At 29.6% G+C, this 144,179-nt stretch overlaps 3 protein-coding genes and 1 long non-coding RNA gene across 5 annotated transcripts; 2 read left to right on the top strand and 2 right to left on the bottom strand.

Moving 5' to 3' along the window:
* Positions 1 to 7,424: 7,424 nt before the first annotated feature.
* Positions 7,425 to 9,315, bottom strand: LOC123296605. Of its 2 annotated transcripts, none has more exons than XM_044878145.1 (3): positions 9,253 to 9,315; positions 8,320 to 8,665; positions 7,425 to 7,515 (listed from the first exon to the last, which is right to left on the bottom strand). In XM_044878145.1, exons 2-3 carry the CDS (start codon positions 8,615 to 8,617, stop codon positions 7,472 to 7,474), a joined length of 342 nt encoding a protein of 113 aa, XP_044734080.1. In that variant the 5' UTR covers positions 8,618 to 8,665; positions 9,253 to 9,315; the 3' UTR covers positions 7,425 to 7,471. The 2 variants fall into 2 exon arrangements, with proteins under 2 accessions (XP_044734080.1, XP_044734079.1); XM_044878144.1 differs by having other exon boundaries at positions 8,320 to 8,690; positions 9,253 to 9,295.
* A 25,470-nt stretch (positions 9,316 to 34,785) lies between these two features.
* On the top strand, positions 34,786 to 143,437 carry LOC123296856 (vesicular glutamate transporter 1-like). Its single transcript, XM_044878533.1, has 8 exons — positions 34,786 to 34,852; positions 35,010 to 35,166; positions 130,858 to 131,122; positions 132,330 to 132,563; positions 136,422 to 136,886; positions 137,326 to 137,697; positions 141,328 to 141,504; positions 141,573 to 143,437. The coding sequence occupies exons 2-8, from the start codon at positions 35,093 to 35,095 to the stop codon at positions 141,735 to 141,737; spliced, it is 1,752 nt and encodes a 583-aa protein (XP_044734468.1). The 5' UTR covers positions 34,786 to 34,852; positions 35,010 to 35,092; the 3' UTR covers positions 141,738 to 143,437.
* LOC123296858 lies at positions 55,319 to 58,242 on the top strand. Its single transcript, XR_006535204.1, has 3 exons — positions 55,319 to 55,451; positions 57,271 to 57,275; positions 58,232 to 58,242. It is a non-coding gene; the product is annotated as an uncharacterized LOC123296858 (long non-coding RNA).
* Positions 72,945 to 75,470, bottom strand: LOC123296857. Its single transcript, XM_044878534.1, has 4 exons — positions 75,324 to 75,470; positions 74,155 to 74,369; positions 74,057 to 74,092; positions 72,945 to 73,306 (listed from the first exon to the last, which is right to left on the bottom strand). The coding sequence occupies exons 1-4, from the start codon at positions 75,394 to 75,396 to the stop codon at positions 73,001 to 73,003; spliced, it is 630 nt and encodes a 209-aa protein (XP_044734469.1). The 5' UTR covers positions 75,397 to 75,470; the 3' UTR covers positions 72,945 to 73,000.
* Positions 143,438 to 144,179: the final 742 nt, after the last annotated feature.

The following is a 144,179-nucleotide window of genomic DNA, read 5'->3' as shown; positions in this document are numbered from 1 at the left end:
GGAGTCAAAAATATCAAAAATCAACAAAGTATCAAAAATGCAAAAATTTTGGTTATAGTTTAAGTAATAAAAAATTTAGTCAAATCGGATTTTAATTCAGTAAAATATTAATCGATTGCAATTTCTTCCAATACGTTAAACCAAATTATATCACCATTACTTTGATGCAGGCCCGTGCGCAGGAATTATCAAGGGAGGGGTTCAAACTAATGTACTCCATGTTACGTCATTAAGTCAATAAAAACAAGAAACTCTTTTTTTGAGAAAGAGAACATTAATTGGGTCAAAATGTGATATCAGTCACTATTTTTCAATAAGGTAATTCTTCGAGGTACAGAAGAAAACTTTTCCAAAACTCTGTGCGCGGTTATGTTTTGAGACGACGCGGGGCTTGGTAGGCATTCGGAAACGCATTTTTGTTGCAAATATCGAGTGCTTCGAAATAATTTTTTGCACCCAAAAATTGAAACAAGCAAAACTTGAGTAAATATTGATGATTCAAAAATCGATTTATAATCTTCAACTGAGTCAGTCTGTATATTGGAGCGTTGAGTCTTTTTAGACACGAACCTTGGCTTTCGGAATTCTATGTCGTATTCATCGCAAATATCGCTCATGGTTTTGAAGATTTTTCTGAAGTTTTTTCTGAACCCTTCTCCAGCATTTTCTCATCCACTTCGATAGCTTTGACAAGATCCAGGTTTTTTGCTTGAACTATACTTTAAAAAAAATTAAAAGAACTACTCAAAGACAAAATCAAAGTATGTACCGAGATCAAAATATGCATGGATATCTTATTCATCAGTGGAAATGCGTCTCATAAGTGGGTGCATTTTTTAGGACTAAATTGTTAATATGGACAGATTCTCAATGGGAGGGATTTTGACCCAAAAAAATCCCTCCCGTGCGCACGGACCTGCTTTGGTGAAATTTTAAACCTCTTAATAGAGAACACGGAATTTATTAAAAAAAAAAAAATGCTATAACGCTAAAAAAAGAAAATAAATTGTACGTACTAAATTTTAATTTTTCACAAATCTTCTGAGCACATGGTATTTTCATTAGTTTCTGCGTTTGCTTCTGTTCGTTACTATTGCTAGAAGATTTCCGAATTGTACATCTACAAATTACCTGACAAAATAAAAACATGATGAAAAATTATAAGTGGTTTTAGTTGAAGGTCATTTTTAACAAATGCGAAAGAAAACTATACTTTAGAAAACCTCCTAACAGACGAAGAAAAAAATCTATAGTACTTTACTAGCGGAAAAATTTACTAGTTTATACATTCTTTTATTTAAATTTTCCGTGGAAATTTTAATCAAAACTGAATTTTTGAGCATTTCATTATGATTGGACTAATTTTTTGTGTTTAGTTTTAAAATGCTTGTAGTTGAAATGGGAAAAATAAAGTTTTCTTTTTTGTGTTTAACGAATAATTTTCTTACTGGTTCTATCTTCTGATCACAATTATTTTCTTCTAATAGTTCTTTACGTTTCAATAACTTCATTAGTAAACACAAAATTGATCTACGAAGTAAAAGCTTTTTATGCGTACAAATGCTGCTCAAAGAATCATCTTTTTTTTTTCGTATATCATTTTTTAAACTTTTATATTCTTGTTTTATCCATTTTTTTAAGTTTTTTGAATCAGGTATACATGTTTTTGGATCTTGTTGACTATTTTTTCTATTTTTGATAGCATTTCTGTCAAATATTTTTTTAACGTTTGTTGAATTTTTTGATTTATTTGAATTTTTGTTTATGACGTTTGAATTTAATGTGATTGCTTTTTTTGATTTTATTAAATTGTTTAATTCTTCAACGTCTTCGCATTCTTTCAATCTGTTGGAATATTTGGATTCATTTGATTTGATTGAATTAATTATATTTAATGCGCTGCAATATTTGGATTCATTTGATTTGGGGGAATTTTTTTTTCTTCTCAAACTTGAAGCACTGGAAAAATTTGAATTTATTCTTAGATTTTTAGTTTTTGATATTTTTGATGAATTTAAGCATTTTGATTTTTTTGATTCGTATGAACTAATAGAATTGTTTGGTTCATTTGTACAAACGTTTTTAGATTTTTGAGTTCTCGGATTGACAAATTCGTTTTCGCCCACATCTGAATCCGATTTCGAACCGATTGGTGCATTACACTTTTTTGATTCCATACATTGTTTAAAGTAATTCAACAGTTCTCCAACTCTAGTTTCATTTACTCCAGAAAAATTACTATCGCTTCTGGCATTATCTTGTTGCGAAACGGCATTTTTAAACTCCGCCATCATACCTAATATACTTTCATCAATACTTGGACCAAAATATTTTGGGTATAAACGATAAACTAAACAATGTTTGTTTGTATAAGGTCCATTTTTTTTGGGTACTATTTGCTTAGTTGAATTTTTACTCTTTAAAAAAGAATTCGCATCACCATTTGAGACATTAATTTCTGAATTGCCATAATTTTTAAATTTACATGTTTCACAATTACATGGTTTAGAATTATCAGGATTACATAATTGGATTGAATTTTGACTTAATAACTCCAATGTCTTGAATGAAAAAGGATTTCTTGTATTTGATGATTCATATAAAGACTGATAAATTTCAAAGTTATTTTCAGGAATGGTAGGTAGATTGATCGATTCATGACATAATGGCTTTTGTGTTTCGGAAAAATTTGTAATATGAAATTTAGATAATTTTGGAGATTCGTACTTTAATACCTTTTTTGTTATATTTTTGTCTCTAATTAGCATAGATACGTCCACGGAATTGGAATTAAACGATTTGTTTCTTTCTGGATTATAGCTTAGGCTAGATGAATTTGCAGTTGTACCATAAATTTTGGCAACATAATTTTCAAAATTGGATGAAATTATTTCTTTATTAATGGGATCAGATAAATTTAATGATGTGGGTGATTCAGGATATGATGCTGTAGAAGTTTCAGGGTAATAAGTATTTAATGTATGCTTATTTGATTTCGAAATATGTTTATTTGATTCTGAAGTTTCTTCTTGTTCTGTACTAGAATCATTTGAATAGTTTGTTTTCTCATGGTCACAACTTTGATTCGAATTTTCAATATTATAATCGTATAATTTATAACTAGAAGGTTTAAAGTCAGGTTCATCGACTTGACTGGTATTTTTTTTATTTTCTTGTGTTTTCATTCTTTCAGTTTCATACAACAATGCTAAAAGCAAAATAAAAACATAATTTGAATAAAATGAAAGCAATTACGAAAACTTCTAAGAACTTCAGTTGCAATTCTAAGAAGATTTCATTTTTGTAGACAATTCAATGTAGACGAAATGATGAAATCTAAAGCTTTTTCAATATATTAGTGGCGACGCGTTCGGTTGACGGTATCCTTAGTCGCGTGGTGAGAAATTTTCTCACGCGTTCTGCACATGCGTCAAATATTTCACAAAACAATTTATATAAAGCAACTCATTCAACTTACGTTTAATTTTATGTTTGAATTTGTTTTCTTTTGCCCCTACCATAACTTCAGATTGTGTAGTTGTAGGTGCTTCTTGATATGCCTCTTCTTCTTTAAACTTTGAAAAGTGTAGATGAGAATATTTCGCCGTTAAATAATTAATTAAGAATGATTTATTTGTACTAGTAAGATAGCTTAAACTTTTTACTCCAGAAATTTTTGGATGTGATTCACAATTTGTTATGTTAAAGTCTGTAAATTTACTTCGATTCACAGACTCATTATCCGCATCGAAAAGAGAATCTTTACTATGTAGTTCATAAAAAATATTCGAAAATATTTCGTCAGAACTTTCTCCAATTATATCGAATGAATAGTTAGCTTGATGAATTATTTCAATTGAACTACTTTGCGCTTTAACTTGATCTGCTACAATTTTGTAATTTTCAATAGAATTATTTTTTTCAGTTTCGCTATTTTCAACAATTTTCGTATTTTTTATACTCCCATTCTTATACACTGGAATCTTTGTTTTGGAAAATTTTCGATCAACTAATTTACTGATTATATTAGAAATGTAATACTTTCCTACAAATAACAAAATTTTCAACAAGAAATTCAAAAATCGAGTTTATTTGGCGATTGGCCGAGTAATTTTCCAAAGAAACGATATTTTGGATCGATTTCCGGTATTATCTCGAGAATTATTCGCCCAATCGTTAAATGAAACCGATTTTTGTATTTTTTGGGTCAAAATTACCTTATATACAGAGTTTTATCGAAATTGGAGACGATAAATTTGTATCGATTTTTTGCAATTTTTTCAAGGGGTACCCCTTAGAAAAATTCGAAAAAATCGTAAAAAATTATTTGTTTCGGAATTTGATGAAACTCAGTTTATAAGGTAATTTTGACCCAAGAAATTCAAAAATCGAGTTTATTTGGCGATTGGCCGAGTAATTTTCTAGAAAAACGATATTTCGGATCGATTTCCGGTATTATCTCGAGAATTATTCGCCCAATCGTTAAATGAAACCGATTTTTGTATTTTTTGGGTCAAAATTACCTTATATACAGAGTTTTATCGAAATTGGAGACGATAAATTTGTGTCGATTTTTTGCAATTTTTTCAAGGGGTACCCCTTAGAAAAATTCGAAAAAATCGTAAACAATGATTTGTTTCGGAATTTGATGAAACTCAGTTTATAAGGTAATTTTGACCCAAGAAATTCAAAAATCGAGTTTATTTGGCGATTGGCCGAGTATTTTTCGAAAAAAACGATATTTCGGATCGATTTCCGGTATTATCTCGAGAATTATTCGCCCAATCGTTAAATGAAACCGATTTTTGTATTTTTTGGGTCAAAATTACCTTATATACAGAGTTTTATCGAAATTGGAGACGATAAATTTGTATCGATTTTTTGCAATTTTTTCAAGGGGTACCCCTTAGAAAAATTCGAAAAAATCGTAAAAAATTATTTGTTTCGGAATTTGATGAAACTCAGTTTATAAGGTAATTTTGACCCAAGAAATTCAAAAATCGAGTTTATTTGGCGATTGGCCGAGTAATTTTCTAGAAAAACGATATTTCGGATCGATTTCCGGTATTATCTCGAGAATTATTCGCCCAATCGTTAAATGAAACCGATTTTTGTATTTTTTGGGTCAAAATTACCTTATATACAGAGTTTTATCGAAATTGGAGACGATAAATTTGTGTCGATTTTTTGCAATTTTTTCAAGGGGTACCCCTTAGAAAAATTCGAAAAAATCGTAAACAATGATTTGTTTCGGAATTTGATGAAACTCAGTTTATAAGGTAATTTTGACCCAAGAAATTCAAAAATCGAGTTTATTTGGCGATTGACCGAGTATTTTTCGAAAAGAACGATATTTCGGATCGATTTCCGGTATTATCTCGAGAATTATTCGCCCAATCGTTAAATGAAACCGATTTTTGTATTTTTTGGGTCAAAATTACCTTATATACAGAGTTTTATCGAAATTGGAGACGATAAATTTGTATCGATTTTTTGCAATTTTTTCAAGGGATACCCCTTAGAAAAATTCGAAAAAATCGTAAAAAATTATTTGTTTCGGAATTTGATGAAACTCAGTTTATAAGGTAATTTTGACCCAAGAAATTCAAAAATCGAGTTTATTTGGCGATTGGCCGAGTACTTTTCGAAAAAAACGATATTTTGGATCGATTTCCGGTATTATCTCGAGAATTATTCGCCCAATCGTTAAATGAAACCGATTTTTGTATTTTTTGGGTCAAAATTACCTTATATACAGAGTTTTATCGAAATTGGATACGATAAATTTGTATCGATTTTGTGCAAGGAGTACCCCTTAGAAAAATTCGAAAAAATCGTAAAAAATTATTTGGAAGAGTAATTTTCGAAAAAAACGATATTTCGGATCGATTTCCGATCGATTTACCTATACCAAAATTTTTTTCGTAGCATCAATATTTTTAAGCGTTACAAACTTGGGACTAAACTTAATATACTATGTATATTTCATATATACATGGTATAATTATTCTTTATAAAAATCTCTGCTTTCGAAAATAGGTATACCCGAAAATATTGACAATCAGCTATTCACTTTTGACATCGAATGTACAGGATGCTCACAAATTGAACTACTCGCATTATTTATATATACGTTACATAATTTATAGCGCCTAATGGGGCGCCGGTGAGATGCAAAAACAATGAGTAAAGCTTTTGCAAAACTTATGAATAAAGCTAGAATATATTTCGATTTAAAGAACGATATTTTTGATGAAATGTTAATAATGACCAAATTTTAATTGTTGGGTTTCGATAACTTGAAAATGAATGAAGAAATCGAAAAAAAATATTTCTACTTGATTAATTTTTTTAAGAAAAATATCTGAAAGTGATGGTAACTTACCTTTAAAGTATACTTCTAAATTATCTCTGCAAATTTTTGAAAAACTTTTGGGACGTAATTTAGACAATACAATAGAAACTGGCAGTTTTGATCTTCGTATATTTTTCTTATTTCTTTTATCTAAATAATTTTGGTTTTTATTTGACATTGTAAAATTTTTCTATTGTACAACTTGAACAACTGTTTTGACGGATAATTTTGATCGTCCAAAATAATAATAAATACATTTTATTGCAACGTGTACTTGGATTTCAAGTTAAAAAATGTTTTCAATACATGTGAACGCGAAAAATATTAGTGTAATCGAAAAGCGTACACATTTTAATTAAAATTTATTTGGAAATTTAAAATGACAATTGAAAGAAATTGTTTTCTAAGGTAATCAAGGTTTGTCAAGGGTCAAAATTTACTTGTTCGTTTGTCTATTGTTATTTGCGTTTTTCCATTTTCGAAAAGCATATCTGTTTTAACCCCCGACTAACAAAAAGGGGAGTTATTAGTTTAACGTATCCATGTATCTGTCTGTGGCATTGTAGCACCTGAACGGATGAACCTTTGGATTTTTTTAAAGGTAATTTGATCGAAAGTGTTTTTTGCTATGTTTTAAGTTCAGGATTCCGTACCCGATAACAATTAAAAAAGAGGTGATGATCTTCCAACGGCTGAGCAGATTTTCTTGAAACATAGCTAAGAACACTCTTGGTCAAATTACCTTTCAAAAAAGCAAAAAATCAAAATTGGGTCATCTGTTTAGGAGCTGGTTATTAATTCAAAATTTTTTTTTTTCTATAATGTAACACTTACGTATTCCAAAAGAATTCAAACAGAACGAAAAAAAATATAATAATACAAAACAATATTTTATTAAACAAAAATCTACAAATTTACTTGCTTTTATAAAATGAAGATTAGGTAATTATAGAAATACGTAAAAAACGATCGACGTTTGAATCATCAAAATCGGCCCACGCGTTTGGTTTCTAATGTGCCATATAGGAACACACATATATAGACTGATAAACACATTACCACTCCTTTGCGTTGCTTAGTCGGGTAAAAACTGAAACCATTTACAGTTTTTTATATTTACTGAGTTTGAGAATAACAATTTGCTTTATTAACTTGACTAGCTGTAAAATAAAAGAGGAAGGTTTAATTGGTACTCTTTAATTTGGAAAGCTTTAAAAAATCAATAATGAATTCATTATTAAATTCCAGATATGAACCGCATAAAAACATTTTCTGCTTTACCGAAGCATAGAATGAATATTGATTTTCTTGAATACCACACACTATCATTGTTAAAACCGGAGAAAGCTAGGTTTTCTTGTTAATAGTAAATGTATATAGATGGCATTGTAAACGATGATGTGATCATACTACTGCGAAAATTTAGGTAGTTTAATGTTTAGTTCATAAAAGCATGATTTTATATTCTTACACTAATTGTGACAGCAGTGTACAAAATACTGAGACACTGTATCCGTATATATCCGTAATATAATTAATATTTTGTTTTTTGCTTATCTATTCGACAAATTGGACAAGCACCGTGTTCTTGGTATTAAAAATTTCGCCATAGCACGAAAAAAATTTTAATAACCGTTTTCGAGATATATAGTCAAATATATATTTTTTATACTCGGTATACCTCTAAATTGTAATTAAGCACATTTTGATTCTTAATTTATTCCACAGGCGGTGAAAAAATTATCTTTTTTTTTTTAAATACACAATATTTTATTTCAATTTTATTGAATTCATAAGAACATAAGTCATTTTACGATTCACTGCCGATTTCACTGCCTTAAGTAATTTTTCATCAATTTTGCTTTCTATTAGAAAATTTATTTTCAACAATTTGTATTTGATTTATCGAACTCTCTCGAATATTTCAACTTAAAATTAAAGTTTAAATAGTCTCAAATTCTTACAATTTTTCCGCGATTCTTGAAAATACCCTTTCCATAAACGATAATAAATATTTGTGAATATAATGTATATAAGATCCACCATTGTAGCATATGAATTATCGATGGTTGGACCAAGGGTCATTTCATATAAGCTTTCAGAATATTGTCGATGACGTCTGATAGCATCCTGTGAGTCTATCATCATTGGTTCAACAGGACCTACTATTAGATTGTAACATAAATTCATTCTAATATCGTTCTCTTCTACTTGTGTTATTTCATCTTTGGTATTGGGTCGTTCCAAAAGTCGAAAAAACATTTTGTACTAATTTGATACATGCAAAATGTTGTGAAATGAAACTCTTCTCTAAAAATATTAGGAAATACTCGTCCTAAAATAAGGTCTGATTGATTCATTTGTGGAACAGTTGCTTCTGAACGGATGAACCGATTTTTGTTTTTTTTTTGTTTTTTGTTTATAAGGTAATTTGATAGAGAATGTTCTTAGCTATGTCATAAGCAAATCCATTCGGCCCGGTCGTTTGGAGATCATCACCTCTTTTCTAGTTGTTTCGAGTGTGGAGCACTAAATTCGCAATTGAAACATATTTTAGAATATTCTTGACCAAATTATCTCTCAAACAACAACAATCGGGTCATCCGTTTACAAGCTACGATGACTCAGGCAAAAACATAGATAAAAAGTTACACAGATTTATCAAAATTTAATCTTATCGTCAAATTAATCTTTAGCCCTGTCTATCGTATCCTTTATCTATGGGTAAAAAATTTCCAAATAATTCAGTGTAAAAGCTACTTGGTAAAGTAAAAAGCGTGGAATATTGGAGGATTTCACTTAAAATTAATATACTTGCTTTTATATTTCAATATTTAAAATTAATTACGTAATTAGTAAATACTTAAAGTAAAAAATATTCATTAAAAGCGATTTACCTTACAAATCTTAAACCACAAAATTTTACTGAACTAATTTCCAAGTTCTAAAAAGAGGTATTTAAAAATAAAAGCAATTAAAAGTATTGAAAACTAATTAACTCATAAATTAATATTTATACGTAAAAAAATATTGATAATTAATTTAATTTCAATTTGATATCTGATTTATACAAAAAATTTTAAAATATTCTTTGAATGTTTATTTTTGATAGAAATAAATTATTATTTTTGATATAAAATTTAAAACACGTTTAAATGTCATTAATCAATCAAAGCCTACTTAGTATGAATGAGAAGAAATGTTCTTTATTACACATACATAAAATTAAAAATTTAGAGAAACCCCTGATGCAAATTCAGATCTGAGCAATTCGCCTGTAGCCATGTAGATTCAAAACGGATGAACCGATTTTGATTTGAACTTTTTTGTTTGAAAGTAATTTGATCGAGAGTGCACTTCTTTTCTAGTTCTTATCGGGTACGGAAGTCTACGATGGTAGCGACAGACACACAGATACATAGATACACTGACACGTTAAACTTATAACTATCCTCTTTGTTAGCATGGGGTTAAAAATGGGGTCAAAGAATGTACCGAGCTCAAACTATGCATGGATATCTGTTTCGTCAGTGTAAATGCGTCTCATCAATGGGTGCATTTACAGGACTATATTGTTAGTTCAAATTTTATGTGGACAGATTCTCAATGGGAGGGGTTTTCGCGGGCCTGGACTTAATGTATGAAATAAAACTTTGACTTAAATTTACTTTCCAAATATTTTCAGCTATTTAATAATATGTTTTCCTTAATCCATACAATAGTGTTAGGGATGATTTTTTTGTATAACATGTAAGGGATATTAAAGTTGATTAAAAAAGACAGATTTGCAACAAAAGAAAATAGAGAAAAACAATTGAGATAAAACAACGTACCATTTTACTTTCATATCTATCTAAAATACTCCATTATATATTATTCTTTTTAGGAAAATATATTTTATATTATCAATTTCAATGGATGGTAAATTTGTGCAAAATGAGGGCGACTATATATCTACCTACTTCAAATTTAATGAGAGGATTAATATAGATTAAATCAGACTCTTGGGATTTAATTACTAACACATTTATACAACATCATCAACATAGACGAGGATATTATTTTATTTTATTAAATGTATGTTCATAAAATTGAAGGTAATTGAATTGTTTTTCTCAAATATTTTTATACTTTATAAATAAATTCAGGACTGAATTTGCGGAATGCTGCCAACTATATCCAATCGATCTAATATTATGAACACACAAACCCCAAAAGAGGACTTAAAAACTCAGTAATTGGTAAATGGTATAGCAATTTGCTATCCTGGGTATGCGACGGAAAGATGTCTGAGGATCTTGTTCACAGTGACCTATATTGTCAAGAGTATGAGAGAAGCCTTTTGGATATTAAATCATAATATTGATGAAATCGTAAAGTAGGGGGATGTCGAGAGAGATTGTCTCTTTGCTTTGAAACTCATTATCTCGAATTATTTTGACTATATAACTCGAAGAAAATGTTATTTTCCTGCGAAGTATTGATAGTATATTTATACTACGTAACTCGAATTTCAAAAAGCAGACTCAGCAAATCGTAGTTAGTAAAACATAATGACGCCGTAGCAACTAAAGTATAATCGCACTTGTTAAGTCGAAAACTCATTAGCTCGAAATTTTTTGTATTTCATTTAAGGTTTGAGTCATCGTGGTTCAGCTGCAATATAGCACTTTTTCTGAACCCTATGCTTATGGAGATTTTTGATCTACCAATCAACTGCTACTTGTGAAGATAAAGCTAGCCGGTATTCTCTTGGGTGCCTCATGTTGCTTTTGACTCGGGTACAAAAAAGCGCTTTTCTTTTCAGTGAAGCAGGTCATGGTAAGGCGAGGACAGATGAGACATAAGTATCACTTCCACATCTCGTTTCCCACCCAACTTTGTACTACTTCGCGAGAGTGCGCAGGATGTTTTGAATAATGTTGTCTATATAGCCACGATAATTGTTACAGTATGATCAACCTCAATGCAATGAGGAAGAAAAATCGACAGATAATCTGATATTTCTGGAAAGTGTAAGAATTGTTTCCATAACGAAAATTAGAAAGCTTTGTTGTTTAAGTTCCACGATTTAATTTGTTTAAAAGTAGAGGTAAATACTATAAAACTAATACTTTCCACTTGAAAATTCAAATTTTTTATTGAACCGTTGAGTTTAAAGCTCACTTGATTCCAAAAACATCTTTTTATAGTTAGTCATTCTTCTGAATTACGTGTCTGTATAGATGAGTGTCATAAAATTTATGCCAAATGAGGAAGTCTTATCTTTGCCACAGAAACTTTGTATAATACAGGGCCATGTAAAAGAAAAAAAAATGCTTATTTTGAAATCTAGTTTAATTTCCACATATAATAATAAAAAATTGTAATTACTAAATTGAATCAAACACATTTACTTCGTGGCGGTTTTCTTATAACAAGTAAATATTTCTTGACTCTAAATATTTATTTCAAGAAAATAAGTAATTGATTGCTTAAAAATTATAGTACAGCATGTAAATATTTTTTTGAATCAGGAAATTATTTATTTGCTACCATGTTAAGAACATATTTTCTTTCAACTAGTATAACTTATTTGCTATACAAGTTTATCTTGAAAACTACTTCTGGAAAGTTATGTTTACATTATATAAATATAAAATATAATTAATTGTTTATGAAACTTCGTGGAAAATCAATTAATAAAAGATTTGATAGTTTGAAAAGATCGATAAATATAGACATCATTTTTAAATTAATTAATAAGTTGCAAGAGAGTATGAAGAAAATTGAAAATATACGCAGAATGTTAAAATTTTTTAGTTAGTAATAAATTGAAATATTGATTAATTGATATATTAGCTACTATACTCGTGACTCTGTTTCTATATTAGAAATTCTATAATCGTTTCGATGTAGGCGGGCAGGTAAGGCCACGCCCATATTTCCGGTTATATATACGTTTATATAGATATATGTATACATTATACACATATATAACATTTTCCAATTTTCTTTATAATGTATATACATTCATACAATGTTACAATTGTATGCATGAAATTCTAAAGTCTACCTCACCAGTGTATGAGAGTGCTCACAATAAGTGACCTTGAATAATTTGAACAAAACGTTATTAAACAGATAATGACTATTTTACGATTCGATTAAGCTTGAAAGTGTCGATATTAATTTAATGTAATTTGGAAACATACTAAATAAAGCACAATAATAAATTTTGACTTGCAAGAGCAATAATTCATACATGAGAAGAGCCTAATTAGTAGATTACTAGCATCCAAAAGATTTGTTGTGAAAAGTCGAAAAGTTGATGAAACAGATCCGTCTAATAGAAAGGAAAAAATTGTTAAACTTTTTTTTAAGTAATGAAAAGTCTTTGATCATTAGCGGGAAAAGTATTTTGCTATGCGAAAACCGGTAGCTTAGAATGGAACAGGTTCAAATTAAATTTGAGCTGGCATTGAATACATAGAAGGATATTAAGAAATTATGTTTACATGGACAGTCTATTAAAAAATAGTCCACTCTTTTAACGGTGCATAATAGTCCACTGCTGTTTTTAAAAGATTTAAGCCTGTTATTTAAAGCCACATTGACTACTTGACCGGAAGACCAAAAAGCTAAAGAAAATAACGTTTTATTTTGTCTTCACTAGAGCGGGATAATCATGATGTTGTATGAACTGGATTAGAAGTTTCAAATTTGTATTCTTTCTAGCACTTTTTATCAGATTCTTATCATCCAACTATTATCAGCTTCTACACAACGACAGATAGAGCTGATGATTTGAAAACTACTGATTAGATTTTTGTCAAATATAGCCAAAACGTATTTCGATTAAACTAGCCCTAAAAATAAAAATGAATTATGGAAGCTAATGTTTATTTTACATGAGAGACATTACCAGGCAGATCTGCTTTAAATGTGGGTTTTAAATAAATGGGGCTCAAGAGTTTCAAAAGTTAGGACTAGGCTCTCTTGTTGAAGCGTTTTTACGAGTGAATTTTTTATGATAGTGTGCTTTTTAACCGTGCTTTTAAGTAAATAACGTTTAAATGTTTGTTTCGATCTTAAATATTGCTTTGAGGTCATACCAGAGCTTTGATAGATGTATTAAAATTATTAATACATCTATCAAATTAAATGTATTAAAATTATTTATTATTAGCGGAGATCTTTCCCTATGGTTAACTAATATGTTTTCCTGGTAACACATTTTTTGTTTAAAATATATCAAAATTCTTGAGAAATTTCATAAAGATGGAGATCAAATAATCGAATTTCAATTTTCACTAATGATAGGAACACTAAGACTAAATTAGTATTCTTATATCTAAAGAATTTACATAAACGCTTTCCATTTTTAGTAGAATAAATGAATAATGTGACAATATAATATATTCAACAGTTTATTTCACGGAGATGACTTTTAATAATTGAGTTGTCATGGTATATAATAATAACTATCTAATAATGCAGTATATTGTTTCTAGTTGTGACTTTGAACCTCTATACATATATATATATTATACAGTGGAACCTCAATAACTCGAACCTCATTTAGTCGTAATTCTCAGCGAGACAAAAAAAAAAGCCATTCCCTTCCGCTGAACCCCTAAAGACGCGCTATCTCGAATTATTTAAACTTCGTAACTCGAACAAATTGTTATTTCCCTGCGAGGTATTGATAGTACATATTTGTACTATGTAACTCGAATTTCAAAAAGCAGGCTCCGTAAATTAAAGTTAGTAAAATATAATGACTTCGTAGTTAATAAAATATAATCACGCCTTTCTAAGTGGAAATTTGAGCAATTAAATTAACTGTATATCAAACTACTTGTTAATTTCAAAAACTCATTAACTGGAAATTTTTTGGGTTTCTCCTGATGTTTGAGTTATCGATATTCCTCTGTAATATAGCCCTTTTTCAGAACTATATACTCATGGAGACTTTTGATCTACCTATCAACTACTACTTGAATTCATAATTAATAAAACTTTGATCCAGGTTATTTCACATGAGATAAGTGCACAGACTTATTTAAGGAATTTCTATCGGCTTGTGAGATAACGTGATACCTTAGAAAGAAAGTTAATTGTAGTTGTATTAGTACAGTACATCTGTCAACGTTGCAAAGAATACTCTCATATATTGCTCATCTGAATACAAACAGTATAACAACCAGCACATGATAACAGCACATAGGTAAATTTAACAACGTTGTCGCTTTTACAATTTTGGATCATAATAAATCTTTGTAAAAAGAAATCTTTAATAACTGTTTTTCGTAACATAAACGGACAATTACTTCCTATTTAGACTGAAAGCATCCATAGTTTTCATATGTCTAGTTTTCTTTGCAAAATTACTTTCTATAGCGAAACGCGTCAATAAATCGATTATATTCAATGCAAATCAATTATACTCAATTTTCGTAGACAAAATTTCTTCTATATAGAAAGGTAATAATAAAAGGAAATAATTTTTATAAAATACATATTTTAGCTTTCATATAGAAGTTGCTTACGTTTATGTGACGTATTTATACGAAAAAATGTTTATTAAAAGTTTAATCGAATGAAAAACTTGATAGGAATGACTGCGATGCTTTCTACGAAAATAAGAAGCAAGTAACCATATAGCGGAACGGTTTTTATTATACGATAGCTTTGTTTTGCTTAATCAAAATTAGTCTTTTATTAGTTTAACGCAAAGAAGTTTTTTAATTTTTATGATTTTTAAGGATTACGATAGAGAGGTGCTTACTTGACCTCTAGCTTTCTGAAATTATTTCTTTTAATACAGTTATCCCAAATTAGGTATTTCGAGAACGTGATATGTTTAAAAGAGGAAACACTATAGCAAGCAGCACATGGTAGCATCTAAGTAGATATAGCAACGTTTTTTGCTTGTACAATATACTTCTGGATTATAATAAATATTGGTGAAAAATAAGTCTTTAATTCATTTTTGCATTTAAATTTCAATATTTCAAAAAATATATATCCCAAACTGCTAGAGCTTTTTCAACATGTTGTCAGTACTTCATTAAAGTAAATTGGAAAGTGGAAGCATTAATTTTAGTTCCTATGGTAAATCCATCAGTTATTATGCTGAATAAAACAAAAAAATGGTACGAGTCGGTTAATTTGCAAAGTTACTTTCTATAACGAAAACGAGAGCTAAATAACTAAAAATTTTCAAAAATGTCTTCTAAATAATATCGATTCCTATCTTTTACGTGTTAAATATCGGCAATTTTGAAAATTTGCTGCACATTGCCTAACTGCATATATCTTCGGTACCCTTATAATAATGTGTACAACAATAAATTGTGGATTCTTCTTCATCACAGTTTGTTTTGTAATGAAGGTTCTTAGCGGAAAAGTCCGAGATCCTATGCTCCATTCCTCCAGTTTTAGAAAAATAATCAAATTAACTTTCCTTAGAAAAAACACAATGGCCTATATGATAAATTAACTCTGATACCAGTTTTGATTAAAAATCTAAATAAAATCATTTTATATTATGCGGTTTTTATTTTCAAATTTCTGGCCTCTTTTATGTATAAAACAACTTCAAAGACAACACCAATATAGTGAAATATTTTAATAAAAAAGGGATGCTTATAGGGATGTTTAAGATGTTTGAAATGAATATCAATTCAATACACAAATAAATAAAATACCTATATATTATTATAGTTTTGATTTCAAGTAGGTATTATTATTATATATTGTGAGGGTGTTTTTACTATTCAATATCAAATAGTTAAAAAATATAATATTGGGGGAGAAAACAACTAGTATTTGGTAGCTAATTGACGCTAAATGTATAATACATGTACCATTATTGTATATGGTACTGGTAAAGTGAATAATACATTCATGGGTCGTTCAAAGTAACTGAAAATAAGCGATTTTATGGGTTTATTCAAAGGAAAAATCTTCAGCCATTTTCCCGAGAATCCAAATATATATATTTATATGGTAATTAATAATGTCTTGAAACTAAATTGTTTTCCTGAAAAAATGTAGAACAATTTCGATATCTTTAGCCGTTTTTAAGACGATCAATGTGATATATCTCTTAATGATTGAATAATTAATGAAAAATATATATGAAACTGATTGTTTTGAAAACGGCTAAAGATGTGAAAATTGTTCATTCTACATTTTTTTTAGGAAAACAATTTTCTAACAACTTTTGTTTCAAATTTTTTTATATATGTTTGAAATTACCAACTTTTTTCTGCTCATATGAAAATTGTTGTTCAACAAGTACAAAGCTAAAACTCGTCAAGAGTGGCATTGTTGATTCCTGAACCTCAGAAAATCATATGACGTTTCATCTAATTTGGTTCAAAATTTCTGTTATTACTCACAAAGAGCTACCAGAACAGCTGTTGCCACTTGCTGTGGTGGTGTATGCTTCAATTCGGCTTACATTGGCGAATATACTCCGCGAGAGTGTGGATGGGGATGAAGTATTCTATAGAATATTCAGATATAATATTTACCTTATTATACACATTACCGGTAACATATATACATTGCATTATGTAACGGCTGAGACCATAATAATAATATTCAATATGAATTTTTATTAGAATGTGAGTTTTCATTGAAACTAATTACTGTTGTCACGGTGAAGGCTACAAGTGCTTCCTATCTCCTAGCAACCCATTCGAAAAAAAGATATTGGTGTTAGGATGTATATTCTGTAAATGCTTGTTTACGTAATGTGTTTTGCAATCTTTGAAAATATGAATGTGCCGTCAAAAGTGATAAATTACTTGCTAGAGTGAAGAGAAAAAAATAGACATTTTCGCTCGCACTCCTCAAAATTTATTATAGTTATAGACAAGTACACACCTCGAAAAATGTTTCTGGACTATGACCTGGACGCTATTCACATCAATTGTTAACATCCCTCCAAAAGATTTTTCTAATTTACTACGATAATTTTCATTCACGTTTAGTTCGAAATATAACGATTTAAATTCACCAATTTATGTCAAGACAAAACTAGAAGTACTTGATATATCGCATATAGGTTTATTTAAAGGCGATTCGAAGAAATACCGAACAATTTGATAAACAGAAAAAAATTGATTTTTGTTTAAGAATGTGTCTTGTCCTAACCTGACGACATTTGTCAGTTTTGTTTCAGTTTTGCATCTTTTATCGAAAGTATAAACGACATAAAGATCCAATTTGATTTGTTAACTTTCATTAAAAAACTTCTATCCAATTGTTTTCATGAAGAAAAGATAATGCCTAGTCCTGCTTTGACTCTAATTTGCAGAAAGTAAGTAAATAAAACTTTTTTCTGTTTTCTTTATAAAACCATATTTGTAACAATAATAAACACTGAAAAGTTGAAAGTTTGAATCAATTTAAACTTTACAAAAAAACCATTCAATTTACGAAAAGACACGTGTTCATCTCATATATGAACACGTACTGTTCAATTTAAAATAAAAGTAGTATAGTAATAATATAGTAGATACTTAAGTGATAAATTTACGTGTGTTGAAAGGTAATCGTGCAGAATTTCATAACGAAGGTGTATAATATAGAGATAGACTATACCAGTGTGCTTATTATACCATGCATATATGTAATATGCAAGGTATACTAAGTTTAGTCCCAAGTTTGTAACGCTTAAAAATATTGATGGTACTAACAAAATTTTGGTATAGGTCTTCATTAAATCACCTAATTAGTCCATTTCCGGTTGTCCGCCCGTCTGTAGGCCCGATAACTCAAAAAAAAAATCAAGCTGAAAGTAAAAAGTGAGGTTGAGTTCGTAAATGAGCAACATAGGTTAATTGGGTCTTGTTTGACCTATGGATCCGTAGGACATGACACAAAATTGAATGTAAAAAATGTTCCTTATAAAAAAGTAAACAACTTTTGTTTGAAACATTTTTTCGTAAACATCACTGTTTACCTGTGAGGGCGTAAATTGTATAGTGTGTCTTATCAAATTGTATATGTATGTGCAATTTGATACAGTAATCAATACTTTATATGCATGGTATTTCAACAATTAACTCAGTCAATTGTTTGTTTTCACTTGTTTCTTTATTAAATTAAGTCTTTATTAAAATTGTTTAATAAATTGAATATGTTTTATTATATCGTATATATAATGTTAAGAAATTATTTTAAAAAGCTGGGTAGAGGTAAATTTTGGTATTTAGGTCGTTAGTTTTTATACTATGTAATCTGTATATGAAATATATCGTAGTATATTAAATTTAGTCCCAAGTTTGTAACGCTTAAAAATATTGATGGTACGACCCAATTTTTGATATAGGTGTTCATAAAATCACCTAATTAGTCCGATTTCGGTTATCTGTCCGTCTGTCCGTCTGCCCGTCTGTCCGTCTGTCTGTCAACACGATAACTCAAAAACGAAAAATGATATCAAGCTGAAATTTTTACAGTGTTCTCAGGACATAAAGAGCGAGTTCGTAAATGGACAACATAGGTCAATTGGTTCTAGGGTAGGACCCATTTTGTAAACCGTTAAAGATAGAACAAAAGTTTACAAGTACAAAATGTTCCTTATAAAAAAATAAACAACTTTTGTTTGACACAATTTTTCGTAAACATCAGTGTTTATCCGTGAGAGCGCAAATTAGGCGTAAATTATATATTATGTATTATATGGGAATATCAGTTATGTATGTGTCACATGTGTGTATGTGTAATGTGACAGTGTAATCATCACAGCCTATACATGGTATTTCAACAGTTAACTCAGTCAATTGTTTGTATTAAATATTGGAAAATTATAGATGTCAATTAAATGTGAAGGCTTAAGAAGGTCTTTTTTTTAATTTAAAATGTATAATGGGGACAAATTATAGTTTACGCTATTGTTTCATATACATAAAATATAATCGTAAATCGATTTTGATGTTTCGATTAGTATACAAAATTTAGTAAATAAACAAAAAATAGCTTAGTGTCGAATATAATACGAGTAGATAAATAAAAATTTGATTAGTTGAAAAATTGCACAGTGCGTGGGCTATGTATGCCTTGCGCATACATAGCCCAGTTGGTAAAGCCGTTTGTATCCGTGTATTTTTTAATTCTCTTACTTACAAAATAGTAACACAATCAAAAATTTAAAATATTAGTAACGTAAATGCCTTGGAGCCAAATTCGAAATACTTGGAGTCAAATTCATTCATTTGCACAATAAACTTTAATTACACTTGTCTGACTTTGTTTTTTATAAAAATGTGATAATTTGTTTAGTATTTTTCCAAAACAATGTAAAACGGAAACGATACATTAAAATTAGTCGCTCTTATCTAAGAAATTTGCTTTTTGTGCAATTCATGAGTAGAATGCTGTTATGCAACGTGTCCAAGTTGTTTGTAATGCACATACAAAATAAGCAACTTAACGCAATAGTTAAATATTGTTATTTTCATTTCCCTCGACTAAAAAGGGAGGTGTTATAAGTTTAACGTGTCTGTGTGTCTGCGTATTTATCTATCTATGTGGCTGTTTATGGTAGTGTAACTCCTGGACGGTTGACCGATTTTCATTTTTTCTTAGCTATGCTTCAAGTACGAGCTTAAGGTTCTGTACCCGATAACAAATAGAAAACAGGCGATGTTCTTCAAACAAATGATTAGATTTTCTTGAAACATAGCCAAAATCTTAGTTTAGGAGCTACGATGTCACAAGCGAATCGATTTATCGGTCAGATTTGATTTTATGTTAGGGATTTCATTAAATTTTTAGTTTAATATTATTAAACTTAGATATTCAAACTTTGAATTGCACTCTCTAAATTTTAATATCTATTTCTCGGCCTACTCCATTATCGGGTAGTTTTGAATAAAATATCGACGTACAATAAATTTTTCGATTTTATTCTATTTGTAGGTTGTGTTTGTATCAAGCAACCTACACGATTTCATTATTGATAAAAATTATCATCATTTTTTATCATTCATCAAGAGAAAAATAACAAAATTTAACATTGTTGTCTTGGTCTCATATATAAAATTTTGTTACTCTTTACAATGTAAATAACTCTACAAACAAACATACAACACACATAAATTTTGTTCTTTTTGACTCGGTTTAGTACACTCAGTGTAAGTAAAGTAGAATCGTGCTATGATGAAGTCATCAGGCGATCTTTTTCTAGTTACACTCAATATAAATAGTAGTGTATACAAACAGAACATATTTAAACTCGTACTATATTATGTTGATTGTACATAGTCAAATAGGTTTATGAATAGGCGCTTTGGTGCTGATGTGAATCCCTGGAGAATCAATAATACTGTCGAGCTTGCACAGACACAAACATCCTATGCATCCATGTGTATAGAGTTGTACAGTATAAGTTATACTAAACTACTATGTATATACAAAATAACATTATGATCATGTTCTGAGGCGCCTTAACGTCTAAAATTGTTAGTAATTTTATATGAAACATTGTTTATTATTTCTATATTCATAATAGCAATTCATAACACAACTTGCGATTTGTAGATGAAATAGTTTTGCTTGCTGAAAATTCTGAGCAGCCACAAATCATGCTCAATGAGTTAAGCACAACTTGTGAAGAAGACAACTTGTGGAGTCACGCTTGAGTATGTCAATCAATATAAATACTTCGGCAAATCGGTTCAATGCGTAATAGTACAAGTGAAAGTAAAGCTAGAATGATTAACTCGTGGAAAAAATTTTGGTCCTTAAAACATATACTCAAGAGTGACATTCACATAACTCTGAAGGTAATGGATGCATGAGTGGTACCGGTGCTGGCCTATGGATCTCAAGTTTTTGGCATAAAAAACTATAAAAAACTTCACATATGCCAACGTGCTCAAAAACGAGTCATAAGAAACAAGAGAAAAATAAAAGATGGAGTAGTACACATTAAAAGGCCAAAATGACAATGGGTGGGACATGTGTCGAGAATGCACATTTTCGACCTTTTGATCCAAGAACTAGATAGTTAAAACTTGCGATTTGACCGCATGTGAAGCTGGTTTTACATTTCGTTAAATTTACTGTGATTTTATGCCTGTGAAAATAATTTTTAGGTTTTTTTTTTCGAACTAAAATCTGTTGTTTTTATAATTTTACAATAACAATAAGTGAAATCGATCATTTAAACTATTTAGATACTTATTTCCCCCTCTATTCATTTCGAACTAAAAAAAAATAAAAACATTGGAGCTTTTTTTTTGTGTAATCATTTGTTATACTTACTTACATAATAATACTCCCCTGATTTATAATCTAGTGTGAACTAAGGTGCACTGAAGTGAAAACTATCACCATCGATAATTCAACACTATGACGACTTTATTATTATATATAAAATGAAAGTTTGGTCGTAACCATTTCATGTTTATTACGTTACGCAACTTTATATGGTTGTATTATAATTTAAAGAGAGTTTCGAAAATATTGAACTGGAAATATATGTCAACTAAACGTAGTCTGCCTATTTCGTCAGAGATTTAAAAAAAGTTTTACATTGGTCGTCCAAGGAGCTTTAAAGCTGGATACAAACTCCGGAACTGATGAAAACTTCTGTCTATCTGTGTTGCACAAGAACTATTATCTCTCTTGGCCTTCCTCTTCCCAAAAGAGGCTTTTCGCCTTAGAAAAATTGATATAAAATTGTAGGTTCTTATAGGTATTGACATTCTGAAAATATTTATAATTTTATTTTGATGACAAAATGAGTCGCTGGAACACCTAGATCATAAAAAGAACCTTGTGAGAAAATTCAAGATTCGGTGGTATTAATAATATTACCGTTCCATCGGTTTTTCATTGACCTTCATTTTTCATCATTTCAAAAACTCCCTGTAAAAAGCTGTGGTGAATGTTAAATGTTGCTGTTGTATTTTAGCGGTTTTATAAATCAGATCTGATGATTTCTTTTAAAGTTATTTTATTCGTATTTCGAGAATATTTATAATAATTTCGATTATATTTCAAAATTTTGTATATCAGTATAATAAAGTATAATAGATTAAACGTCTGCCAACAGTATTTAACGTTTATTGCAATCATTAGATAGCTTATTTGGTAAGGGGCTAACATTTTTGACAATTTTTACTAATTTTATTTCCCCCTTCCCCTCTATCAAGGAAATGGCCGCTCTAGCATATAAATATTCTATGAGAGATAATGCTTCACATCGACTCAGGAGCTTATTTACAATGCGGCAAAAAGGTAGAGTTCATGGATTTTTTATGTGCCATATCCTAGAATAAAATTGGACCTTGTATTTTACACATGTACCTCTGCATGCTTAGATCTCTAAAACTACGGAACGGATTTTGATGCGGTTTTTTTCTAATAGCTAGAGTTATTTAAGAGAAAGGTTTTTATGTATAATACATGCATAATATAATAGAGAAACACTGATACTTTTAGAGGTTAATCGAAATTGTGAAAAAAAGGAGGATCAGTGACATCATATGAAGTGAAGGTTACGACACAATAATCTTTGTATGTAAAATTGAAGTTACCCAGCGAAGCAGGTAGTTCACAGCTAGTTCCTAATAAACTGACTGTTTATGATCAACTGTGATACTGATCTTGCGATAAATCGTAATTTAAAGGAAACAAACGGTACATTAGCTCTTTTGATACAGGCACTGCAACGTTATATGTATATTAAACTGTAGATATTACATACTGTGATTATTATGTAATATGTAATATTTGAGTTATAGTCAGTTAGTTATAGGCATAGTAAAGTAGTAGGTAGCAATGATAGTGCAAAAATGAATGATGGTCCTCAAAAGGGGAACTAAACGGGAAATTAAATACTTTTGCCTAATGTCATTTCATTTGTATTGTTTATTTGTATTACATGAAGGTTGATCGTGTTTATTTTGTAACTATTTCAAACCCGTTGCAAAATGAATGAACGAATTACGCTTTTTCTTCGATTTAAATTTTCTACTATTTCTCTGATTCCATATTGAATTATTTCACTCTAGGCCAACAAAATTTTTAAGCAGCCTTCCGACCTAAAAGATAAACTATCGTTGCAAAATTAATGGTTTAATTATGCTCTTTCTCCAGTCTAAATTTTCTGCTATTTCTCTGATTTCAAATCGAATTTTTTCACACGAACCCATCTAAATTCTTAAGACCCCTTTCACTTTAAAATAAAATATCAAAAATCCTGCAATTAAAAAAAAAAGGTTATAATCCGATGATTTGCCTAAACTGAACGATCTGTTGAAATTTTCCAGAAAATTTCGTTTTTCACTTTTTTATAATCATTCTGCTAGGGAACTGCTCAGAATAACCTGAGAAGAAATTGTCTTTTTTCCAGTTGGGTGATCCTGAGAGGTGCCTTGCATAGCCATGATCAGGAAGACCCGATGAAAATTATATTTTTTTAAATAGGCTTATCCCGAGGCAATCCTACAAGGGAAGTGGTCGGAAAAATCTGAAGAGGAATAATCTTTTTTCCAGGCGGGTGATCCTAAGAGATTCCTTCCATAGACATGATCAGGAGACCCAATGAAAAATAAATTTTTCAATTGGGTTATCCTGATGCGATTCTTTTAGGGAACTGGTTGAAAAAATCGGAGGAGAAATAGTCTTTTTTCCAGTCAGGTGATCCTGAGAGTTTCCATGCATGGCCATGATAAAAAAGACCTGATGATATGCCTTCGGTAACACCTTCTGTAAGATAATTTATCTCTATTTTTTAAATGTTTTATTGGATGACGAAGATCTATCACAATGTTTAACAGGAGATTTTTTCACTCGAGATATCAATGGGGCTTTATAGAGGGAGCTAATATTTTTTTCAGCATAGTTTTATTTATTGTTTAAGTAAGTCCAAAATAGGTTTTGTGTACGGATTCCCGGGATACAGAAGGAACTTTTACATTGCGATAATCAATTTGAGAAATAAAGTACAAAATTTTTTTCATTTCTATTATTTCAATTATTTAAAAAAAATGGATTAATTAATTTTATTTTTTAAATTAAATTAAAAATCTAATATATTATAAAAATTAAAACTTTTTTATATTTTAATTAAAAGTCTTTGTGTGAGAAAATTACCTCTTACTGACTTCGAGGTATTTTTTTTTTAAATGTAATAAGTTTATTTCTGTTTTAAACTTTAATTGTGAATAAAGTTTTTACACTGAGTGCATTTACACAAAAAACACACAACATTTAAAATGCTTCTTCATTGTATTTGAGTTACGTTTAAATGAAAAAGGATATGGAGAAAATCATCTGCGAAGTAAGTAAACGAACAAGTATTAGGGGAGTTTTTTTTTTTTTAAGAGTTAATATAAATTCTGAAAAGTAAAGTACCCAGAACATTTTTATTTCGTTCTAAATAAGAATACACTGTTTTGTTAACGTTATAAATAGACATTTTCATAATATACTCTTTATTTTTGATGTTGTCATATTCTTTGAAAAGAAACCTGAAGGATTCTGTATTGATCAGAAAAACAATATTGGCTGTAGGTATCTGAAAATATAATAACTGTTAACTGTTACCTTTGATTGTAAGCTAAGGCTGAGTACACGCTGTAAATTGGTCAAGCTTAATAGGTCTAGCCTTTCAAAGTCGTAAAACTTCCTTCAGTCGTAAAGATTTATACGCAAGTCCTAGAGTTCACTAAGGTATACCACAATTATTGCAAATCTACATCCATTTTCATTTCGCGTATAAGACTATATATTAATGCAACTTTGTTTTTACATCGCTACTCCCCCTCTTTTATTTCACTAAGATAGTAACGTAACTTGTTGACTTGGCTCATACCTTTCCCAGTTTGCCTGTCATAATGTTCCAAAAATTGACTTGGGTGACTAATGACTTTGACAGCGTTTTCCTCTTATTTAACTCCTCATTACTTAGATCTAGTTATTTCGATATTATTGCTATGAATACTATCAGACATTATTCACTGGTTTGCTTTTGATTTTGAAATCCAGAGATGCAGTATGCACTAATTTTTTAACACAACAGTTTTTTTCTAGAACCAACAATTTATGTTTGCATTTTAAAAGGAAGAAAAAATATTTTTGAAGCGAGAAGAAATTTAGTTTATGCCTTCCTTTTCGTATTCTTGAGCCAAGAAAACCTTCTTTTCTGAGCACAGTTGGTTTCAAAAGGTCCAATTTTTATTGATAAGCTTTCATATCAAAAAAATTTAGTTGGAAATTACTAAGTGTAAGCTGTAAGCGTTTTCCATTTTGAGATAGTTAGGTACTATTCGTCAATTTAATACTTTTAAACCCCCGACATAAAAGAGTGGTGTTTAAGTTTAACGTATCTATGTGTCTGCCTGTGGCATCGTGACTCATAAGCGAATGCACCGATTTTTATTTTTTGTTTGTTTGAAAGGTTCTCTTATCAAGAATGTTCACACCTATGCTTCAAGAAAATTACGTCATGCATTTAGGAGCGACATTCCTATCTGTGTGTCTGGCAGTGCTATCTTAGCTCCTAAACGTAGGAACCGATTTTCTTAAACATAGCTAAGAACACTCTCGGTCAAATTACCTTTCAAATAAAAATAATCCAAAATCAGAGTCTTATTTTGTAAATTTTTTATCCAATCGAGATAAGGATTACACAAATTTTCGGCAAATTTACTATAATCTATTTTGTCAAGTTCAATTTCACATATAATTGATTTCCAAAAATATATGACAACAGATCTTTTATTCATACGGAATCCTAATATTTTACATCAGCATTTGCTCTAATAGGAATAAAACCACTTTAGTAGGAATAAAAAATTGTATTTTTCTTATGACATTATATGTTATGAATCTTAACGTTTCATATGAAATCATTTACATATCATTTTATATAATAAATATTTATTATAATATTCCTAAATTCTTGTATTCTTGTTCCGCGTATAAGAAAATTGCTTAATTAATGGCTGTAGTACATAAATTTGACTGGTCAAGTTTTACTATTCGTTACATTACCACCAAGTGACCTTCCAAGTACTTTTCGATTGCAATTTTGTAAACCGATGTTAGTTTTATATGAATTTCCTTCAATAGTTTTATTTATTTATTTTCTCTTGAGTAGTTATTTTGATATAAAATACTTTAAATTGATAAAGTTTTTGTAAAGAATATCAAATAAAATGTATTTACAATATTCTTAGAAGTTTTCTGAAAAAATAACTTCAAAAGAGTTGCAATATAATCATGATCATTCGTTCTCAAAAATTTTATGTTATTTCTTAAATTGTTTTACAAAATGGATGGAATATTGCTATTTTTTTTATTTTTTTTTTCAAGACATTTAAAATTTTGTACTTTCCAGAACCCTCACCCCTTGTTTGTCGGTCGATTTTTCTCATTAACGAACTTGAGCTTTCAAATACCAAAACCCCCTTCTTGATACCAAATTTTATTCACAGACATATAAACGTATAGAGATGAGAATGTACATATGTACATATATATATATATATATATATATATATATATATATATATATATATACATTTTAAATACCAAATTTTATTCAAATCGGACTTAATTTTTTCAAAATTACACCATCAGTACAAAAGCAATACCGCCATTTCCTTCGGAAATTCTATCAAAGAATAATTGAAGTACGATGTATAGATGAAAAGAGAAATTACGTAGATTCGATCTTCTAGCTATTTTGTCACATGCTTCTTTAAATTTTTCATAAACGATGGCAAAAAGTGGAAGAGGTCCTTCAACAAAAAATCGGTAGGGATTTCAAATTTTCAAAGACAATAATCAGGCTTCAAAAGTTTCAAAACAAGTATATTATAATGAAATGTAGAAGCCTTAAGAAAATGGAATCACACCCAAAGAGAGCACTCGCAGTTATAACAGCGTAGGCAGAATGTTTGGGTGCTTGAAACAAAATCTCTTGATGACGTACTGCATGGAGGATTTTTGGTTTTAGTAGATGCGAATTCATTTTGATCTGGTATTCCAAACATATACAGTATCTCTTGTTGATCAATTGATTAACATATATTAAAATTTTTCAAGATTTTAATAATTTATTATAACACTTGAACTTCCAGAACAGAATATCTTAGTTGTTGTACATAATATCTTACGTACTTGTGAATGGTAAAAATATACGGTGGGCATTTAATAATAACCAAAATAAACATTTATGTTTAAAAAATTAGGTACCACAAATAAATTCAAAAACTTACTGAATGAATTGTATGATTTGGTTTTTATTACATCATAACTTATAAAAAATATTTAAAATACATCTCAGAAATTTACATTTGAAATTAAAACAAGCCTTTGTTAACATGATCTTTAGACGTAAGACCAATAATATTCTGATATAGTAAATTATTGTAGGTATTCATTTATAAATTCTAGTCAAATTTATTTTCTAAAAAATTGCTTTTGAATAATATTTCTATTTTATATATTCGTACTGTACTTAATTTCATGAAATAAAATTGAAAAAAATCCAAGCTGATTATTTGTATAAAGATTTTTTAGGCATAATGAACTTACTATATGAGTAAAATAGTGTCTAAATAATAGAATTTGCTCCTATATTGCCAAAGTGATGGCTTATCGATTTTCGTAAAAAAAATAACTTTTTCAATTTTTGGGGGACATATCGATTTTGGGCCAATTTACCGGGAGGAAAATTCGCAGAAAAAAAGTCCGTTCTCTGTGAAGGGCTAAGAGAAAGAAACTAAGATGAGCTTCTTTTTTAAAAATTTTGAGACGGTCTTCGGTTCGAATGATATCTTTAAAAACACAGCTCGACCATTGCTAATAAGGCATATTTTGATGCATAACTTTCTAACGTAAACTTTTTGGAAACCTAGACTTAAGCCTCCTTTACACTTTTGCGAAGTAGAACAAAGTCGATAGAGGAACGAGAATGTGGTATCTCGCCTTGCATAACTTCGCTAAAATCTGGATTTGTGTACCAAAGTGAATAACGCTTAATTATTTAAACAACAAAATTAAATTTTTTGAATTTTGATGACGTCATAAAGTACAAAAAATCAATTTATTAATAACACAGTCTAATTTTACCCAATTTGTATCGAATTTTTTTTGAAACCCACTAATTTTGGGGTTTTTGGGTAATCATTTTTTCTACCATTTCAATTATTACTTTTATCTGTATTTAATGATAATATACAAACCGAAATTAATAGATTCTGTTCTCTACAAAGGATGCTAGAGAATATGTAGACGCTTACACAGCAGGACATGTAAGGCAACGAGAAATCACTCTCCACCTCATAAGACCTAAGATCTGGGAATTTAAGCATTTCGACGCCAGCCACAGCATTAAGTGATACCTGTGAAGTAAGACAAGAGTGTGGTAGTGTGTGCTTCACTTCGGCTTACTTTTGCGAGTTTACTTGGGAAAGATAGCCTCCGAGAGTGTAAATAAGCGGTTAGGTTTTTAAATATATTTCAATCAAATCGAGCCTAGTTTTATTTTGATTATCGCATCTACAATAACTTTCTATGAGGAAGTTTATAAAAAAAAAACAATATTTAAAAAAGTATCCAATAATATTTTGAATTAAGCATCTATATAATTATCCTGTCAAGTTAAACAATACAAGTATTAATATAAATTAGTTTCAATGTATGAATATTGTACATAGTTTGTTGTGTGTACAGTGAACTAACTAATATACCTAAAGAAACAAAATTAAATCCGCCTACAAGATCCGGTCTCGATGTCTGCAAACACAACACACAGTCATCGACAACAACGTTAACAACATATTATAAACTGTCAAGTACTCTTTATGGGTGCATCATCGTCTTCGTATTTTGTTGTTTGTGTCTCCAAGTTGGTATTTTAAAAAGAAAAAATCTCCCATAATCTGAGCACACACAAATTCTGTGTATACATACATTCTTTGTTGATGTTTTTTCTTCTTTTTGCTCGTAAATTTTTCAACATTTCTTATAATATTACCGTGTCCTGGGCACATGAGGATCCCTAAGCCCCTGTGTAGATAAGCAAAATTCTAAAATTATTCAACAATTGTTTTTATTTCTTTAAAATCAGGATAATTGAATAGATAATAGTAACTTAAACATTCACAGATTAGTGCTTAAAATTCTATGATTATTTTAAAAGTATCCTTTTAGTTTTCAGATAAGCCAAATCGTCAACCAATTTTTAAAATCTCTGACTTTGAGCCAGGGGCGTAGCTGCCACCGTATCAGTAGTATCAGTCGTATCAATGATACGGGGCTCCCGGGCTACAGAGACCCCTAACGAGTTTGATATTTGAACACTCCTGTTAAATTTTTTATAACAAAAAGTGTTCATGGCTATTTTTACTGAAATAAATTTTAACAAATTTTTTCCATGAAGCGTGTTTTACAGGCAAGCCTTTACCATTATTTTCGTAATTAAATTTTCTTTTTTCTGATATCAATTTGGATTGGTTAACAGATGGATGTAGTTGCTTATATTGGCGTACACCTGTTGATTTGGTATCAACAGTTGTGCAACGACCTGTTATCCAATCGAATTTGGTATCAAGAGAAAGATAATTTAATTAAGAAAATGATGGTTTTGGCTTGTTTTCATGGTAAAAAAAAATTGATTAAAATTAATTAAAAATAGGCAAAAAAAATAGTCAAAACTTATTTAAAAATTTTATTGTATCATCTACTTAACAAGTGGGTGAAGCTCACCCATACACCGTTTCTCTTATTGAAGGTATTTTTTAAAATTTATCCCGTAAGGGGTTCAAAATACGATTGAAAGTTTCCATGAAACTTGATCAATTATGAAGTTAGAATTGCAAAGAATGATGATTCTTCTATAAACTGGCTTACCATAATTGTTTTAAAATTCAGTTGTAAGATTTATCCCGAACAAATAGCATCCATACATTGCAAAGTAAATAAAAATTTACAAATTAAACGTTAGTATTATTTCCGTTTGCTTATGTGCGCCTGGACACCGAGTATAGACTATTTTCACGGATATGAATCCATGAAAGAGCTTTCCCACGGCTAGTAACTACCAAATGAGTAATAAAAATATATTTTTGTACATTTACCAAAACAGATACAATAGCCTTGCTTGCTCCGTATATTTCCTTAACTTAATTACTAAGTGATCAATTGCATATTTATAAAATTATTTTACTAACGTAACTATTTTAGTAATAAACCCCGTATGAATATTTAGTAATAAAAAGAAGGAGTGTTATAAGTTTGACGTGTCTATGTATTTGTGTATTTTTGTATCTATATGTTTGTCTGTGACATCGTAGCTTCAAAACCGATGAATAGATTTTGATGTTTCAAGTGCGAGATTAGCGTTTAGTACCAAATAACAACTAGAAAAGAAGTGATGGTTTTCTTGAAACAAAGCTCAAAACACTATCGCCCAAATAATCTTTCAAACAAAGAAAGAAAATCAAAATCGGCTCATTCGTTTAGGAGCAGCGGTACCACAAACGTATCAATCAGACCCGATTTTTTATAAATGACAATTTAATCGAGAGTTTTCTTAGCTATGTTTCAAAAACGAGTTTATGGTTTCGTTTTCGATACAACCAGAAAGATTAATTTTCAAATGGCTGAGTAGAAGCCAAATCGGTTCATCCGTTTAGGAGCTACAATGCCACAAACGTATCGATGAAATCTGATTTTATGTCGGGGGTTTCTTTAATTTTTTAATTGAATATTATATAGCTTAGGTTTTAACCTTGACATTCCACCATAAAAAGCGAATGAGAAATAAATCATATATAAACCATTGTGTTTATAGCTAGTTAGCCCATATATTCAAGATTTAATTTATTATTTGTCATTTAGTACCCTAAGGCTATCATGATTTTAATATTATTTCTATAAAATTTTTAAATAATGTTAAATTAGTATATAATACATATATTCATTCATATTAATGTAGCCCTTATTGTTTGTAGAGGAGATTTGGGTAGATGTGTATATTTGTAATGTTTAAAGTAGGTGAAATATATATGATGAATCAACAATTTTTGAATTCTACATCTTAATGGTTTAAATTGTCTGTATCGAACTATAAGTATGACTGCTTAGAATATCTATGCTAAAAAGTAGGTTACAAAATAATTAAATTGATTTCTAATCACCTATAAATCTCTAATTATCGCTACAAGAATATATCGCCTTTCGACTCAGCTTTTAAAAAAAGACTCTTCTATACAAAAAGTAGGAAATAATTATTTCTTTGAGTCATACAAAATCGGGTATGATCGATTCGTTTGTGGTAACGTATTTTTCTTTATTTGAAACGTAATTTATCGATAGTGTTTTAAGCTATATTTCAAAAAAATCTGTACATTCGTAAGAAAAGCATTACTTCTTTTCTATTTGTTTTTGGGTACAAAACTGTATTCTCACTAATCTAATCGGTTCATCCGCTTAGAAGCTACGATGCCATAGACAGGCACGCAGATTCACAAATACACAAATACACAAATGCACAGACACGTTAAACTAATAACATCCTTTTTTTAGCCGGGGGTTAATAACTGATGCAGCAACACTAATAAGATATCTACACTGACAAGATTTATAAATATATAATTGGTCACTAAATAATTAGGTTAAGGAAATATACGGAACAAGTAAGGCTCTTGTATCTGTTTTGCTAAATGTACAAAAATATATTTTTATTACTCATTTGGTAGTTTTTTTTCCGTGGGAGAGCTCTCCCAGGGATTCATGCCTGTGAAAATAGTCTATACTTCGTTTCCGGGTCGCCCTATTAGCTCAGTTGCCCTATATGCTTAGGGAAGTGGATTCGATTCCCGCCGTCGCAACAAAATTTAAATTAATTAATAGTTGTGATGGGCTGGTGTAGTGCATGGTATATGCATGAAGGAGGTGCACTCAGCCTCTGAAATTGAGGAGCTGATAAATGAAATTATCAGAGGAAAGGTGGTAAAACACATATATGGTGTCACAATTGGCTCTATAGCCTAAGTGTGACCTTCGTGGACAGCCAATATAACCTAACCTAACCTGGTTTCCGGGCGCTCATAAGCAAACGGAAACAATACTACCAAAGAAGAAGAGGCCGAGAAGGAAAATAAAGTTGAATTACCCAATTTCGCCTATTTATTATATTTCTTGTGTATATATGTAATTTTTTTTGGCTAGTATTATTTTGCGATGGATTATGATATTTGAATAATATAATTTTTTGACAAGGTCAATTAATAATTAAATATCGATTTAAATAATTTAACATAAATTATTTTTTTAGTTTTAATTGAAAATCATCTCCAATAGATCATTTTAAATAAAATTGTACAGTCATTATACAAGCGCGAATCTAAAAAAAAAAAAGTTGAAGTGGGAAATATGATGTTTTTACTTTTTGAGAATTATTAGTTAATTCAAATAATTAGTAATTCAAAAGTAGTAAAATAATTAGGTAATTCAAAACAATAATTCAAAAGAACAATTTTAACTCAAATATTTCAATTTCAGTTAAAATAATTCCAAAAATTTGTCCCAAAAAATGATAGCTCTCTAATTATCCATTTCATCTCATCTGATGTCCTAGACCATCAATTTGATACTGATTAAGAAAGGAGGGTTGTAAGTTTAAAGTGTCTATCTGTGCGTTTGTGTGTTTCTAAGTGACATCGTAGTCCCTAAACGGTCGAACCGACTTGATTTAGAACATTTTATAGCTAACTTTACAAAAATCGGTTTACAAGGAATAAATCGCATTTGCTGGGGGTTTTTTAAATTTCACTTGGAACTTGATACTTTGTTTATAGGGTAATTTTGTTTTATATAGGGTAATAAATATTTTAAAGTATTAACATTTTAAAATATTCTAAACGGGTCATCTATGAAAGACATATCGGGCAAAAAAAATGTTTTGCAATTAAGAAAACACATTGACGTTATTTTTTTGAACATGAATTCTATCATGAAGCAAAAAATGACAGCCTCTAAAAAAATTTTAACGTGAGCAATAATTGAATCCTTATTTCTATAACATAAACTACCTAAATATTTAAATTTGAAAAAAATAAAATAAAACAACTTATGTAATACATATTATAATCGTTTAATGAGATCTGTTACGATTATTTCCGTTAATTTTCAAAATGGCTGCTGTTTTTTCACATTCATTGCCAGTGCTGGTTGTATTTGGTTGTCTGTTTGGTCTGTGATGATATACATTTTTACTAATATAATAAAATAATATATATTTGTATGTGTTCCATACCATTAACAAAATTTCTATAATATTCGACGTTTGATGATCTCTGTCTGATGACGAATATTTGTTTAATTACCAAGTAGATCTGCTTAAATAAGTGCAGAATTGAAAGGAATGTCTTTAGAATAACATTGAAAAAACTTTCAGATATTAATTTTCGTTTGTGATCTATTAATTTCGACGTAAATTGGTCAAAATTGGGAAAACGTAGGCATAATTATCTCGAGTTTTGAACGATGGAAAGTTCTAAAACTTTGGGATATAATAGTAAGTTCTATTTAGCTCTTATTACTCGAGTTCGTCTCGAAATTGAGAAATATAATATTGATTTTGACACACTTTTTTGCATAACGGAAATGTTTCGTTAAACAACTAACCGGTATTTAAACAGTTGGATTAGCAGTCTATATTTTTTTGCATTTCTCAATTATGCAAACATCCATCAATTTCTGTCATAGCATGATCCGTCAATGCTGCGTCTATAAGACGATTGTATTAATTTTAAGATATATTAGAAAATAATTATAAATTGTGATTCTGGTATCCTCTATAATTAGAAGTTCTCTCTACGTGACCAAAACTATTATAAGGGCTCTATCCGACGTCAAAAAGTGTGAATAACCACAACACATTTTCCTGGGAAGTACGAATATTTTGGAGGTCAGAAAATCGTTTTCAACTAGTTTCCAGTCTCGTATATGAATAAAATTGTTTGTAAAGGGATTTTTTGAAATAAAATTTTTGTAATAATATATATATATATATATATATTTACTTGTCCTAGATTGTAAATTTTATAATACTCAGTACCTCTCTCAACTCGGGGTAGTTTTTTGTAAGCATTAAAACAATATTGTATATATATATATATATACATAATTTCATATTATATAAAAGTATATTCTATGTGACGTATATAACGCCCACATATAATTTCTATTGGTTGATATTATCAACATTGGGTTTGTATTACTGCATTGCAACTGTTTATTACGGCCAATACGAAGGGAATATTCCATTGCGACGATATATATATTGCTATGCTGGCGATGACGTCATCATCGAATCTATTTCGATGTGAAAATGATGGTGGGGGTTGGAAAACTTGGAAAACCACCACCGCCCGCCGTCATATGTCCCCGGACCGCTCCGGCAACGTAACTCCAGCAGCTAGAACATACAGCTGTGTACAGCATTTGAGCTGCTGTGCCGTTTTACTGGTAAGTTAAAATTTCGAAAAATTTTTATTAAAAATCATTTGTAAAAAGATTTTTTTAAATTTTAATTTTGCATTTTTTTTTAATTTTGAAAAGTATATTTTTATTGGTATTAAAATGAAAGATGCCCTTTGTTTGATAATGTGTTTATTTGTTTTAGTCTGGGGACCAAAAATGAATGTTAAGTTGAAAATTCGTACATAATCAGTGTTGTTGTTATACGGAACCGTACAGTATTAAAAAATGGCAGCCATACTTGAAGCCATCGCCGGGCTAACATACAAAATACAGGAACAATATTACAAATTAACCACTAGGTAAGTGTTTTTATTTACTAATTTAATCGCATGTCCAATGACGTTCAGTCTAAATTTTCAGACAAAATTTTCTTCTTTTATGTAAAAATTGTGAATTAAGTGAAAAAATGTTTACGAATATCTATATTTTTGAAATATTCTCCAAAATTAATCATTTAAATAAACAAAAATGGGTTTTTGTAGAACTGAAAATTAATGAAAACCACTTTTTAAAATTATATTTGAGCATTTACCATAATAATTTCACAATCTGCTTGGCATTATATTTTTGTAATCAAAGAGACTACAAAAATGTCATACTTAAAAATGTTCATTAGCTTACATTCCATGAAAAATGAGCATTGAAGCTTCTTATTTTATTTTTTGGTTAGAAGCTCTTAAATTTTTCTGATTTTGCTTGCATATTTGTTATGTCGCGGAATTAAAACTGAAAATATCCTTACGATATCTCTAAAACGATAAAAACAATATTCTTACGATATCTCTAAAATTACGCCCGATTGAATTGATTAAATTCGACATTTTTGAATCCACTACGTGATCGATAAAAAAAAGTTCATTATTATATGATTAGCAAGTAAAATGAACTGTATTTTATTTTCAAAAAGATAAGAGTTCCACACTAATTAAAATTAAAACCCATTAAAATTGTGAACTAAAGGAGAGATAAATGAGGCAAGCGAAGTATAGTCTGCAATGTGGTAGTCTTTGTTTTAAAAGTTGACGAGGGAAACACGGGCGGATAACTGCTAGTAGTAAATGAAATTCAAATTAAGTTAAACAAGTTTTTAAGAGAAAGTAATTTGTGAGCTTATATGTACGGATTGATTTGTTTTCCGTTGTTTAACTCATAAACATCTCACCTACCACTATACGATTTTATGGAAAATTGGTGGAAGAGTTGGGAAAACCAAGTACAGAAAATGAGCCCACTGACGGTATTTTTCTTAACGACTAAAATTTAATACATATTGGATACCTCAATTACCATGAAAACATTCATATCTAATTTAGTTAACATGGCTCATAATTATTCTTCAGTTTTCACAGATTCTTATAATGAACATTGTTGGTTGGACACGGTAAAACCAAAGTGATCCAAGTAACACTTTTGAATTTGTGAGAAAATAAAGAAAATGTGTCAAGAAAATCAATTAATGATTTTATTGTTGATTCTTCATGAAGAAAGGAGGAAACTTTCAGAGGCTGGAATTCCTCAGAAAAATAACAAATGGCACAAAAAACTCTTAGAGTATTTTTCGTGTCATGCTAAAAACTTTATTTTAAGAAAAATTATGCTTGAATCACTATAGTTTTACCGCCGTCAGTTAGAGTCTGTACTTAATCTGCTTCGATGAAAAAATTTAAGTTCACATATCCACGAATCAATTTTAATATTGTATACGTAACATACAGAATATTGTAGCCCTGCAGAAGAAAGTAACCATCTACTTCATTCGCTATATAAATGGCTACCGTCGTCAAACTAACGACGGGCGCATTTTCCGCGCTTTACTTTTACCTTATACGAATATTTTGTTTTTGAATAATAAGTTACGGTATTTTTTAAGCAATTCTTTTATAAATAACATCATTTCCAAAATCAAGGCAAACAAATATTTATTGATTTATTGAATAAAACTATCTTTGAACAATCATATAATTTGCGGGGATCAATAATTTAAAAGCCTTTCTAAAGCTTATCGGATTATCATATTTGAATTATGAGACCTTAAAAGCATCCAAACGTACATTTTCGGTATTTTTTATTTTTTAACCACACGTATTTTATTTCATTTTCAACAAGCTCCAGCTAAACGAGGATGTTTTTTTGAGACTATATATGAGCTATACCTGAAGCCCTACTGACTTTCTGCGGGGACTTAAGGAGGATAATGACCCATTAATTATAATTCTACTACCACATTTAGGCAATAATTTAATTCTATAACTATATTTTTTCTTCAACAAATCCCTTCAAGAATTTGTGTTCAATATAAAATTGTGAATATAAGCCCAGAAAAGATAATAGACTGAATTTGTTAACTGTATCTGAGATTTGCAGCTATTTTTGAAACGACTGTCAAATATTACACCTGGTTGCAGACCTATTTCTTCAATTTGTTTCTCTTTTTCTAAGTAATACTTATTACGGTAACCAACATATCTGGATCGTAAGACGTGTGAAGGTAATATTATGTTTTTTTGGTATTTCACGTAAACATGATGTAGATTCACGATGTATCTACTTACCCAGAGTATCATGTATGTATATGTGAAACTAACAACATATACAGTAATATAATAATACAATAATATACCCCTTGTGATATTCTTTACTGTTCGCTGGTTGCAACTGATAACAGTATAAACGTAATCCAGGATTTATATCATTACTTCTCATACCCATCTTATATTATTACATATTATTCTTTATATAGAATGACCGCGAAAGTGATGCAAATATTTTAAAAGTTCACAAAATTCAATTAGAATGAAAATCGATTTTAACGATGATAGCGTGAAAAAATAAATTATATTAGCCATAACCGATAGTCGTTATTTTTACATTTTTATGCATGCGTTCATTGGTCGTCAGTGCTAAGTAATTCCAATGAAAATTCTTCACTATAACCGATATATGCGTTAATAGTGTCTAAGTATAAAGGAATTAAGGCTAAAAATAAAGTTTATTATGTTGTTTTGAAGGACATTGATCATTATAACCAATATGTCGGCCTATAATTCTAATTAATATTGGTTGCCATAGCTGATATGTTGTTATAACCGATATTAATATGTGCTATTAGACGATGCTATTATATTATCGGTTCTGGCTGTAAATACAAATAATTTATCAGGATTCAAAAATAGTGACATAAGGCCATGCAGAACACCTTTTTGAAACTCATTTTATTAAGGACACAAATTTCAAGGTTTTCTTTTACGGTGCTTGTAAATTGTTTCGCATACAATAGACTGAAAGATATTTATAGATTTTCCTCGCTTCTGCTACGGAGGATGCTGAAAATTTCTTCCGAGCTTTCTACGTAGATAGCCTAGACACTGAAATTTATCACATTTTCCAAGGTAATCAGGTCCTTATATCAAGGCTTTTATCATCTCAAAACCTTATGCCAATGCTAGATTAAAGCATATAGTTCATTCAAAAAGCTCAGAAACTTTTCCACATTCTAGGTCAAACTTATATAATTCGTTTAGTCACCTCTGAGGCAAGAATAGCCTTATAACAACTTTTTTAATGAAAATATATCGAATACTAATTTAAGAATATCTTCAAAACGAATTTTTGTGTATATTTTCATTTTTTTAGTGTGTTTTGTTTATAATTTTATTTGCAATATTTTTCTCAAACACTCTGTGCATTGGAATCGAACACAATCTCTTAGCTGAATACTCGTTCCACGTTTTTTTTTTGCTGATTCACAAATAAATAATATAATAAAATCTATTTTATTTATGTAGCCCATCAAAAGATTTCAATTTTATTTTGTTGAAATAATATATGCCTTTCAGATTTTTACGATTTCTAACTCTGTTGGTTTTGTTCGATTATTGATTGTAAATGTATCTTAAAAAATAAAATTCGCTAGTTTAAGCGTGAAAGCGTAACAAACATGCTTACATTCACATTTATAATATATAAGGATAGAAAATCACACTTTGAATAAGATATTGTGACGTAAAGCACAATTTTGACATTCCAGTGAGCTCTAATTTAAAATTACCTCCACTTTTGTGCGACGGTATGTAAATTTTAATAAATATATCTGAGAAACGGAAAAAATTATTACATCCTAACATCCTAAAAAAGGATTTAAAAAGTTTTTGTTGGTCTGAAAACCGATATTTCAACCAAAAAAATTATATTTCCCAGCGTTGGTTGGAATGCCAGAATTTTGTTAAATGGCATAAACATTTTCAAAGAACTTTTAGAGAATTCACCATATAAGTGATTTTGATACAGCATTCGTATTAAACATTTAATAGTTCATAGTTTTTAGTCAGCTGCTATTCTGCTGCGCTTCGGATATAGAAATAATGAAGCAATAACTCAATTTCCGTTAAATGATTTGGTTCGGTATGATTTGAGAAGTGGAATAAGTTTGTAAAGTGTGAAAAGAAAATAATCATTGAGACAGTGAAAAAGCTTCCACTTTCCATAGTGTTAAATTTCCAAGTCGTATTTTCTGAGATTTTTTGTGCATTTTAGAGAATGTCAAACGATAAAATTGACTATTTGACCACAAAAGGAATTTTGTTGGCTGTTGCTTCGTGATGCAATAAATTTCTTACCGTGTAAGAAATTTCTTGCCAATCCAAACCGTTTTCAATCAAGAAGCAACAGCCAACATCAGTATCGAATATCAGTATCGGTGTGAACGTTGGCGATACCCACAATACTTCTGGTGAAGCCTTATTCAATGCTGCAGCATTGTAGTAAACGCCATGCATTTCTTATCGTGTAATAGCCATAAATTTCTATTTTAATTATCGTTTACAAATATTTACAGCTACTTTTCTTTAGAAAATAATTGATAAAAGTAATAATAAACACGCGCATTATTAATATTGTAATAAAAATTGCCAATAAGTGATAATAATAATAATAAAAATAATAATATATTGGTAATAGTAAAAATATGATATTTAGGGACTACAGTTTAGGGAATAATATAGAGCATTTGTGTGAGTGAGTGTTTACTGCCACAACAACAAGCAATCGAGGTTTTACAAATTGCTCCGCTGGGAACAAAACTGGGTAACATCCAATAAACTGTATAACATTACACATATATATTATACATGTTTGATATATTTTTTCTTTATTCAATGCATTTAAAACTAAATATATTGTTTGCTCACTTTATGTTTTTCTTCAAACCCTCTTGTTATTTTTATTTTCTTTAAAAAAAAAAACTAAATCATAAATAACTAGATTGTTTCAAGAAAACAGATTTGTTCAATAAAAATAGGAAAAAAGTACTCACTAACTAAATAAGTGACTGACTTAAGGATATTGTCACGTACTCTGATTTCTCTCCTGTTTAGTTTATATATTGTCATCATTCATCATTCATCCAAAGAAAAACAAAGTCATAAAGCGAATTATAATCATTAAATTATAGTATTATTGAATTCTGTCTGCTCTATCGATTTTTCTGGATAATAAACTGTAGTTAATAAGGCAATCATTTTAATTTTTTTCGATACAAATATTGAATGAAAAAACTTTTTCCGCTTTTTTCCTGCCCTTACTTAACTAATAAATACAGACTTAAAGGCTAGAGCAACACGAACAATTAAAAATACAAGAAACAATAATCTATCTTGTTCTGCGAATTAAATTTATTATAACTCTTATTATGGTGGTAGAGAATAATACATTTGAAAAATATCAATATAGTAATCCAAAATCTTTATCCTATTCTTCAACCAATAGTCAATTTTGAAAATTTTAGATCATCCACTGAAGTTCTAAGCGCAAAGGGTAGCTTTTTAAATTAGAATCACCCTCTTACTAGTGAACCAGACGTAGCTCTCTTCAACATGTAATCTTTGCAATTCACCCTAAGGAACATACAATGTTAAGAAATTCCCGACATAAAATAAGGTCTGATCGATTCGTTTGTGGATTCGTTACTCCTAAAAGGATGAACCGATTTTCATGTTTTTTTAAAGATAATTTAATCGCGTCTTATTAGCTATGTTTCAAGAAAATCTACTGAGTTCTTTAACTATCATTGCCTCTAGTCTAATTGGATCAGGTACGGAACTCTCAAATCACACTCACACGTTTTGGCGCTCCGATACCAAAAAAATCAGGCATGATCGCTTAGTTTGTGGCATTGCTGCAACTATTGCTGCGGATGAATTAATATTGATTTTTCTTTTTTTTTGAAAGATCATTTGATGGAGAGTATCCTTTAGACAAGCACTTCTTTTGAAAAGCACTTCTTTTCTAGATTCTATCGAATACGGAACCCTTAACTCGCACTTGAAACATAACACTCTCGAACAAATTACCATTCAAACAAACAATCAAACAAAATCAAAATTGGTTCATCCGTTAATGAGCTACGATGCTACAGACAAACACACAGATACACTATTATACAGTCACGTTTGAATTTATAACACCTCTCTTTTTAGCCGGGGGTTAAGAAAATGTTATTTTTCACTATATAAAAAAACCAGTGTGTACGTCACCTGTCTTCTAGTTACCAAGCTCATATAATTGCCATCTCATAGACGGCCAGTACTACGCCAGTACTACAGTACTTTCATAATTCATTATTCGAAAATAGAAAAAAATATATGAAGATAGTAAAAATTTCAAAAAAATGTACCGTTTGAAAAATATAAATTTTTTATGTTTTAAATCGAGCGTAAGTCAAATGGTCATAACGGGAGTTCTGACAAGTTAATAGTAATATTTTACATTGACTGCCCTACGACGCATCTTTTTCTACACAAGCTATACAGAATGTTCGATTTAAATCTAGGCATATAAATATCACGAGTATGACAGAATACATGCGTTAAGAAATGCATCTAAGTGAGAGGTATTATATACATGTGTTGAAGCTTCGTTATGCGTTGAGATAGTTGCAAGACGCTTGGAGAGTGGTTGTTTCTTAGTTGAATAGATGAACTACAACAGAAAAGCCACGACAAGTCACTTTTGCAATTTCATATAACACCTATAATACCTCTTACTTAGATGCATTGCTTATCTATAGTCTAATTTTAGTGGTAAAATTGACGACGTTGTAAGTATGCAACGAAATCGAATATATTGATACAGCAATTAAGATGAAGTACATTAACAATTCAGGATGTACCTTCAGCTCAGTGCATGTTAACATAAAATATCGTTTGAATTTCGAGATAATATAAATTACAATAAAAAAAAAAGTATTCGAAAGAATACAAGACAGTAGAATTTGGATAAAAAAATAGCTTTATTATATTTAAAGAAAAATTTCTTTCTCACTAATTTTATCGAGTTATGTATATTATGTTAATTTTTCGAAAATATATACAATAAGTACTATAAGAACATATTGTCATGTAATATAGGGATAAGTTTGTAGCTTGCTTTTACCATTTTTATTAGATATAGATTAGGTGGTATGGATGCTGTCATTTTGCAGTGCATTTGGATAGAATTTTACCGCTGAAATCGATTCTGGGAACATTTTTGCTATCAAATGCGATTTTGAGTCATATCGTAAAAAGGAGAATAAAATGTATGTAATCGGATAAATTTGGTTATTTTCATGATTCTGAATAAGAAATTTTGAATTTTTTTTTTCTCCGTTAAAATTGATTTTTGTTAATACAGCAGAACGCCGACTATCCGAATTAATTGGGACCGGGGTCGATTCAGATAATCGAAAATTTGGATAATAGACTGGTAATACATATGTACATATGTAGTAGCTAAAAAAAACAAAATAAGAACAGTAAGATACAAGGAATTACGTATGTACGTAGTGCGATAAAGCGAGAGAGCATAAGCGCTGCGGTAGATAATATACGAAACCCCGTGCGCTCACTAGAACTTTTCGATCAGAGGAAGTTGCCTCGACATTGAAGCTGATTCGGATTATTGGCGATTCGGTTAATCGGCGTTCTACTGTAATGTTGAAAAATTGAAGGGATCAATTTCTCGTTTTTAGCGCTTCTAAACTATTGTAAGAAATGTTCTCTTGTTTGTAAAAATTTGTTTACATTTATTCATCAATGATGATTTTGTTATCTTGAAGAAAGTGTTCCAACCGAAAAGTTGTCATTAATGCTGTACATATTCCTAGGGAAAAATTTCCGAAAAAATATAGTAAAAGGGTTGATCAGATAAATATGGATCACAGTGGAGCGATTAATGTTAGAATATTAATAACAGGTCAACAAGACAAGAGCTGGTTAGATAAATATAGCTCTCTTTAAAATAATCGAGTTTGTGGGTCTTTTTGATCTTGTGACAATTTGTAATTAATTTGAGTTCTGATTTTTTTCGAAAGATTGGATTGGGATCTTTTTTTCGTTGTAACATTTTTTGGAAGTCTGGAAAGATCGAATTTCAATCCAACTTAATTTTGAAATGATAGCGTCCATATTACCTTGTTTATAACCATTTTTATTAGATACGATATACGGTATCATTATTAGTATTAAAGTGTGCATTGTCGTCTGGAATATTGATACTTTATAAATGCAACAAAACAACGCTATGTGTTGTTATTAGAGCTACGACGGGTGTTAGGTTGGAGGTACTGCTTTTTTTTCCTTACTTACTTACAATTTTGGTCATTCTTACCACGTTTGTTTTTAGTAGAGTTCACTTTGGTGAACGATGTGCGATGCGATAAGAACGAAAAGCTTCCACGCCACACAATGTTTTTAAACGCAAACGAGTGTAAGGCAATACTCGTGGTAGTGATGTTTTAATATGGACCGGACTTATTTCCTCAATAAACTAAATTGTAATTGTCACAGAAATTTAAGAATAATCTTGTACATACTTTAGAAGTTCAGTTTAGAAAAAAATTCCCTCTCGGCACACTAGTGTTGCCACGAGAAGAATAGAAGCGAGATAGTCTTATTTCATTCTGTTCTTGATGTTTGACAAAAATTCCTACTCTACAAAGCCGGCTTTATTTCCGTATGGAAACATCCCAAAGCGCTGTTTCTATAATATATTTTTCGGCTGGAGAACGACTTCTCTTATTGGGTAGCGATCACCCGTGCACCCGCTGTGTCAGATTGTACACCCGTTACTTCCTTGTAGCCTAGACTAAAAACTGTATTAATATTTTTCATTACAGTACCAATTGCACTTGGTACACACAAGATCAATGGCATAGTTTCCTAGCCATTGCAATGAGATACCAGCTAAGTAAGAGAGTGTTCAGTGTGGTAGTGAGTGCTTTACTTCGGCTAAATTTGTGGTTGAGAAGTTACAATGAATAAATTTAACGTTCATGCAGTTTTCTAACTGAGATATTATCAATCAAGAAATTTAACATTTATCTACCTTTTGTATTAAGTAGAAAAGTTGGTCTGATTATGATCAAATCAATCGAAACATGTCATAAATATCAATTTAATTCAGTATTTATAAACAGTTGAATAAACCATTGATTTCCCGTGTGGAGAGTAGCTTATTTTTAAAAGTAACTTTCTTTGTAGGTACACCTCTGTACTAATTTTCTTCGTTTTTTGCTTCACAACAGCCGGAGTAAATATATTGTACATTATACACTTACTAATAATATACACCAAACTCTATATCATTGAAGATGATGGCATAACTTCATTGCGTAATATTGTCACGTGGTATATTTCATCTTGAAGAAGATCCCCACTTAAATGTACATTAGCTGGTGTTGTGTGTGTGTGTGTGTGTGTGGTGAAGTGTTGATATAGGTTTTTTTCTTTCTGATACAATGCAATCAAGTGTTGTAGAGGAACATACAGAAAAAAAAGAAAGTTTTTTGATGGTGTATTAGATATTATTATGTAATAATACTGTTGTTCTGAACCACTTCATAAATATTTGTTTATTTGCGTGGTCTTGAAAAACCATAGACTGATAATACAGCTCTTGTGAAGTGAAAATCAAACAAATAAAAGGGTTTTGTTTCTGCTTATGTACAGAAAATATACATCATAAGGAGTACGAAAATTCTAAAGTACTAGAATTCGTCAAAGAAGAAGTAAAAATTTTTATGAACATACGTTGATAATGATTTGTTTTTGAGCAACAAACTATGGCTTTAAGGAGTCATTGAAGGATTCAATAATACTAGGGATTTCAATAAAACTTTTTTTTAATTGGATATTTCTTTCTTCAATTGGATATTTCTTTATCAAGAAATCTAGAGACTGTGATAAAAAACTATAAAAAATATTTAGATATTCTTGTAGTTTATAATAATACCATAAATTGCGAGAGTTTTATTTCTGTGATATGCCCTAGAATTGTGTACGAACGGATTTTCTGTTCGATTTTGGAGAGATTTCGAAAAGCATAATCTAATCGTTAAGGGCCGATAGACAATCCACAGACAAGTATACCTATAGAGTCTACACCACCTTTTTTAATTTATTAGAATAAATACTGGGAATTTAAATGGGAAAAGGGCTCATTAAATCTGTAATTTTTTTCCAGGCATATCTAAAAGAACTGCTTTAAATTTTTTTTGCTTCATAAATCGACGGTATAATGAAAGGTAATACCGTTGAAATACTTTTAGGTACTTGAAGTCAATACCTAGTAAACGTGTATGTGTATTGAACACAATATAAATGGTTAGTCTAGGAGTGAAATACATTAAATGTTGAAGATTTTTCATTATATATAGAGAAAAATTGTGCACTTTAAAACATGTTATTAATATTGATTGAGGTGTATACTTGTACAGTGAAAGTCGTTTTACGCTAACAGCTTAATCAATATACAGTCAAAATCGAATTGAGAGAATGAGATGACAATACATGCCGGTCGCTATTCCTCTATAATTTCAATGGAAATTGGTCGTTCTTATCGGTATTTGAGTTACTGATGTCCAAAATAGTGTTAATAAGAATCAAAAAAAAAAGTTTAACTCACAAAGTATGTATATTTATTGTAAAAGTAAATATGCGCATTCATTGGTCCTTATATGCGATATTTCGGCTTATAAGTCACAGTAAATATTGATTGTTATAACCGATATGACGTTATATCTCGTGTTTTATAGCTGATACATTTATTTATGTGTTAAGTCAGTGCTGAACTAAATCCCTTTTTATTCACGTATTAAATAGTTCAATAGTTTTAAATTTTTGGTCAGTCTACTTCTTCATATCAACAACACGATTTGTTTGAAACCCGACTGCGTTAAATAAACTCTAAAACTGTTAAAGCCGAAATATGAACTTCTAGTCTAGTTTTTCTTTTCGGTCTTTATTTAACGCAGTCGGCTTTTTTTTATATTTTATGTTACACTTTTAAGTTACGATTTTCAAATTCGTAATCAATGATATTCCACGTATCTATTATCCCCTTATTTTCAGCCTAGTTTTCTATGTTTAGTGTTTGAGACTTCCTATAGACCAAACGCTTGAACCAATTTTAATGAGCCTTACCTTTGATGTGTTTTTTACATAGCTACTCAATCATACCCTACCCTATAACTCGTCGACTCTCGTTTTTTTTTTGACAATATGGCGTTTGGAGGTCGCCATATTGACTTTTCATTACTGTCATATCTTCACTTATACTCGCAAAATTAACATAAATCGATTTACGTAAGAATCATAAAAATATGCCCATGTGCTTAGTCTTTAGTTTGCCACAAAGAATCACACATACATATATAGACTGATTACCACTCCGTTGCGCAGTCCGGTAATATCAATCTCACGAGTTCAGTTTTCGTGATAAACTTCATCTTATTTGATCATAGACGATAATGGTTTTTCATGTGTAATCGAAACCTGGCGTTGTCATTTCACTGTATTTCTCTGTCATGATTTCACTGTATCTATTTCACAGCTTACACTGTAAAAGTTACATTTTACATTATCAGACAGACAGGATAGACATGATAGAGACACATACCTCAATGGCACAATATACCAACATCAATTTATAAAAAAAATGCTGAATATCAGATAAAAATTATTAAGTATTTGATGTATATTGTTTGTGTGTATGTATGTATATATTTCATAAAATGTTTTTAAAGAGCTTTACAAAATATTTTTCCCTTCTGATATTTAATAAGTACTAGATTTTATAGTAAACTGATGATGGGCTTTTCTACATTCGACGTAAGTCATTTTGTGTTTACTATTAAAGTTACCTATAAACAAAAAATTTTGATTGATTTAATTTTAATAATTTTAAAATGATTTGAAGAAAAACAAAGAAAATACTGGTCAAATTCTTATTGGTGTGAACGCTTTTAAAACAAGTGCAACGTTTTTGTCGGTTTGAATCCAAGTTTTTATCAAAATAGAAGCCATTATGTATTTTTCAATTTTTTTAAAGGCACACTTTTGGAAAAAATAGGAAAAATTTTAATTTCCGATTTTTGCGTCAATTTAAGTGCCCCCGATCTATTATGTATTCCAAACATTAGACAGTCAATTCTTCTGGATTCGAATATCACTACGATAGCGGTGCCAATTTGAAAACCCCAAATCTAGTCTAATTTTAACGAACAGCATCGTTTTTGTCGGGTCAAAATAAGCCTAAATCCATTTTTTCTCATTTTTTAAGGAAAAAATTCGCACAAACAAAATTTTTTTTGGCCCAATTTTCATGAAAATTATTTTTTAACCACCGAAAAAAAAACAGGGTGTTGTAAGTTTAGTAGGTACCCGAAAAATTTTAAAAAAGGCGATGTTCTTCAAATTCGGTTCAGTTAAGTGAAGGCTCTAAGAAAAAAGGTAATTTAATGGAAAGTGTTCTTAAATGTGTTTCAAGTGCGAATTTAGGGTTCCGTACCCGAAAAATTTGTCGGGGTTTTTTTATATAATTTATAAATTACACTTGTAGGGTTATTTTGATCCAAATATTACAAAACATATGCCATTTTATATGCCCGATTAATACATTCCACAATATAAGGCAGCTTTTTTGGAATCGAATATTATCATCATTAAAATACGATTTAAAAATTTACTGATTCAAAAATTTTACATCAAAATAATTTTTTTTTGCTCAAATATATTTCAAGTTAATTACTACAAGCAAACTCTATTATATTTAAATGCATACATAATATATAATTTTCATTTATAGTCCTGTAAATATATTTAATTTACATAATTCTAAGACTAAAATATCTTTTTAAACCTAGTACAAACAAAAATACATGAACGTTAATATCTGTACAAAATAATTATTTATTATTAGTAAACTAAAGCTGTGGAACACAATATAAATTGTGTGTTAACTCCAAAAAACATTTTGGGAAAGCTTCGTTGAATTTCATTGATATATGTATTTACTATCTATGTGGGGAGATGAAACTGGTTCGATGTTCTAGAACATTATTAAATGAATATATTATTATCTTCTGTTAACACTCAATGTAATTGTTCAATTTTATTTATTGTACGGCCAAAATGATTTGACTGCTTAATAAAATATGAACTTTGTATGAAATGATACAAAGTAGATATTTACAAAATTTAAAAAACCCCTATAAAGTTTTCGGGTGCGGAATTAAATTAAATTATCTGTTTCCTTAAAGCATTTTCCAAACTGTGCTGATTTAGAAGATCATCGCCAATTTTCTAGTTTTTTCGGATACGTAACCCTAAACTCGCATTTTAAACATAGCTATGAACACTCTCCATTAGATTACCTTTCAAACGAAACAAAAAATATCAAAATCGGTTCATCGATTTAGGTACTACGATGCCACTACAGACAGACAGACACACATAGCGGTCAAACTTATAACACCCCCTTTTTGTATTTCGGGGGTTAAAAATTCGATTTGAGATTTCTAATAAACAATTCAAAAATTTTGAGTTTGTAAAGAATGTCCCAAAATTAGTGCAATATTTGAATGCGGTAAAGTGTTGAGAATGAAAAAGCAACGACAACGTTTTCATAACTTTATACTAAAACTTTATGAATTAATAAAAAAAACTTATAACTTTTAAATAAAAAACTGTGTTTTCTTCCAAAATTAACTTTTGCGTTAATTTTTCGTATTAATACAGCGTAAAGTTTAGGTTTTTCACCATCGACACTTATGAAATTGGTTTGATTTATTTGGGTAGGCAAATTGAAGGATATTTTCGGCAGTAACACTAGCTTGGAGGCTATAAGCCTGTTGTGATACTCTATCTGTGTTACCACCAATCTTGCTTATTATTTCAGCATTTCTATTATTTTGAGAGACTGACCATGCGCTTACACCAGCTCATCACAACTATTTGGTAATTATGGCCCTGAGCCCATTACCTGGTTGTTACGCTTAACCCTTTAACTAGTAACGCTTCATCATAAATGTAGTATTAATTCTAACACTAGGTCGCCTAAGTAACGTTTCCATGGGATTTTTATATTTCCAGTTTTTGGAATGTAAACATAACTTGAATCAAATGTTAAGCCTGGAAATTTATTAAGTAAGATTTTTCAAATTCACAGTTTATAAGTAATTTGAAATGTTAATTCAAGGTTACCACTCAATCTGATCGAATAATAAATGTTATTTTTGATTGTATTTTAAATTTATCATATTATAACAAAGACAGATATACATGCAATCATACATTTAATTATATTTATCTTTATCTAGCACACGCACACACATATTAGAATTCATATTATATGAATAAAATGTAAATTACTCTGAATAAAAGGGAGTAGAACCGTTTAATTCCAGTCAATGCACGACATTTCAATTAAGTAAATGTTACTACGACCATTGTTTTTATTTGTATGCAGATTTCTGATTGTTTTCTGATTCAAACTTTTTTGCAGTATTAAAAAATATTTCCTGGTTTGAAATAGTACTAAAACATAAAATGTTTTATCTATACAAGAAGAAATTTAATGAAATTGAAAAGTTTGTTGATATATCTTTTGTAAAAACAATTTTTTATTACAAAAAAAAAAAAAAAAAAAAAAATTGAAAAATTTAAATATCTCTACTACTTCTCTACCTTCCTCATTTCTGTACCAATTAATATTAAGTGCTATATAAATTATTATTATTATTATTATGGGTAAATGTGGGATAGTATCTCTCATATATAATAACAACAACAGACTTCTTAATTAATAACATGACCACTAAAAGCGTCCCTTGTGTAATTTACATTATAAATAATTACACATGACCATTGAATGGTAACCTTTATATCATCAATAATGTTTTATACATAATTTATTTACGAAATTGTTTGAGTTAATTTATACCTATATTTTTAAAATATTTTTTATTTATCTACAGACTAAATTTGAAAAACAATACCGTGCTAATAAAGTTTGCATAATTTAAGATATCTTTCCGCTGTCAGATGTAAAATTTTGTTCTTTGCTAATCGTGGAAGCGGTAGTTCCTTATAAACTCAGCCATAGCTGCATACCTTCCCGTTTCTTTCTTTTTCCCTATCCCTTTTAATGACATGTTCTGTACAATATTGAATTGTTTAAAAAAAGAATGAATAAATTGAATTTTAATTTTGATTTGAAATATTCGTTCTTGCATTAATCGAATCAAACGGCTAACACCCCACTGGTGGTTCATTTTTTAAATTCCTAAATCTAAACAATTTAAGTGGCCCCTAAACACATTATCTTCTTATCTTCTTGATCTTTCTATATTTAACTATCTCTGCCTTGTACTCTTTGACTCCGATTGTTTTGCTGCTACACATCTGCAAGGCCAAAAAAGACAAGCAAAATCTAGACGAATGTGTAAAACAAGGATGAAAAACTTGTAAGACTATATGCGTTTCATAAGAATGGTTAACCATAGTCTTGTTTTTGGACGGGTTCGTGATCGGGGAGATAATACAAATAGGTAATATATCGGAATCTAATACCTTCAAACTACGGTACCACAGTTTGAAACTAATTTTGCAATAAGGTTTGTGAGCTTTATTTCCATACTTAAACTCGTGTGCAAACTTTATCTCCATTTTTTAGCTCGTATACGTATGCCCGATTTCTCGATTAGAAATATGTTAGTATTTTCCTGATGCTTATGGAAGACAACTGCACAAACATTCAAAGTTCTCATATATGCAGCGCCAGTTTATCTCCTGGTAGTGGTAATCTGAAAAAATAGATCCGGAAAAAATAGCCCGAAAATTTTATAGACCCGGAGTATTGTAATTACGAGTTGGTTGGGTTGAGTTTGTTGACTATAGAGGAATTTGTTGAGTTATGAAGTTTTTAGCCCTTGTTTTTCCGGGTTATTATTTCTTAAATTCCCCGGTAATTGTAATTGAAATACTATAGGCAAAAAATTTCTTCCTGCTCAATCTCAAGCAAGCAAACTTTCTGCTCTATTGAAACCTTCAGAATCTATTGCTGGACTAAAAATTCTCACGGCTGCTCAAATTAATAAATTAATAGAAAAGTATAAAAAAAAATTAAAATTAAATCCTAGTAGTAGAAAATCTAACCTATTTATATTGATATCCATTTCTACTTTGAAGATTTCCAAAACTACTTACAAATAATTAAATATTATAAATCCCCAAAATTCAAAAGACAAATCCTAAAATACTCGTATCATTTCCCATAATATTTAAAACGTATCATTGTTAAAATGTATTATAAATAATTCATCTTGCTACCAATTAACAAGAATATATTATATGAAATTTTAACATAAAATCACGTTAACAGAATGTTATTGTTAATACCATATAAAGCACCAGTAATATCATAATGGGCTTTGTTGTTCATATATACAGAGTGATACAGTTGCAGATGCAAGATATTATACCGGTATAAGGTGTATCAGATTACTTGATATTAAATGTTACATAATCATTTAGAAAATATTAAAATTTATACAATTTCTCTGCGTCAACACCAACAGCACACGTAAGATTGACCACAAATTCTTTAATGAAGAGCAACTAAAATTTTTGTGCGTCTCTTTTAAAGGAATGATAAAGATAAATTTGGGGTTTGAGCTGAGATCAGAGTTTCATGTTTGTAAAAATAATTCGATTTTTATTTTCGTGCTAATTAATCCTAGTGAAACCGCCGTATTGATGACATATTAAAAAGACGAAATGTGTTTAAAGTACTTTGATACCGAAAAAATGAAAATAATCCCAAAAACTTGAAATTTTATTTATCAATGAATCATCCTTTTATACGCCTTTTCTGAAAAATTCATTAAGATTGTCTGAACGGTTTATGTGAAATTAACTATCAGAGTCAGTGCTTTTACCAGTTCTTAGTTTTGGTATGCTTTTAAAGCTTAAAACTTGAAGTGATAATAGTTTTTTATGCAAATGGTTACATTTTGAAAAGCACTTATTGACTAAAGAATCATCATTTATTACGAATTCTTCATATGCCACCATGTAAAAAGGGCTATTTTTAATTTACCGTAAACCGTACAGAGAATCGACTTGAAATGTATACAGAAGGCGTATTAAATACTCATTATTTGACACAAAATTTCAGTTAATTGGTAATATTTTCGTTTCGGTATCGAAACGCTTTATAAAGCATGTAAAAATGTGAAACAAAATTAGTTTGACTTTATTATAAAAAGTAAGATATACAGATTATAGTTAACAAATCGATATACTTGCAATAACTAAAAACAAAGAGACTATTTTCATTAAAATTGTGTATCTATTTATGCACCCGCCAGTATGTTGCTTGAAAAGCTTACTGTCTCCACTGCTTCAGCTTGTGCTAATGGTCTGATTAAGAGATTGAGTAACCAAACTAATGGACAGACTTTAAATGCAAGGAAACCCCATTTTCACAGTCACAGTACTGCATAGGTACTCATACCCACCCATACATTAATATTATGTTTTAACCCGTTTGTGTCATTACCATTATTTGTTCTATATGTACAAGCATCTATCTCATTTTGCTCATATCGTTCTCTTTTCCTTCTCTCTCTGCATGTCATTTCATCAGACCGATGAAAACAATGTACGTCGTATTCACCCTTCAACACCCAAATAAATAGTTTCATTTAGTATGATACAGAATATGGGTGTTTAATTTTGTGAATGTTTAGTTTGAAACAATTGAATTTAATTTTATGGTACTTTATCAAATGATATTGTCATGGTTTTTCATTTTTAAGAAATTAACTTTATGTGGGGTATTATGAACCTTCATAAAGTTTTTCCAAACTGTTCCAGTTATCCTCCAAAATAACTTTGGAAATATGATTTTTATCCAGAATAGTGTCTTAGAGTGAGAAATAATAGTCTGATATTTAGCCCGAAAAATGAATCGGGATGAAATGAATCCGGGTGATATCGGTATTAATCGTTATCCCGATTTTCCACTAAACGGAAAAACATACACAAAACACAAACTCAAATAATAACTGAACCCTTCAAAAAACATTTATTTCTAACTACGATAATTCTCAATGATGTTTACTTCTCAAAAGTAGCCAATTGCGATTTTTTTCTGCTACGTAATTCGTATTTTGACGCCGTTTCTTCTGTCGATTAAAAATTAAAACTGTAACAAAATTGATTTGTTGCCCTGGTAGCTCAGTTGGTAAAGGCGTAACCAATTCCGTCCGCGGTATGCCTAAGGTAGCGGGTTTGATTCCCGCCGTCGCAACAAAAATTAATTAATAATAGTTGTGATGGACATGTGTAGTTCATGGTATATGCATGAAGGAGGTGCACTCAGCCTCTGAAAATAATTGAGAAGCTGATAAATGAAATTATCAACGGAAAAGGTGGTAAAACACATTATATGGTATCACAATGGGCTCTATAGCCTAAGTATGTCCTTCGTGGGCAGTCAATATAACCTAACCTAACCTAACCCAACAAAATTTGAGATTGACTATAAAGTATAAGTGTACTTATATCATTTTCTTGAACTTTTTCGAATCAGTTTTAAAAGTCAATAAACTAGCCCACACATTAAAATTGAAGACAAAATTTTATCGTTATATTTCGAAGAAAACGTAAACGTGAAAGAAAATAATCGGAGCAAGCTAGAAATGTTTTATTTCAAATCGTGCTAGAAATATTTTGTGGTATCGATCCATTGGTCGAACAAGGGACATATCTATTTAGTAAAATGTGGAAAAAATTGCCAATTTAATAAAAAATTTCAGTACAAAAAAATTTCAGTACCATCTCATGTTACACGTATTCGTTTGTATAAAGTAGGTGGAGGCGACAACTGAATTGATGACAGCGTTATCTTATGAAATTTGAAAATAAATCATCTGTTTTATCTAAGGTATGATTATTTTTCAATTGTTTACATGTAACTTATTCAACATGTAGCATTATTAATTATGAAAATAAGAGACGAAATTGCATAAAAATATATTTTTCAAATGTAAAATAACTTCTTTCTTTTTGAATTTGTTAGACAATTTTGAAACATTTGTTAGAAAAGTATTAAATTTTCAATGTAAACCATATATACAAACCATAGGCATATATTCATAAAATTAGATTAACAAAGTATTGTATCATTACCATAGAAACCTCTGAAATAAATCCCATGCACGGTGCGAATAAAGACATATGAAATTTAAATATATAATTTAATTTAAATGTAACGAACCTACTATAAATTACAATTTCTAAATCTAAATTTACTTTTAAAATGTCTACACATAGGTTTAATCTAGAAAGTAAATACTTAATAATGTTTAAAAAAAAATCTTTCGACACTCACAAAGTCTATAAAAAGTGTCATCCATAAGCTGTCTTCTAGTGTAAAGTTCTAAATTGTGTGATTAAGATAAAATGCAAATATAAATGCAATGCACGCTTTCTCAACAATGTTAACTTGTTGAAAAGGGCTTTAGTTAAATGAATCGTTTTTCTGTCTTGGCGTGTGGACGACGATCTATGTATATAAATAAAGAATACCTTACGATAGATATATATTTATATCTTTTTCATTTCCTTTTATGTCGTACAAAATCTTTCGAGAAGTCGCAAAGAAAAAACAATGTTATCAGATTTTAAAAAAAATTACGACATTTTTTTTATTCAATTCTCATTCACTTGAATTGGTTTTTTTGTCTGTATATTTTTTTTGTTTTGTTTTGTATTAATGAAGGGCAAAAAATTAGTTTTGTTTTCAAAGAGAATAATTTTTACATTAATTTAATGAAAAAAGTTTTTTTATTGATAAAAATATTTTTGTAAATTTTTTGTTTACATTGGTCGAATTTTGGTTTAATTTGTTTCCATTCAAGTTATTTTTTCCGTATTTGGCGTGTTTTCTTTCGATTAAATACAAAAATAACATATTTTTTTCGATTAAATGCATTTTCTGAGAAAGCTGGCGATTTTCATCAAAAATGGTTGAGAAGTGTTAGTTTTTTTTATGAGGATCAACTTTCTAATCTAAAATGTTATTCTATCTCTTACGGTTTAGGATCTTAGTTAACCGCTAAAGAAACCCAAAGAACTAGATTCAATCTGATGTCAGAATATCATGTACTCCATCAAACTCTGCTACTTTGGTTTAAGTTATTTTTGATTGGTTAACTACAAAACGAGCTATTAGCCATTGTAGATTAAAATAACCCACCCTGTATGTATGCAGGCCACATCAAATCTAAAATCTGCAGAGAATGAAAGACGAAATCCCATTACATTCTAGATTCATAAAATCTAAAGGAGAAAATTTGTCCATGAAAATAGAAATTGCGGACAAAAACGGCCGTTTGGTCTAACCAGCGATAGTATGATTATTATTGATACTGGTATAAGTAAAATATGGAAATTTTTCTCTATTATGTCGGATTCTCTCAGTCTAAAGGTTGGCTAGACACATAATTAAAATCAAGATACAGTGTCCCCCCCGATACAGGTAACTATACTGGTAAATTTTCTTGTTTTGCATTTTAAGAAAAAAAGTCATTCTTTATAAAAAAATTTGGCCATTCTGAAAAGTATGAAGAAAAATTTAAAACTTCTAAATAATGTTCAGAAAAGTTGCTCGAAATTTACAATTAGGACTAAAGATTCAAATGACTGAATTTCAAGAAGATTTTTCCAACTTTGACAATTTCATTCTTAGTGAATGTTTATCCGAGAAAATAAATTTTCTTTTTTATTTTCTAACCTATTCCACAAAAAAATTATACTCTCGAATAGTACATATTGATTTATTATTATTTTCTTTGTTACTTTTTTTTGTAATTACAACTTTTGCTCAAATAAAAAATGATGCTATAATGAAAGTACACGGATTTTCTTGATATTTTGTATAGAGTCATAATTGTTAATTGCGAGCAACTTTTCTGACTAACTTATAAAAAAGAAGGATCGTTTACCAAAAAGAAAAATAGTGATTTCAATTTTTTGGCAACCCTGTACATTATTTAGAAGTTTTTAATATGCCTACATAATTTGCAGAATAAGCAAAATTTTTTATAAAGAATGACTTTTTTTCTTAATGCACAATAAGAAAATTTACAAGTATAGTTACCTCTATCCGGGGACACACAATATATGCAATATTTTTCTGAAATGTAATTCACGCTTTGAGATTTCTTTCCAAATTTTAAGTTTTTTAAAGATTTTACTGAGAGAAGAGTCAATAAGAAATACTTTATATAATTACAAATAATAACAACAATCAGTTCAATCTTGAACCCTTAATTACAAGCGTATACCTAATCTTTAAATAACGTACATGTTGGATAACCTTAACAATAAAATATAATGAAAGCTGTCTACCGTATACAAAAAATCAAATTGTTCATCCTCATTCTATCTCCTTTCGAATCATTACACCAATCATAAGATCCATCTTTATCACATATATTTAGCACAGTAACCCCTAAATAATAATCATAAGAATAAGTGATAAGTGATGATGTATATTCGTCGTGTGAACAACACAATATCACTACAATCATTGCTAGAAGGGAAAAGTGTTATTTCCGAAAAATTAAACATGACATCTAAATAATCCATATCTAAATGACATATGAACTTTTTGTTATTACTATAAATGTTAGTACTTTTGTTTGGGTGTAATCAGGGTTAAATTTTTTTTTTTTCGTTTTAATCGAAAAGTCATTTGATTTGGTAGAAATATTTTGATTATTTGGTTTCTTTATATCGATTGAGATTTAGTTTGAAAACCCGCTGGAAACTAGTATCAAAGCAGTCAGTTTCGGCAGCAATTTGATTATAAATTTTATTTATTTGATGAATACAAAATTCCTGGGTAAAAAGGCGTAAATAAAGTAAATTTGAACAATAGGGGTGTTAACTTAATTTATTTTATTACTTCAGGTGAAGAATTCTCACAGGACGGGAAGAAAAAGAAAGTAGGTTTTTTGAAAATTTTTAGTAGTATGCAACATATGAACCCTTAAAATTCCCAATTAAACAAAGTGAAAGATATAGTTTAGTTACGTTATTGCCCGATATCTTTGTTTTGCTAAAAGGAGATGGGCAACAATCTTTGAATGCTTATAGCTTTTTCGTATTTTAATCAATTTTAACTTCACTTTTAAATAATATCATGATCTTCAAGTCTGATTTTACACATTAACTAAATCGGTGGAGGATAACTGCTATAAAATTCACTTACAATAATTGATCCGAATAACATACATACAAAAAGATTTTGCAAGTTAAATAAAAGCTTTTAAAATAAAACCCTACTTGAGATGTGCGTTTCACAATCCGTTAAAGTCACATAGTATGTAGAAATAAATATAAAATATTAATTAATCAATTTCTTAATAAACAAAAAAAAAAAAAAATTAATTTTGAAGTTATTTTTGATGATATTATTGATAATATACCAATAACAAAATTTGCATGCACATACACATATTGGAAAACAGGTACATAACATAAATGATACCTGTAAATATTTAATAATATCTGGTGGGGTGTTTTTTAATTTCAATTTGTATAGAGAAGTTTCTTCAATACTTTGAAATATGATACTATTTTATTCATCACAAGTTACCTATCTAGAGAGAGCTCTCTCTATTCAGGGATTCCAGAAACAAAATTAATTAAGCTCCTGTAATGTATATTGCATATAATATTAAATTTTCTTTGTCTATAAAATGTACCTATATTATATATTATATATAAATTTTCAAACTATAAATAGAAATTCTCAATAAAATACACTGCTCTATGTACTCGTACCAGTTTTCGTTGATCTGTAGGAGTGTTTGGGTGTAGATATATTACAAAATATTCGCCCTTTTATTATATATGTGTACATTCATCACAACATCGGTATAATTATTATTAACGGTCTCTTTGTACAGATTAATTACAATATGGCTTCTGTAAATTAAAAAAAAGATTTATTTTGTGTGCTTTATGTAGATTTTAGTATATAGAACGGACTATTAAATAATTTTAAATTAAAAGTTCTGGTTTGATCGATATGCTTGTGACACCAAAGCTCTTAAACACATGAAGCGATTTTGATTTATTCCTTGTTTGAAAGGAAATTTGATCGAGAGTGTTATTAGCTATGTTTCACGAAAATCTATTCAGCCCTTTGAAAATCATCACCTCTTTTCTACGTGTTATCGGGTATACAGAACTCTTAACTCGAACTTGAAACGTAACTAAGAACCCTTCAATCAAATTACTTTTGAAAGAAAAAAAAACAAAATAAGTTCACCCGTTTAGGAGCTACGATGCCACAAGCAGACACACAGTTACGTTAAAGTTATAATTCATCTTGTTAGTCGAGGGTCAAAAAGCTTTTTAACATTTCTTTTTTATGTTCTATAAATAGCCCGGTCCTTAACTTGCAAAATAGGCCGCAACTCTTGTTCTAGACGCAATTCATATCAATCAAATCAAAATTTCTTTAAAAAAAAATTCCTATACTCTACTTCGAATAATTCTCAGTCACATTTACTTCGAAATATATCCATTTAACGGTTGTCTTAATTTTTTTTATTTTGTAAATTGTACTTTACGGCCCTTTATATCTTTTAAGAATAAACAAAAGAAAATTGAAACAAAATTAATATATGTTCGTTTAGTTTACGAATGAACAATAATTGAGTCTAATACAGAAGTAAATTGTACAAGCGAAACTTTGTACAATTTAATTATTATCCTAGATCTAGATAATAACTGAGAACTCTAGGATATTTCAAAATAAATTTCGATTTTTCCCCAATTTCCTAGATAAGTTTTTTGTATTTTATAAATACGTATTTCGACTACCAATTAGTCATCATCAGTATGAATTAGCTAATCGTAATTACTCTTGTTATGTATGTTACTTGTTGCTAATTTGGTGGTGGACTGCACACTAGCTAATTCATACTGATGATGAGTTCTTGGTAGTCGAAATACTTTATAAAATACAAAAATCTAGGAAATTGGTGCAAAAATCGAAATTTAATTTGTACAATTTGTTTTCTGCTGGGATTATGTGCTGACTGCTATGCTGTGTACACAGATAAGAAATATATGAGAGTCTGCATTGTTGCGTTGAAATATTTACTAATATAATATTTAATAACTTCAAAGTAAACGTGAATGAAAATTTTCAGAGTAAGTTAAAAATGTTTTTTGAAGAAATACTTATAACAGTATAATTACTCTCAAAAAGTGATAAATTTTCTGGACACAGTATAATCTCAGTACCCTTTTTCATTGGCTTTATTTAAGGCCACCCAATATATTTAAATAGATAGTATAAATTATATTTGATTGAGTAATATAGAAATGTGTACACGAGTTTATGAATAAATGTATCTCATTCAATAATGTAAATATTTGATTTGATGTAATATATAAATTATATTCGATATAACCTTATAGTGTATGCAGCTTCTTTAACCCCCCCCCCCCCACACATATATTTTTAGGGGTTTTGTAAATTAAACATTTGAAAATGAAAACTAATGAAAAACAATTTAAATACAACTTTCTGTATTGAAATTACATGAAATTTACATTCCGTTTTTCAGTGTTAAAAGATCTGTTTTTAATACACATCAGATGTATTCGTCGCTATCAGATATTCAAACAAATTGTTTCGTTTTATTTTTGGAAAATTTGTGATAATTAGTGGTTGTTCAAGAATATATCAAGTAGCTTCTTTTGTTTCTCAAACAATAGGGAATATTCATTATATTTAAATTTGGTTCAGATTTTTTATTTTTTCGTAACTTTACTGGCTGGACATTTGAACTAAACCATTATTTAAGTAATTAATATATTTTTAATTACTTAAAATTAATTAATAAAAGTACAAATTAATTAATAAAAGTACAGTGAGAAAAATTTAAATTTCGAAGACGGACGTGACGTCATAGTATGTGGCTTGTCAGACTTGTTGACATACTGTATGGTATTAATTACTTATATTTTGTATGCTATTACCATGGATATATACTATAATTACTACATCCGTGGGTATTACACCTATAGTAAACAGTACATTGAACTGTCACCAACTGACAGATCACATATTAATACGTCATCAACAGAGAGCGCCAAAAGAACTGCGTTTAAACATCTAAAAATTATTCTCTATTTTAAATATCTTTTACACTTTTTTACACACACTCATTTACAGGATTTTTAATCAGTATTTATATTTTTACTATGTTATAACGGTGTAAACAATGAATTAAAAATATTTAAAAAATACATGAATATTCCCTGTTTGTAATGTATAAAAACACATCGACGATTAACATTCATTTTGGGCGTTTAATTATAAAATTTATATTACGAAAGCTACGGAAATATTTATTATCAAAATACCAATATCGAAATGCAAGCTGTTTTGTTATCCAAGTACTTCCACAGTATTAGAATACTCATCAGAAACACTGATGTAGAATCGTTCTTTTTTTCGGAATGTAGTTTATAGTGAATGATTATAGGCAATCAAACTAACTAAAAAGATTGTAGGTTGCTCTGCAAAGTAGAAGATATTGTAACGAAGAGAATAAAGATTTACAATACTAGTGGGAAAAACAGCATTATTAATGTACGCCTGCAAAATTTGCAGGCGTAGCACGTGCGTAGCATGAGTTTGACAGTCGCAGAAGTACGTTAATAATGCCTTATCACAGGTCTATCGTACAAAACTTTATCTACGCCTCTGTGTGAAAAATGTGAAAATAAATTATTATTTAAAATAGAAAAATAGAAAATTTACGTGGAAATTTGTCTTACTATCAATCATAAGCAGTAAAATTAATATTTTTGGTACGAAACACAAATTAGCTTACGTCACCATAAGTATTTGTTGAACAATTAATTTGATCGCGTGGAAACCATCTATCTATCGGATTAATTTGATCGCGCGGAAACTATCATCTATAATAAATATACTAGAAGGCTTTAATGGTTTACTTAAAACAACGAGGTATCATTTTACCCTGAGGAATGCGGGAATGAATTCATTATTACACTAGGGCGGTAATGAACTATTTTTCCCAAGCATATTGAGTGAGAAAACTTTCTGTCCATAATAAAATTAATCTTTTTGTCTTGTTTAAAGTTCATTTCATCTTCGCCGATTTGCTCCAAAGAACAATTATTGAAATTTTCTCCTTTGTAACGGAAAGGTTATACTTTATATTATGGCAGAGTGTAATATGAACTTCAAAACACTATTTCAGACAGTCTTTATATTCGTTACGAAGTTATATCATATGGTTTTACAACTTTTTCTAAGAATAAATGTTTTTCTGAAAAGAAATGTGCAAAAAAAAAAACTTTTGTATTATCTTAACAATAACAAACATTCCGATGTAAATCAAATAATTTATTGGTTGTAGCACACATATAAAATGAAAAGGCGCCAACAAATATTTTCGGGAAGGCGCCATGTCTATAGTTTGGTCTGGTCTATATGGCGTCAATAATATTCATTTGTAAAAACCAGCTACTATACTCTAGTACTAGACAAACGTAGAGATAAACTAGGGAAAATAGAGGAATTATGTCGACAGTCGCGACACACCAAAACTATTTTTATGGAGATGTGTATAGATATAGTTGTTATTATTTTTATTACAAGTCATCTCAGCTGATATATTATTTGATTTTCTTGTTGATGTTGTGAGTGCAGCAGTAGTCCCTTTTTTATCCTTATTTTATATATAAATATATCTATAGTCCTTTGGTAAGATTATTGATTGCACTATTATTTGAAAATAGGGTGAAGAAAACAGTGTATTAAGAAAATGTATACAAAATAGTTTTATTTTTATTGTAACAGTATTACTTTTACAGAAAAAAAAGTATTTTCAATTAGATGCAGCTTCTTCTACGGCGATATCCTTAAAATATTACAAGGAGTTTTATCCTTCACTTTCTGGACTCCATAATGTAGCAAAGTGTAGGTGTATCTGAAGGAATTTCTCATCTATTTTTATTCAATTTTTGAAGATCTGCAGCAGTTACAGATTCTGCAGCAGTTAGAAGTATGTAAAGGAAAACTACAACAATAGACTACAACGACATAGGCTAAACATTTGATACGATGGCTAGCCGGTAACAGGTTAATCATCGGATTGAATGTTTGGCCTATGGTTGTCTGAAATACTTGGTCGACGACCGGTCGATCCTTCTTTGTCATGCTTGGCAAGGCGTTATCATTCAATCATCAGCCAATTCTAAGCCAATGATTGGGGTCAATCATTCACCGAAAATGGGCTAATCATCGGATCAAATATTTGGCCTATGGTTACCTAAAATGCTTGGCGAACGATCGGCCGATCTTTTTTTGCCATGTTTGGTAAGGCGTTATCATCCAACCATCCGTCCGTGCTAGACCATGATTGGGATCAACCCATGGCCGATGATTGAACATTGGTCGCCACCCATGGCCTAATATGCTGCCGATCTTTTTATGAGACAACTACTTTGTATGGGACAACTACTCTAATGAAAATCTTTCATTAAAATTTTTTTATGGGAACAACTACTTTGAATTAAAATCTGTGATGTCTCATTTAGAGACAACAACTTGGTTGGTGCTAATTGAAAATCTTGATTGTATTCTAATTCTTTTGTTATGGGTACCATATTTTACAGGTAGTCAAAGCTAAAAATTACTTCTGTCAAGGTATAGTGGGTATGATAACAATAATACAGTGGGTTCGCATTTTTAGATATATTAGACAACTATGTTAGACAACTTTTTTATGAGAATAGCAATGGAAATTATTGTATTTTTTTTGAAAATAATTCTAGAAATGAATTAAATTAAATAAATAAATAAATAAATCTTCCAAAAAATGGGCTATATAAATTATTTTTTAAATATATTGAAAATATTATGAAAAAAAAATTATTGATGCATTAAAGAAAAGTAAATTTTTATTTTAAAACAGAAAGTATCAACAAAGTCAGCATAAATAGAAATTATTTAATGAAAAAAATTGAGGGAGAAGGGTGACTGGCATTTATACATAGAATAGAAGAGTTCATTTAATATATAATACTCCTAATGTTAAATGAAGCGTAAGAACGTCAGATATGAAGTAAAAAAAATTTATATATGACGGAAATTCAACAAATATAAATGACGCATAACAAACAATACGAAAAATCTTGATACATATAATATGAATATTCAGATATGATTTTATATGTATACTACTTACTCCCTTGAAAATGATCAGATCATGTTGTATACACCATGGAAACTGATCCTCTTCTCGTCATCATCAAGGAATCCCCGAGGCTTCTGTAGTATATTGTCAACAACTAACAAATAAACTCCCTGCATTTAGTAAAGTTACATGTTTGTAAGTTATATATCATATATAAATTTATTGTGGTTTTAGTGTTTGCATTCAAGTTCTACACGTTGACGATCATGTAGAATTCTGACCATTCAAATAACTTTTATTTTGTAAAATATGCCTTCGGATGTAGATATTTCGGCCAATACTTCAGACTACTGAGAATTTTTTTCTGCATTAAATTACAGGAGTTATTTTATTATTTAAATAGGTTCAGTATCACGCACTAAATGTAAATGCACAAAATCCTTACAAACATGGAAGGCGGAGGAAATACCTCCATTTTAACGAAACTGTTTTAGGCTTTATCTTCATAACCATGCAATTTAGACCAAAAATGGTAATAGCCTTTATTGTAGATAATTAAATTGCCTACCTTAATTGTATACTAATTTTTTTTTTTAAAGTTTAGTTTTTTAAGTTTAAACAAAGTTTTAAGTTTTTATCATTTTCTTGTTTAAACAAATATTAGAAGACATGTCGGTCAAATAGTTAATAAGTAAATCGCCATAGTCGTATAAGTCATAAACGGTTAGTGATACAAAAAAATTATGATACAAAAACGGTGGGTAATTTTATTATCTACAGTAAAAGTTCTTCCCATTTTTGGTCAAAGTGCACGGTTATGGAAATATATCCTAAAACGGTTTTCCTTAAAATAGAGGCACTAAAATAACATCACGACTTTCATTAACTGAATTTATTGCTATTTCATACAAACGACTTCTATGTTATCAGTCAATATAGACACTACTATGTTCCACTGTTTATTTTATATGTTCTAATGAGGACATATGTGGAACAAGTCACAGGGTCAAGAAATAATAAAATATTTTGCTTCATAGTATTCATTGTATGTATATCATTGCGAGTATTCTTTGAGAATTTCTACCACATGAGTATGAAAGCTAGCGTGATCGAATAAAATATACTTTCTTTGCAAACTTCTTTGAAATACTATTTGTAAACTATTTTTAGACACTAGTAAACATTTGGCCGATCTGACTCTCTTCATTCCCTCTCTTGATATTTTCTAATGGATTAGGATTCAATATTACACATTTTTACTACCTAGCACCTGACGGCTTGTGAAGTTAAAAATTCTGTCTGAGTATATTGTCAACAAATTTTGACGTTGAATCTCTTGGTGGTTTAACCCACGGATAGAAATTATCCACGTTCTATCATTTTTAAAATTAAGATATGACGGCGGAGGCAAATTTGTTTTTCTTTTTTTAGTGCTGCAGCAAGCAAAAACGATTTTTCTAAGGTTTCTAGTATATATTAGGTAGCCAAAAAAGGGACCTGGGACCATTTCTTATAGATTGTAAAAATTTATTCAAACAAAGATTCAAGCCTATGCCAGTAATTTTCATTCCAAGCTATACTTCGAAAAATAACGATTATCGATTTTATTCAACTCATAAACTGTTTCCGATTTGCGTTTATATTAACGGTAAAGAATGGAAAATAGATATTGAAATAATTGAAATGACTGTCTTCTAGACTATTGTCCTAACTCATTTTTTAAATTGAATATCAGCCTATAAAATGTCTTCTACTAAAAGATGGTGTTTGTTAATCAAATGTTAAACGTTTTGTTATTCAAATTTTCGTGTTGGACTTAAATAAATAATCCAACAATAATATTATATAGATAATATGAAAAGTACATTTTGTTTGATTCAATAGTAGCTTAAATTCTTTCATCATTAGTGGACTGTGAAAAGCACTGTTGTTATATACGTTCAATACATATAACATACAACAAAACAAGTGAACAGAACGGTATAAAACATATAACAACCACAACGAGAGATTTTCATGTTCATTCCTCTCTAATCCACAAATATCACCTGTCAGTCTGTCAAACATGCCTTGTTTATTTTATTTACAAATCACTTCATTTAACTGTCATATCTTTCTATTTTTTTATGTTTTTCAATATTATCGATTTTGGTCATTATTTTTTTATTACAAAAATTATCTTTCGTTTCAAAAAATTGTTTCATTTGCAATACAATTTTAAAAATTGACATAAGTCATACTCCAAGCTAGTGTCTTTGGCCCATAGTTAATGTATTTTCATATCATCTGTACCATTTCTTTTCGTTTTGAATGACTAAACTGTAATAGGATTGTTGTATAAAAAGGGATTTATTCTGCTTTTTAGACAAAAAATCGACAAAAGCCCCAATTGTGCAAAATTTGTAAAAAAAAAAAAAATTATAGAAATTATTTCCATTATTGATCAATTTTTGACGAAAAAACTGTTTTTTTTTTTGTCTAGTTTAATTTTTTCTTTTCACAAAAACATTTTTTTTTATTATGCCCAATTTTGACATTTAGGGACTAGAAGACGATGTTACTAACAAAATTTTATGTTTTTGTTTCTGACTGAAAGCGATGCTAGTAGAGTATAAACTGATTTTTGCAGCTATCACCAACAACGTGTTGTAGGTGGAGGGGGTAGCTAAATCGATCGCAGCGCTGTATCTTACAAAATTAACATAAATTATGCGTTTTAATTAAAAATATGACTACTTACTTGAAAATGGTATAGGGCATCTAAAATAAAAATTGTTGAAAAACAACTATTAGTTAAACTTGTTGCATTAGAAATTGAGAAATAAGTGAAGAAATTGCACCAATTATATTTTTAAATGTAAAATAACACAATTACTTATTTAAATTTTTTTTAAATAATATTAAATTTTCAATGTTAACCTTATATGCAATCCATAGAATTATATATCCATTCATATAATTATATTAATAAAGTAGTGTATAGTAACCATCGACACAAATATGTGCCTATGCTGATGATATTGCGCTCATTTCAAGGACCAAACATAGACTTATCGAGATTTACAGAGAACTAGAATAAAGAGCTACAGTGGTCGGCCTCGTAATCAATGATGACAAAACTCAATACATGATCGCGTCAGCTAATAAAACTCAAAGACCAATAGACATTGAAATTGACAACAGAATCTTCAAGGGAATTACATCCTTCAAGTACCTTGGGAATCTGATTAATAATAATGCACAATGTTTAACATCTATCCAAGAACGAATACAAGATGGATTTAGGGCGTATTATGCAAATATTAGTCCGCTGTAGAACAAACTCCTAAACCGCACTGCGAAAATACAACTTTACAAGACTTTAATCCGACCAGTAGTGACGTATGCCGGTGAAATATGGACGCTGACAGTGGCTGATAAAGAAGGATTGAGAAGTTTCGAAAGAAAAGTCATCAGAAAGATATATGGAGGCGTCAAAGTAGGGGACGAATGGAGAATCCGATACAACTCAGAAATTGACGACCTTTTACAAAAACAAGACATTGTTCGTTTCATCAAGTCACGAAGATTACAGTGGTTTGAACACATTCAACGCATAGGATGGGGTCCCAAGTCAAAAAATAGGACGCAATGGAGGTCGATTGTTGAGGAGACCAAGGCCCACACAGGGCTGTAGCGCCGTTTGATCGATCGATCGTTACCATGGAAAACGCGGTGTCAATAGTAGAAAAAATAAATAAATTGCATAATATAATTTAATGTTTTTTTGCCATAAATAATAGTATCTCCAAAAATCAATCTAAAAAATGTCGATTTTTTGCCTAAAAACAAAAGACTCCTTAATTAAAGGAACATATCTCTTTATATGTTAAATTTAAGCAATACTGTAGGTTTAAAATAATTTTTTAATTTTGGGTTGTAAAATGAGTAGTTATTTGAAATTCCATTCAAGCAGGACGAGTTTATAATCCTGGATTATGAATATAGGTATTTTAAAATATAAGGATACTAATTATATTAGACTACTTAATTTAAGCACATCAATTGTCTCAAAATTTTTTTTTATAATCATAAATATTACACAACAGAATTTATATTCATTTCAACATCGAATATCTCTGTATGTTTATAATAATCCTATTATAGTATATTCAACCAAAGAGAAGATGAATCTCTCTTCAGCAAAAAGATATGAACATACAACAAAATAATAAATCCCTTGTTTCGTCATACAAGTAGAATGTTTACTTATGGATGAATATCATGTTTTTCTATGTTCTATCCTATATGAAAAGAGTAAAATGTATACAAATCCTTCGATTGAAATGTCCTTCAACCGGAGTATATAAACTGACGAAGAAAAAGAACCAGAAAATTCATCGTGTTATGAAGATAACAAAAAAAAAATGTATGAGAGTATTGTTAAATTTTTTGGAATATAAATCTTTTCAACAAATCGTGGTTTCTTTTTTCATATTACTTTTGAATGAAACAATAGTTCTAGAAATATTAAAAAAAAATTTATTTAGAAAATATTCCTTAGTTTGAAGATGCATGTCGCCCTATTAGCTCAGTTGGTTTAGGCGTAACCAATTCCGACCGCGGTATGCTTAGGGAAGGGGGTTCGAAAATTAGTGCATGGTATATGCATGAAAGAGGTGCACTCAACCTCTGAAATTGAGAAGTTGATAAATGAAATTATCAGCGGAAATGTGGTAAAACACATATATGGTATCACAATGGGCTCTATAGCCTAAGTGTGACTTTCGTGGACAGCCAATATAACCTAACCTAGTAGATGCATATATTCATGTAACTTTAAAATAATTTTCATAATTTCTCAATAAAATACTTTTCTGTTTCGAAACAGAGGAATTGAAAAGGCATCATCATAATCATCTTCAAGATTAAACTAACCTGAAGAAATCTGACACCTATTATACTCCTTGTTTTCTTATCTTTTATCGTTAAATTTTATCATTTAAACGTCTTCAGTACTAAGCACACTTTTTCAAGTATGTTCCTTTTTGAGAGAATGGCCGAATATCTTCCTATAACGTAGTAGTTGGTTGTGATTTTCTATCTTTGTGATTCACCCCGGTATCGCAGTTTTCTGTTATACGACGGTTTTCTAATTATCTAAGTCTTTTGCTATTAATTCTTTTGTCGATTTTGTCATGTTTCACCCTGCATATCTTGTTTGACTTTTCTTATGAAAATCTCCAATGAGATGCTGCTTTCTTGTGTAGACTTGTGGAGGTATTTTTTGTGACGGAGACTTCAGTCTCAAATACCCATACCAGGTTTACATTCATTTGTTCCGCCAGCTCATTTAAGGATGTACGGCAGTCCTGTGCTACCTTTGACGTTAGATAGACTAAGCTGAAGGATTTAAGAGCTGCTTGGCTGTCGGTGAAGATTGTATTGTCCCTGCACCTAAGGATGTTCAGTGTTATACATTCATATACCTCATGAATAGCCACCACTTCCGCTTACACGCTACAGTGATCCAGCATCCGAAATGATGGACGCAGATCGAGATCTCCAGAGAAGATCCTACAAACCACCCTCTTCTCTAACTTAGATTCGTATTGCTTCTCTCGGATGAATACATTAAAGTATTCCGCTTTTATAATTTTATAATTACTAACAAAATTTAATTTTGTGTTTCAGTTAACAAAATGTTTTCTTATCAATTTTTAAGCATTGCATAACAAAATATAGAAATTATAACGAAAAACTATAGCAAATAGAAAGGAAATTTATTCAAATTCAAGAAACACATTTATATATTTCTCTATCGTTTATTCAAACAGTAAATAAACAATAATTCGTGCCAATATACATTTTATTGAGATTTATAAAATTTCTATATATAAATCTTTTATATCATTCACAAAGAAACTAAGAAATAGAATATTATATTGAATCTAAAAGAATACAAATATCGAAACGTAGAAATAATACCTATTGTATAAATTCTATTTTATGATAATAGAAGACAATATTGAATATTGAATCAAAAAATAATATTAAAAATATAAAGTATTTAAACAGTTTTGCCGTTGCTAACACCGAATCAAATATTATCCCTGATAAAAAAGTCCGATTTATGAATCGGAAATTCAACCAATCGGAATGAATAGGAATTTAATAAGAATGGGTTGGAAATTTGAATCAGAATTGAATTGGACTTTTTTATCAGGGATTGTAATAATTTTAAAAAGAAATATCTGAAATTCCACCATCTTAAACTAAACTCTTGAAAACGTTATCTCATAGCAATTACAGCAAATAATGTCTTTGGTTGTCTTAGGTTATCAAGAACTAAGGAAAAAAGTAAGGTCTTTGTATATGCAATATTTATATATAAAGTTGACGCTGATGTTATATTTGTTTACTTAAAAGCCTTGATTATGACGTATGATGACTTAGGGTAAACTAAAACCCATCCATAACAATATATCTATGAGAAAGAAGATTCAACACAAAAATATTGTTAATATTGTCAAAGTTTGAAGCACTATTAAAATATATATTTGATTTTATATAGGGAGTATATAAATACTGTTGTCTGTTTAAGTCAATAGCCAGTAGCAAATCTGCTATAGTAGTCAATAAATAAATATTGCAGAATCGCAGAATCACTATTTCTATGTGTAAAAGATAACTACAGATATTTATTAATATCGAAATACTTAAATTTGAATATGAAAGTCTACGTGAATGCTGTAAAATACACTTAGCACAAAAAAAATCACCCCTTTAAAACGTATATAAACATATAAATTTTTCCTCGTTTTCTATCGCTTTGTGTCGATGGTGAGAATGATAGCAAAAGTTAACTTGTATTTTTCTAAGAATTTTGAAAGCATGCACTGGGCGCAAAATTTTTTTGCTAGAAATCTTATGCATAAATTCGAAAGATTGTTTACTTAGTAGAGTATATTGAAATATAGTGGTACCACACATAGACATTTTAGATTATATTTACCAGTAAAACAACAAAAAATTTTGGCGATTATAGCCCTAAAGGAATATTTTTTTGGTAAAACATTTTCAGAAAGTTTCTAAAGTAGGCTAAATTTGTTAAAAATATGAGACGCTAAAGGACTCTGTAGACCCAATGCTTTCCGAGATAAAGCCTTTCAAAATTTATCGACGTAACTTTAGACGTTAGAGCTAACGTCAGATCCGGTAGTTCTGATTTATAGCAGACTTGTTTAAGATGTTGTCCCAATGAATAATCCAAGTTTGTGACCTCGAGCAACGAACGCAATTTTGTCAAAAAATCGAAAAAAACAGATCATTTTTCTCGGAGATTGAGATGTTTGAAATTTTCAAATATTCCAGAGATTTTTTTGGCGATATCTCAAATAAAAACCATTATATCACCTAATGGATTCAATTTTCAAAAGTTATTTCAGTCAAATAGATATCTGTTTTGCTGAAAAGGCTATAAAAATTTAATTATATATTAATTCCGAGAAAATGATAAATTGCTTTGTGTTTGTCCAACCAAATGAAAATTGTACCATGTAAATATTTCAATAAAGTTTGAAAAACTTCTGTAAAAATACTAATCATAAAACGAAATATATAATTTTAATTCATTCTTCAGTTCAAGGTTTTAATAAATTTTCAATGAACAAGTAAAAAAATAAAATAGTTATTTCATGATTTAATATGTTTTTATAAACACGATCACATGATTAATAATAAATACAGTAAAAATCAACACAATATGGGATTTTTTGAGTCATCGATTTGAGAGATTTTGAGTATGATGTCAGCTAAAAATACAACTTTGAAAGTACTAATATTAAAATTAATCATCCAGGTGATTGTTAATCTTAGGATAGTGAACCAGGATGCAACCAAGGATGGAAATATAATGCAACACTACATATGTTCAAGCGCAACGTTTCGGATTCAATTGATACTTTCTCAAGCGCTAGTTGGTTGAAAAGATGAAACGTATTTGTTGATAATAAATTGTAGCTTGTAATAATTTTCAAAGCTTGAGAAAGTGTTTCGTAAAAGCTTGAGATTTTAAAAAAAATTTATCATTACCACAAGCTTAAAATTTTTAATTTAACTGTATAAAGTAGAGTGGCTAACACCTCACATAAAAAACGATTTTTGCATCTTTTTCTGAATACCCTCAACTTCTGATTACAGTCAACAAAAAGCTGCGTAATTGAAGGCAGTAATCTGCATAATGTCGAGAAATAAAAGGATATATATATATATAATTAAATGAGTAAATAATGCTAAAGGACTGCGACAATATGAATTGACAAGACTCCTACTTATAATAAAGTCCTGTAGAAGCTTGAAAGTACTTACCCAATATGAAAAAAGCTTGACTTATCAAGATAAGTATTATTAATAAAAAATAAGTAACATAAAAACCAGCCATTACAAACCGATTTTTTAGAATTGAAGACACACTTCTTACAATTTGTTCACGATCCATTTTGATAAATTTACGAATACTATCCATTCTCTTTTATCATTTAGAGTATTATTTAAAAAACTGTCAGAATTGAAATACTATGGGGTGAAAATGTTCTCATAGCAAACTTATAACCTAAATAAAAATTTAAAAAAAACAAGTGAAAAGAAACAATTGACCGAGTTAATTGTTGAAATACCATGTATAGGAAGTGTTGATTACTCTGTAACATTACACATACATACATGTCACACACACATGACTGGCATTCCCATATAAAATACTATACGATTTGCGCATAATTTTCGCTTTCACGGGTAAACAGTGATGTTTACGAAAAAATGTTTCAAACAAAAGTTGCTTATTTTTTGATAAGAAAAAATTTTTACCTTTAAACTTTTGTTCTATCTCTAACGATTTAAAATATGGGTCCTACGGACTCAAAACCCATTTGATCTATGTTGCTCATTTACGAACTGGGCCTCACTTTTTACGTCCTGAGTACGCTGTAAAAATTTGAGCTTGACATCTTTTTTCGTTTTTGAGTTATCGTGCTCACGGACGGACGGACGGACGGAAACCGGAAATGGACTAATTAGGTGATTTTATGAACACCTGTACCAAAATTTTATTCATAACATCAATATGTTTAAGCGTTACAAACTTGAGTCGAACCTAAGTATATATACCTTGCATATTACCTTATATATATGCATGTCATAAAAAAACAGATTTGATGGATTCTTTTGTGGCATCGTTCTTCTTAAACGGTCATTTGATCGAGAGTGTTCTTAGCTATTTTTCAAGAAAATCTGCTCAGCTGTTTGAAGGTCATCACACTGTTCAACTCAAGCTTGAGACCTAACAAAGAATATTATCGATCAGGTTACTTTCAAACAAACAAAAAATCAAAATTGGGTCACCCGTTTAGGAACTAATTTGTTACAGAAAACACAGACTCATAGATACATTTTCACACCCCTTTTTTTGGTCGGAGGTTAAAAATATACTGAGGGTTTTAATAAAAATAGCTTAGGCAATGATAGTGCACAACAACATTTATTTTGTTTAAAAACATATCCTACAAAAGACAAGTTTACATATCTTCCGGCTTCTTGTCCAACATATCTCTTAGTTTAAGACAATCTTTGTTATCAGCTTTAAATTTCTCAGCTGGGCATTCTTTCATTATTCCACGCATTTGACAATGTAAAAATCCACCGGCTTCAGCATTAATATCAGAATCAGGGTTCTTTTCCTTGAATTTTGCTGCCATTTGTTTTCCTTCCATGATACAATTATCATACTGGTCTTCCATTTGTTTTCGTCGCCAGTCATCAGGATCTTGTTTTGCAAGGATCTCCTTGAATTTTGCTTTGTCAGCTAATCCACTGGAGGTGAGCTTTAAACCATAAAATTGTTCTTTTAAATTGTAATTTGATATTCGATGACTATTATTAAAAATGAATAATAATTTTTATTACGGATACAGCTGTGTCGTTCATAAAGAGTGGTCATACTGAATTTTTGAGAATTTTTCAGATACGTTGTTTTTGAAAAAAAAAATGATATTGCGAGAGATAATAATGAAAAATATACCTATTTTTGTCCTCGAGTATAAATAATTCGAATACAAGTGTGTACTTATATGTAAATAAATAGTCCGGCATTTTGATTTTATTAATAACGGGAAAATCATTTTTCCATTCGACAACCGGTGGCTTCAGATAGAAATACGATAGTAGGATGTTCAAATGTTGGAATGTATCGCCTAATAAAAACAGTCTTCTCTTCTAATTTTCTAAAATTTATATTAGATATCATGAAAATTGCATCTGAGATATTGCGTGGATGGTAGTTATCTACAATTGCTCAATTTCTTGAATGATTTAATTTTTTAATTTTTAACTACCTGCTTTCTATTAAATTATTTTGGTAATTAGTGTTTAATCATCTCATCTACTGTGGAAGTGATTCAAACAAGGTTAAATCTTTACTGATAGTGGTAAATGGCTTTACTTTAGACATATAGTAAACGTCAGTCACTTCCACTTGTAAGGATATAACCATGGAGGAACTATTTACTGACAATGAATTGATACAAGTAATTTTAATACAAAATAATTAAATGAAAAGGACATATATTGCTTACCATTCCAGTTTCTGTCAACATACATTGCACAAATTTCTAAAAAAAAAAACCAAATTTTTAATTTTCATTGAATTGTAAAATTTTTTTTATTATTTTACCATTCCAAATTTCATCATCTCTTCTTTGCTCTTTGGTTCCCCATCTTTCATTACACTTTCACCACATTTTTTCATTGTTGCTAAATTTTCTTCGCTAGGTTTGTCACCACAACAATCCATTTCATGTGGTGGTGGTTCACGCTTGAATCGTCGCCCCATGTGGTCATGTCCCCTATCACTTAGAAAGTCTGTGAATATTTCTATTGGAAAGCCATCTAGAAAATATTACAAATTTACTTTTTATAAAAATAAATTTCTTTTTAAATATTATTTTTATTTCAATCAGCAATGTCGGAAACGGCTCTAACGATTATCATGAAATTTAGTATGCGGGGAGTTTTTGGGGCGAAAAATAAATCTCACTTTTATCTCGGAATCTTTACTCTCGGAAACGGCTTCAATGATTTTTATGAAATTTAGTATGAAGGGAGTTTCGAGGGCAAAAATCGATCTAGCTAGGTTTCATTTTTAGGTAATGTTGCCGTATCTCGAAAATTTTAATCTTGGAAGCGGCTCAAACGATTTTTCGAAATCGTCGTTTTATCAAGGAAACTTTAATCTTGAATTTCCAAAAAAAGTTCATCCAGATACTTTTATATTAATTTAATATCAAAATATAACTAGTACTATAAAAAATCCAAAAAATTTAAAATTTATTTTTTCAGTATCATTAGGACTAGACTCAGCCAAATTGATTTAGATGAATATGTATCACAATATTTCTTAGTATTCTGAATAAATATTTTGAAAATGTAGAAAATTTGACTGAAACACATTAACTTCCAAAATCGATAATATATTATGTGAGGTATCATGAAGAAACACTTTAATCAACATTTTTGGAAGAACACACAATTTTTTTAAATTGATTGACTTGACAAGTTATTTTTCATAGTTACGCCACTGTTTCATAAAAAACATCAATTATAATATAAGACTTTGACGCTTAAATTTGTATATAAAATTTAGTAAACAAACATGAAAAATTAAAAAATAAGCTAGTGTTGATTAGCAAAACAAACAAAAAATTGGTTGGAGTTATAAAAATTACACATTTTGTCTTGAGCACTTAGTGGGTGAAAGTGCTTGGCATAAATCCAACAGACCAGGATTCGACCCGTGGTATGTATTATTATCAATTCTCTTTAATTATTTTTTGAAAAACTTACCACCAATACTAATGCCATAACTTTGGCTAATAGACACTAGCACAACAATCACCAAACAGGTAATTCGTAACATACTTATAGCTAATTAATTAATTAAATGTAAATAGATATTGAATAATTTTTAACGTATGATAATATCCATGAATTTGTCGCTGGTATTTATATGAATACATGTGGGAAGTCCATTAAACGCATCGGATATGATTATTTTGAATGAAAATATAAAAAGTTTTTATAAAATTGTCATCAGATTAAATTTTTTTTAAAGAGACAATTGATATTAGTTTTTATTATTTATAAATTAACTTTCATGTGAATCATATGAAATTGTATTAACCAAGTCAAAATAAGTCATGGTGGAAATTACCCTTGGAGGTCGTCTTAGAAATTTTCTGATTCGCAAAATTATTCTGATACTGGTGATCTACATTTTGGTCCATTTTTAACCCCCGAATAAAAAAGGAAGTTGTTATAAGTTTATGATGTATGTGAATCTGTTATCTGAGTATCTGCGTATCTGTGTGACTCTTGGGGCTCTTAAGGGGTGAATCGATTTCGATTTTTTAAATTTAATTAATATTCTCGATCAAATTACTTTTCTTACAAAATAATCAATCGCTTAGACGTCCTCCAAATTTGACTGCCTATATAATGGTAACAATTCCTCGCAGCGCCCTATTGAAAGTAAAAATTTTAAGTTGATCGGATAATTTTTTCAAAAGATCACATTTTTTGAAGGTCACATACGCACTCATATTTTAAAAGTTGTATGTTTTTCGGGGGTAAAACAAAAACTTTTTACCAGAATGGAAAATTGTTAGTTAAATTATGATTTAATAGATTGATAACAGATGTGCACGTTTTCATGTAAGAGTTTATCGGCTTGCTTGACCTGACCATGCTAAAAACTTAAAGATTGTTGGTAATCCCGAAACAAACAGATTTTATGAAAATGAAAATATTGATTGCTTTGTTTTAAACAATATTGATGATAGAGATTAGTTTTTCTTTTCTATTTATTAAATATTTATTTTATTCGTTTAGTAACAGGATGTTCATTTTAAAAACAAAAATTCCAATTGCGACTTGACCTTTGAACACCAAAACAAATACTTTGAAAATAACATCTAAATATTTTTGAAATTTATCAATTAAATTAAAGTATTGGTATAAACAAAACATCGTGAAGATGTCAACTACATTTCCAATTTTTTCAAGGAAAAATTGGGTTATTTTCGATGAGTTTATTATTTTCTATGCATTGGACTGGACTTGCAAATTTACTTAAAAAAAGCTAATATGATTTGAATAATATACAAATAGTTCAAGATTTAAAAATCGACGTTCAACGAATAATTCAATTAATAAAATTGGTGTAGTTGAAAAACTACGTCATAAAAAAAAAATTTAATAATATTTTGGACACAACATTACTTCAATCTCTAAGCAACAAAATAAAGCATTATTTATTTTGAATTTTTGTTATTTAAATTTTGCAAAGTATTACTCTTATTAAATGAGTTTTGCATTCAAAACTTACTTACCTTCACTCTCCACATGAAAGTCATATGATGGGCAAAAATATTTATTTGTACTTTTAGACCGTGAGCTCATAATGAAGCAAAATTGTTATGATTCGTTTTGTCTGTTATTTGGAGGATTAAGAAAGACAAGTTTGGTTGTTAAAGAGAATAGAAAAAAAAATACACACATATATAACCTGTTTATTTATTATTTATTATAAAGAGAATTGAAAAATCCACGAATCTAAGACACGTGGGTTCAACTACTTATATGTGTGAATTTTATTCAAATATCCTTTAATGAATAAAGATAAGTTTAGTAATTAAAAAAATTAGTTTCCATAAATTCGACACTTGAGTCGTAATTTAAACCTTATTTTACGTGTTCATCGAACTTATTTTTATCAATTCTCCAAATCTCAGTCAAAAAGGAACATCGAAATTTTGTTAGAATATGGACCCATGGTCTATATGAATTACAGATTTCCTATGTGAATAAACATATAATTTTTACTGAAGGTTATACAAAGATTTATTTTTTTATTAATTAAATTAATAACTATGAAAATTATTACCTGACACATTAGCATCAATGGTTTGGCGTGAATGATTATTTCATTCATTTTTTAATTTCTATGACAGTTAGTACTTACCTATTATTATGTATATTAATCCTTTAAAATTATATTTATCACTTTTTCCTGATAAAAAAAAAAACAATAATTTAAAAAATGAATAATTTTAAATAGACACTAAACTTTTTGCTTAAAGAATCATGATAAAAACTTAATTATTTTTCGCTATAATTTATAGTCACGTGTATGAATGAAGCCACGGATAAACGCTAGTGTCATAATTGTCAAACGGGTTTTTTGTTTAAATAAAAATTAAAAATTATTAATTTCATAATCTGTTTTTATTGTCATTCCAACAAAAATAAATTTTCCCAACAAACTTTTTTAACAAAAGTCATTTGTCTTCATTAATGTTATGAAGCCTCAGAAAGCACTTCATATAATATGATATGATGTTGGAAAGTAGTTGCTGCGTGTATCATCACACAGTCAGAATATTCACCTCATACCTCGCTTAAATCTGGTATTACCCCAATGTTTCTGCTACCACGCTACCAACACGCTTGTTACATGAACATTATAATCAACTGACTGTGACTGATTCATTTGCCGCCACAGAATATTTTCACTAAGTCAGCACAATATTTTGTGTCGTACATTTTGTGTGTCTATCTGTCTATCCGTATTATAAAATCTCATCCCCAAAATTATGAAATATTAAATATAATATTCAGTTTAAACGAACCACAAATACGATTAATATTAACAAAGATTTAAAACCAGATAATACTTTGGTTTAGATAATGTTTTGTGTGAAAAGGTTTTGAAATAAATTTAAAACTGGATTCTCTTTCTCCTCTATTTCAACCAACCTTTTTCGATTACCAACTAAAATCTCGAAACTTTTTCCCTTTTGCTTTGAATTAAGCTATGTTACGGGAAACGTAGCTTAATCCAAAGCTTTGAGTACAAAAGGGCCGTGTATAGATTTTTCTAACCACTGTACTCTATTAAATCATATTACTAAAAGATACCTTCAATGAAATTAAAAAGAGACAGTCAAAAGAGATATGGCAGTATTGAAATGATTGTGGTATAATCTTCTCATAACTTTTTGCCGAAAATCGATAACAGTCAAAATGCAAAAAGACTACTAAATCATAGGAAATATACCTTGTATATTTAACCGGTCACGGAGGGGAAATTGTACTCTCGTTATCAAGAAGAAAAATGGGGGGGAGGGGAAATCCTGCGGTGAATGCGACGAGGAAGAAGAAGCAATAAACGATTGGAAAACCGATGGTTTAATATATTAGACATATTTTCTAAATAGTCTGAAAAAGCGACGGAAATAGACATTGACAAGAAAACGGGCTTTACTAATTTTAAATGGGCTAAGAGTTTTTAATTTTAAATGGGCTTCCGGCCTCTAAATTAGTATCAACGTTGCCGAATAAGCCCTACAACCTAACAAAAACTTACTTGGGCTGAGCCTTGAAATGTGGTAACATGACTTGCTTTGGTTTGACGGCCTACATCTGTTACTTATAGAATTTATGTCTACGAATTTATGGCACGGGAATTTACAACTTTTTTTGTGGCCACAAACCAAAATATAATCTTGGACTCAGCAATAAAAGAAAATTTTGACTCTCCCCCATATGTGCTAGTGGGTTTTAACGACTTTTACATGCTAAGCGAAACATTAGCGAATATGTTTCCAAAGAATATGCAATTTGTATTTCACATAAACTTGACTTTACACATCATAAATTTACTAACTACGAAAACCACCCTTAAATGTTTCGAAGGGTTGTTTTAGTATATAATAATGAGTACGATATATTAATTGCAATGATTACATATACCGTTGAATAACGATATATTACAATTTATACATATCATACTAATAGTCTTATGATTTTCTTGAAAAATCAATGTCAAATTTCAATTCTGCAAACAAACTCATAACTGAATTATGTTGGTTTTGAATAATGCAATTTTAATTGGTGAAACTTTACTTCGATGAAGCGTTAGTATTTAAAACTATGACACTACTTAGTCAAGATATACCCATCAACGTATGCTGTCATTTATACAAAAATCTCCAAAAATTGTTTTCTGCTTTAAATATGCTTAGACTACCAACGGAAAATTGATATGTTTTCTAAGATTTCTCCAAAAATAGTCGGTTAAAATAAAAAAATGATTTAATTTAAAGTGAAGAAATAACGAAATTATAGCACAAAAAAACCCGATGTGGCCGAGTAACTAATGATGTATGAGTAGTGAGCACGGTATTTGGAACACAAATTTAAAACAAAAAATTATTGTATATTGTATATGTTATAACTTTACAATTTTCTTTTTTTAATATTTTACTTTCGAAATTTCGAAAACCAAAGCACATATCGAAAAATTTGTATGCTTTTTTTTCGTCTACATTTATGAAGTTATAACAAAATAATAAAAGTTGAAAATAAAGTACAAATAATTTCAACCACAAGTCTAAACTTCCCTTGGCGCTCGTACTACCTTAATGAAATACGTTAGTTTTCGTAGAGGAAATAAATAATATAATTGACATAAGCTTGAGTCTCTTATTGCGCCACGTTTCCATTGCAGCAGACGTCACTGTCAGAAGGGAAAGGAAACGATGACCTACCTCTGTCACTGCCCTGCTCGCTTGGAATCTGCTAACGTGGCTTCAGTGATTCGGAAATCTTGTTCGGCGAGTTATTTTTCATGTATTACAAGCACAGCCTGAGTGTTCCGTAGACAAGGAACAATGGTGTTTATAAAGAAACACAATCAATAATTTCTTTGTTAAGATATCTTATTGGAGAAAAGAAGAGAAGATCTACTTTCAAAAACAGAATCTCTAAAAAGCAATCTTTTTCATCAAATAGACAAGAACTTTCTCCATATCATAAAACCAATCAATTGTTTAAAAACGATATTCATCAAACAATTTAATTTATATAAAAAGCTTTACTACTACTATATCAGTTTGATTTGTGGTTATGTAGTCCATTTATTAAAAGCACTTGTTTTAAAAAAAATATGAATGGTTTCTCATTCAAACCCATCAACCCACTCTCCTCTAAATATATAAATGTGTATATGTAAATAAATTTACAAACATGTGTAATATTGAGTAATATATATATAGGGGGACTTGGGGAAAAGATGAAAAACACTCAGACCCTTTAATATAATACTATTCTATACGTACTTAAAGCTTTTTGCAATGAATTTATTGTTGTATATAAAATGTAACTCAATTTGTACACCAACAAAACTTTTAAACATTATATTACCACCCGGTTACATTTTAAAATCAACCACTATATATGCCACTATAAATTTTAAATGCTTTTAAAGGGCAAATACTAACGCCCATTTTTTGGGATATAAATTTTTATAAATAAATACTATTTAAATCAATTTCAATTTAAAATTTTATTAATTTTAACATATCGTTTCGAGTACCTTGGAAGCGTAATACAAGCGGTGCAGTAGATGTAGAGGTAGTTTTAAGCGACATAAAGTCTCTGGTAGCTGTTATAAATTTTCAAAGTTCTCGATTTTTAACACGTAGAGGATAGGAATCCACACTGTTTAAAAGGTATTTTTAAACATCTTTAGTTTACGAAAAAACAATCAGCTAAGGCAACTTTTTTACAAATATTTAGTCTAAAAGTGAATTGTACAAGCGACAACGTTATACACTTAACTTCTGTACTATGACCATGTGCTGCTTGTTATACCGTGTATACTTTGAAAGCACATTTCTCTATAAATGTTAAACCTACAGTAAACAAAGTCTACAGTAAAGTAGACTAGAGTCTGTTAAGCCTACAGTAAGCAAGTGAAAACAAACACTGAGTTCACTGAGTTAATTGATGAAATACTCTGTATAGAATGTGTTGAATATCTGCTTGCATGTGAATATCTGCTAGCTGTGCTTGCATTAATTTTTTTTTAAATAAGAAGAGTTTAAAAAACCAACCACTAGTTGAAGCTATCTACAAATTTTAAACTCCCTATATTTTATAGTTTTAATTGGCACCAAAATTTTATCTTAATTTGCGCCCTCACGGCTAAGCAGTGACGTTTACGAAAAAATTTTTCAAACAAAAGTTTATTTTTTATAAGGAACATTTTTTACATTTTAACATTTTGTTCTATCTGTAACGGCCTTTTTAATTTTTTTTTTATTATCGTGTGAAAAAACCGGAAAGCGGGCAGACAAACAACCGGAAATGGATTTTATGAATATTTTGTTCGCAGCATCAATATTTTTAACTGTTATAAACTTGGGACTAAACTTAGTATACCTTGATATGTTTTACATATATACAGAGTATACAAATGTTGATGATAAAATGCAAGAAAAAGTATTTCCTAAAGTTTTTCTTATTACAAAAATTTAAATTTTCTTATTATACGAGAAATTTTGAAAATTAAATACTATGTTAACTTCAGCCGTATCTCGTTAATGGTGCATCGAAACAAAGAACTCTTTAGAACTTTTCGATTTATTCTGACTTGACAAACTTGTCTCTGGGGATTCATTGTAGCTTATGATATATTCTTATCATATACTATTAGAAGAAGTCGAGCAAAACATAAAAATTTAGTTGATTTGAAGTCTTATGTAATAGTTTTATCGTAAAAAATTTTCCTGATAGTTAATAAAATTCAATTAACTTTAAACAATAATTTCTATTCAAATTTGATAATTACATTTTATCAAAACAAGCATTAAATGCATTGAAAATAATAATATCATGCATGTAATATATCCATGATACATACATGTGATGATGCATTCTCAATAAATGGGAATTACATTTAGATATAAAAATATATATATAAAAGATCTGTTGAATATAAAAAGGAGATTCTGATATGGTTTAGCTGATTTCCCAATGGATTTGTGTCTGTGAAAAAAATATATGTAGAGAAGTCTACACTTGAATGGTCGCTTCATTCATGGTTGAAAACATTCTCAACCCTGTATTACTACTTGTAGTTTAATCATAATGAAAAAAAAAAATTAGCGGAAAAATTGTGTGTCTAGATTTTACGTACTGTGTACTGAATTTTTGAAATTCTTTAGAAAAATTTATAAAGTAATTTAAATACTCCAATTGTTCGTGTAGTCAAGGACTCAATTTCCTATAGTTTCCATTAGTTCGAAGGACCTTGACATAACAGAATTAGTGATAGGCAGTCATGGAGAAATTTAAATTTTTAAACTAATTATAGTACCAATGATAAAAATTTTTTAATTTGAAAATTGAAATTATTAAGACAGAAGCAAAGCCCGACCACGTTTCGCTGTGATTTTGTCTGATATTAATTGTTAGAGGGGTTAATAAAAATTATCAAGAAATAAATTTGATATTTATATGACTTTCATCCAAAATTCATTTATTTTTAAATAGTCGTTCCCGTGAACATTTTGGGATGGCAAGTATGTAAAAACATTTTTGGCTATAAAATATACAACGACCTGAAATACCTACCACCGGCGAGGCCCCAAAGATACAGCTAGAAAAGGTCCAAAGTTTGCAAACACAAGCATCAATAGGCATCCGTTTGTGAAATGTAATCTGCTCGTAAAAGACTAACAAAGGAACGCTCTAGTAGTACTATAAGACAGATATGGTCGTCTTATAATCGTAGGCATTCGGCAGATTTCATCTCGTTTCTCGTTTCTATAAACAAAACGTTCCTGTTTCTACAATAGCCTGGCGGAAGGCACGTTGAACGACTGGGACTACCAGTGCATCACGACTATTGCAGGAGCTCCCCCAATGGAGAAGATCTGGTGGAAGACCTTTCTGATCTGTAGTCCGTTGACGTCAAAAACCATTCCTGTTCCTCTACCGCTCCAAATGGTTGATAGAGTAGTGGCCGGGGATGATCCAACCTACTTTTCGGTATCACAGCGGACCCTATACTCTTCACTACAGAACAGGCCTAACCTAAAAAGCCCTACAATTTTTGTTCAAAACCTTTTTTCGAAAAATGAATACGAAACAAGCTAAGAGTTTTAATCATATAACAACCCTCTAAGTAGATTGATCCTTCCAGTTACCTCGTTCCCCCACACGATGAGTAGTTTTATGACGGAATATAAACAATTGTTATGTCCACCATAATTTACTCGAAGAATTATTATAGGCATTAAATACAAAAAAATTCAATGAAAACAAAATAATGATAAGTAATAATACACAAAGTGAAATGAATCTACAACTGTTGACATCCAAACTCTGACGACATATTAATTCTAAGTGACTTGTAAAAGAAGAAAAATGGACAAAATGCAGTTTTTATGTTACTATAGGGACACAAACTTATACACATATAGTAGAAATCACTATTAAAAAGGTTTTCTTTTTCGTTCAACTTTTTTAACTCTGTAAGTTCTCTATTATTGTTTAAATATATAACTTATACAGGTTGGTCCAAGCTATAATAGCATAATTTCATCAAATGGACAAATAACGTTGAGTGTTGAAATTTTCAATAGAATTTTGAATTTCTGGCAATTAATGTCCCATGCATAGGTTATTGTATATGCATCGCAGATGGATTGCCGACACAGCTGTTTTGCCGCCACAGCAACAAAACCGTTAGTTCTTGAACAAATCAGTTTCCTTATACAAATCAGATAAAAGGCGTTTACCAGTTTTTCATAACTGAACTTTTACAGGCAGAATTGCATAAATGATTTGCATTTATCAATGCAGCGAGTCAAGAATTAGAGGTTATGGAAAATATTCAAAATGATATGTGGTTAAATTAAAGGCTATGAATAATAATGTAAAATGAAATATCAGATACAGGTATCTCAAAATGTGAAAACAGAAACAGTAACTCAAATCAAAACTATAATTTTAAGGATAATTTCAACAAAAAGTTATAAGAGTTTTAATAAACCATAAGGTGACATCAAAAGTTTTAAATCCGAAGTATCCTTGACTCATACTGTCAAATTTCCAATTTTTCTAAGCAAGCGTTTTGGGAATATTCACAAAATATATGCTTTTTCTTTTTAAATTTCAACACTATGTATCAAGAAAAAATATACTTTCCCCGTTATAAGTGTTTTGAACAATTGTCATTATTTTAACTTTATCTGCCATTTGACGAAGTTCTGCTGATATAACTTGAGTCATCCTGTATATAGATATTATATGGTATGTGATATGGTCGGAAGAATCTTGTATACTGTGGGAAAGGAAAATAAATTGTTATTTCGTCTTTTTCAAACACAAATCACACAACTTAAAATATATATAAATATAAAGGGCTATGTTCAAAGGGTTGCGTAGCATTTTGTACACTTTTTTTGCTATTTTGCATAAAAAGTTTATTCTACGGTATTTCTGAAGTTTAAATTCAACAAACGAAATATTGAACTTAATAATTGACGACAAAATGTTTAAATAAATCCGATTTGCATCGTTTTAGGCTTATTTAAACCTGACGAGAAAGCTTCTAACTACTTAGATCTCCACCAAATTTCGATTTACAATATAAAGCGTGTCCCAAAATTAACGCAAGAAGTAAATTTGATAGAAGACACAGCTTTTTATTTTACAGTTGCAATTTTTTTATTAATTCATAAAGTTTGCAGTATAAAGCTAAGTAAAAGTTTTATGTTGTTAATCTCTCCCCTCCCAAGATAAGGACATTTAAAGATATTTGAAACTACACTGTCTCTCGGGACTACGTAGTTGATAAATTTCTCCTTAAACTTTATTATTTTTGAAAATTTTTCCCAACAGTGTAAAGATGGTCTTTTTTCATGAAGTCATCCTTGCTTTTCTTATGAAATGAAGAAAAAAAGTTATTAAACACCTTTTCCAAGAGATACGTTACCTACAACTGTCATAAAATCTGGCAGAAATGGTGCCACTGGCTAATATCCGGTCCCATTGGTGAATTGTGGTTTTCTTAAGACACAAAGCAAAAATCCGCTCATTATTTTGGTCAAAATTATCAAATACATGATTCTCAATAGAATTTTGAATTCACTGTTACATGATGAAAAAACGATGCCGGTGACTAAAAGATGTTCCAAATTATATTCTTATTGTACATTCTCGATTATTATGTTTGATTTACCATTAATAATGATAATAATCCAAAATAAGGTACTGCAAATGGATCCCTGGAATCTAGACCAAGTGGTCCTGTACATCCTTTTTGAGAAAAACTTGTCACACGAAGGCGAGTTGTCTTCGGAGTACATATTGCGACTTGTACATATTTTTGAACTTTCAACGTGTACATAAATTATGGTTACTCGAAAATCTCCGACTTGATGTTGGTTCAAGAAAACTTGGAGATTGAAGTTCCTGTAAATACCAGACTCCCAGATGGAATTTTCATCAACGTAAATCATTACATACAGTAAATACGCCTTAATAACATATGTATCAAAATCTCATCAATCAAGAATCAATATACATTAAGGGATAACTTTCTGATTGACAATGTCAAAATGAAATAACATTAAAGACCTTTTTGACCACATAAATATGACCATACCGTTATCTTTACCAAGCATACAATTTATGTTTTTTTTCAATTTTATTTAAGGTATATTAAGATTGATTGAAAAGTGTACTTACAGAAAAATTTATCTTATTTATTCAACTTGTGAACAGTACCTTATAAAATATACTAAAATATAATGTTTAGGGTAGCTACGAATAATTTTGCCTCATCGGGAAATTTTGTATCACAATATTTTGGGTTTAGTTTAAATTATTTGAGAAATACGAAGGCTTAGATAACTTTTTGAGTATGATCTGATTGAGTAGCGAACAATAGATATAAAGTCATCCTACATATTTTGGAATTATTTGTAAGGATGTTAAAACCTGTCACTAACAACGTTATGCAATCTACATGACAGCCATAAGCCGGCTTTAACATTTACAAAAAAACAAAAAAAATAGTAGTGGTGGTCCATTGGACAGTTTATGCATTCATTTAAACAATATTGGTTTGAATTACTTTAGCTACTTAACATTCATCTCGACAACCACTGCAGCCCAGTTTTGGACTGTTACACGTATTTTAAGGTACCAGTGGTAGCAACGCAAAATGATTTTCCTAACATGCGTTGACCTAAGATAGCCTGACAATACTAAGCAAGGGCACTTTTGAAAAGCAAAGCCTCGGAAAATTTTAATAGCACCACTAGTTCAAAGTTGGTGCTTTTTTGAGGAATTATATCAAAAACAAATTGGTATGCAAAGAAAATAAAAGAAAATCAATGTGAACAAAGTAAACAAATAATACGTTGTGCGAAATCAACATGTTGCTGAAATTGAAATCGTGTAGGTAAAAACAACCGCAAAAATTGGCTTGAATCACTCGAACAAAATAAAGTTACTTGAGCTTGGGTGCTTGGTTACTTCTGCAAGTATCTTGACGAGGTTTAAATTAGTATACCTACGAGGTTCTAGAAACTTAATCTGTGTTAATTTTGCACTCTTAAATTCTTTTAGCTATCAAGCAATATTTAATGAATGAATTTTGAATGAAAATTGCAGAAGTTCGCTGCAGATAACTGATTTTCTCAATAGATTTTTTGTTGGAAGTAATTATCTTTTTTAATTGAATTTATATTAGGCTTTTGGTAGTAGTACATACTAAATTATCATAAATAATTAAAATAATAAAAAATAGCTCAGTCCGAGTTAAACAAAACACGCCAGTTTGTTTTCGTGCTTCGGGAACAGGTCTATAAGGAATATGATGATTTATTTTCTCGACAAAAAAAGAAAGCAATGATTCATTGTTTGCACATTAATTAATGAAAAGTATACCAATAACGAGAGCATCCTCAAACATTAATGGAGATATCCTGTCTTCTAGTGCTTAAGTACTTTCACAATACCAAATATGAAAGTTTCAAATTCTACTGTCACAATAGATTATAAATCATGTCTCTGATATATAAATGCGTACAATATTGATATTAAAAAATATTTGTCCCCTATTTAGAGATAGGGCGACTGATATTCGACTGAGTATATATTTCGATGTTTGGTAGCTACTATATGTTTAGTTTGTATCGTAACAACAACGATATTCTCATAAATTAGATTTTATAACATAACATGATTTAGTCATTTCAAGTTTGATTCAATTTTAGTCCTTTACTTAATTCAATCATATCAGTGACGTCACATAAACTGTCAACATACATAGATTGTCAACTGTTTGGTAGTTTTATCTTATGGTAGAGATTCATATAAAAAAATATGAGGTCAATATCCTTTGAAAAATAGAAAATCAATAAATTGTGATTATTTTGATTGAGGTAAGTTTTTTACTACTCAACTGACCCATTCATTAATCTTTACTTGCCCACGAGTTAAGACACTCGTCAATCCAAAATTTCATTATAACTCCTTGTCCTATCCTTTTGCTATCTTTCAGATTTCCAGAATGCGGAAGCAAGACACCTGGCTCAATCAAAATAGTTTTTAAAATCTAAGTCATTCCTTATTAAAATCTATTCAGCCATTCTATTCACCATAGCTACATTTCAGATAAAATAAATCTTATATGCCAATTTGTACTTAAGGCATCGTTCCTCCATAGAGATAAATCGATTAACCTTTGTATAATCAGGATGTTTTTGGCTGGGAGTTATGAAATACGTTAATCCTCATCTCTATATATTATAAGTGCGAAAGTAAGCATGTTTGTTTGTTTGTTACGCTTTCAGACTCAAACCAGCGAATGGTTTTTAATGAAACTGTACAGCAATATAATAATTTGACATTACCATTAATTAAAGATTTCTGTAAAAGTAGTCATTTGATATTACCATAAATTACAGATTTCTGTAAAAATAGTCAATATAAAATATTTCAAGGCCATCTTTTCTGATATACTCAATGAATAATTACTTAATGACTATTATACATTTAAAAAAATAGAAAACCATACAATCATTACCATTATTTCGAGTGTTATAGAAAGGGGATAAGCGAAAAAAAATGTTATTTTTGGTTAGAGTAAAAATTTAAACACACAATATCAGTCTCGTATTTTCTGAAGAAAATCACAAAAATAATATGTCGACAATATATTTTTAATAAATGGGTTTTTATTTATAAACATTTTCAGTTAAATTTTATTTTGAAAAAAGACCCTCCTATTTTTTTTTCTACACATTGAAAAATCACAATACCATAAAAATAAAATACTTGCCTTCTTTCTCATATCCTCGGATCTGTTATAAAATATATACAAATGTATATATGAAACCCTTTGTCATGTTTTTTATAGTGACTTAAAAGCCACGCTATTTTCATGTCCCACAACAAATGGAGATGCATTTGCTTATATTATTATTACTCTTACATAATATATTGTGGAAATTACATTTGTATGGAAAAATATTCACAAATCACTTTTGTAAGCGTATGTTTAAAATTTTGTTGAAGTAAACATTTATGTATAAAGTAGCTGTAATCATAAAGTGTAACCTCAGTTTAATTCACATAGACTATGAATCTAGGTTAGGTGAAGTTGAAGAACTCATTCAGTACGCCTAATTCTTTGCTTGATTCTTATATTTACAAAATTTCTTCAACATTTTCTTCAAACCTGTTGTAAATAGTTTGGCATCGTGAGTGAAGATGACTAACTGGTTTACCGTGGGCATAACGTTATCAAAGTTAATAGCTGAAACCCTAATATAGTTCACTTCGGCTATGAATCTAGGTTAGGCGATGTTAATGGCTCGTTCAGAACTTCAGATGTTTAACTCTTCCCAATATACACTAAGAAACATTTTCAGTTTTAGTGAAGTCTATTGTTTTGCTTTTCATCTAATTCTGCAATTCTGTTTTTCTGCATATCTGTTTTTAGTTCTGAAAAATGATTTTCGCAAAATATCAAATATTCGGTTTAATATGGCCAGGTTTTAACAGTGATAAAAGATTGTCTCAAAGTATAAAATCATCGATTACAGCATTACTTAAGTAGATAGATAGATCCATAATTTGGTTCACACAGACTACTATTCTAGGTTCTCAACTCGTCTATAGACTCGTTCTTATTCCCACTAAATTATCTTCAATATTTTCAGTTTTTAGTGGAACCTACTATTTTCGCTTGCATTTACTAGCAAATCTATTCAAAAAGCCTTGTTCTAAAATATCAAATCATCACTTTGATCGGTTTTTCTTAGGCCAACCTTCGGAGGAGATAACTTACTATCTTATGCTTCACGTTACATCCCATAGTAATTTAAGGTGATTTTTTTCTGTGAGTATCCATATGCCGCATCCATTAAGAACGTAAGCACTTATATCGATTATGTTTGTAAGCAATCATTTTGATTCTCGTGCTTTTAATGTACGATTTTGATGTCGAATTGTAAGCTATACTTCTCGTGCTTTTACTGTATGAATTCCTTAGAACATGAAATTTTCATTATTTTGTCTTTTTTTGATGAATTGATAAAGTCTAAGGCAGGCATTGATAAAGATCTAGCTAATTAAATAACTCAAGTAAAACTAATATAAAATTTCATAAGAAAATCTAAAATTGGGATTTTTTACTTACATTATATCTATTTATCCATCAAAAAGAAAATATTTTTAACATAAGAAAAAAAAAACTAAAGAACAATAGAGAAAAACCAACAAAACCATCATCATGATGGGGTAAACCATTGAGAAAAAATAACACTATATACATTACAGTGATACGAATGTGAAGTATGTGGATGGATGTATTGTTCAAGAAGACAATACCCAGAGTCGACCAGAGACCGGCACGAGTTTAATCACGGTAATGGTGTTTCGTAAACCAAATACACACATACATACAAACATTTTGATGATGCGTTTTAACTGCATTACGCCATCAAATTGTATCAACTACTACCATATAACCATTAAATATGTACAGGAAGTTAGGAAAATTGTGAACAAAGAATTTCCATCAAGCCTTCTAGGCTACCATTCCAAGTCAATGCTTGGAAAATTAACATTTTCGGCTTTCCCCAAAATGTGAAAGGTAAGCAGCCTCGGAAGCAGCAATGGCATTTCTTTGGCATGTGTAGAAGCAAGATCTAAGACCCAGAGGACGAATTGTTCCTCAGCGGCTGATAAACAGGCCTATTTATAGCTAACACCTATTGGATTGCAAAAAAATAGAATTTCAATTTCAAGCTGTATTTTCCTAAAAGCATAAAAATTACTAAGGAACGTTTTTTACAGTTATTCGAGATCTATACAGAGAAATATATATAAAAATCACAAAAACGAGGATCTTAGTAATTCTGGTCGTACATGAACTTTAACAATGGCTTGTAAATAAGAAGCTTTTCAAAATTGGTGGAAGTTATGGAAAGATAAATTACATTTTCAAAACTAAACACAATGCTGGTATTATTGAATGATTCAAAAAGCTAAATTTCCATGAAAAACAGTCTCTTCGATTTTTTTTGTAAGAAACAGTTTCTTCTCAAAAACGATTACTCTCAGATAAGTATAACAGCAGAATTATTTAAAAAAAAAATTTTGGAGCTTTTTGTGTAAGAGTAATAAGCTTTTTGTTTAATAGTTTTTTTTGAAAAGCTATAAATTGTTATCATTTTAATATGTCAAAACATTGAAGATACCAACAATTTTGTTCGTTATAACTGTTAGTCGTTATATGCAAATTTTTCTATTAAAGTGAAAGTGTATGCTTATGTGGGCATGTTGATCATTATTGCAGACTAATTCGAGCAAAAATGGATTGTTAAAAAATGATAAGGTTCAAAATTAAGTAAAAAAATAAAGTTCATAATGCTCAAAATGTTACAATGATGATATTATGTTTTGTTTTACTGTCGTTATAGCCGATATGTCACCTTATTGACTGCAGAAATATTCAATTCCTACATAAGCTTATAAAAACTTACGAAAAAGTTCTTTATTCAAATTCTATCTGAGGCCTAATTTCTGAGATAATTAATTAAATCAATTAATAATCCCACGATAGAGCACTTAGAAACAGAAGGTCCTTGCAAGATCCTTGCATTTAATTATTGTATTATTTTTCTTTTTTTAACCAATTTTTCAATTAAACCATGGTAAAATTTGGATTGGGTTTAATAAAAATTAAAATAAAGTGAGATAGATAATAAATTGGATATGTCATTGGATAAAATAATTAATTGACTTGGCTAATTATCTCGGAAATTAGACCTTAGATCCAAATTTGGTAAAGCGCTTTTCTTCTTTATAAGCTTATTTAGAAAGTGACGAATTCTGGAGTCAATTATAGACCACTTTGTATATAAGGATTCAATCAAGACCTTTCAGTTTTGTCGTTTAAAACGAAATCGTTAAAATCTGTTGTAATTGATTTGTGAAGATAAAATCGCTGAAAATAATTTAATTAAAAACGAATGTGAATTTTTAATTATAAAATATTTTCGTGACCACTGATATTTTCTAAATCCTTTGTTTTTATATATGTGTCTAGATACATCCATATATATATATGTATATAAGGATGTTTATGTATACATTTATTGTGAAAGAAAACTCTTTTATCCTAGTTTACATTGTGTTATATTACGATAATATCATTTAACGATTCACAAAGCTTTTTATATAAATTGTATTTTTATTATGTAAGTAAATGTATGAATACGAACCTAGAACGAACGATACACATTTAATTTTATGATGGAAATGTTTTTATTAAATTTATTTTTTATAATTTTTATTATAATTATTATTATTTGTTAAATCAATAAAACAACATGTTTTGAAATAAATTAATTTTTTAGTTTGGTCATCAATTAAATAAATTAAATCGTGGATAAATTAATTTAATTTGAAAAATTTTCTCTTCATAACACCATTACATAATCACAAAGTACTGCATAAAAACATAGGTAATGGTATTTTATAAACAACTAGCTGTACCTTTTCACGCTTTGAAAGTAGATGAGCAATTTAACAGCTTGTAAATTTTATAAAATTTGACAACCTCCCGATAAAAGATTGTTCATCCCCACTTCCATTCCATTCTCATACCCCCTTACTCTAAGGGGGTTGTATATCGTGTAAAAATTTAAGCATTTATATATATATGTATCTTATATATTTAAACGAGCAATTCTTGTATATATATATATATATCAACGATCTTGGAAATGGCTCCAACGATTTTCATGAAAATGAGTATGTAGGGGTTTTTTGGGGCGATAAGTCGATCTAACAAGGATCGACTTATGAAATCGAATATCGAATGAAATTAAAGAGGCCATTTTTAAAATCTATATATATATATATATATATATATATATATATATAGATTTTAAAAATGGCCTCTTTAATTTCATACTAGTGAAATAATGTAATATTCTGACAAGACTGTTGAAATTAATTGACTGTTGAAGTTCATTCATGTATCAAACAGCATAGTCAAGTTCGTTACTCGGTAAAATCGACAGATAACCAAAAAGGAGGGGGGGAGGGAGAATTCAAATTTTTTTTTAATAAAAAACATTTTTGTATTTTTTGATCAGTATTTAGCTAAAAAGCACTCTTGTGATTTTTTCTCTAGACCTTTAATTTTTCAAATAAAAATTCTTGAAAAAAGTGATATTTTTTCAATCTCTTCGCTTTCAAGAGAGACTTCGCTTAGCTAACGCAGCTATTACGCTAAGATTACAAAACAAAGCATAGGCTAATCTATTTTAAAACCGACCTCGATGTCTTGTGTGCAAAGGTAATTTTTTAGGATAATTTGAAAAACTAATAATCATTAGTTTGGGATTTTGTTTCGCTAGATTATAGATTACGATAATCACCTTTTGTCATCAAAATAGTGTGTATTTCGTTTAAATTCGAAATTTCCAAAACTATGTTGTCAAAAAATTTTACTCATGATTTTAATCGAATTTTTAAGTTCTTCTATGTCAGAATACATCATATCAAAGAATAGGCTATCGTAAATACTTATTAATAATCATTTACTAAAATGATTTATTTCATATGTATCGACTTCTTAAGAAAAGTGAATTTACGAATGAAATTATGTGGTTAACATTTCTTTTTTAAATAATTTTCTACTTTTATAATATTTAAATAAAACGCTTTTTAAATTTATATAAAGAAGAAGTTAATTTCAATTTAAAACCCTATATTATTTAAATAGATTGTAATCTTCCATTATATAATTTTAGCCGAAAGTTTGCTTACTTTTACTTCCTATGTTTTCCTTCTCATATCTCATCTAAAATCATCCTTTTTTATTTACACAGCACTTGTATGCAGAGTGCAATGAATGAATGTAATATAAACCGTATACCATATCACTATTATTTTATACCCTTGAACAATGAATATTCTTTAGTTACTTTAGTTATTTGAAGCATAACATCAAAATGTTAAAGAATAGTAAATATTTTAACACTTCTCTATTATCATCATCAACTGATAATTTAGATAAACTTTCTACATTTCGTATACCTCCAAAAACTATTATCACTTCATTTCCTTTTCTATAATTAATATAGTTTTAGTTTAAATAAAGAATAATTGTTTTGAGATTGATGAATTGTTACAGCATTTCTATTCAATGGGAGGTTTTTGGGAGATTTGAATTGTTGATTAAATATAAGCATCAATTTTATAAATAGTCTCCTGTTTATTAAAATTGTGTTTTAACTATGAAAGTTGCCATTTTACGATCCTTGATAACGTAAACCAATAAAATAAATTTTTAAAATATAAACTTTCCGTGGATATTCGTATGTTAATATTGTTTTTAGCACACTTTTATAAGCTTCATACGCATGTTAGTCTGTTAGTATGCAACGGAAACAATATTTTGACCCACTTCAAAACGTCGGATTAACTCAAAATTTGGCATACTTATCAAGGGGCGACAAAAATTTAATAAGGTTATTTTATTATCCTGATCAGCATTTTAAGGAATTACAATTTCCATATCTGACTCCCATCATATTTATACTGAATTTTTGATAAATAAATAATAGTGTAAAAAACTAAAAAACACAAAATAAATAATAATTTAAAGAAACTAAAAAACACGCTTTTGTAACTAGCTGAACTAAAAGATAGAAAATAATTCCTTTAAATTCAAAAAAATCATTTTATCGTAAAAAAGGTTAGGGTGCTTTTTAGATATTTTATGATGTCTTTACTTTTACCAATATCTGTCTATAAAATATTTACAATAATTGCTGTTTTGGTCACAGACTTTAAGACTCTGGTTTCAATTCATCAATGATTTGAATTTTTGATTAGACTGCGTATAGGTTAGGTTAGGTTAGGTTAGGCTAGGTTATATTGGCTGTCCATGAAGGACACACTTAGGCTATAGAGCCCATTGTGATACCATGTGTCTTACCACCTTTCCGCTGATAACTTCATTTATCGGCTCCTCAATTTCAGAGACTGAGTGCACCTCCTTCATGCATGTACCATGGACTACACCAACCCGATACCCTAAGCATACCGCGGACGGAATTGGTCATTCGTTAACGAACTGAACTAATAGCGCGACTGGCGTATAAGTTACATAGGAAAAAAAACGTTATTGAGATTCTCTTGAACAAACTGATTATTTTATTTATATTACGCGTGGATATACCTAGGTAGTACATACGACAAAAGAACAGAATCAATGAGATTATGTCATCTGGTCAAGATTCTTTTTTTTCAAACTGAATGTAAAAAGATTTTTCACCAGATGATATCTTGATCCTATTTGATCCTGATTCTTCTAACCAAAAACGTTTCATATTCTATTCATAGTATATTTTTTTCTTCTCTTGAAAAAGATATATAGTAAATGAAAAATCACCCTCAACCATATGATCATCTTCGTTTTACATACAAACATTACATATATTCTATCCTTTTCTATATTATTGTCGTGTGTCTATATGTTGTGTGTGTTCACCAAACTGAATTTTCTTCATTTTGATCTGATCTCATTTCCGGTCTTATAGAAATTCACACAAAAGCTTTAAGAGTATCATACAATCGAAATCATTTTCTTGCTATTATTATTTATAAATATATATAAAGGTACCTATATATCTTATAGAATCAAGAAAAAATCGAAAATACATATCGAAAATTCGACTCTTTATTATATTACAATAAAATGCTATTATGTACTTAATAATGTAATATTATATATTTTATTTTATGAGAAAATTATACTTTATATTTATTCGAAGATATTGTCTCCATTTACTTAAATCGATAGATTTTTTTTTGAGAAAGGTCAGTTTTTCATTGAAATTCGAATTCATCAAATATATGATAATTTTTTTTCGATAACAATATATTTATTCATAATCAATTTTTGATTTCTTAATCAAGAAATTTTTTTTCTAAAAAGTACAGGCAATTTTTAAAACGTTTTGTTTTTCCGCGAATACTTTTGTGATCCGATACTTCTATAGAAACGTCTGTTCTTTTTCCTTCTCCAAGATACTGTATTGAGTTTACGAAAATATCGTTTTCTAAATACTTTTTATTTAAATTTCTTCTAAATGTATCCTTCATAAGTTGTTTTTTCTATCCCCCGATTAAAAATAGGGGTGTGTCTGTGTGTTTGTCTGTGGCATTGTAGCTCCTAAAAGAAAGACTTTATTTGGATTTTGTTTTGTTCCAAAAGTAATTTGATCGAGAGTGTTTTAGACTATATTTCAAGCGTAAGGTCAGGATTACGTTCCCGATAACAAATAAAAAGAAGATAAACAAACAAATTACCTTTCCAACAAAAAATAGTCAAAATCTATGCATCCGTTTAGCAGCTGCAATGCTTCAAACGAATTGATCAGACTTGATTTTATGTTTGGGGTTCCTTTAAATTTTTAATTTAATATTATATTATGTTGTTTGTTCTTAACTTGGTCGGAAATATTGACTGTATTGTAAAATTTGCTTTTAACAACTTTAAACCTGAAAATTAAACGTTAAAGTTCCCTTTCCTTTTGTATATTTCATCATATATTTTTCACAACCCTAGTAGTACATTTTTATATACTCAACATAGTGCAAAAAGGGACACGGGATTCTTAAGAATTGAATGCAAGAAACGTCGGAGGTTTCTTAAGCGATTTTTAGATCACCCACATGTACATACGAAATAAACTCCTATGGTGTTGATCTTCACCATACTATAATGTTCAAGTCGATGTTCATGGATAGCATGGTACTTACACATCCAGATACATAGCGGGCGTCGCGACGTTACGTTGTGACGTTCGATCATCTAAAACATTATCTCATTCCTTATGTGTGTAATATCTATGGTATCCATGTATGTGTGTATATATTCTACAGTAAACCATCGTTAGAATCTTCATTAGGGTCAAAAATAAATTAAGATTAAGAAATAAACTTTGAAATGCCACTTTATTGATATCCAAAAACACAAAAAGTAAAATTTTCTTATTAACTATTATGTCAGCCAAGTGCTGTATCTGAACTTTCTGCAGCAGTTTATGCGTTCGAGGTAATTTTCTTTTCAAAAAATTATTTCGCCTATAACTTCGCGGATGCTAGCTTTTAAGCACTCCAACTAGATGTTACTCATAAGATACCTCCAAAAAAAGAATTTCAATGCAAAATGCTTGGCTAAAAGCAAGCTACGATGATACACACACCTTACCTTCCTCAATACTAAAAGTTTCCTAAAGCTTTTGCATTTTGCACTTCTTAAATTGTTCGGTTACTAGGACAATTAAATTGGTCATAGTCGTTCCGTACACAGTGCTTACGGAAAGTTTATTTCTTATTAGTGAAAAATTTGAGCGTTGACCTCTGTTAAGCATTAGTAAAACGATTAATATTGTCAATAGAAGATTTCAAAGTAACATGTGACGATAGAGACGAAAGAGCGAAAGTATTGACAGTATTCTAATTTAAAGAGTTGCAAACATTCAAATAGTTTGCAACAGAGTTGCAAACAGGAAAATAAAAGAGATCACCCTCTACACATCTCGTGTGACTCGATGTAATAAAATCTTTCCGATTTATTGGAAATTTGTATTTTCCCTTCTTTTTGGCACTAATTCTACACTAATTTTATGGCAACAAATTTATCTTATACTGAACAGTGAAAACTTCGGTAGTGAAAAATAAATTATGAAATTTGATGAAAATTAAAATTTATATTAAAAAATATACTTAAATATTCTTCATTTGAATCATAAATGCACATTTAAATTAAAAGTCGTAATTTTAATCTGTATATCACGTCACCTAAAACACGAGCCGCCATGATGTGACATCATATAGGCAAAAATAATATGCATTAATTATTATTTTATTGATGGTTTTCAAAGTAATTGTAGTTTATGTTACCACCAACTTAATTTATAAATATGATAATTACATACACAACTGTTGTTTTTACCAATATTACGTCATTATTAAATGGCTGATAGCGTTTTTGCGCGAATAAAAAAGGTTCAAAATTTAATTTTATTTTATGGCAAAAAACCGTGTTTATTTTAACGAAATATATTTCTTTGTGGCTTTTTATTTGGAAAATCAACATTTTGAAGTACTTTACTCAAACATAGTTGAATATCCAAATAGAACGGCACATTGATTAGATATATTTATTCAAAACCCTTGATTCGATTTCGAATTCGTTTATCAGTTTTTGTCTTCATACAAAATAAATCTAAATAAGTTAGTTCAAGGTATTTGCTGTAACTCCTTAGTTCAAGGGTTCCGTTTGTATTTGCATATGTAGACTTACATACAATGCATATAGATGGCAATAGTCATTAAATATTTTTTCAGCTTATATTTTTTTTCTACAGAGGGAAGATTGGTAGACTAAACATCTTAGACCAGGGCTTCTTAAACTATGGGTCGCGACCCCATTTGGGGTCGCGTAACAAAATTCTGGGGTCGCGAGAGGTAAAAATACAATTTAACAGAAAATATTTTTTAACTTGTAAAATTATTGTTATAAAGATAAAATAACAATTATCGTAGATAAATGTATCATAAAATCTTCTAGTTCGGAAAGATTGTTTGTACCTGCATTTCTATTAAGAGCATTATAACAACTTGAATAACATTTACTATGAATTATGGAATGTTATTGGAATTAATTAAAAATATAAATTTATTTTTGTCAATCTCTAAAAGCCGAAATAATCCCGAGAAATAATTATCAACAAAATTTCTAGATATTATTGCTGAAGAAACAGCTTTAACACATATTATATCCCAATATCGTTCAGCGATAAAAAATGTTGAAGAGGTCTTACGTCCAGCAGTTTCAAACATTCCACCAAGATTTGATTTGTTATGCAATAAAAAACAGGCACATCCATCTCATTAAATTTTTAACTTATACTTTAATTTAATACTTACCACGCAACTATTTGAATATATTCGAGAGAATTAAGACGGTCAGAATCCACTTTTATTTTTGAAACTATAATAAATACAATTTTATAATTTTTTGTGCAATTTTTAATTTTAGATTTTTGTATGTTTCAAAACGAATTCTAAACTTATATATTTTCATATGTATATGTATATTGTTACCTAATAAATAAATCATCAAAAAATATTAATTTAGTTTTCTTTTATATTTCTATGGGGTCGTCAAGAAACTCGCAATCATAAATGGGGTCGTGAATTACAAAAGTTTAAGAAGCCCTGCCTTAGTTAGTAAAATTTTTACTGCTGTGAATTTCATTATAATTTTTGGAATCATTTGATTATACACTGATTATGATTATCCATTGAGCACATTTTCACTGTATGGAGTAAATAAATATACTAGAAAATAGTAAAGAGAATGCTGTTAAAAAGAGTTAGATATAGAGTGTATTACAACAGAGTTCTAAGTTTGTGTGTTAGTGGATTGACTGACGACTATTAGATGTATATACATATATAGGGTGAGATATTTATCATAGGAGGGTTTATTATAATAGTATATACAAGGGATGTTGTAATAATAATAATAATCATAATCTATATTCATACTCTCTAATATATTATATTGAGTATATCAGTGCTATATCTATTACTAAATATATGTATGTATATGATTATGTATGTAAATGAATTGAGTATCCGATGTGTGACATACGATTTCAAACAAAAAAATACATTTTAACACTACTATAAACTTTAACTAACTACATTTCATTCTCTCACTTCGAAAGTATCTCGCCTGTACTCGTCGAAGTCGAGCAAAGCGAAGTGGGATCAGCCGAGATATCACAAGTATGATATCCACATTCTCCTTCCTCAAACAACTTCTTGCTACTTTGCGAGAGTATGGAAGAAGGTTAAATAAAGTTAGGTTATATTGGGTGTCTACGAGAGACACATTTAGGCCACATTTCCCATTGTGATACCATATGTCTGATTTAGCACCTTTTCCGCCGATAATTTCATTTATCAGCTCGTCGATCATTTTGAGGATCTGAGTGCACCTCCTTCATGCATATACCATGCACAACACTAGCACATCGAGAATTGAACCCACTACTCTAGGCATACCGGGTACGGGATTTATTACGGTCTAACCAACTGAGCTACTAGGGTTATCATGGAGGAGAGTTAATAAATGGAAAAATTATTATATCATTAAGAATGTGTAACTCAGTAGTACATTAACGTCTGTGTTTCCTTACTTTACCTCCTCAACATTATACTACATTATTAAAACTGACTAAAAACCAATTATCCAGTGATAAGCTGTGATTTAGGTAGAATGTAATTTAAAACATAAACTATATTAGTCAATTTGTAAGTAATTAAAGAGAAAATTCAATTTAAAAAAAAAATTTTGTTGTTGAAAAAATGTATATTTTAAATCATATAATCAACCGCGCGCTCGATTGTTGGCTCTCCGGTAGGTAAATTTGGTTTACAAACAATGTCTGTTATGAAGCAAATTTTTGAGAGCACAGAATTGAATTGCTGGATGATTCAAGCACAACCAGGTGCAACATTTTATCTAATATTCCTCAAAGTGACTCAACGTAACTATGGGGAAAAAGTTGGCTACTATATTTTAACTAACAAAAATTTATTTCTAGTTCATAATAGACCTCAGATTATATTTAAAAGAATATGATTTACATTTAATTTTTTATTTCTGGCTGTGATTTTTTTCTTATGTTGTGTGATTTTTCAACGAGTTTTCTACTTAATTTTAATATAAGGATGTACATAATATACAGTGATGAGTTTATTATTATTTGTTTGCAACCGGAACTTTATTGAAATGTAATAATAAAATGTTTCAAGATGTTCCTAATAGTTACATATTAATAAACCCTTCATAATAATACCCTTCATACGCATATTATATTTGCATACAAACAAATAAAAAATTATTAATTTTTTTATATTTATTATATTTCAAATAAAAAACCTGTATGATTTTTTTTTTGTGTATGGAGAAATTTTATTGAGAAAGCAAGTTCTTTTTTATGAAATTCATGATTAAAGCTGTTGTCTTTTCGTGGGCATAGAGTCATAAATTTATCAATTTTTTATATTTATTAACATGGAGAGCACAGGAGAGGTTGTGTTTTTGATTCTAGCAAAAAACACTATGTGTCGGAAATTTATTTTTAAACTTACTATTTGGTTGTTGACGTATTTGTTCTGAGTGAAAAAAGAAAAACAAAAATTACTGACCGTGTCACTGTCAAGATTAATAATGCAAAGTTAAAACATTTTATTGTTGAACAGAAACAACGATACTTAGAGAAATAACTATAATAGAAAAATTTTTAATAACTCAACATCCACAGTATATTGTATGGTAAACAGTTGAGTGTTACAGTATAGATAAAAATTACACCTTATTTTTTTCACAATTAGCTTTTTTATTCTTACTACTGCTCATATATTTCAAAACTTTTTGATAAAATTGTACCAAGACAACAATCTAATGATGGTATATATTCTATTTTGTATATCGAAGTAGTCATAAGAAATCACCATACGTGGACAGTTTTAGATATTTTGGAAAAATTAAGTTTTTTTAAAGGGAAACCCTAAGAGAACTTTTCAAATCCCAACTAAAATTAAAGTGTAAAATATTAAATATTTAATGGGAAAAATACATTAGAAAAGACCTCGCACAAAATAGATGTAATCTGCATTTCGGTCAAACTTTTTCAAATTTTGGCAAATGATAGTTTAAGTCATTCTAAAGAAAAGTTCCCATGGTCACAAGTCATGAAAATGATAGGATTTCATGTTATAGCTAAATTAAAGTTAGAAAATTAAAATGTACTCTTTTGTATAATATATGCCTATGTGTGTATAGGCAAATATACAGATATGTATAGCTACATGCATACGTGTTTTTTTTAATGCAAGAGTGTTGTTTTTTAATTCTTGTTTTTTTTAAGAATATGTTACGAAATTCGAAGAAAAAGTGTCAAATGTTCAGTGGATCAATAATATGAATTCTAGCGTTAAGATCAATATTTTCAGCTACATTTATATACGTACATGATTTTGACAATTAAATTGCAATAGTTTTTGTTATACAAATGAGTACATTTTCCAACTTTAATTTAGCGATAACTTGAAATCCTGTCATTTTCATAACTTGTGACTACGCGAACTTTTATTCAGAATGACTTCAGTTATCATTTCCCAAAATTTGAAACAGTTTGACCGGAATGCAGATTACATATAATTTGTGCGAGGTCTTTTAAGGAAAACCTCTTTATTTTTTTATAAGTTTATATAAAATTAACTAAAATGAAGAATTTCGAGTCTTAATCGTTTATTATTTGATATGATATTCAATCAGGCTACTACTAATAAAACCTCTGGCTGTATTTTTTAACACATTTACTGTTTTAAATTCTAAATTATGTGCTTGCTTTTTATTACCGCCTTTTTTGTATGTTTTAGAGACCGCAAATTTTTTGAAATTCATAAAGAATATTTTGCAAATAAAATATACACGCAAAACAAAATTATGGATCTATTCTATAGTATTTTTTCACAAATGATATTACTAATGTTTCAAAGAAATTGCGTTTCGTTTATGCTATATAGTGCGTTTAGATTAGTTTATTATGTTCCATCTTTCTGGAATATAATCAATTCGGTAATTAACAAAACCAACAATTCGTTTTTTAACTAATTTCGTATTATCTAAGCGTCGATAATAAGACATTCATATTTTGATAATAAGTATTAATAGTATTCAAAACAATTTTCTCTCGAGTCTCCTTTAATAATCGTAATCTCCAACTCCCTTAACGTACAAGTATAAAATACTCCCTATAATATGAGAAATTTATTATGATATACAGCCTGAGAATACTAAGATATTTTTAATATTAAGTCCAATTGACCATAATAAAGTAAATTTAAAATTTAAAATCTGAAATTTATTTTTTCTCATTTTTCTGTATTTGTTAAGGTTCATTTCATGCACTGTAGAAGTATAGTGAAACTGCTGAATAATTTCTTGAGAACTTTAACCTCGATAAAAAAAATACGAAATCTTGATAAAGGAAGGAGAGTTGCTAAAGGAATATATTGTTCGTCGAAAATAGGTATGATCTCTGATGTCATCTACGCTAGGTATTCTTAAATCGACTACATTTTATTTCACTAGATGATGTACTACATATCTGTTTTATCCACATGGGTGAATCTATAAAGTCAGGAAATTTCTAGGTCTTTTTTTCGTGCTGACTTCTTTACAGGTACCATATTTTTTGATATTATCAAATTAAACTACAGAAAATAATTATTAATTATGATTAATTGTTTGTTCTCTTTCATGCACGAGAACAGAATTGAAGGCTCCTTCTCAGCATCAAGAATGAATTCCCCGACGAACTAACCTGAAATACATTAGTACAGGAGACTGACATATTTTTTATTAAATTTTATTTATTGAAAAACATGCTTTTGATAGCTTGTCTATCGGAAAATGGATATTTTTTATTAAATTAATTTTTTTCAGGCGGGTCTACACTATTATTGTCGTCGTTAAATTATCTTTCTTCTGATACCCATTTCGATTGCTTAACAAGTCGGTATATTTACCTATATTGAATTATCTGTTCATACCTGGTAACTAGGTATGTACAGTAGGAAACTACACGGATGTGTTCACCAATCGAAATTTGTATAATTACGAAAATAATGGTATAGACTTTCTTTCAAAAAACCGTTTTGGAAAAAAATTTGAAAAAAATTAATTTAGTTAAAAATATCCATGAACACTTTTGGATAGACAAGCATCATTGGCGTGTTTATCAATCAATAAAATTTCAAAAAAAATATGTGTCATATGTCTCATATACTTATCAGATGAGTGGTCGATCATACACCGCTTCTTACACTTATAGATCAATAATTATAATAAGGATAAAGATATTCATTTTCATTAATAACATGACCCAAATACATTCCAAAAGTATGAAGTAAAAAAAAAATGTCTACCATATACTTCAAGTATGTGGCATAAATGATCTTACAATAAGAGGTTAATGCATATGTTAAATCAACTTACATAAAAACATTTTTTTTTTTTTACTTGAAATTCACTTTCGTCGTTCGTTTACACACATCTCTGAAAATAAAATCAATTATATTAACTGCACAACTTTCTTCTCCATTTCTACGATATATATTCAGCATTTCACACCCGACATTTATTTCGATATATACTACAATCGTATAAGTTATAACCATATACGTATACTATAATACATACCTTATTCACACTTAACTGTGTATACCTCTATACACACAATCATACACTTCATCTGAAAAAAATTGTCTCTTTTGTCATTATTTGATTGTTCTTAAAGAAGTGACATATACCTACGTTATGACGATGATACGGTTTTAAATGCGGACTCAGAAGAAAATCTACAAAATATCATAAATAATCTTGTTAACTGTAGTGAACGTGAACGGGCGTAGGAATAAATACTAGTAAAACAGTAACGATGGTATTTACGAGAAACACTGAAAACATTAAATTAAACACAAGTGAAATTTACAAAATTTCTAAACTCGCACTTGATAGCTGAGAACACTCTCCGTTAAATTACCTTTCAAACCCAAAAAAATTAAGATGCCTCAGACACACACACACACACACAGACATAGCGGTCAAACTTATAACACGGTTTATTTAGTTAGTGAAATATAGACTTTAAAAGATGACGTAATTAACAGAATAAATGCTTTTGAAATGTGGAGTTATCGGTGAATGTTAAAGAATTAAATTTGCGGATAATGTGACTAATGATAAAGTGTTGAAAATAATACAATAAAAAAAAAAATCACTATCAAAATTAATTAAGAAATCAATTAAAAAAGGCAGTGTTCTTATTTTTGCAACATAAGGCGCTCCGAAAAATATAAAGTGCAACAACTTATTCTAATGGATAAACTCGAGCAAAAAAGATACCAAAATAATTTTGTTTGTAGGTAATAAATTGCAATAAGAGTGTTAAAAAACACTTTCTTTAAAAATACATAAAAATGAGAAAAATAGAAATAGAACAATAGTTCGGAAACGACTTTATCATTTAGATAATTTTTATTATTATATATATTATTGCACTTGGTGTTGATCACGATCTAGTTTATCCTTCCTTCCCGTTATCCTGTCCGTCTGTAGACGCGTTTGTCTGTCTGTGAGACATGATGTTGGTGATGGCGATTACAACACAGCTATTGCGTTATTCATAGTCGTTCATTCCTGACAGTCGGACAACATTTTTAGAAAGAATTTTCGACGAGAAAAAAGGATAAAAATAAAGACAATATATATAAATTTATCATCTGATTGTATTATTTGGGAAAGTCAAGACATCAATTATGTTATAAGACAACTGACTATAAAGCATTCTATTTATAATAACCTGTTGCCTAAAAGCTCAAAATCTAGTGTGTGTAGTGATTTTTCCAAGTGTGCTTGGCTCTGTGCTTTTATTTAGAGAGAATGAAAAGTGATATTCAACGATATTTTCGAAGTTTTACGTAAGTGTATAAGCATGATTTATTGTTTAGAATACATCAATTACTGAAATGAATTCCGTTGATGTGAATATTTTATTATCGATAATGAAAATGTCAGGTAAATTACAATAATAGATATGCCATTATTTATCGGTTTGATAAATATTCTGTAGAATAACATTCTGTAACGCTTGGTTGTTCAAAAATCAATTATTATTTCCTAATAAGTCCATCAACTTCGGTTAAAAATTTTTCAAACTTTAATGAAAAACTTCCAGGTTATATAAAACAATGATTTGACAATGACAAATTCAAATTAAATTTCAGACTTTCTAAAAGCTTTCTTTCAATTTTATACTTTCTGCAAATTCTTTCATTTTATTTATTAAACCTAAATTAATAACTAAACCAAGTATTAATATGTATTTTATGTAACCCATCAAAGAATGTTTTCGTGATGTAATTCATACTGATGATGGTTACTTAGTGATTGAAATACATGTCATTAGCAATATTGAAACAGGAATCGAAGTTTTTGGTATAGTTTTTCATTTTTTGTTTCATTAAGCCAAAAATTAGATCATCAGTTTCCAACTTTATTACCTTGAATGAATCTTGTTCAAATGTTTATTAGCCGTGTCACGTAAAGTCTACTGAAGATATGGAGAGGCTTTTAAACATGCTCTGTAATATTTCAGAGATATTGTTAACTTTGTTTTGATCACAGAACAGGGATATACTTTCTGCTTCTCAAAATCATTATACTTTACATATAGTGTGCTTTACTTTAAGGTTGCAGCCTTTCTTAAGATTTTGTTATTCAAGAGCAGCTTGCAGTTCACAAAGTAAACTCCCGGCTGCCTATTAATGCCAGCTCGTGGGCTTCACAACTCCCTGGAATGTCCCTGTGTGCCCGTACTAGTATCATTTTTACAATAATTTGTTCCGCCAGCTCATTTAAGGACGTTCAGCAGTCCTGTGATTTCTTTGACAGTGGATGCTCATCCAACACAAAATCAACACAAAAAGAGTCGCAGAGGCTGGTGTTTCCTTTTCAGAAAAACATTTGTTTCAACAACTACTTTTCTCTTCAAGATCGAATCACAGTGACATCACAGTAAGTGGCTAATGTCTTAACAGGTCCACAGTTGAACTTCTAAATTCTTCAAAATCTCTTTTCTAGTTTTCTAGTTGAGTAATATGAATGAAACACGTGTATTACTCGGAAAAACATTCACAGATCTGGTACTTGGTATACTAATTGTCCAGTTGACATCTAGGAATAGACGTCTATGACAGAGTACATGCGTTAAACAACGCATCTAAGTAAGAGGTATTATACATATATGCTATATGAAATTAAGTATGTCTTACAACTCCAAGCGTCTTACAACTAACTCAACGCCTATCGAAGCTTCAACACATGTCTATAAAATCACTTTCTTAGATGCATTGCTTAACGCATGTATTTTGTCATACCCGTGCCCGTGGTAGGCCTTTGCCTAGATGTTAACTGAACACGAGGTATAAATAAACGTGGGGTACACAAATAAACATTTTAATACACTATTTATTATTCAATATAGTTCGTATTGATTGTAAGCAATAAGTTACTTATCAATATTTTTTGTTGTTTGTATACATACGTAATATATTAGATGGATATCACATATGTAAAGAAAATCTTTTGATACCACTTTTCCCATAAATACAAATTTACATTCAATATATGTGTACATATGTATGTATAAATCTAACACATATACTTTTTTTTACTTCCATATAGAGGATACAACAGGTATCTAGCAGGAAAAAACTTCATTGACTACACTTGACCGAAACTTTGGTTAATTGCTTTACATCGCTATAAAATATACCGATTGTAAGCCTTCCCGTTAGCTATGTAAAATATATAAAATAAAAAGAGTTTTATGGATGCTCTCATGTATAAAACAAAGAGGGAATGTGTACTGTGTGTTATGGTGTGTTATGGTTACGTGTTACTGTGTGTGATTGGTATTGTATGTTTACAACTTCAAGCGATAGGTCTGACCGGTTGTATGTATACAAATATACATTCTCTCTTTGTTTTATACACAAGAACGTCCATAAGAATTCTTCTTACTTCATATATCATAAATGGCTATAGCGATACGGTTACAAACACTATAATAATATATTTAATGTTGATGACTATAAATAGGTTGTTTTCTCATTATGTAAAAGGGTTTTAAAATGAAGCTGTTTTCTTTATTTTCTAATTCTTTTATTAATTGCCAATAGTCAGACCTGCTAAGTCTCTATTCGTAAGAAGACAGTTGGTGTATACTCACTCAGGAGAGGCATGCAAATTATAGGAAGTGATTTTACAAATTACACGAAGTGACTTTACATTACTCGTTTTGCAGAGAATTCGAAATGTATTCTTCTTACAAGAACTTTACGTTAATCATGGAAATTTTTGAGGTGCAAACTTCTTTTGGCGCGTTGAGCTGTTCTTCCAAAGTTTTCATTTCCGCCGAATGACCGACTGTCCTTGAGACTAAACATAGAAAACTATGCTCCTTAATCATAACTTGATAGTATTAATTATACATTTCTGTACCACAGATTTAAAAAAAAAACTGCAATGTATGTCAGAATCTTATGTTTAGTTATGTTTAGTCATCATTTAGTCATGACGTATCAAGGTCCTTAAACCTCAGTCATGCCAAGAAAATATTGGAGTAATATGCAAAATCACTCGTTGCGGCTTGCAATATAGTATGTACCTATATATTCTATTACACCAGCATACAGCAAAAAGTTTACACTGAAATAAAAATTCTTAAATACCAACCGATTTGGGGTTATCTCAACCTCATCGCGAGATCAAATATGGAGCATGGTGTCACGAATGTAATACAACTACCGTACGGGGTTGAGGGGTGAAATTGACACAAACGCATGAGTTGTTTGTATGAAAGTAATATACTGTCTAGAAAATTTTTAATATTGTTGTTTTGAAATGTAACATAGTTTTAAACAATCTTTTTTTGATTGATTATACCCCTTATGAATATATATAGTACAAAATAGTGGTGTGATTGTCACAACTACATAAGCAGGTAAAAAAATAAAAGGTTTATACCTGCTAATAGGTTCATTTAAAAACAATTACATTTCTTCGAGTCGGATTTGAACCAGCGACATATGGGTGTTAGTGCCTACATCTTAACAAACTGCGCTTTCGATGCTTGGTATATGTTATAAAAATGATCAATGAGTTAATCTTTCTGTAAGTTAGTAACAACAATCTTCATGTAGTTAGCTCATTCACATATGGCCTAAACATGATAGATATGCGATCATCATAACCAAATCCTCTATTTAAAGTATTAATTTTCTTGTTATTCAACGGTTCGCTTTATTTACACGATTACATATTCCAACTAAATACAATTTTATTTTCAATCAATAAAATGCATTACTTCATTTCAACTAAAATCAATCTCTTTCATAGAGGTAACGATTTTATTTATTTAACTTCAGTGATTTTGTATCAATGAATTCATATTTTAAATTCAATCCCATTCTATTGTAAATACAAATATTTAGCTGTATTTGTTCCAATCCTTTGATTGGTAAATTGACGAGGCAATTGTTTGAATGTTTTTTTTACTTTATTTCAACATGAAACGCCAACTTCGGAATTATCGGTCATTATTTTAATTTTTTTTCCGTGTACAAATTCAATTATGTGTTTTCTTGTTTGTATATAGAAGTCATGTGGGGCTCACACTACGCTTTCATATTATGCAACCCAATACAAATGTGCTGAGAACATTGAAATGAAAACAAACACAGAATATGGAACTAATTTTTAGCGATATAAAAGCATTTTATTGTTGTATCATGTAGAACAAACAAAACCTTTTTTTTAATCAATTGACGAAGAAAGTAGCTCAACGCAACGTGTAATTGTTCGATCACCAGGTTTGAATTTTGTTTTTCTTTACTTCTGGTTTGTTAATAAACTTGTTCATTTAATTATAATTGAATGACTGGCATAAATCACATCTGGATTGATAAGAGGATATCTTCATCATTCCCGTCTCCCGTTTTTTAGGTATTCATTCAATTTAGAAAACATTGAAAATTTTGAAAAGTCTTAAACAATTTCAAAAACACCATAGTCTTAAAATATTTGTCTCTACAAATGGTTGTGGTTTATTCGTGGTTAAAAATGTATAAATCCTTAAATGATAAGCTAAGAAACTAACCATAAAAGAAATAAAAACTCAAGAATTTATGGAAGAAGGACGACCAATTTAGAGCTAGTGAGCTCTCAATTTGTTAATAGAGGAGCAGGACATATCGACAGACAGCGTAGAGTTCTACGAGAAGGGCCATTCTAAATTCATATTTGAGCCAGCCTCTCATTGACAACCTCTCTGAAGTCCGTTGACGTCAAAGCTCTCCTGCTGTTCTTAAAATACTAAAATTGGTTCATGGACTAGTGGCCGGGAATAGGCCAACCCTTTTTTCGGTATCACAACTAACCTTATGGTCTAGTGTGTCTCACATTAGGACAGCCAGTCTACCTTACCTAACCTAGTTTCAAATACAATAATATAAGTGATAAAAGTTTAAATTTGTTAAAAAACACAAAATCAGGATAGAATCGATGGGAGAATAAGAAATATAATTTATTCCGACAGAATACATACTCAGTTAATATTTTATTCAGCAAAGCAGAACTTCACTTCAAAATGAGCTTAAATTGATCGCATGAAAATTTTTTTGGACGTATCCTTCTTTTTTTCTTTTGTTCTGGTATGTGTAGTGAATATCTTTCAAACAATATAAGAACGATTTATATATCCGAAGTATATAAGATATATCCCGACTTCTTCAACATGTCCAAGCCTTATAGCAAAAGGTATACACTGATGATCACGGTTTAAATATGTATGTGCAACCTGTTGAATTGCAATGAGGTTAACTTCACACTTATCCATTTTCTATAAGCTATGTTGTGTATAAATATACCATATAAGCTTTACCTTTATTATTAAGTTGGTATTCTCTTATTCCTTGCGACCAAAACCATTCTCTTATACGAAATGGGGAGCCTGTTGAACCTTGGATCACAATTTATATTTATCATTGTTATATTTTTTGAATATAACAATTATAGTTATCCTGTGTTAATATGTGTTTCCCATGGTAGAAGAGCATAGTGTACCATGGATTAGTCCTACCTTGTATCTGAGTGAGCTGTATATGTCTTCTGTATATAAAAATAGCAGTTTACTCCAGAGGCTAGTATTATAATAAATTTGTTGTTGAAAAATTGAAAAAATCGACATGTTTCTCTCATTGTCAGTCTTCTTTAATCGTCCAGCATTGGTTTCAATTACTTATTTTATTAACGTGATATACAGATCTAAAACAAAAGAAAATATCCTTAATATTCAGTATCTATGCCCTTTGATCACCGGTACCGGATATTGTTTTGATCCAAGATGTATGACGGTGTGTCTTTTCATACTTTACCTACTTAATTACAGTACAGTTAAAGGTACCGCTCGTATTTCTCTAATACCTCATGGAATGTATGTCTTAGGTGTCAAATATCATTAGTAACGCATGAGTTAGTGGCTCAAATGTTTCTAGTTGTTCATAAACAATTAATTTTTAATTCAGTGGAACGATTAATGTTAAAGTTGGCTTACAAAATTAATAAATAGGCAACTTCAATTATGTATACGTTATACACGTATAATAGTTTTCGATTATTTGACAAACACTTAACATTTACGTCATGCAAGTTGCCTAACTACTAATTTTTTCAGTGAACTATAATATTGACCGTTCCATTGAATTAATAATTCATTGTTTATTAACAAATAGAAACATTTACACCACTAACTCATGTGTTACTGATGATATTAGACACCTAAGAAACACATGCCATGAGGTTTTAGCAAAAACGCGAGGGGTTTCTTTCATTTGCCTTTATTAGTCGATTTTTATAACATCTTTTACTGTACTCTTAGTAAATAAACATTAAGGTAAAATGTGATTTAAAACACAAAATATTTATTTCTATTTTACTTATAATAAGAAAAATTTACAAAATTTAAAATCCCCCGACAACTTTGTCGACTACGCAACCCTAAATTTGAAACACTCTTTATTAAATTACCTTTCAAACAAAGCCAGAAAAATAAAATTCGGTTCATCCGTTTAGGCGCTACAATGCCACAGACACACACACGCATAGCGGTTAAACTTATAACTCCTTATTTTTTTTAGTTCGAGGATTAAAAATGCACTTTTACATCCGTTCTTTCTGTTGTTTGCTCTCTGGTATGCTATTAAACTTTAACTTCATAGAGTCTCTACCTCTCAGATGTAAAAAAATTAAAGAATGACTCAAGATACATTATACGATCAGCATGGTACAACAACAATACCATAAATCCACACAATAATGATGTGACGATTATTAGAAGAGAAGTAGGTAGGTAATATATATACTGATGATGTATGTACTCTAGTTTAGGGTTGTTGTATTATTCCCTAAGGACTTTTACATGACTATTGGTATTCAAATAATCATCGTATAGCAGGTGTTTTATCGCACTTGGGTAGTTAAATATAATACCACATATTAACATTCATTTTTAATTTGTTAAGTTAATTACTTTTTCATATTTTCGGTGTTTTTCATGCCAAACAATGCCATGTACAATAAATGCATCTTACTATTACGGGGCTCCATAGAGTGATTTTCAACTTTACAATCCTTCTGCGCTCCTATTTCAGATTGAATAAGAGCTCATAACTAATTCATTGTGATCATGGTTTGCACGTGAATAGGTATTATGTACAAAAATGCATTAAAATAGAAGATACAAGAAGATAAGGTAGATTTCATGTACTAGTACATGAAAAAGCCTTATTTAACTTCCATTATTATCAAACCACGTAACTTTTTTAAAATATCCACCTATATTGGCCAGACCGAGATACTTCTTTATAGGTTAGGTTAGGTTAGGTTAGAGTGGCTGTCCTGGGCTGGCACACACTTAGACCATAGCGTCCGTTGTGATACCGAAAAAGGGTTGGTCCATCCCCGGCCACTACTCCATGAACCATTTCCAAATGTTTAAGAACAGCAGGAGAGCTTTGACGTCCACGGACTGTAGGCCGCAGAGGACTTCAAAGAGAGGCTGGCTCAAGTAAGTCCATCTCCTAATGGCAAGAGCTGGACAGTGACACAGAAGATGAGACGTTGTCTCCTCCTCCTCACCACTGTGACAGCTCCTGCAGTAGTCGTGATACACTGTCAAGTCCAGGCGTTCAGCTAACAGAGGCCCTTGGAAGAGGCCATATCTGTCTTGTAGTACCACAATTACGTTCTTCCCTTCATCTCAAATTGTCCTTTTTCAAGATATCCTCTTTGAGGAGCAACTTGCAGTTCGCAAATGGAACTCTCGTATCCGGCAGCATTGTGCCATTTCTGGCAAGCTCGTCGGCTTCACAATTTCCTGGAATGTCACTGTGTCCCGGTACCCATACCAGGTTTACATTCATTTGTTCCGAGAGTTAGATATAGTGAGCTAATGTATTTAATAACTGCTTGCCTGTCGATGAAGATTGTAATGTCCCAACACCTAAGGGTGTTCAGTCTTATACATTCACATACCTCATGAATAGCCATCACTTCGGCTTGATACACGCTACAGTGATCCAAATTTATAGACGCAGATCGATATTTTCAGAAAAGATCTCACAACCCACCCTCTTCCCCAACTTAGAGAACCCTCTTCCCTTTCGTTTAACTAGGTTCTGGTCCCAATCCTGTCTGTTATAGTTATAGTATATGACTATCGTATGTGGTACGTGTGTGTTTCTGTATTGTTGTAGTATTTTGTACATTGTATCTTTATTAAGAAGGTATATCATATACGACAAATATAATACATGTGGAGCTCGAAAATTATCCGTTTTGTGCCCGTGAGAGCTTTTGATCAGAACGACCCGATTTGTAAAAGTTTCACAGAAAGCCATTTTTTCCTATCTATTCATGCGGGATCCTTTCGTACATATTTAAGTTAAATTTCTCTGAGAAAAACATAATACACCAAAATTATTCCTTGAAATGGTTATTATGTCTACTGAAGTTAAACACTTTTTTTTTAAACAGTATATTAAAGAGAAAATGTATGTGATGAATTGAGTGAAAAATTATATAGAAAAAGAATGAAAAAAAAAACGTGACATTAAGTGAAATAACCTGTTCGTGAAAAATAAACCGACGTGAAAATCTTCTTAAAAAAAGCAAACGTTAGAAAATGTTATATACATAATATAAAAAATAATAATTTTAGTCGTATACATACGGAAGCCTGAATGGCTCACAATCATCAATTTATATGAAAGTGGCGCTACACCAGCTTATTTTTTGAGTACTGCCCACAAGTATAAAACCAACTTTAAAAAAGCCACTAGTTCACTTTCAACAAGTGCACTTGTGACTTGTGGCATTATGGAAACGAACCTTTTTGGATAAGTCGGTACTTTGTCATGTGCAGATTTCTAATTATAACGTTATAATAAACAATTAATAATACTTTTAAGGTTAGAAATTAGAAATGTGAAGATGCAAAAGAAAAACATCAACAATGAAAGCATTATATTTTTTAAATAATACTAAAGTCACCATACCACAAGTCAGAAGTGCATTTGTTGAAACTGAACTAGTGGCTTTTTTAAAGTTGGTTTTATACTTGTGAGTAGTACACATTTAAAAAATAAGCTAGTGTAGCGCCACTTTCTCATAAATTGATTGTGAGCCATTCAGGCTTCCGTATATACATGAAATATACACTTAAATAAAATATTATGTAAAATATATTAAATAACTTTTTTTATTTATGAATTATATCGTTTAATTGTTTCTTCAGTTTTCTGACACAATCACTAGTGTTTTTCTAAGAATTTTTCCATTAGTTTACATGATCCTAACTTATTGCTTCGATCGGTTTTAATATAAAAATATTTTTTCAAGCTTATATTTAATTGTTGAGTTTAATAACAACCATAGAAACCAAAATGCATTGATTCATAAAAATAAATAAATAATAATCTCTAATATTTAATTTTCAACACGTTTGCAATATTGTCCATTATCATATTTTCTTCCATTATTTCCACAAGTATTCTATGGTGTTGACTTCTTTTAATTTAATAAATACTTAAAAAATATATATTTTAAATCAATAATATTGTACTTTTTGTGAATTTTTTTTTTTTAATACAACGTTTTGTCACATCTTAAGGATGTATGAGCATGGCAATAAGAATTGATTTAAAGGTTCAAAATTCTTTTATCGGTAGACTTTTAATCAAAGTATATGTGGTAAAAAATAGTTAAGGTATACATGCAAATTTTTAAGAAAAATATCATTGAAAATCGATAGAAAATATATTGCTCTTATGGAGAAATCTCAAAAAAACAACATATTTTGAAAGTTTTTGATAATTTTCACTTGGAACAAACAAATTTTAAAAGTATTTTAAATAGAAAGTGAACATAGCAATGACATAGACAAGAAAAAATCCAAGTGTCTCCATATAAGGGATGTACGAGCAGGGTAGATTTGGGGTTGAAGTTATTTTTATCTTATTTTCAACTTTGATGATGAATTTTAGTATACATTTATGAATGTAGACGAAAAATAAGAATAATATTTTTCGATACCTGCCTTGGTTTACCAAATATCAAAAGCTGAATAACTAAAGATAGATATAGATAGTTATAACATAATTCACAATCAAAATTAAATATATCAATTTTTTAAATTTGTGCCCCCACAACCGTGCTCATACATACCTAAGGTTGCTAGATATAAAATTTGGTGACCGATCATTATTTCATAGTATTATATTAAACTAGCATAGACATAACATCATTATAATTTTATCGATTTTTTATAACTGGAGGTCATAAAACTATGTATATTAAAATGAAATTATTTAAAAAAATAATAATTTTATGATCATAATTTTATTGTAAAGAGTAATTTTAATGTAAAATGCATTAATTTGTGTGATAGTCATTATTACGTCAATAATTTTTGATTTTTATATCATTTCATATTTTATTAAGTAATATGGAACTGTAACACACTATTGTCTGTTACACTGGGTGTTCAAAAAGTTCGAGATCCCCTTGAATAGTAGAAAAAATTGACTGATGAAAAAGACCAAGACGAAAGTTGCATGATTTCGCTCGCATAGTCTAATTTTATCCTAGGATTTGCTTGTAACTTTAAAGCGACCTTGTACATGAATTATCACTTCAAGATTAAGTGGATTTTTTAATATGATTATTTATTCCGTTCTAAATTATGATTTCTCATAAAACTTTGCATTAAATGGAAAATCAACACACGGTACTCCAAAACAAAAGTTCGATGCGCAAGGTGATGTGAAAATTTTATTCCATTACTTTTATAGTGAATTAATTTAATAATTAAATCATTTAAAAATAATATTTTAAAAGATCGACTTGACCTTGAGATGACCTTCATGATCAAGGTTAAGGTCAAATCCAAGACCACCATTTGAATTTATGAGTGTAATGCTACTTCTTCCTTGAATAAGTCTTTTTTTTTATTCATTATTTTCTAAAAGTCGGGGGTCTCGAACTTTTTGATCACTCAGTATGTCAATTATTCACGTCTCTACAGTCACTACACTTTTTATGCAATTTTATTGGCGCCATGAGTTTTTAAATACTAATCATTAAATTTTTATTGTTAAAAAAAATGCCATATTTTGTTATCATTTCTATTAATGTAAATTGGATTGAGATTATTAAGCATTTTCAATTTTTATTAAGGATGTTCCCTCGCCAGTAATAGAAAAAAATAAATTAGTATGTATATAATGATCCGAATTTTTGGTATGTTATAGTTAACGAAATATATTATTGTATAAAACAAAAATTTGGGTATCTTACCGATCAATTAAGAGAGTTTTTATCAATTAACAGGTTATGATTTGACATTTACTACACAAAATACATGTTAACAATTGAATGGTAATCATTTTTTATAGAAAACTTTTTAAAAAAGGATTTTTTTATTCCTTTCATATGATAGCGATGTGATCGACTTGTATCTTGATTATTTATTTATCATTTTACTAATGCCAAAAAAAAAAACACCTTGAGAAACAATCCTTGTTTCCTCTATAAATGTATAAACTGCTGAAAGAAATACTCAGGAAATATAGTCCAGCGAAATTTACCTAGAAATATAAGCATACCTTGAATGGTAAAAAATGTCTAGTAATATATTATACATACCATGCAAATCGATAACTAGTACTGACTGTTTTTTATACTTTACCTGAATTTTTCACTTTATCGGTAACATATACATAAATATTGTCTAATAATATGTACAAGCCAAAAGATAATTAAAAATCAAATGCTTTGTATACGTATCAAGGATAAAAGTCCCGAAGGATTCTTTCTAAGAAAAACATGATTAGTATTTTCATTAGCTGTTTCTTGATACGAAACCTGTTAAATGTTTGATATGCAATAGACATTTATAGATACTATTTTACTATAGAAAAATCATATCTCATAAAAAATACTATAGAATAGAATAATCTTTGAAACATTTTCGAATTTTGGAACAAATAACGGATGGAAGCCCGTCATAAATTTGTTGATTTTTTCAACTTTTTAATTCATAAAAAAATAATGCACAGTATTTCAATATTTAGCTCAGTCAATTGTTTATTTTCACTTGTTTTTTATTGTGTTACCCTACACCAAAAAAAAAAAAAGAAAAGAATAGAAAGTAAAATTCATAGTAAGGAGAAATAAAAAGCAACCCTACAATAACAACCATCTTTACAGCTTCCCTTTCTTATAACGTACATAAATAAATCACATGTAACCTGATCTGATCTCACCAAACCGAATAAAAACAGATTTGATAAAATGTTCGTAACAGATTATAAATATATTTTTATTTATCACAATCAAATTGAAATTGATAAGAACTTAAATTATTTCTCAAAAGGTTTTTACCTTCTCAAAACGTGTGTTAATATATTATAAATGTGAAAGTAAGTTTGTTTGTTTGCTACGCTTTATCGTAACAAGTGAAATTTATAAAATTTAAAAAACCCTCGACAAATTCGATTTATTCTTTGTAAACCGATTTTTGGAAACTTAGCTGTAAAATGTTCTCAGTCAAGTCAGTTCGACCGTTTAGGGGCTACGATGCCACACAACACAAACGTATAGATAAACTTTTTAAACTTATTACACTCCTTCTTAAATCAACATCGAAGTGATGGTCAAGGTCAACAGATGAGATGAAAAGGAAATTCTGAGAGCTGTCACTTTTGGGACAAATTTTTGGAAATATTTAAATTGAAATTGAAATATTTGAGTTGAGATTGTTCTTTTGAATTATTGTTTTGAATTACTTAATTATTTTACCATTTCACTTTTCAAAAATAAATTAAGCCAGGTTTATTTGACCATTCATTTCTATACTAATTTTTTATATGTTAAAATTATACGTCATGCCTTTTCAAAACTGAATCGATTTTGAAGATCATCGCCAATTTTTTAGTTTTTCCGAGTACGGAACTCTAAGCTAGCACTTGAAACACATCTAAAAACACTCCGTTAAATTACCTTTAAAATGAAACCAAAAAATTAAAATCGGTTCATCCCTTTAGGCGCTACAATGCCACAGATAGACAAACACACAGACACACACATACAGCGGTCAAACTTATAACCCTCTTTTTTTTTGTTCGGGGGCGAAAAACTGAGTGTCATTTGTGAATATCATTATAAAGCATAAATTAAAGATTTCTGTAAAAAGAGCGAACGAGACACAATTTGTGGCCTTATGTCCAACCAGGTTTTTCTGATATACTTAATGCTTTATGGCAACTTTACATTTGAAAAAAAAAACGAAATTGAAAACTGTACATATATTTTTACCTGTGTAAAACAATCCCTATTCTTATTTTGTGTGTTATGGACGGGAGATAATTGAGAGTAACGAAAGTGAAGGCTATAACGCGGTGGCTTTGAGGCCCAGAAAAGCATGCAGATATTATGATAACATTGAATTAAAATCTTGCAATGGACGAATAAGAACATTTGAATTTTCAAACCAATTGAACTACTGAATTTCTTACTCTTTTGCTATGGTGGAAAATAATTATACTCGTTTAAGAATCCTACAAAACCGTTTTCCAATTTCATTATTTTATAAACTTCCAACACCCGAATGTATTTTAGAATAAGTAGCCTTACCAACTGCCAAAAAACTATTTTCTCGTATTTTATTTCCAGTTAGGCGATCAATATAGAGGTATAAAACCCTAAAAAACTGTCAAAAAACAAGAAATTTCCACTAACAAAAGGGGCTTATCAAACATCAGCTCGATTTAATGTACAAATTTTCCAATACTTAATAAATTTTACAATACTAAATCGTTGCCTATAGAAAGTAATATTTATCGCGAGAGGGTTCATGCCTCAGGACTGAAAATTTATATTTTAATATTATTTTGATAAAATGAGTAAAAATTATCGAATATTTATCTGTATGGGAAGAATTTATTTAATTTTTTCTCGTATACAATACACAAGTTGTTGTTTTTTTCTTTGTATACGACTCTACACGACTCGTACAAATTCTTACGACTGCGTTTACCATCTATCTCGTACATCTACTAGTGTTTGAATAAATAAACAAGCATATAAAGATATCATACCATACATATTGGTATATCATACGGAAATGACGTTAAGTGTTTCGATGTCGACGTTTCGCATACACACATATATAAATAAAAATAAATAAATAAATGTATATATAAGACATATATAAATGTAAATATAATTTAAAATTGAATTTATTGAATTTAATAACAAAAAACGAAAAAAAAAAAAAAAAACATAAGGAAAATTAATTATAAATTGGAAAAATGAAATTAATAGAAAGACTTGATGTAATTAGGGATGAAATTAATTTTATTCATTTCTTTCATTATCACAAATCTATTTTTTATGATAAAGATGATTATTTTGTATGTTTTTAACTTCACCTACGCTTTATATATAGCGGGAATCATGATAATTCCTCGACTAAAAAACTAAAAACCGAGAAATTGCCCTTTTCTATATACCAGGATCATCTGTTGAAATTTAAAAAAAAAGTATATTATTGACAATAATTCCTGCTTAGAAAAATTGAAAATAAAGTCAGTGGCATTATAATTTTTTTTCGAAACAAGATGACGGCCCATATATCACTACCGCTGGTAGCAGTAGTATTGTAAGTATTAAAACATGAAGCTCAAACTGTCAAATTTCCACTATTTCTAAGCTGGATTTTTCGATATATTAACAAAAATATTCTTTTTCCCAAAATTTCAACATCCTGTAAATGAAATGACCTTTATTTTATGCCCCTTTTTATATTTATCGATATCCATGTACCAAAGTCCTGTTGTAATAACTTGGACCTGTATAAAACTCAAAGGCAAGCAAAAAAATTTCAAGATTATAAAATTCAGCGCAATACATGTCTTCATTTAAAAGTTACGAACAGAAACGCGGGCATTTGATATGTCTTTCCAATTCCTTCTCGAAATAAATGTGTGCCTATTTGAAAATATGTCTTAGAACTTTTGCCCGAAATATTTTTTTCATAATATTCTCTCTTTAATTTTAAGTTACATAAACAGTAAAAATAAGTGTGAAAAACTTTCGGCTAAATTGTGCTATAAATTGTTTTAAACAAAAAAAGCTTTCGTAGATAGAGATTAAAAATATGTAGGAAAGAAATAATATAGACATTCATGGGGACAACCGACCGAAGTGAAAACTTAAAACTTTGGAATAACTGTGTTTATTTGAACCCTTGGAGTTAGTAAAAAATAGTCTAGAAACACATTTGATATTTATATAACGATTATCCCTTTTTATACAATGTATGTTACGTGGTATGCATATTACTTCCGAGGTGACAATCCATGGTGACCATCAAACTAAAATTTTTCCCTTAATAAAAAAATATTATTATAAAATCACTGAAAGCAGCTAAAAAAGTTTTCACTACAAAAATATGTTTTTTCGTTCAAAAATTGTTTTTCCTACTCGAAAGCGAGTACGTATAACATATGTACGTTTTCGAAATAACATGGTGGTAACCTTTTTTTTTAAATCAACCTGTATAACAAAGTTACACACATAATAAACATTTATATGTTTATAACACCTATCTAAAGAGACAGAAAACATTTCTATTATTGCACAACAATAGAAGTGATAATGAGTTATTATTGTTCCTGAGAACCACATATTCATTCAATAAAGAGTCGACGCGAAGATATCATCACGAATATCAAACTTAAAGATAAGATCTGTTAGAACGTGGAACTTTATTATTACTACGATATGATTATAAGGTATAATATACCTTCTATACTCTCATATTCACTCACTGTCTTATGTTTATGACTTCTACCACTTGAAAATGAATAGATGCCGTTTAAAACGAAGTTATTGTTGATACTCTTTAAGATGGTGGTGTAGACACATTTAACACAACAATACACTTATACAGGAACCTTTTACGGAGGCACACGTAGAATGTCTGCTCTTTGCTATGGGTGGCCGTTCAGAATAAATCTGCGAGTTTTTGGGACCTTACGTTAATCCTGCGATGGTTTCCACCCTATTATCCGCGGAATGCCCATGCCCGTAATCGAGTTACCAATGACACGTTGGCACAAATTCCTTATCTTTTATAAATTACATTTTTTCTATTAATTAAATTATTATTCAATTAAGGATGTACGAGATCCAGGGCAATTTGGGATAAAAGGCGTGATTTTTTTATATGAGGTTGACTATATTTAAATCAATTCTTATAAGGTGGGTTACCGATTATTTAATTAAATAAATGACTTCAAAAATAGACATATTTAACATTGGTTTTATGTCAAAATTGTAGATGGATCATATGTTTTCATAGATTTCTCCAAAACTAGTCGGTAAACATTAATGAAAATCTATTCTAATTAAAGTTGAAACCTTAATAAATTATTGAAAACAATATGAGCACGGTAGTGGAGACAAAAAATAATAAAAAGGTATATGTTTTCAATTTTGATGGTGAATTATGTTATTCCTTGGCAATATAAGACGAAAAGTAGGAATACAATTTTTGCATATCTGTTTTTGTTTAATTAGTTAGCTATCGATATATCGAAAACCAATTCAGATTTCGAACAATTTTATTCTTATTTTTCTTCTACATTCATGAAGTTATAACAAAGTTTATAATCAAAGTTGAAAATAACGTATAAATTATTTCAACTCTTAAACTTGTCTTGGCGCTCGTACTACCTTATGTGGTTTTTCATTCTAAATTTGGATCATTCTGCATGTATTAAAGCGAGACTGTACATACAGCATTAAACATTTGATAACTTATGTAAATTATTATCACTTCCATAGTGATATAATTGTTTACTTTTGTTTCAATTGACATACCTGAACTAAAGATTTTTATAATTTATATTGTGTTAGAATCATAAACGTTTATTAGTGGACATTCTATTAAATAACGTTGTAATTTAATTTATTCCTTTCAGGTATGTTTTTGTTTGTAAATTTAGTGTAATTCCTTTATATAATTTTGTCAATATATTCCTTTCAGGATTAAATACAATCTCGTTATTTATTCAATAAATTAATATAAATTTATCATTGTAAATTTATACAATGAACTCCGAAAGCTAGATGGTCAATATAATAAACGTTCGAAAGAAAATAAACCATATGATAATCGGCATGAAAAAACAAAATTAGGAGAATCGACTAAAAAGAAACAAATTGATATACCCTTGAAAAAACCATGCTACATGTGTGAAGCTCTTGGTTGGAAAAATCGATTTCATCCCTCTAACGAATGCCGAAATAAAATACTGTACGCTCAGAAAAAAGAATCTAATTTAATTGAAACGAAATCTGATTCAGAAAATGAGGCTGAAATGATGAAAATGGAAATTGACCAAAATTCTTTAAACTAGAGAGCCCGGATAATTTGATTCCATTAATTCATGTAAACGTAATTATTGATGATAAAATGAAAATAAAAGCAGTGTATGACTCAGGATCTAACGTGAGTCTAATTAATCAAAGAGTTGTAGATGTATTAAAAACAAGTTTGTTAAAGCATAACACTGCATTCAAGACAATTAATGGTTTCAATTTTAGTTCGGCCCGGGCAAACATAAAGCTTAAAATTGGAAATATTACAAACAATTTGAATACTTTTGTAGTTAAAAATTCAGAATTTTCTTATGACCTGTTACTAGGTTTAGATGCTATTAAAAAATTTAAACTAATTCAAGACGAGAATTTAAACATATACCAAAAACCTAAAAATGATGAGATGCTCCAAATAAGAAGTAATCAAAATCAGAAGAAATCTTGTGAAATTTCTAACAAAATAATTACAAATGAAAATAAAGAAGATAAAGAAAATGTAGAGAAAGAAGATAATATAGATGTAAAGAAAGAAGATAATAAAGATGTCAATAAAGAAGATAATAGAGATGTAAAGAGAGAAGATAATAGAGATGTAAAGAAAGAAGATAATAAAGATGTTAAAAATTTTAATAAAGAAGGTAAAATCAATGAAAATGAAAAAGAAGAGAAAAACACTGAAAATATTAGAATTTACCATCAAGAAGAAACTAATGAAAATCAGTTCAAACCTAAATTAGATCACATAGATGGATATGAAAAAAAAGTAGAACTTTTAAATATTATTGAAAACCACAAGAAAATTTTTGCCAAAAATAAATTTGATGTCGGTAAAGTAAAGTCTAGAGAGGCCGAAATAAAGTTAATGAGAGATGAATATGTTACGGCCCGCCCTTATAAATGTTCTATACCAGATGAACGTGAAATCAAAGATCAAGTACAGAAATTACTAGCATCCGATCTAATAGAGGAATCTGATTCACCGTTCGCATCACCGGTAACACTCGCATATAAAAAAGAAGATGGAAGAAAATCAAGGCTTTGCATCGATTTTAGAAACTTAAATAAAATAACTATCCCAGAGTGCTACCCATTTCCAACAATAAATGATATAACGGAAAAAGTTTCGAAATGTAAATACTTTACTGTTGTTGATATAAACTCCGCTTTTTGGTGTATTAGGTTAAAAGAAAAGGACCGTGAGAAAACTTCTTTCGTTACAAAGTACGGGAAATTTATGTTCAAAGTATTACCTTTTGGATTGAAAAATGCTCCTGCAATCTTTCAACGCATACTTTCAAATATTATAAGACGAAATAACCTAGATGAGTTTTGCGTCAACTACATGGATGACTGTCTTATTTTCTCACGCAATTGGAAAGATCACATGCAACATATCTCAAGATTTCTTGAAGTAATAGGAGAAGAAGGATTTAAATTAAAGCTCGAAAAGTGTAAATTTGCAGCCCAATCGGTTAAGTATCTTGGCCATTACATTGAAGAAAATAAAATATCACCAGCACAAGAAAATTTAAAGGCAATAAAAAATTTGAAAAGACCTACAGATAAATCTGGGGTTCGAAGTGTTCTAGGAACAATAAATTACTTTATAAAATATATCGATCATAGTGCTCAAAAATTTGAGCCCCTTCACAGATTGCTGAAAAAAAATACTGAATTTATTTGGACGGAAGAATGTGAACGCAGCTTCTCCATGATCAAAGAATATCTGTGTTCCCGTCCAATTTTATCAATTTATGATGTCGAAAAAGATGTTTACATTGACACAGACGCTAGTCAAAAAGGACTTGGAGCGACTTTGAGGCAACCACAGTCAGATGGTCTATTACACCCTGTAGCTTATTTTTCTAGAAAACTGTCAGAAAGAGAAAAGAAAATGGAAACGATTCATTTAGAATGCAAGGCGATAAAAGAAGCCATTAAATACTGGAAATACTATCTTATTGGACGAAAGTTTTTCGTTTGTAGTGACCATAAACCATTGGAAAATTTAAGAACAAAGTCACGAACTGATGAGATTCTTGGCGATCTGGTCCACTACTTGTCACAATTTAATTTCCAGATAGAATATTTCGAAAATGAAGATGTCATTCAAGTGGTCAATTTAATAGAACCTGCAACAGAACCCTATGAAATATTGTCCATAGATACAGTGGGTGGTTTTGCCGGAAATAAGTCTATAAAGAAATTTATGCACATACTAGTGGATCATTTTAGCAGGTATGCTTGGATTTCTACTACAAAAAGCCAATGCGCAAAAGATTTTATAAATCTTATACATCCGATCGCTAAAAATAATAAAATAAAGTTGATTCTTGCCGATCAATATACTGGACTAAATTCCGTAGAACTCAAAAATTACCTAAATAGAAGAGGTATCCAACTTGTTTTTACAAGCATAGATTGTGCAAGTTCAAATGGTCTCAACGAACGTTTAAATCAAACTCTAGTTAATAGAATTAGGTGTAAAATTATTGATGGAGATAAACGAGCATGGCCTACGATTGCTGCTGAATGTGTTGAAAATTATAACTCAACGATTCATAGCTCTACTAACTATGAGCCACAATATCTGCTCCTAGGCAAGAAATCAAACATTTCGCCAATATATGAACCACCTAGTGATTTAGCTGAAGACCGCCAGCAAGCTTTCATTAATTCATCCAGAAGTTTTATGGAAAATAAAAAAAGAGTTGACAAAAATCGAACAACTTTTCAATTTGAAATTGGAGATCTTGTGTACGTAGAGAATGGGAACAAATTAAATCGCAATAAAATGGACAAAGTTCGCCTTGGGCCTTTTAAAATATTAAGCCGGATTTCATCTTCGTTTTATGAAGTTGATTGTGGCAAGAAAAGAAGTGAATCAAATTATTTTCATAGCAGTAAGCTGTCACCTTTTACTTCGCAAAAAATGACTTCGGGGGGGAAGGTGTAAATTATTATCACTTCCATAGTGATATAATTGTTTACTTTTGTTTCAATTGACATACCTGAACTAAAGATTTTTATAATTTATATTGTGTTAGAATCATAAACGTTTATTAGTGGACATTCTATTAAATAACGTTGTAATTTAATTTATTCCTTTCAGGTATGTTTTTGTTTGTAAATTTAGTGTAATTCCTTTATATAATTTTGTCAATATATTCCTTTCAGGATTAAATACAATCTCGTTATTTATTCAATAAATTAATAACTTACACTTATTATTGTTAAGTGATTTTTAGTGGAGAGGTATAGAACGGGCGAATTTAAGTAAGGTTAAAGACACTTGCACAAGTGTGGAACCAAATTAATAATATGGAACCTAATTTTGATAAGTTCATCCAAAATAAAAGCCAATATTATTGGATCAAAAAGGCCATTATGATGAAGGAAGTTTAAAATAATATTCGTTAATTGGTTAAAATTACAATATACAAACCTCTGTAGATATAATTAATCTATATATATATAAAAAGAGAGTGTTTGTTTGTATGTCCCCGATTTTCCCTAAAACTAACCATTGACCTTCGGTAGGGGATTATGTCATTGGGTAGCCCTTAGGCTCCCATTGTGAATAAGGGAGTTTGGTGGGGGCGAAATTAAAAATGATCTAGGAATTCATAGAAAATAGATTAAAAAAATAGTTCTAATAGTACAATAGGCCCCACTGTCAATAGTACAATTTTCACTAGATGGCGCTACTGGCGCAAATGTCTTTCGATTTTTCTCGAATATTCTGGAATGTTCCATGGGTTTCTATCGATCTTTCCCTTACTTTTCCGTACACACAGAGAGTGTAGACATAATATTGGGATCGGCCAAAAAAATCTTACTGTTCCGTACACACAGAGAGAATTAAAAAAAAGTCAAATGTGCAAAAACAACCCAGCGAAGCGGGTTTAACAGCTAGTATTTTATAAAAAAATAATAAAATAAATAGCTCACGTTATATTTACGAGTAATAAAAAAAATCGTTTATGCAACTGTTAATTACATTTATCATTATTATAAATAAAAACCGTACAATTTTCATTACATAAAAATTAATTTTCAAACACATACACACACACGTTACATACAGACGTTCATTTGTAAATGAAATTCTATAACATATTATTATCTTCCTGAAAAGAAGTTATTGTATTCACCCCGACAAAACCGAAATGTTTATGGTAATACACTATATCTTAATGTTTTGAGAAGTTCAAAATTTGCACGAAAATGTGTATAACTACTATAAATTTTCATTCAATTATTCATTTGAGTTTTTACACCAAAATTTAATCATCTATGCAATTATATTGTCTATATTTTTATCCTTAATAATATTATTTATTTGAAAATAAAATCAATGTTATAGCAAAAATAAGTGAAATTTAAACAATTTGAAAAACCCCCGACAAATCCTGTTTAATTCTTGTAAACCGATTTTTGGAAACTTAGCTATAAAACATTCTCAATCAAGTCGGTTCGACCGTTTAGGAGCTACGATGCCACTGAGAAACACACAGGCGCACAGATAAACACTCCTTCTTAAAGCAATATCAAAGTGATGGCCAAGGACATCAGATGCTGTCCTTTGGGAGATGAGATGAAAATGATACTTAGAGAGCTATAATTTTTTGGGACCAATTTTTGGAAATATTTTAATTAAAATTGAAATATTTGAGTTGATTTTGTTGCTTGTGATATCTTTGTGTGAAAACTCATAATACTGTAATGAAAGTTATAAAGTTTTCATTATTTCTCGCGGGGCGCTAAATTTGGTATAGAAAACGCAACGAATAGAAAATATTTAAAAAAAAATGTGTGCAGATTTTCGGTTAATATTTCACAATTTTAGATTGACTTAGATTTTTATAACCGTATCGAAATAAATATATTTATCTGAAAAATATTGGCCCTGAAGAGCCATATTCAACACTGCTTTTATATTTATGATCGATTGACATTATTCATACTAATGGATTATGTAACGGGTAACACGGGTCGTCACAAAATCATAAATAATTTTTTTTTTTTTTTTGAATTCGTGACAACTTTCACCTATCGATTCCATTAAATTGCGTTAAAATAATAAATTTATTTATTTATTTATTTAAATTCATAATTGAATATGTTTCTTTTATGGAGGCCATCTTTCATTTATCAAAAAATATTTACGCAACTTCCAATCTACAGGATGTTCAACAGGAACTTAGTCACCTTTTAATACAAAATTTATATAGGACGCTAGATGTAATCAACCACAACAAAGACGGCGACTTCCTACCATAGATATCAATTTGCAGTTTTATATATGGCACTAACAGAAAGTGAGCGTGAAATTTAAACTTATTCGAACGTTTGCAAGTTTAAGATTTTGAAAGTGAGCCATGTTAGGAAAAGGGACTTAGATGCAGGTATCTTATAAAGTATGTTCCATAAAAACTTAGCCATAATAAGAAATTTATAGAGTAGGCTAGGTACAGAAAACTATTTCAAACAAAAATTATTGCGCTTCAGGTGGTTAAATCATGAAATGGCGAGTTCAATGAAATTTAAATATCAGATTAATAAATGTATTCTGTTTTTAATAAAAAAAGGGACATTTTTCACCTTGTATAATAAGATATTAGCAATCAAAATTACTTTGAAAAATTTCTACATATTTTTTTTGAAAAAAACTCTCTCTTATGAAAATTGCAAATAATTGAGAAAAATGGTTTTTATTCAAAATACGGTCATATTTATCAAGACCAGTGTACTAGAATTGAAAACCGTGCACGTAAAATCAAATAGAATTAGCAATCTTAAACGATAATTCAAATTTTTCTGCTTAATAAATGCAAAATCTACTCAAGCTTTAAATAACGAAAGTTAAAAGCATCATTTTTTTTTAATAAATATCATTCGATCTGTTTTAAAATTACAAAAAATACATTAATGTCATGGTTTCATGGGCAAGTGTAGTTACTATAAGTAATAGCGTGTTGTGCCTTGGCAAAAATTTACCTGGAATCATCCTTAGGTTTCTTGAATGATATTCCCATGTATCTATGAATTATATAATATACCAGATGGCAAGCAACCAAGAGAATGGTTGTACACAACCTTTAAAATTTTAATTTTCAATTGAAAAAATAAAAAAAACGTTTTAGTGCAAAAACTAAAACTTTTGCTCTGACTTTTTACCCGACCTACCACAAATAAGTGCTATCTATTTTTATATTGAAATAAAAACAAAACGGTATAAGATGTTAATATGGCTATTTTAAATTTTGAGCATAGAAGTACTAAAGATTACAGTAAATTTAAAGATTTGAAAAACTATGGCAACTAAAACACTTGCAACCAGCACTAAACTTGCTAATTTGCAACAACTTAAAAAAGATCGTATCGCTAAAATTGAAGAACAATTAGAAGCTCAACAATCTCAGTTACTGCAAAAACGTAAAGAAGAATTGTTTAATATCTTTAAAGCATGTAATGCTCTAACGATTGATGATAGATTGTTAATAGGGTTTCTAAAGTTTGTAAAAAATGTTGATAATAAAAATTATCCTTTTTTAAATGAATTAAAAGAGGTACATAAGAAATCTAAGATGCCCAGTAAACCAAAATCAGGAAACGTCAAAACTGCATTGGATCATCGTATTTTTATTTTTAACTGATTTCATGTTATTACACGCTTCTCCGAGGTAACAGCAAAAAAATTTTCATTTTCAAAATTAGGATCCAATTACATCTCCACACACGTTTTAAAGGACTTGAAATAAAATTAAAACAAAAAGAAATTAACCCTCTGAAAATTAATCCTTTTGACCTCCTTAATATGATCAATATTTCTAAACACTTCTTTAATATGAAAGCATTCTTAACTAAAAATAATATGGTCTAAAATTAAAATAAAATCATGATGATATCTTACACCGTTTTGTTTTTATTTCAAATAAAAAAATGTCCTCCAATTTTATTACCCCATAGTTTTGTACTATTAGTCCGATAAAAATAAAAATACTGTTTTTATCGATAACCGGGTATATTTATGTAGTCAAAAACATACATTGTATGTGGGAATGTTGATGCTACCAGATGAAATTATTTTCATAGTAATATCCAAGGTACAACACTATATCGTACTAAATAATATTAAAAATATATGTTGATGGTGTTTTTATATAATGTCTCTCTTACCCCTCATAATTTTCCATACTATATGTTTTTTACATAGATAGATATATGCATTTACTGGAACCCTAACGTGACAACAACTTTGCAATTATGATCCGATTAAAAATAAAACAGTAGTTTGATGATAAATGGTCACATAGTTATCATTTCTGTTCAACCATGTTTCTTTCTTTTAGGATTACTTATATTTGTCATTTTTCTAGTCATAAAAAATCATTAATCAACAGATAATGTTTACTCATTTGTAGATAATAATTGACAAAATTTAGGATATAGGCATGATATTACCCAAAATAAATAGGGTACTTTTTGAATGGAATATTGCGTTATTATTCACGATTGGCAATTACAAAGCTATAGAAATTCATTCAAGAAATTCTAGAAATTGCAGAAGTTTTTTTAAACCCACTCCAAGTATTTCGTGACTTGTTGCTCTATCAATACGCATACAAAAATATTGACATGATTTTCGGTATCAAGCAGCAACAACCACTTTGAAGGTAGAATAAGTTTTAAATAATCGAATTACGTCCCCTATCGTCCTCGTATTCAAGTTGTATCGATACAATTAGGTTTATCGTAATAAGACCCTTCGTGCATGTTTGGATAGCCTATAAAGAGTTTCCACACTTATCTAGTTCTCACTTACCTAGATTTGACTGTAAATCATTTCAGTGCGATAGTGCGATTTTTTTTTTTGCAGTAATTTTTCAAAATAATAGCAAAAGAATGAAAGTTAATCTCAAGGACACTTAGTAAAAACTATTCCGACATATCGTCATTTTGAACAACTATTTGCTGTGAATTCTGTACGAAATTTAAGTAGTTCAAAAATAATAAATTCATATCTGTAAGGACTTTTGATTCATGCGTTACTCAAAGCTATCGAGGATTGTATATATTCAATTTATTTCTTCTTCTTCGTTGGATTTTGAAAATCTCTGCGCCTTTCTCAGTTTTAAGTAATTATGCTTCAGAGAGACATCATTGTCAGATAAAGACAAATATTGTTAAATTAATCGCCTTTATTTAAATTAGAAATAAAATTTTGAAATGCTGGCAAATTAATTTTCAATTTTTTCTTCTTTTCAGAAATACCCAGTATGAAGAATTTGAACTACCAAAACAAGGAGCTGATGGTGCTGAAGGTTTCTCCGGTAAAGGTGGTATGGACAGTCCCGATTCATTACCATCCCCAGAACGGCCGCCACTTCGACATATTGATAAATACATAAAACCTGAATGTCCATGTCTTTCAAAACGATATACGGTAGCCATATTAACATGTTTAGGATTTATTATATCATTTGGAATGAGGTGTAACATGGGAATGGCAAAATTACAGCTAGAACATGGAGTAAGTAATATTTTAATCCAAAAATATTTCCCCAAAAAAAGTTATTGCCTGTGCAATCCGTGTATTTTCGTAAATGGTTTGAAAACTCTACTATATAAAAGAGTGTGTTTTTTACACTAACATGCATCTATTCAAACCTCATCAAATAGTCTTTTGTATGATATTTTCCTAGAAGGGTGCGTGTGAAGTGGAAATGGCTCAGTTCCGTTTTTATAACAATGTTTTGTCAATTTATATGTAACTACTGTATGCACACGCATTTGTTAGGCATGAATACCTACTCGATATTAAGTTTTACGTTATATGAAACAGAATATTTTATGATGTAGTTTACATTTTATATTCATAGCATTCTAATTACTATACCGGGAGACCTATATTTAAGAGGTTTTTTCGTTACATGGAACTCTAAGGTCTTTTTTCAAATAACGAAAATTAATACTAAACTCCCGGTGAACGAATCGATATATGCTCGAAAAATGTTGGGAAATTTTGAAAACTTGTTATTGAAACTATTGGAATTTAGTTAAATTATTCCTGTCAGACTGCGCCCTGGTAGTTCAGTTGGTTAAGGCGTAACCAATTCGATCCGGGAGATGCCCAGGGTAGCGGGTTCGATTCCCGTCGTCGCAAAAAAAATTAATTTAATTAATAGTTGTGATGGGCTGGTGTAGTGCATGGTATATGCATGAAGGAGGTGCACCTCCTCTGAAACTGAGGAGCTAATAAATGAAATTATCAGCGAAAAAGGTGGTAAAAACACATATATGGTAACACAATGGGCTTTATAGCCTAAGTGTGTCCTTCGTGGATAGCCAACATAACCTAACCTAACCTAACCATCTGTCAGACTATTATTCACTTTATCAAGCACGGTAAAAAATTATTTGTGGATATCACTATGTCATTATCGGTGTGAACGCCATATTGTGTCAGGGTGTCAGGCCCATACTGGTTGGCGGTCGCCACAGTCCATCTAGTGGATAGCTCCAGTCAATACTATAATATTCGAACGCAAATGTACTAATGTCAATTCCTTGATTGAAATGAATATAAAAAATAAACTATAATAGATACTGTTTGCATTTCGGGTTTGTCAACCAACTCAAGAAAACATCTACGATGTCCTTTTAGGCCAAAAAAACGATGTTTTGCATATATACTTTTATTTTAATTTTTTCTGAGTTTAAATTTTTTTTAATTATAGGCTGTACGTTTCAATTGGACGGTGGGAGTAGAGAGTGCTGTTGATTCATCATTTTTTTGGGGTTATTTGGTAACACAAGTTCCTGGTGGTTTTCTTGCTTCCGCATATCCAGCCAATCGTATATTTGGTACTGCCATTGCGTGTTCTTCATTTCTAAATTTACTTGTACCTGGTGCAATGGCTCTAAGTCCTACAGCGGTTATCTGTGTTCGAATACTACAAGGGCTTGTTGAGGTAAATAATTTTTTCTAACTTTAATGTTTTGGCGCAAGTATTTTATTAATATGCATTAAGTATTTTATTAACGTGCTTTATAAATATCACTTTATTATGGTAACACCATAGTACTTTCAGTTTCTTAAGTACTTATTAATTTTTTTTTCTCCGTTACATTAAAATTGCATTATTTATGCTTATAAAAACGTTTAAATTACATTAATTTTAAATTTTATTAGTGATTTTTTTATTTTAGTTAATTGTACTTAAAAATATCAGTTCCTATCTTGTGTCCTGTAATGTTAATTCCTACGGATTTTTTTTTTTTTTTAAATACAACTATTTTGCAAACCAACGTGACGGTAGTGTCAGTCACGTTTAGTTCTGTAGTATGAGTCACGATGTATTCGTGATTGTAAATTCTTTATTTTATCGTTTTCGGATAATTTGTTTTATGTAACTTTACCCAAAGACAATTTTAAATAAATCCTGCATAGAGGAAAATATTCGAAGCTCAAAAACATTTTCGAATGCGAGACTTCCTTTTTCATGTAGCGCCAATCACATTTGTATTTTGTTGAATAAATCATATATCGTTCAGTTTTATGGCGACAATTTTCTACTGCAGAGGGACAAATATAGAATCAGCCATAAAAGTATACTAAAACTAAAACCGTTAACATAAAGGTATTCATATGACGCAGAATAAAACCCATTTTGATCCAATGTAGTGTCAGCCACATATGGAATCACCCTTATAACATTTTACGGGTACAATCTAATAAAAATGTTCATTTTTCATTTTGCGATTATCTCCATTTCGCAGACAATCGATGTGACCTTCTATCTTTCTCTCTGTTCAACAAGTTGGATTTTACAATAGTTTTTAAATATTCTTGAGGGCGTGCTCACAATATTTGTATTTTGTTGATTATTTGCAATTAAGATAAATCGCATATAATCAAGAAATCAACTATAAATTTTGAACCGATGCAATAACAGATATAATCGAAATAAAAGTTTATAAAAATGTGTATCGATTTTCAAAAAGACTTGCAGCAAGTTCAAATAATAGAAATATGATCCCTTTAATGAAGAATATTACTATAAAAAAAAAAAAAAAAAGATTTTTATCAAATAATTTTAATCTGCTTGTGTCTTTTTCGACAATTTTTAATGAGCAAAAAGCTACAATACATCCATATATTTTGTCCTCATACTAGATAGATAGCATGAATAAAACGTATTTCCTTTTATATATAATATAAAATAAAATCATATATAAAAGAACGAACCCATTAGTCAACAATATAACAAAGCATGTCTTCCTCATGTTCTCATCCCCATACCACCTTCAAATATATAGATTTATATAATAATAACACAAATATGATTTAGCTTTTAGCAATAAGGGTGACATTTAACATTATGGTTTTATTTTCAACTATGAGTACAGTATGTAACAGACCAAGATAAAATTTAAAGACTCTTTGGTGCAAGAGTCGCCCTATTAGCTCAGTTGGTTAAGGCTTAACCAATTCCGTCCGCGTTATGCACATAATACGAATGTTTATAATTCAAGCGAGATCCAAATGCACATAATACGAATGCTGACGGGTTTAGATGACTGAATTTAGAATATTTCTTTTCCATTAAGCTTAGTAGGCATGAAGTACTTGGGAGTCGTTGCGTTACCTAACGCTTTGCGCTAGATAATGAAAAAAACGAAAAGTTTTCTTTTTAAGAATGAATAATACATATATCAACCTGCCGATGATAAATTTCCAAAAAGATTTCCCAATATCATGAATTCATAAATTACAACTTTCGCCATATTTTCATTTGTAATCGTTCTAGTCTTAGTTATTCCTAGCGAATTCATCCACAAAAATATTCTGGAACTTTTTAAAGCCATCAATGGGTTTTCATCTATATTCAGAGGAATTGATATTAGCGATTTCTGAATAATATCAAGTTTAGAGTGTTACATATCATTTTTCGTTACATTCTGTATATAATAATAACTATGTTATTACTACTATAAAATGTTTATATATATGTTTATACATAAATATTCAGGGAATATTTTGAATAATAAAGTTTTGAATAGTAGATAGACTTATGAATATACTATTATTATGTTCAATTAGTAACATATATTTAATATAATGCTTATTTCAAAAGAAAAAGAGCTTTATTCAATTAATTAAGAGCATATTAAATTTAATTAAACTAAATTTAAAACTTCATTTTAATTTAAGTATAGTAAGACGATGTTAAAGGTATACATAAAAATAGTAGGACCTTCTTAAGTGCCTCGAAAAAACTGAAAATAACTACTTTTTAACCGACTACAAACTTAAAAAGGAGAAGATTCTCAATTCGACTATATTTTTATTTTATTTTTTATCTCAGAACTTTTGACTGGGTAAACCGATTTTGATGATTCTTTTTCTATTTGAAAGCTGGAGCTTCCCATGTCGTTCCATTTCAATTTGATTCTGACAATGGCATCCATGAGAAAACCATCTAAGTCTTAAATTTACATTAAGTGTGTGCATAACAAATGAACGAATAACTCAGTATCTTTTTTAGTTACAAATTAGTTAGTGTACTTCAGATTCACTTAAAATTTTTAACAAAAAAATATCGTTTTTTTTTCGAAAATTACTCGGCCAATCGCCAAATAAACTCGATTTTTGAATTTCTTGGGTCAAAATTACCTCATAAACTGAGTTTCATCAAATTCCGAAACAAATAATTTTTTACGATTTTTTCGAATTTTTCTAAGGGTACCCCTTGAAAAAATTGCAAAAAATCGATACAAATTTATCGTCTCCAATTTCGATAAAACTCTGTATATAAGGTAATTTTGACCCAAAAAATACAAAAATCGGTTTCATTTAACGATTGGGCGAATAATTCTCGAGATAATACCGGAAATCGTTCCGAAATATGATTTTTTTCGAAAACTACTCGGCCAATCGCCAAATAAACTCGATTTTTGAATTTCTTGGGTCAAAATTACCTTATTAACTGAGTTTCATCAAATTCCGAAACAAATGATTTTTTACTATTTTTTCGAATTTTTCTAAGGGGTACCCCCTTGAAAAAATTGCAAAAAATCGATACAAATTTATCGTCTCCAATTTCGATAAAACTCTGTATATAAGGTAATTTTGACCCAAAAAATACAAAAATCGGTTTCATTTAACGATTGGGCGAATAATTCTCGAGATAATACCAGAAATCGTTCCGAAATATGATTTTTTTCGAAAACTACTCGGCCAATCGCCAAATAAACTCGATTTTTGAATTTCTTGGGTCAAAATTACCTTATATACTGAGTTTCATCAAATTCCGAAACAAATAATTTTTTACTATTTTTTCGAATTTTTCTAAGGGGTCATAAGGTCATTTGGGTCTTTGCTGCGTTGGACCTATCTTGTAAACCGTTAGAGATAGAACAAAAATTTAAATGTAAAAAATGTTCCTTATAAAATATTAAACAACATTTTTTCGTAAACATCACTGTTTACCCATGAGAGCACAAAATTGTATAGTATGTATGTTATGGTTATATCAGTTATAGTATCAGACAGAATAATCAACACTGTCCATACATGGTATTTCGACAATTAACTGAGTCAATTGTTTGTTTTCTCTTGTTGTGTATTTAAAATGAAGCAAAGATATGTGCTAAACTTTCAAAGATGAATTAGATCAACTTAAGGTTTTGATTAGTTAATAAAAGCTATTAAATATGATGATTTTTTAAAAATTTTTCAAACGTATTGTACTGTAAATATTTTTTGAGGAATTAAAATAAAAAATTAACCGATTTTATTGTCAGTAAAATTTGTCTTGTCTTTACAGGGTGTAACATATCCAGCATGTCATGGTATATGGCGATTTTGGGCACCACCATTAGAACGTTCACGTTTGGCAACACTTGCATTTTGTGGATCATATGCTGGAGTTGTACTTGGTATGCCTTTATCTGGTATACTATCTGGTTGGATTAGTTGGCGTGCCGCATTTTATTTTTATGGTGTTTTTGGTATAATTTGGTACATATTTTGGTTATGGTTAACATTCGAAACACCAGCGAAACATCCGAGTATATCTGCTAGAGAGTTAGTTTATATTGAACAATCTATAGGCTCTTCTGTGAATGTTGCAATGCCAACAATTTCAACATGTCCTTGGAAATGTTTTTTCACATCAATGCCAGTGTATGCAATTATTGTGGCGAACTTTTGTCGTTCATGGAATTTTTATTTATTAGTATTATTTCAAGCTGCATATTTACAACATAGTTTTAAGTTAGAAATTGAAGAAGTAAGTGAAATTTTTTTATTTTGCTTGAAGTGTTATGTAGGTGAAATGTTATGTAGATGATAATAAATCAAATTAAATTAATCAAAATACTATTTTGAAGACCAAAATGTTAATATCTACAAAAATTATTCTTATTATTTTCGTCGTACGATGCGCGGCTCTTAAAATATAAAACGTGTTTTCCAAGATTGCGGCTAAAGCTCGCACTTTCCCGTCTTGCCAAATTAAGTTTATGTTGGGTGATACCCCTGGACCCATTCCAACATGAAAAAATTTCTGTCCTAAATTGCATTATGAACCTAATATTTTGGCTCTGGCTTTTGGGGTATTGAAATCGGGTATTGAGATCGTTGACTCAAGTAATATTTATTAATTGTTAAGAGAACATCTACAGTCAAGTACCAAATATAATTTTTAAAGCAAATTTTTTTCCTTACAGACCGGTATAATTGGTGCGTTACCTCATTTACTAATGACGATTATTGTACCTTCTGGTGGTTTATTAGCCGATTATTTACGAAAAAATGGTATACTTTCAACAACAAATGTACGAAAAATTTTCAACTGCGGTGGTTTTGGTATGGAAGCTATATTTTTCATTGTCGTTGCGTACTCAAAAACAGCGTTTGCTGCAACAACTGCATTAACATTTGGTGTGGCATTTAGTGGTTTTGCAATATCTGGATTTAATGTAAATCATTTAGATATTGCACCGCGTTATGCCAGTATCCTGATGGGTATGTCCAATGGGATTGGAACTGTTGCGGGATTAATATGTCCAATTGTTATTGACCATATAACCAAAGAAAATGTAAGTAAATTCAAAAAACAATTTTTTTAACCTTTCTTTCTGTTGCCCTCAACAAGTGAAATTTACAAAATTTAAGAAACCCCCGACAAATGTGATTTTTTCCTTGTAAACCGATTTTTGGAAACTTTGCTATAAAATGTTCTCAATCGAGTCGGTTCGGCCGTTTAGGGGCTACGATACCACTGAGAAACACACAGAAGCACAGATAAACACTTTAAACTTATAACACTCCTTCTTTAATCAATATCAAAGTTATGGTCAAGGACATCAGATGAGATGAAAAGGACACTTAGAGAGCTATCAGATTTTGGGACAAATTTTTGGAAATATTTAACTTGAAATTGAAATATTTGAGTTGACTTTGTTCTTTTGAATTATTGTTTTAAATTATCTAATTATTTTACGATTTCACTTTTCAAAATGAATTGAACCAGGTCTATTTGACCATTCATTTCTATAGTAATTATTTATATGTCATGTCTTTTCGAAACTGAATCGATTTTGAAGATCATCGTCAATTTTTTAGTTTTTTTCGGGTACAGATACCTAACCCAAGCTGAAACATAGCTAAGAACACTCTCCGTTAAATTACCTTTCAAATGAAACCAAAAAATTTAAATCGGTTCATCCGTTCAGGTGCTACGATGTCACAGCAAGACAAACACACAGACACACACATACATAGCAGTCAAACTAATAACACCCCTTTTTTAATTCGGGGGTTAGAAAAAGGTCGATAAAGTAAAAAGTAAAACATTTGTACCAAAAAATGAAAAAAGCACCAGTGTATTTACTCTTTTCCAGGTAATTAGTGCTTATTTACACCCAAAGTTCAAAAGATCACTAATAGACATGTTACAATAAAATAATGTATTCATATTGATTTATGATAAAATGTAATTATATGACATTATATTTTAATGTCTAATGTAATATATAACAGTTTTTTAACGGGAAAATTACACGCACAATTATGGCGTAATAAATGTTTTGTATAAAACATACATTTAAACTTCGATATTTAAACTATAATTATGTTGGAAATATAAACTATAGGATCTATTTTTATCACCATCAACATTAAAAGAAAATTTGAACAATATGTGAAGCTAATCACAGTAAAAATTAACTTTATCTAGTTATTTGCGACAACTGTTCCGAGATCACAGTTTTAAATTTAAATTTTATTCAAATACTTTTATTTTTAACTAGGGTATCAATCTAGTTACCCGCTTCACTGGGCTTAAAAGTAAAAACCACCGCTTTATAGCCTCCACCTCTCTTGATGTGCACAGTTTTCCATTTTGTTAAATGTAAAATAGTCATAATTCATTGAGTATATAAGAATAGTTGGCCATGATTTGTTTGACATTTAGTATTTTAAATTTTTACATAATTCTTTTATTTATGGTTCAAAATGATGATCATAGATCTGATCAATCTATAATCATCATTTTGAACCATAAAATAAATTTCTGTAAAAATTTAAAATATGGTAAATTTCAAATCAAATTTTATTTTTTTAAATATATTTTTATTAATTATAGTACATGCGTTATTTTGATATATCGTGAAAGCGTAACAAATAAACAAACATGCTTACTTTCACATTTATAATATAAAGTTACAATATTTTGACCACACGAATGAAGCTGCATCGGAAAAGTTCTGTTTTATTGTATGATTAAATATATAATATTACATACATATAACCAATGCAATATGATTTGAGTTTAGTTATAATCAAGTTTTCTGCACGAGCGCTTTTTAACACATAAACAATGAATATTCCCGTCAGACAATATAATAACCGTACGTTTGAAACAAGACAAGCGGAAAGTTTTGAATTTTCTTTTGAATCGAAACATATAGAATACAAAAAAAAAATCACCCTTCATAAATGTAATTTATACTTTTTTTTAGTAGCTATATTTCATATTATGTATTGAATACCAATGTTTCCCGGGAAAAATATGGGCATTTGAAACACTCATATGACTGTTTTCAAAACAAACTGGCAAGTTTTTGTTCAAAATGAAATAAATTTTATAGCCCTAAGCAATGTAATGTTTTGTACGGCGTATAGTAAAATTGGTTGCAAGACAATATTATGTTCTTAAAATGGAAGCAAGCAAATATTTACCTGCTATACTTTACCTTTTATTAATTTTCATATGATTTACTGCAGGTTTGGGTGCAGCAAATTTTTCTGAAAATCTGAATGATTGGGAATAATCAAAATATACAGAAGGATCGAAATTTTATGCCTAAGTATTTTTTCCCTAAAATGTACAGTTTTCAAGAAAAATTAAAAAACCACTAAAAACTGTACATTGATATAAATTTATCAGAATATATGAAAGATAATAATAATAATAATGGGGTTTAACCTCCGTTTTTCTGACATATACGCCTATAACAGAGGCCACCCACATTGTTCACCCAGCCGCTGCCTGGATTCGAACCCGCAACCAAAGTCTAAGTAGACAAACGATCAAAGTCTAACGCCTTAGACCACTTAACCACTTAGGCTCTCATATATACAACAATTTTACGCTCGATAACTTTTGAACTATTTTTCTCTAATATGCATGGTTTTCAAGTAAATTGCAAAAAATTGTAGAAAAACGTGGAAAATTGATTCTTCCGAAATCATAATTTTTTGCGTATATAAAATTTTTACTATAAGTTAAAAAAGTAAATATTGGTATAGGTTGCCCAAAACTTCAGTAAATTTTACCTTACTCAATGGGACTCCATATTACGATCGTTAGATCAAGAAATTTTAGCCCTTTATTTGCTAACTTAACATGTTGATTGACTTTGATCCAGTGATTTTTTTTGAAACTATATTCCTTTATCGCGTATTCGGGGGACCAACAAAAACTTGTTTCTTTATTGAAATACTAATAGTTTTGCTCCCCATGGGAAGGAAGTCAGGTCAAAACCCTTTCACGTTATTAGATTTAAAAAAATTAAAAATGTAAAAAAATTTTAAATTTTTTTAAAAATTGTTCAATTATTAAAAAATACGTAAATTATAGCAAAAAGAAAATAGTTCCTACCGGATTCGAAACCTCTCGCTGCTTTTTTTTTTGTGTGGGTCATTCAAAATAATTTGTTTGACCATCTGAATGGACTGTGATTTTTGGAATATAAGTTTCGCAAAAGTTAGAACATTAATCTACAATTTTACAAAGAATAAACAATTTAATATCACTACTAATATCACTAATAATATCAATAATATCACTACTCGTAAGTTTTATCGTTGACATGTTTGCACACTTCATGGGTTTTGGAAAAAAATATGCCGACAAAAAAGACCCGGAAAAAAAAGACCGAAAAAACTTTCTGTAATAGTGTCCTATTTTTGAACGCAAGGGGTAATAACTTCAAAACACAACCAACTTTCTGTAGTTGATAAGCTCAACCTAACCAACTCGTAATTACAACCATAATCATATACAGGTCTATTTTTCCGATTATCCTATTTCATAAGCTGAATTAAACTAATTTAACAGGTGCTGCTGCCTTGTGAACGATCACTATGATGACTATGAAGTAGAAAATCATTATCAATAATCTTTATCAAAACAATTGTATAATAAAAAAAAAATTCTTTTACAGAGAATCGAAGATTGGAAAACAGTATTTCTAATGGCTGCCTGTGTTCATTTCTTTGGTGTAACATTCTATGCGATATTTGCATCCGGAGAGTTGCAAAGTTGGGCTGAACCAACCGAAGAAGAGAAACGACAATGGAATATGACAACACCTCAAACGGAAAGTCGAAAATCCATACCGGTAAGTTTTTCAAACGGATATTCTAGTTTGAATAAAATGTTAATAAATACATGAATTTGGTTTTCTAGACGGAAGCAGAACATCAATTTAGTACAAAAGCTGTAAATTATGGTGCCGTAGAACAACAAACAGGTCATCCGTTTGCGTATGCTAATCACGTAACCGAAGAAAATATTCAACCTGAACCGCATGACCCTTATTTACATGGAACTGTCGATGATCGAACTTATTAGTTTTCATTTCTTTTTATTTATAGACATATCAATTCACAAGATAGTAAAATGGACATGGCACAAATAAAACTCATATTATTGAAATACACATTCAAGTTCAACACGTCATTGTATAAATATATGATCCTATATTAAAAGTAGTTCACGATCTTATAATACAGTGCGTTCATTTTAAAAGTATCCACCCTTAATTACTCTTGACCAGATGTGATTATTGTTTTGGGTGAAAACATGTCGATTTAGATATTGAGGGGGAAGTTCAAAATTGGTACCCACAAAAATGTAGGTATCATCCCTTCAACCCTACCCACCCCTACTTTGAAATTTAAAATATCACTCCCTTGCCTTGTGATACCTCATTTGAAAAGGCATACACTTCTTTCTTCAACCATGGTAAAAAAATGAAATCGATCGATTGGTTTTTAAGATAAACTACACAGAAGAAAGAAGGTATGCATTCCATCTTCTGTGCAGTCTGTTTTAAGAACCAATCAATCAATTTTTTTATCATGGTTGAATAGAGAATTTTATGCTCTTTGAAATGAGGTATAACAAATAAGGGGGTGCCATTTGAAATTTCAAATTTGGGGTAGTTAAGGGCGAAGGCATGAAACCTAAAATTCTCTAAGTATTATTACTTCCGCTTCGATATAAAATCGACGTGTGACTCAAAACAATCATCACATCCGATCAAGAGTTTTTAATGGTGGATACTTTTGAAATGAACACACTGTATAATACAAATCTTGTTTAATGAATTTGTTTAGCTAGTTTAAATCAAAGGAAATACCTTCATTTTTAGAAATTATTTTATTTTTCTTAACATCATGGTCCTTTAATAAAATTAATAAATAAAAAATTATTTAGAACAACTCAAATGGTCTGAAGCTCACACAATTGTCAATAATGAATTAATGATGTTATTAAATCACCAGTAAATTGATTTTAAAATAATTTAGAAATGGTTTCAGATCTTTTTACTTTATCAATCACTTTTCCCAGAATACTCAGTGGCATAGATGTTGCTTTAAAGGAAGTACTTAATAAAGAAAGTAACTATACTTAAAGTATATAACTTCCGTACAAAATCATAGTTTTCTAATGAAATTCTTTAACTTGAATCCTTAAACTTGGTTTAAACTTTCATCGGATCTCGACTTCCATCGGATATTAGGTACTTCCATCGGGTCTCGATATATTAGTCACCGTCATTGAAATCAAGGCGCCAACTCCCAAATACAATTCCCTATTTCCTTCCTTCCTTTCTGGAATCGTTTGAGAAAAAACTAACTATTTTTGAAATATACCACCACTTCTCCAAAAGTGTTACAGAAAATAAATGAAACAAATAATTTAATTAATTAAACGACCAAGTCTTAATTTAAAAGCAACTTTATTTGAGAATCATAAACTGAACTAAGATTACTAGGACTACCTTCGACAGATTTCGACACGATACAAAAATTAATAATCTAGTCATCATATATGAATTTATTTCTACTTAAGAATTCAAATGCATTGGATCAAATATTTAAAGCTAATAAGCGCACATTTACTCAGTCAATTTAAATAAACAAAAACGAATACACAAAAAAACACAATGCAAAATGTATGTCGGTGCTTCATTAATACATAATACAAAAAATTACGGCGTGTTGAACCTGAATATTAAACTAAACAATAATTAATTACTATATGAGTAACCCAAATATTTTAACAATAATAAAACTAATAATATTTAGGGGAAAAGTTAATTTAAATAAATTAATGTATATTTGACTGTTGTTTATAATAAATAAAATTATATATAAATATTAAAATATAAATAAAAACGCATTTGTTAAATATTGGCACAAAAATAAATAAAATTTAATAAGATTTTGTCAATTTTACAAGGAAAACAAAAAAAAAACATAATAATTTAAAAATATATATTGTAAATAACTCATAAGAAAAAAATATTTAAGAAAGAAAGAATTTAGCAAAAGGCGTTAAAAAAAGTATTATTATAAATGTTTGTTAAATACCAAAAAAATTATATTTATCTAATTAGCATTACTGACGTTGAATGAATTATAAAAATTTATTTATTGAATAAAAATATTTTGAGGCAAATAAAACCCAATATCTTGTATTTATTTGCTTAATAATTTTTTGTTAACAAAAAAATTTTATGTTATAAAAAATTATATAAATAACGTTATAAAAATAGGCTTTTTAAAAATATTTTTTAAAAATAAATCTAGTCAAATTTAATTGTAGCTTGTTGTGTGATGAAAAATGCTTCAAATATTCCACAAAAATAATATTTCAAGCATTTTTTTGAGTTTATTTGGAAAATATATGTGTTCTCCAATTATTGTGAAAAAATGTATGTTATAAAAAAAAAAAAAAAAAAAAAAAAATACAAAAGTTGTAATAAAGTAACAAAATAAAAGTCAT

This window comes from Chrysoperla carnea, chromosome 3 (assembly GCF_905475395.1).
Source record: "Chrysoperla carnea chromosome 3, inChrCarn1.1, whole genome shotgun sequence".
Classification (NCBI taxonomy): domain Eukaryota; kingdom Metazoa; phylum Arthropoda; class Insecta; order Neuroptera; family Chrysopidae; genus Chrysoperla; species Chrysoperla carnea.
The sequence above is the reverse complement of the archived record's forward strand: the minus strand, read 5'-3'. Positions and strand labels throughout refer to the sequence as shown.

What these genes read in the sequence shown, in the direction of transcription:
- LOC123296856 (XM_044878533.1), top strand. Translation starts at nt 35,093, where the DNA reads ATGGCAGCCATACTTGAAGCCATCGCCGGGCTAACATACAAAATACAG. An exon ending in TACTACAAGGGCTTGTTGAG is followed by an intron (nt 132,564 to 136,421) that starts GTAAATAATTTT and finishes TTGTCTTTACAG; the next exon opens with GGTGTAACATATCCAGCATG. An exon ending in TTAAGTTAGAAATTGAAGAA is followed by an intron (nt 136,887 to 137,325) that starts GTAAGTGAAATT and finishes TTTTCCTTACAG; the next exon opens with ACCGGTATAATTGGTGCGTT.
- LOC123296605 (XM_044878145.1), bottom strand. Translation starts at nt 8,617, where the DNA reads ATGTTTTTTCGACTTTTGGAACGACCCAATACCAAAGATGAAATAACA. An exon ending in TCAAGAATCGCGGAAAAATT is followed by an intron (nt 7,516 to 8,319) that starts GTAAGAATTTGA and finishes TTTATTTTACAG; the next exon opens with CTAGTCAAGTTAATAAAGCA.
- LOC123296857 (XM_044878534.1), bottom strand. Translation starts at nt 75,396, where the DNA reads ATGTTACGAATTACCTGTTTGGTGATTGTTGTGCTAGTGTCTATTAGC. An exon ending in TTATGGCATTAGTATTGGTG is followed by an intron (nt 74,370 to 75,323) that starts GTAAGTTTTTCA and finishes AATATTTTCTAG; the next exon opens with ATGGCTTTCCAATAGAAATA. An exon ending in TGTTGACAGAAACTGGAATG is followed by an intron (nt 73,307 to 74,056) that starts GTAAGCAATATA and finishes TATGGTTTAAAG; the next exon opens with CTCACCTCCAGTGGATTAGC.